This window comes from Somniosus microcephalus, chromosome 9 (genome assembly GCF_052327205.1).
Source record: "Somniosus microcephalus isolate GS21.2 chromosome 9, FLI_Smic_1.0, whole genome shotgun sequence".
Taxonomy (NCBI): Eukaryota; Metazoa; Chordata; class Chondrichthyes; order Squaliformes; family Somniosidae; genus Somniosus; species Somniosus microcephalus.
In genome coordinates, this window is record NC_140995.1 from 70,255,895 (window position 1) to 70,400,073 (window position 144,179).

Genomic DNA, 144,179 nt, shown 5'->3' on the forward strand with positions numbered 1-144,179 from the left:
AGTCCCTCACTCCCCTCCCCATTTCCTCACTCCCCGCCCCATTCCCTCACTCCCCGCCCCCATTCCCCAGTCCCTCACTCCCCTCCCCAGTCCCTCACTCCCCTCCTCCAGTCCCACATTCCCCTCCCCATTCCCCAGTCCCTCACTCCCCTCCCCATTCCCAGTCCCTCACTCCCCTCCTCCCTTCCCCACTCTGCTCAGTCCTTCACTCCCCTCCCCCACTCAGCTCAGTCCCTCACTCCCCTCCCCTATTCCCCAGTCCCTCACTCCCATTCCCAATTCCCTCGCTCCCCTCCTCCCTCCCCCACTCAGCTCAGTCCCTCACTCCCCTCCCCATTCCCAGTCCCTCACTCCCCTCCTCCCTTCCCCACTCTGCTCAGTCCTTCACTCCCCTCCCCCACTCAGCTCAGTCCCTCACTCCCCTCCCCTATTCCCCAGTCCCTCACTCCCATTCCCAATTCCCTCGCTCCCCTTCTCCCTCCCCCACTCAGCTCAGTCCCTCACTCCCCTCCCCATTCCCCAGTCCCTTGCTCCCCTCTTCCCTCCCCCACTCAGCTCAGTCCTTCACTCCCCTACCCATTCCCCAGTCGCTCACTGCCCTCCCCCATTCCCCAGTCCCTTGCTCCCCTCCCCCATTCCCCAGTCCCTCACTCCCCTCCTCACTCCCCTCCCCCATTCCCGTCCCTCACTCCCCTCCCCATTCCCAGTCCCTCATTCCCCTCCCCATTCTGCTCAGTCCCTCACTCCCCACCCCCATTCCCTCACTTCCCTCCTCCCTCCCCCACTCAGCTCAGTCCCTCACTCCCCTCCCCATTCCCCAGTCCCTCGCTCCCCTCCTCCCGCCCCCACTCAGCTCAGTCCTTCAGTCCCCTCCCCCACTCAGCTCAGTCCTTCACTCCCCTCCCCCATTCCCCAGTCACTCACTCCCCTCCCCTCCTCCGCTCAGTCCCACACGCCCCTCCCCAGTCCCTCACTCCCCTCCCCCATTCGCTCACTCCCCTCCCCCATTCCCTCACACCCTTCCCCATTCCCTCCCCAGTCCCTCACTCCCCTCCCCATTCCCTCACTCACCTCCCCATTCCCCAGTCACTCACTCACCTCCCCATTCCCCAGTCCCTCACTCACCTCCCCATTCCCCAGTCCCTCACTCCCCACCCCATTCCCTCACTCCCCACCCCCATTCCCTCACTCCCCTCCTCCCATTCCCGTCCCTCACTCCCCTCCCCGTCCCTCACTCCCCTCCCCATTCCCTCACTCCCCTCCCCCAGTCCCTCACGCCCCTCCCCAGTCCCTCACTCCCCTCCCCCATTCCCTCACTCCCCTCCCCATTCCCTCACTCCCCATCCCCACTCCCTCACTTCCCTCCTCCAGTCCCACATTCCCCTCCCCATTCCCCAGTCCCTCACTCCCCTCCCCATTCCCAGTCCCTCACTCCCCTCCTCCCTTCCCCACTCTGCTCAGTCCTTCACTCCCCTCCCCCACTCAGCTCAGTCCCTCACTCCCCTCCCCTATTCCCCAGTCCCTCACTCCCATTCCCAATTCCCTCGCTCCCCTCCTCCCTCCCCCACTCAGCTCAGTCCCTCACTCCCCTCCCCATTCCCAGTCCCTCACTCCCCTCCTCCCTTCCCCACTCTGCTCAGTCCTTCACTCCCCTCCCCCACTCAGCTCAGTCCCTCACTCCCCTCCCCTATTCCCCAGTCCCTCACTCCCATTCCCAATTCCCTCGCTCCCCTCCTCCCTCCCCCACTCAGCTCAGTCCCTCACTCCCCTCCCCATTCCCCAGTCCCTTGCTCCCCTCTTCCCTCCCCCACTCAGCTCAGTCCTTCACTCCCCTACCCATTCCCCAGTCGCTCACTGCCCTCCCCCATTCCCCAGTCCCTTGCTCCCCTCCCCCATTCCCCAGTCCCTCACTCCCCTCCTCACTCCCCTCCCCCATTCCCGTCCCTCACTCCCCTCCCCATTCCCAGTCCCTCATTCCCCTCCCCATTCTGCTCAGTCCCTCACTCCCCACCCCCATTCCCTCACTTCCCTCCTCCCTCCCCCACTCAGCTCAGTCCCTCACTCCCCTCCCCATTCCCCAGTCCCTCGCTCCCCTCCTCCCTCCCCCACTCAGCTCAGTCCTTCAGTCCCCTCCCCCACTCAGCTCAGTCCTTCACTCCCCTCCCCCATTCCCCAGTCACTCACTCCCCTCCCCTCCTCCGCTCAGTCCCTCACGCCCCTCCCCAGTCCCTCACTCCCCTCCCCCATTCGCTCACTCCCCTCCCCCATTCCCTCACACCCTTCCCCATTCCCTCCCCAGTCCCTCACTCCCCTCCCCATTCCCTCACTCACCTCCCCATTCCCCAGTCCCTCACTCCCCACCCCATTCCCTCACTCCCCACCCCCATTCCCTCACTCCCCTCCTCCCATTCCCCAGTCCCTCACTCCCCTCCCCATCCCTCACTCCCCTCCCCATTCCCTCACTCCCCTCCCCCAGTCCCTCACGCCCCTCCCCAGTCCCTCACTCCCCTCCCCCATTCCCTCACACCCCTCCCCATTCCCTCACTCCCCATCCCCACTCCCTCACTTCCCTCCTCCCATTCCCCATTCCCCAGTCCCTGACTCCCCTGCCCCATTCCCCAGTCCCTCACTCCCCTCCCCATTCCCCAGTCCCTCACTCCGCTCCCCCATTCCCCAGTCCCTCACTCCCCTCCCCTCCCCCATTCCCCAGTCCCTCGCTCCCCTCCCCCATTCCCCAGTCCCTCGCTCCCCTCCCCCATTCCCCAGTCCCTCACTCCCCTCCCCCATTCCCCAGTCCCTCACTCCCCTCCCCCATTCCCCAGTCCCTCACTCCCCTCCCCCATTCCCCAGTCCCTCACTCCCCTCCCCATTCCCTCACTCCCCTCCCCCATTCCCTCACTCCCCTCCCCCATTCCCCAGTCCCTCACTCCCCTCCCCCATTCCCCAGTCCCTCACTCCCCTCCCCCATTCCCCAGTCCCTCACTCCCCTCCCCCATTCCCCAGTCCCTCACTCCCCTCCCCCATTCCCTCACTCCCCTCCCCCATTCCCTCACTCCCCTCCCCATTCCCTCACTCCCCTCCCCCATTCCCACTCCCCTCCCCATTCCCTCACTCCCCTCCCCATTCCCTCACTCCCCTCCCCATTCCCCCACTCCCCTCCCCATTCCCCAGTCCCTCACTCCCCTCCCCCATTCCCCAGTCCCTCACTCCCCTCCCCCATTCCCTCACTCCTCTCCCCATTCCCTCACTCCCCTCCCCCATTCCCCAGTCCCTCACTCCCCTCCCCCATTCCCCAGTCCCCTCCCCCATTCCCTCACTCCCCTCCCCATTCCCTCACTCCCCTCCTCCATTCCCTCACTCCCCTCCCCCATTCCTTCACTCCCCTCCCCATTCCCTCACTCCCCTCCCCGTTCCCTCACTCCCCTCCCCAGTCCCTCACTCCCCACCCCCTCACTCCCCTCCCCCAGTCCCTCACTCCCCTCCCCCATTCCCCAGTCCCTCACTCCCCTCCCCCATTCCCTCACTCCCCTCCCCCATTCCCTCACTCCCCTCCCCCATTCCCTCACTCCCCTCCCCATTCCCTCACTCCCCTCCCCATTCCCTCACTCCCCTCCCCATTCCCCAGTCCCTCAATCCCCTCCCCCATTCCCCAGTCCCTCACTCCCCTCACCCATTCCCCAGTCCCTCACTCCCCTCCCCAGTCCCTCACTCCCCTCCCCCATTCCCTCACTCCCCTCCCCCATTCCCTCACTCCCCTCCCCCATTCCCCAGTCCATCACTCCCCTCCCCAGTCCCTCACTCCCCTGTCTCTCATTCCCCTCCCCATTCCCTCACTCCCCTCCCCCAGTCCCTCACTCCCCTTACCCATTCCCTCACTCCCCTCCCCCATTCCCCAGTCCCTCACTCCCCTCCCCAGTACCTCACTCCCCTCCCCAGTCCCTCACTCCCCTCCCCAGTCCCTCACTCCCGTCTCTCACTCCCCTCCCCATTCCCTCACTCCCCTCCCCATTCCCTCACTCCCCTCCCCCAGTCCCTCACTCCCCTCCCCAGTCCCCCACTCACCTCCCCAGTCCCCCACTGCCCTCCCCATTCCCTCACTCGCCTCCCGCATTCCCGTCCCTCACTCCCCTCCCCCATTCCCCAGTCCCTCACTCCCCTCCCCCATTCCCCAGTCCCTCACTCCCCTCCCCCATTCCCTCACTCCCCTCCCCATTCCCTCACTCCCCTCCCCATTCCCTCACTCCCCTCCCCCATTCCCTCACTCCCCTCCCCATTCCCTCACTCCCCTCCCCAGTCCCTCACTCCCCTCCCCCATTCCCTCACTCCCCTCCCCCATTCCCTCACTCCCCTCCCCAGTCCCTCACTCCCCTCCCCCATTCCCCAGTCCCTCACTCCCCTCCCCCATTCCCTCACTCCCCTCCCCCATTCCCTCACTCCCCTCCCCATTCCCTCACTCCCCTCCCCATTCCCTCACTCCCCTCCCCATTCCCTCACTCCCCTCCCCATTCCCCAGTCCCTCACTCCCCTCCCCCATTCCCGTCCCTCACTCCCCTCCTCCCGTTCCCCAGTCCCTCACTCCCCTCCCCCATTCCCTCAATCCCCTCCCCCATTCCCCAGTCCCTCACTCCCCTCCCCATTCCCTCACTCCCCTCTCCCATTCCCCAGTCCCTCACTCCCCTCCCCCATTCCCCAGTCCCTCACTCCCCTCCCCCATTCCCCAGTCCCTCACTCCCCTCCCCCATTCCCCAGTCCCTCACTCCCCTGTCCCTCACTCCCCAGTCCCTCACTCCCCTCCCCTCCATTCCCCAGTCCCTCACTCCCCTCCCCAGTCCCTCACTTCCCCTGTCCCTAGTCCCTCACTCCCCTGTCCCTCACTCCCCTCCCCAGTCCCTCACTCCCCTCCCCCATTCCCCAGTCCCTCACTCCCCTCCCCCATTCCCCAGTCCCTCACTCCCCTCCCCCATTCCCTCACTCCCCTCCCCCATTCCCCAGTCCCTCACTCCCCTCCCCCATTCCCCAGTCCCTCACTCCCCTCCCCAGTCCCTCACTCCCGTCCCTCACTCCCCTCCCCAGTCCCCCACTCCCCTCCCCCATTCCCCAGTACCTCACTCCCTCCCCCATTCCCTCACTCGCCTCCGCATCCCGTCCTCCTCCTCTCCCCATTCCCGTCCCTCACTCCTCTCCCCATTCCCCAGTCCCTCACTCCCCTCCCCATTCCCCACTCCCTCACTCCCCTCCCCCATTCCTCCCCCTCCCCAGTCCCTCACTCCCCTCCCCAGTCCCTCACTCCCCTCCCCCAGTCCCTCACTCCCCTCCCCGTCCCTCAATCCCCTCCCCAGTCCTCAATCCCCTCCCCCAGTCCCTCACCCCCTCCTCCCTCCCCCACTCAGCTCAGTCCCTCACTCCCCTCCTCCCTCCCCACTCAGCTCAGTCTCTCACTCCCCTCCTCCCATTCCCCAGTCCCTCACTCCCCTCCTCCATTCCCTCACTCCCCTCTTCCCTCCCCCACTCAGCTCAGTCCCTCACTCCCCTCCTCCCATTCCCCAGTCCCTCACTCCCCTCCCCACTCCCGTCCCTCACTCCACTCCCCCATTCCCTCACTCCCCTCTCCATTCCCTCACTCCCCTCATCCCTCCTCCACTCAGCTCAGTCCCTCACTCCCCTCCTCCCATTCCCCAGTCCCTCACTCCCCCTCCCCCACTCCCGTCCCTCACACCACTCCCCCATGCCCTCACTCCCCTCCCCCACTCCTGTCCCTCACTCCCGTCCCTCACTCCCCTCCCCCACTCCTGTCCCTCACTCCCCTCCCCCATTCCCTCACTCCCCCCCACCCCCCATTCCCTCACTCCCCTCCCCATTCCCTCACTCCCCTCCCCATTCCCTCACTCCCCTCCCCCACTCCCGTCCCTCACGCCACTCCCCCACTCCCGTCCCTCACTCCACTCCCCCACTCCCGTCCCTCACCCCACTCCCCCACTCCATCCCTCACTCCACTCCCCCATTTCCCCACCTTCGTCCCTCACTCCACTCCCCCATTCCCCTCCCCACTCCTGTCCCTCACTCCACTCCCCCACCTTCGTCCCTCACTCCACTCCCCCATTCCCTCACTCCACTCCCATCCCTCACTCCACTCCCCCACTCCCCTCCCCTCCCCATTCCCTCACTCCCCTCCCCATTCCCTCACTCCCTTCCCCACTCCTGTCCCTCACTCCACTCCCCCACTCCCGTCCCTCACTCCACTCCCCCACTCCATCCCTCACTTCCACTCCCGCACTCCCCTCCCCCACTCCCGTCCCTCACTCCACTCCCCCACTCCATCCCTCACTCCACTCCCCCACTCCCATCCCTCACTCCACTCCCCCATTCCCCCACTCCTGTCCTCACTCCACTCCCCCACCTTCGTCCCTCACTCACTCCCCCATTCCCTCACTCCCCTCCCTATTCCCTCACTCCACTCCCCCACTCCCATCCCTCACTCCACTCCCCTCCCCCTCCCCCATTCCCTCACTCCCCTCCCCCATTCCCTCACTCCCCTCCCCACTCCCGTCCCTCACTCCACTCCCCCACTCCCGTCCCTCACTCCACTCCCCCATTCCCTCACTCCACTCCCCACTCCCATCCCTCACTCCACTCCCCTCCCCCTCCCCATTCCCTCACTCCCTCCCCCATTCCCTCACTCCCCTCCCCCACTCCCGTCCCTCACTCCACTCCCCCACTCCCGTCCCTCACTCCACTCCCCCATTCCCTCACTCCCCTCCCCCACTCCCGTCCCTCACTCCACTCCCCACTCCCGTCCCTCACTCCACTCCCCCACTCCCATCCCTCACTCCTCCCCCATTCCCCCAATCCTGTCCCTCACTCCACTCCCCACCTTCGTCCCTCACTCCACTCCCCATTCCCTCACTCCCATCCCCCACTCCTGTCCCTCACTCCACTCCCCACCTTCGTCCCTCACTCCACTCCCCCATTCCCTCACTCCCCTCCCCATTCCCTCACTCCCCTCCCCCACTCCCGTCCCTCACTCCACTCCCCCATTCCCCCACTCCTGTCCCTCACTCCACTCCCCCACCTTCATCCCTCACTCCACTCCCCATTCCCTCACTCCCCTCCCCATTCCCTCACTCCACTCCCCCCATTCCCTCTCCCCTCTCCCCCATTCCCTCACTCCCCTCCCCATTCCCTCACTCCACTCCCCCCATTCCCTCTCCCCCACTCCCCCATTCCCTCTCCCCCACTCCCTCTCCCCACTCCCCCCCTCCCCCCATTCCCTCTCCCCCACTCCCCCCATTCCCTCTCCCCCATTCCCTCTCCCCCACTCCCCCCATTCCCTCTCCCCCACTCCCCCATTCCCTCTCCCCCACTCCCATTCCCTCTCCCCCACTCCCTCTCCCCACTCCCCCCCTCCCCCCATTCCCTCTCCCCCACTCCCCCCCTCCCCTCTCCCCCACTCCCCCATTCCCTCTCCCCCACTCCCCCTCCCCCATTCCCTCTCCCCCACTCCCCCATTCCCTCTCCCCCATTCCCTCTCCCCCACTCCCCCCATTCCCTCTCCCCCACTCCCCCCATTCCCTCTCCCCCACTCCCCCCATTCCCTCTCCCCCACTCCCCCCATTCCCTCTCCCCCACTCCCCCCATTCCCTCTCCCCCACTCCCCCCATTCCCTCTCCCCACTCTCATTCTCTCACTCCCCTCCCCTCCTCCCATTCCCTCACTACCCTCCCCCTCCTCCCATTCTCCAGTCCCTCACTCCTCCCCCTCCTCCCATTCCCTTCCTTCCCCCCCACTTTGCCCAGTCCCTCACCCCCTCCCCCCTCTGACTCATCCCCAGTCCCTCAGTCCCACTCTGCCCAGTCCCCATTACTATCAGTGATACAGTGTTGGAATGGGTTACAACAGAAATTGTGCCTGGAGATGCAATTACAGTGTAAGCGGCTGAGAGCTGGGAGCTACATCAATCACTGCAGCAAGTTCCAGCAACTCCACTAATTACATTAAATTATAGGATCTAAATTTAACATTGGATAAATTACTAAATGTCAGAATAACAAGGTGTAAGGAGTTGGGAGGGAAGGTATGTTACAACTCTCGTTCAGCTCACACCTCTTTATTACTGGGGCGTAAGGAACCAATCTGAATGAAAAAATCACCAAGATTGCAGAGCAAATACTGTGAAATATTCAACTTCCTAACAAGTGTTTCAAATGTCTCTCTTTTTAACATGTATTTCACAAGATCCTGCTCGCAAACTATATGAGCACAAAAGAAAAACTTGAGTTTTATAATTACGTGTTCTGTTATTTGACACCGTGCACACAGATTCAACGTGGTAACAGCCTTTACCAGATTAAAATCGGGAGAAAGGGCAAAGTTATTTAATGTAAACTTATTCAGCTCGTCCCTCATGCCCCTCCTCCCTCTCCCCAGTCCCTCACTCCTCTCCCAGTCCCTCACTCCCCTCCTCCCACTCCCTCACTCCCCTCCTCCCACTCCCAGTCCCTCACTCCCCACCTCCCTCTCCCAGTCCCTCACTCCCCTCCTCCCACTCCCAGTCCCTCACTCCCCTCCTCCCTCTCCCAGTCCCACTCCTCTCCGCCCTCTCCCCTGTCCCTCACTCCTCCCCTCCCTCTCCCATTCCTCAGTCCCTCACTTCTCTCCCAGTCCCACTCCCCTCCTCCCTCCCATTCTCCCCATCCCTCACTCCTCCCCTCCCTCTCGCATTCACCCCATTCCCCAATCCCTCACTCCTCTCCTCATTCCCCAGTCCCTCACTCCTCCCCTCCTCCTCGCATTCACCCCAGTCCCTCACTCCTCTCTTCCCTCTCCCATTCTGCCCAGTCCCTCACTCCTCTCCTCCCTCTCCCATTCTCCCCATTCCTCAGTCCCTCACTCCTCTCCCATTCCCCAGTCTCTTACTCCCCTCCTCCCTCTCCCATTCTCACCAGTCCTCAGTCCCTCACTCCTCTCCTCCCTCTCTCATTCTCCCCATTCCCCTCCTCCCTCTCCCATTCCGGCCAGACCCTCACTCTCCTTTACCGGTCAGTCCCTCCCTCCCCTTCCAGCAGTTCCCAGTCCCTCACTCCCCTCCACTCTGACCTAATGTGAGGGAAATTATGGTGGCAGTGGCAGAAATGGGCAGTAACGGTTGACGGAAGTTGCACGGGGCGGGCAGTAGGAACAGGTTGTGGGTTAGCGGGGGTGTTTAGGGTGGAGACACAGGAATGAGCTGCATCTACCTCAGCAGCAAAAAAGTTATGAAATATCATTTAAAAAAGGCTTAATTGTAAACTCCTTATTTATCCTGATAGTTGGCAGCTGCTCATAGCACCACCTGGATAGAGACAGGTTTGGGAAGTCTCAGGAGTGTAGTCAGTAGTGTCACCCGTGGGTTTGGGAAGTTTCAGGAGTGTAGTCTGTAGTGTCACCCGTGGGTTTGGGAAGTTTCAGGAGTGTAGTCAGTAGTGTCAACCGTGGGTTTGGGAAGTTTCAGGAGTGTAGTCTGTAGTGTCACCCGTGGGTTTGGGAAGTTTCAGGAGTGTAGTCAGTAGTGTCACCCGTGGGTTTGGGAAGTTTCAGGAGTATCGTCAGTAGTATCACCCGTGGGTTTGGGAAGTTTCAGGAGTGTAGTCAGTAGTGTCACCCGTGGGTTTGGGAAGTTTCAGGAGTGTAGTCAGTAGTGTCACCCGTGGGTTTGGGAAGTTTCAGGAGTGTAGTCTGTAGTGTCACCCGTGGGTTTGGGAAGTTTCAGGGGTGTAGTCAGTAGTGTCACCCGTGGGTTTGGGAAGTTTCAGGAGTATCGTCAGTAGTGTCACCCGTGGGTTTGGGAAGTTTCAGGAGTGTAGTCAGTAGTGTCACCCGTGGGTTTGGGAAGTTTCAGGAGTGTAGTCAGTAGTGTCACCCGTGGGTTTGGGAAGTTTCAGGAGTGTAGTCAGTAGTGTCACCCGTGGGTTTGGGAAGTTTCAGGGGTGTAGTCTGTAGTGTCACCCGTGGGTTTGGGAAGTTTCAGGAGTGTAGTCAGTAGTGTCACCCGTGGGTTTGGGAAGTTTCAGGAGTGTAGTCAGTAGTGTCACCCGTGGGTTTGGGAAGTCTTAGAGGAGTGTAGTCAGTAGTGTCACCCGTGGGTTTGGGAAGTTTCAGGAGTGTAGTCAGTAGTGTCACCCGTGGGTTTGGGAAGTTTCAGGAGTGTAGTCAGTAGTGTCACCCGTGGGTTTGGGAAGTTTCAGGGGTGTAGTCAGTAGTGTCACCCGTGGGTTTGGGAAGTTTCAGGAGTGTAGTCAGTAGTGTCACCCGTGGGTTTGGGAAGTTTCAGGAGTGTAGTCTGTAGTGTCACCCGTGGGTTTGGGAAGTTTCAGGAGTGTAGTCAGTAGTGTCACCCGTGGGTTTGGGAAGTTTCAGGAGTGTAGTCAGTAGTGTCACCCGTGGGTTTGGGAAGTTTCAGGAGTGTAGTCTGTAGTGTCACCCGTGGGTTTGGGAAGTTTCAGGAGTGTAGTCAGTAGTGTCACCCGTGGGTTTGGGAAGTTTCAGGAGTGTAGTCAGTAGTGTCACCCGTGGGTTTGGGAAGTTTCAGGAGTGTAGTCAGTAGTGTCACCCGTGGGTTTGGGAAGTTTCAGGAGTGTAGTCAGTAGTGTCACCCGTGGGTTTGGGAAGTTTCAGGAGTGTAGTCAGTAGTGTCACCCGTGGGTTTGGGAAGTTTCAGGAGTGTAGTCAGTAGTGTCACCCGTGGGTTTGGGAAGTTTCAGGAGTGTAGTCAGTAGTGTCACCCGTGGGTTTGGGAAGTTTCAGGAGTGTAGTCAGTAGTGTCACCCGTGGGTTTGGGAAGTTTCAGGAGTGTAGTCAGTAGTGTCACCCGTGGGTTTGGGAAGTTTCAGGGGTGTAGTCTGTAGTGTCACCCGTGGGTTTGGGAAGTTTCAGGAGTGTAGTCAGTAGTGTCACCCGTGGGTTTGGGAAGTTTCAGGAGTGTAGTCAGTAGTGTCACCCGTGGGTTTGGGAAGTTTCAGGAGTGTAGTCAGTAGTGTCACCCGTGGGTTTGGGAAGTTTCAGGGGTGTAGTCTGTAGTGTCACCCGTGGGTTTGGGAAGTCTTAGAGGAGTGTAGTCTGTAGTGTCACCCGTGGGTTTGGGAAGTCTTAGAGGAGTGTAGTCAGTAGTGTCACCCGTGGGTTTGGGAAGTTTCAGGAGTGTCGTCAGTAGTGTCACCCGTGGGTTTGGGAAGTTTCAGGAGTGTAGTCAGTAGTGTCACCCGTGGGTTTGGGAAGTTTCAGGAGTGTAGTCAGTAGTGCCACTCGCCTTATAAATAAGCATAAAGAACTCAAAATCAATAAGATCATTTAAATTTGAGGGGAAAGCATGAATGGAAATAGCGTGACAGTAAATGTTACAGGAAGTAAGTGTTCGACTTGCAGGAAGTTTTGTCGGGTAAGAGTGTCAAGGGATATGGAGCTAAGATAAACAGAGTTGAGGTACAGATCAGCCATGATCTAATTGGATGGCAGAGCAGGCCCGAGGGGCTGAATAGCCTCCTCCAGTACCTAATGTATCTAAAACACACAGACATAGATCTAGGAGATCTCCTTTGATGTTGCTCTCGGATGCTGGCCATTAGCAGAGCTAGTAGACTCAGGTGGTATTAGAAAAAGACTTACATTTATATAGCGCCATTTCAGGCCTCAGAATGTCCCAAAGCACTTTACAGCCAATGAAGTACTTTTTTTGAAGTGTACTGTTGTAATGTAGGAAATGCAGCAGCCAATTTGCGCACAGCAAGGTCCCACAAACAACAATGAGATAATGACCAGATAATTTTTTTTTAGTGATGTTGGTTGAGGGATAAATATTGGCCAAGACAGTGGGGAGAACGCCCCTGCTCTTCTTCTAATAGTGCCATGCGATCTTTTACATCTACCAGAGAGTTCAGACTGGACCTTAGAGCACTGTGCACACTTACAGCACTGATTAAAGGTCATCACCGTGAAACGTTAACTCTGTTTCTCTCTTTACAAATGCTGTCTGGCTTGCTGAGTGTTTCCAGCATTTTCTGTTTTTATTTCAGATTTCCAGCATCTGCAGTATTTTGCTTTTGTAGAAGGATATGCTAGTAGGGTGAGATGAAGAGGGGTGGGAGGAGGCTCGCGTGGAGTGTACACATTTGCATGGACCTGTTGGGCCAAATGGCCTCTTTCTGTGCTGTACATTCTATGTAATTTGCTCCCAAGTACTTTTAATAGGCAGCTCTTGTATCATAAAAATACATCAACAAGGCTTCTGTCTGTGCTATACATTCTATATAATTCTATGATAATTTTTAAAAGTTCATGAGCACACCTTTTTTCTTCTCTATTTATATATATTATAAAAAATTAAAAAAAATTGTATTATATATATATATATATGTAAAGGGACAGGCACTGGCAGGCGTGGGTTGAAATGATTACTTTATTCAGCTGCACAGGTTGAAGGCAGGACAGCACTACCAGCGAGAACATCAGGTGGGCAGATGTTATACTATTCCCATCACGCTTTCCTGTCACGCTAAAGTGGTTTTCTTGATTCAGAATCCTTTATACTTTGTATGGGGCAAAATGAGCATTTTTTTCAGAAAACCAAACAAAAATTGCAGGTGAAATATAAAAACTAACACATATTTGACATGCATTACATAATTAGAGTCTGTGAATCACTTTACAGCCCCCGGTTTTAACCATGTTTCTCAGCTTTCAACATTAATATTTAGCTTTATGTTTCATTCATGGTTAGAGATATGAAATACACACTTTTGAGCAAATTAATTTAAATTAGATTTCCTTTCAAAGGTTTTCCAAGAGACCAGATTCTTGTCGACAATGAAAGAATGGCAAAATAAATTGGTGCCTGAAAATACTTTTCAGTAATTTCATTGCTCCCCTTCTCCTGTTTGCCAATGTTTATTGATCATTGTTTCCTGACTTTTTAGTAATTTTCCAATGATGAGATTGATACAGGGCTATGGACAGAGAGTGAGGCAGTGGGATTCGTTCTGGATTGATACAGGGCTATGGACAGAGTGGGGCAGTGGGATTAGATCTGGATTGATACAGGGCTATGGACAGAGTGGGGCAGTGGGATTAGATCTGGATTGATACAGGGCTATGGACAGAGTGGGGCAGTGGGATTAGATCTGGATTGATACAGGGCTATGGAGAGAGTGGGGTAGTGGGATTAGTTCTGGATTGATACAGGGCTATGGAGAGAGTGGGGTAGTGGGATTAGTTCTGGATTGATACAGGGCTATGGACAGAGAGAGAGTGGGGCAGTGGGATTAGTTCTGGATTGATACAGGGCTATGGGGAGAGGGTGGGGCAGTGGGATTTGTTCTGGATTGATACAGGGCTATGGGGCGAGCGCAGGGCAGTGGGATTAGTTCTGGATTGATACAGGGCTATGGGGTGAGTGCGGGGCAGTGGGATTAGTTCTGGATTGATACAGGGCTATGGACAGAGAGTGGGGCAGTGGGATTAGTTCTGGATTGATACAGGGCTATGGAGAGTGGGGCAGTGGGATTAGATCTGGATTGATACAGGGCTATGGACAGAGAGTGGGACAGTAGGATTAGTTCTGGATTGATACAGGGCTATGGACAGAGAGTGGGGCAGTGGGATTAGTTCTGGATTGATACAGGGCTATGGAGAGAGTGGGGCAGTGGGATTAGTTCTGGATTGATACAAGGCTATGGACAGAGAGTGAGGCAGTGGGATTAGTTCTGGATTGACACAGGGCTATGGGGCAAGTGCGGTGTAGTGGGATTAGTTCTGGTTTGATGCAGGGCTATGGAGAGAGTGGGGCAGTGGGATTAGTTCTGGATTGATGCAGGGCTATGGAGAGAGAGTGGGGCAGTGGGATTTGTTCTGGATTGATACAGGGCTATGGAGAGAGTGGGGCAGTGGGATTAGTTCTGGATTGATACAGGGCTATGGGGGAAGTGGGATTAGATTGGGATTGATACAGGGCTTTAGGGAGAGAGCGAGATAGTGGGATTAGTTTGGGAGCCAATGTAGGCATGTAAATGAATGGGTGACCTGTTACTCTTATCTATGGCTCTTGGTGAGTGAGCGATTCAATGAACAGATACACCTACCATCTCCTGGTCGGGGGGACTCTGTTTCCACTGGTGGTGGCTGCCTTTCCCATCTTGCCTGCTCCCTTGCCCTGGTAGTTGTGCGTTGCCTCACTGTAGGCCTTGCCCATGAGTATCCCTCTGGAGTAAGTAGCCCGACTGCCTGTGCAGAGTGCCGATGCCCCAGCAGCTACTGCGGCAGAGACTGTAACTTCAGTTAAAAGGGCACTGGATCAGTGGCCTCCTTCTATATTGTTATCGCTGTGATCCTGGCCAATCATGGAGTGGAACCCCTCTCTGTTCATGAAGGGGTAACCTATCTGGCCAACTGTATGTCATCAATAACGTCCCGGGCAGATGGTAAAAACACAGGGCTCTTTCGTGTTGCTAGATACTTCAACAACTTACATTTATATAGCGCCTTTAAAATTGGAAAATGTCCCATGGCGCTTCACGGAGGGGTAATCAGACAAAAATGGATGCCAGGCCAAAGAAAGAGATATTAGGACGGCTTAGTCAAAGAGGTGGGTTTTGAAGTAGGTGTTTGAGGAGAGTGAGGTGGAAAGGTTTAGGGAGGGAATTTCAGAGCTTAGGGCCTAGGCACCTGAAGGAATGGCCACCAATGGTGGGGCAGTTAAAATTGGGGATGCACAAGAGGCCAAAGTCAAAGAGAGCAGTGGCTCACACTCTGGCCTCTGAGTCAGGAGGTCATGGGTTCAAGCCCCCCTCCAGAGAATTGAGCACAGATTCTAAATTGACACTTCAGTGCATTACTAAGTGAGTGCTGCACTGTCAGAGGCACCGTCTGTTTGGCTGAGATATTAAACTGAGGCCCTGCCTGCCCTCTCAAGTTGACATAAAATCCCCCATGGCATTATTCAAAGAAGGACAGGGGAGGTATCCTGGCCAATATTTATTTCTCAACCAACATGGCTGGTCAATTATCTGATTACTGTTTGTGGGAAATTGCTATGTGCAAAAGTACGCCATTGGCTGTAAAGCGCTTTGGGACGTCCCGAGGTTGTGAAAGGCGCTGTAGAAATGCAGTCCTTTCCTTCTTTCCTTTCAGCCAGTCTACATTGCAATGTTTTTGCAAAGCCTGTTGGAGTTGTCAAATTCTTCGTGTTGACTTTATGTTGTTTAGCAGAGGGTCTAGACAACATCATATGCATTAGGATCCTATCTAGAAACTTATTTAATTTCCAATCCGGGAGCTATCCATCATCATCTCAATAAGTAGGAAAAAAAATCTCTATGGTTTTTTGTCATTAGGAATTCAAACATGTTTGAAAACTGAGATATCATGTCCTTTAGAGTCTCATAAATCATCTGGCCTTATGCATGGGCTGCTGGTGTGGCTTTCATCAGGACTAAGTCAGAACATGCCTGTGATTTTCATTGAGGGCTTAGCAAGTAATCGCTCAAGAATTCACTCTCTAATCTTAAAACGCTGCACTAAATACAGCACTGAGCGATCGCCAACCCCTTGAATATTCGGTTCAACAATCTGTGGCGTGAAAAGAAACCCGCTGAAGTAATACATTTTGGTTCATAACATACATTTACTATATTCTTATCACGTGGCCCATACAAGGCCTTCATTAATCGGAGGTGGATTAACCTTTTCACAAATTCACGTCAGCGTGACTCCCAGTGTAGGTTCAGCTAGAGAGAGATAAATAAAGGCAGAATAAAAAGCCCCATTCCATAAAACACTGAGGGACTGGGGATAGGGTTGCCAACTCTGGTTGGACCTATTCCTGGAGATTTCATCACATGACCTCCCGCCTAGTCAAACAGCCTTCCCCCACCCTCCCCCTCTCCAATTATTTTATAACTAATAAGTTGTTCAAATAAATTGAAAAACCTCAATTTTTTTTTAATGCCCCTGTGATTTTTCTCCTGGGTTTTTTTTTTGCTGGTAGCAGTGTGTCCTGGAGATTAATCTTTAATTCCAGGAGACTCCAGGACAATCCTGGAGGATTGGCAACCATGGCCATTCCACAGAGTATGTACAACCCTGGGTATCAAGGAGCCCAGGTAGAGCGTGGACACAAGGACCACATGTCAGATCAGCCATCGATAAAATATTCGTTTCCAGGTAACATGAAAATTGAACAAAAAGATGTAGGTACTGTATAACATAAATCAGGCCAGAGTGATCTCCTAGACTAGTTTCATTTGCCTAAAGGGATCCGAGAGGAAATTTACAGATTTTCCCCCCCTAATTGGCCTGGGTTTTTAATCTGGTTTTTCGCCTCTCCCAGGAGATTAAAAAAAGGACAGAAGTTGCATTTCTATTGCACCTTCCACCACCTCAGGATGTCCCAAAGTGCTTTACAACCAATGAAGTACTTTTTGAAGTGTGGTCACTTGTAATGTAGGAAGCACGGCAGCCAATGTGCCCTAGCTTCAGCCTGTGTGTACACCTGCTTCATATCAATATACACATCTATAATCTCCCAATTTACCCGGGAGGCTGAATGACTCACCAGGCTGCATCACCCTGAGCGTGACAGCTGGAATGTAAGGGCATGCCCTCCCTCCGCTGACTAGAATGGAGGTGGAGTGCTGCAGACTGGGTGTTTGAGACGGGCATGTACAGCAGCCGCACTGACCGGGGATTCCCAGCGATGAGGCTGCTTTGGCCCCGACAGCACGTAGCGTTAAAGAAAGACCTGCATTTCTATAGCGCCTTTTGCAACCTCAGGGCGTCCCAAAGTGCTTTACAGCCAATGAAGTACTTTTTGAAGTGTAGTCACTGTTGTAATGTAGGAATCCTGGAGGCAAAGTTGCACACAGCAAGGTCCCACAAACAGCAATGAGATCATGACCAGATAATGTTTTTTAGTGATGTTGGTTGAGGGATAAATATTGGCCAGGACACCGGGGAGAGCTCCCCTGCTCTTCAAATGGTGCTGTGGGAGCTTTTACGTCCACCCGAGAGAGCAGAAAGGGCCTCGGTTTAACGTCTCATTCGAAAGACGGCACCTCCGACAGTGCAGCACTCCCTCAGTACAAGCACTGGGAGTGTCAGCCTGGATCTTGTGCTCAAGTCTCTAGAATGGGACTTGAACCCACTATCTACTAAATCACAGAGGTAATCGAAAGCAAGAGTGGAATTAGTTCATGAAATGCTGGGCTCCTTCCAGGTGGGTCTGGCAGTACCAGCTCTGTCCTTGGACCAAGCTCTGTCATTGAAACAGGTCAGGCTGCAGATGTCCACACCCAGCAGACTTGCATTAAAGACCTTGCATTTATTTGGCTGCTTATCTTAGCACATCCCAAAGCGCTTCACAACCAGTGACTTACCATTTGAAGTGCAGGCAATGTTGGTATAGAGGCAAATGCAGCAGCCATTTTGTACACAGCAAATAGTAATCAAACAGGCTCATGGAATGTTGGCCTTTATCTCAAGGGAGCTGGAATACAAAGGAAGGAAGTTTTGCTTCAGTTGTACAGAGCCTTGGTAGACCCCATCTGGAGTACCGCACCTCAGGAAGGATATATTGGCCTTGGAGGGGGTGCAGCGCAGATTCACCAGAATTAAACCCGGGCTTAAATGGTTAAATTATGAGGGCAGATTCAATAAACTTGACTTGCATTCCTTTAAGTTTAGAAGGTTGAGGGGTGATCTAATCGAGGTGTTTTAAATGATGAAGGGATTTGGTAGGGTAGAGAGAAATTACTTCCTCTGGTGGATAAATCTAGAACAAGGGGGCACAAACTTAAAATTAGAGCTAATGCCATTCAGGGGCGATATCAGGGAGCATCTTTTTACATAAAGGGTAGTGGAAATCTGGAACTCTCGCCTGAAGTCCCATCTGCCCGCTCGGGTGCACCTAGAAGATTCCACAGTAATTTTCGAGGAAGATTTTCATCACTCCACCCATGGTGGCTGCGCCTTTAGGTACCTAGGCCCTAATTCCCTCCCTAAACCACTCCATCTTGCTCTCCCCTCCTTCTTAAAACCTACCTCTTTGACCAAGCTTCTTGTCACCTGTCCTAATATCTTGTGGTTCGGTGCCAAATTTGGTTTGATAACACTCCTGTGAAGCACCTTGGGATGGCTATATAAATGAAAATTGTTGTTAATTTCTCCTGGCATCCTAGCCCAACATTTATCCTTTAATCAACACCTCAAAAACAGAGTATCTGGTCATTTATCACATTGATGTTTGTAGGACCTGGCTGTGTGCAAATTGGCTCACAATCCCACATGAGCACCTCTGGGTGACGTGACTCAAGTCCAAACAGCTGCTCTTCATCTAAGCGGAGCGAGAGATAAGTATTCTCGATCCAGCTCTGAAGGCACAAAAGTTGATGGGCTGCCAATGGCAGATTCCTGCCAGAATGGATTGCTCCTCATGCAACCTTCCAAAAGCAGTGGGATTCATCACATCAACAACTGTTCAACAGATAATTACATGGTGGAGAAACGAATAGAAGAAGGATGATATGCTGATAAGGTGAGATGAAGAGGAGTGGGAGAATGGTGTGGAGCATAAACACCAGCATTGACTAGTTGGGCCAAATGGCCTTTTTGTGTGCTGTAAATCCTATGTAATGCAGTTAACAGTAGAATCACTCAGAATCTACAGCACAGAAACAGGTTATTTGACCCAACTAGTCCATGCCGGTGTTTACAGTACACACCAGCCTCCTCCCAGCCTGCCCCCATTTCCCTCTATTCTTCGCCCTTGTGTATGCATCAAGCCTCCCCTTAAATGCATCAATGTTCTCTGCTTCCACTCCATGTGACAGCAAGTTCCACATTCTCACCACACTCTGGCTAAAGAAATTCCTCGAGTTCTGTATTTGATCTGTTAGTGACTATCTTATATTTATGCTCCCTTTGTTCTAGTCTCACCCACCAGTGGAAATAGATTCTCCATGCCCACCCTATCGAACCCTTCATAGTGTTAAAGACCTCTATCATACCAGGCAGGATCTAGAGGAACCCCAGTACAACTAAAGCAGAAGAGACTTCAGTGAACACAATCAAAGCGACCCCAGGCAGAACCCCAGCCTGTCTGAGAGATTGGACACGTTCTGACAGCACACAACCCAGGCACAAGACTCAAGTGTTGAATGACACTGTTGTATACATAAATGGAATTGTAAGAGTATGAGTTAGAGAAAACATAGTAGGCATGCATGGGCAAGAGAGCTCGAGTGTGAGAATGTGTGCGAGGCTGTGTATGATTGTTCCAAGTGTGCGTGAGAGTTAATGAATGTGTGAGATACGCAAAGGTAAATTCACCAAATCCACGGTCCCAGTGGTTGCAAGGTGAATTGGGGCCCATCTCTGACCTATGCACAAATTTCAGCATGGCCCCTTGCTGGGAGCATGGAATACTTACACAGTGTATCTTACACACGGGGTCAAAACTTTACTGTGCACTCTTGTCCCATCACACCAGGTTTCTGCTGTCTTTGTTGTCCTGGGATTTTTGGGCTACCCTTAGGGGGCTGGGTGGGCACAGGCTCAGCTTACTTATGTTAATGAAGCAGGCGGCGTTCTCCGACCTCCTGTCATGGCGCTACAAGGAGGCCCAGAGGACGGATTCCCCGAGACGCCGGCAGTGGTTCATGCACCAGGACTTCCCGCTCAGATCAGAGGGGGCCCTCCTCAAGGTGAAGGCAAAGCTAGGCTCAAATATTTATTTGAGTGAAAAAAAGAACTTCCATTTCTACAGCGTCCATCACAACCTCAGGACGTCCCAAAGTGCTTTACACCCAACAGCACGGTGGCATAGTGGTTAGCACTGTTGGCTCACAGCGCCAGGGACCCGGGTTCAAATCTGACCTCGGGTGACTGTGTGGAGTTTGCACATTCTCCCCGTGTTTGCGTGGGTTTTCTCCAGGTGCTCCGGTTTCCTCCCACAGTCCAAAGATGTGCGGGTTAGGTTGATTGGCCATGATAAAAATTGGCCCTTAGTGTTAGGGGGGATTAAATACGTGGGGTTACGGGGATAGGGCTTGGGTGGGATGGTTGTCAGTGTAGGGACCAGGTGCTAGGGTTTGGATGATCAGCCATGATCTCGTTGAATGGCGGAGCAGGCTCGAAGGGCCTACTCCTGCTCCTATCTTCTATGTTTCTAAGTACCTTTTGATAAGTGATCACTGTTGAAATGTCACAGCCAATTTGCGTACAAGCTCCCACAAACAGCAATGTGATGTTGGTTGAGGGATAAATATTGGCCAGACGAGGAGAACTCTGCTCTTCTTCGAAATAGTGTCCTGGGATCTTTTATGTCCACCTGATGGGGCAGACGGGGCCTCAGTTTAAAGTTTCATCCAAAAGACAACTCCAACAGCGCAGCACACCCTCAGTACTGCACTGGGAGTGTTGGCCTGGATTATGTGCTCAAGTCTCTGGAGTGGGGCTTGAACCCACAACCTTCTGACCCAGAGGCGAGAGTGACGCTAATGAGCCACGGCTAACACCATTCAGGCCACTGGACCTTCAGGCCTCGGGGATCTTCCAATGGCATCTGGAAGGCCCACAAGCCAGTTGCCAAGTCTGCAGCTGCGTTCCTCTTTCCGCTCTCGTTTCCAGGTGCAAGGTCCTGCCAGGTGGGCCAACCTGCGTCGCGGGTTGTGACTGGGCCACAATAATGGGCCAACTCACCAAATCCACACACAGCGTACCTTATACAACAGCAACTTGCATTTATACGGCACCTTTAACCTAGAAAAATGTCCCAAGGCACTACACAGAGGTGCATTCAGACAAAAATGGACGCCGAGCTAAAGGAGGAGATATTAGGATAGGTGAGCAAAAGCTTGGTCAGAGGTAGCATTTAAGTGAGGTGTGGGAAATAGAGGCACGGAGAGGTTTCGGGAGGGAATGCAGTATCTTGGGGTCTGGGTGGCTAAACGCACGGCCGCCAATAATGGGGTGCAGGGAGAGAGAATGCCAGAGTTGAGGAACAGAGAATTCAGGTTGTAAGTCTAGAGATAGGGAGGGGCAAGGCCATGAAGGGATTTAAACACAAGGATGAAAATTTTTAATTAGAGGTGTCGGAGGACCAGGAGCTAACCTAGATCAGCAAGGAGTGACAGATGAGCAAGGCTTTGTGCGGAACAGGATACAAGCAGCAGTGTTTTGAGCTCGATGGGCTGAAATGGCCTCTATCTGCACTGTGGGGTTTCTGTGATCTGTGATCAGCCCAAGTTTAGCGAGCAAGGAGGATGGGAAACCAGCCAGCAGAGCATTGGAATGGTTGAGTCTGGAGGTGACAAAGGCATGGATGAGTATTCAGCAGTAGATGGGCTGCGGTGGGCGATATTATGGAGGTGGAAGTAGGCGGTCTTGGCAATGGAGAGAATATGGGTTCAGAAGCTAACCTCAGGGTCAAATAGGATGTTGAGGTTGCGAAAAGTCTGAGACAGTGGCCAGGGAGGGAAATGAAATCAACGGCAAGAGTGTGGAGCTGGTGGCAGGGGTCGAAGACAATGGCTTCGGTTTTCCCATTATTTAACTGGAGCTAATTACAGCTCATCCAATACTGGATGTCAGACAAGCAGTTTGACAGCACAGAGGCAGTGGCGGTGGGTAGAAAGTAGTGATGGGGAGGTAGAGCTGGGTGTCGTCAGTGTACATGTATCTTTGGGTGATGTCACCAAAGGGCAGCAGGTAGATGAGGAAGAGGAAGGGGCAACGGATAGATCCTTGGTAGACTCCAGATGTAATGGTGCCAGGGCAGGAAGAGAAGCCATTATGGAGATTCTCTGGACACAAGTTGATAGGCAAGAGCAGAACCAAGTGAGGGCAGTACCACTCGACTGGACAATGGAGGAGAGGTGTTGGAGGAGGATGCTGTGGTTGACCATGTCAAAGGCTCCAGAGAAGTCAAGGAGGATGAGGTCAGTCACAGAGGATTTGTGACTTTGACTCGGGTAGATTCAATGCTGTGGTCAGGAACAATCATCTGTTCAATATTACTTTGTGCAATAAATTGATATGTGGCTGCCTAAATCTTGTAAAACATATCAAAAATTTCTAACAATTCCAGGGAATAGTATCTCTTTCCCCTTCCCCTCCCTTGACTGTTAATCTATCCTTTTATTTCCAACAAGGACAATCTTAAAATTAGAGGTAGACCATTCAGAAGTGAAATCAGGAAGCACTTCTTCACACCAAGAGTAGTGGAAATCTGGAACTCTCCCCCGAAAAGGCTGTGTATGCTGGGGATAATTGTAGCTTTCAAGACCGAGATCGATAGATTTTTGTTGGGTAAAGGTATCAAGCGATATGGAGTAAAGGCGGGTAAATGGGGTTGAGGTGCACATCTGATTGAATGACGGAAGAGGCTTGAGGGGCTGAATGGCCTACACTTGTTCCTGTCTGTACAAACCCAACATCATCTGTTTTTTTTGAGAGATTCCCAGCAGTCACCCAGATTCTGGTTCTCTTTAATAGACACCCATTTACTCATTTGAGGGTATGTGTGTGTACATTGACTTGTTATTCCATTTGAGCAGGTGGGGGGGGGGGGGGGGGCGGCGCTGGAGGGACCAACTGATCTGGACAGTTAGCATTCCTGTACAGCATGCGGAGCTGCTAATCTCGGTCACAAAGCTCTAAAAAGAGTTAACACTGTACTTGGAATCGCTAAGGCAATCCAGGAGGAATGCAAGTTATGCATTCATCAATCTTACACTTACATCGCCCTGTCACAAGGGAAGGTCTCTGAAGGGGCAGCAACTGTCATGAAAAGAAAAGTATGGTTTTAATATAAAAGTGAAGCATTTAAAATGAATTTAGTGTCAGAGAGCTGAATCTTCTACTTTTTGATTTTACAGGGAAATTATATTTTTAAGTCTTCAAAATATTGAGCAAAACACCATTCATAAACAGCCAGGCCATTCAGGAGTGAAATCAGGAAGCACCTTTTCCACACAAAAGGTAGTGGAAATTTGGAACTCGCTCCCTTAAAAAGGTTGTAGATGCTGGGGGACATTTGGAGCTTTCAAAACTGAGGTTGATAGATTTGTACAATAGCAAAATACTGCGGATGCTGGAAATCTGAAACAACAACAGAAAATGCTGGAAATACTCAACAGGCCAGGCAGCATCCATGGAGAGAGAAACAGAGTTAACGTTTCAGGTCTGGGACCCTTCATCAGAACTGGAAAAAGCTGGAGATGTAACAGATATTAAGCAGGTGCAGACAGGGGGGAGGGGAGGAAGGAATTGAAGGAACATACTGTGCTTATTTAAGAGGCAGAAAAGATTAAATGTTACAAATGGGAATGGCAAAATCATACAGCATGAAAAATGGGGGCAGGGGTTATAGTTTGAAATTGTTGAACTCAATGTTGAGTCCAGAAGGCTGTAAAGTGCCTAATCGAAAGATGAGGTGCTGTTCCTTGAGCTTACGTTGAGCTTCATTGGAACAATGTAATAGGCCGAGGACAGAGATCAGAGTGGGAGTGAAGCAGAGAATTAAAATGACAGGCGACCGAAAACATGTCAGAAGTACTGGTATGGAAGATGGCATTGTCAGAACAGACGCGGCGGAGACGGAGAAACTGGGAGAATGGAAGAGTCCTTATAGGAAGCGGGGTGGGAGGAAGTGTAGTCCAGGTAGCTGTGGGAGTCAGATTTGTGTTGGATAAGCTATTGAGGGATATGGAGCAAAAGGTGGGTAACTGGAGTTGAGGTACAGATCAGCCATGATCTAATCTAATGGCAGAGCATGTTTGAGGGGCTGAATGGTCTCCTCCTGTTCCTAAGTTTGGGATGAGCTTCCACGTATGTGCTGATTTCAAGCAGCTCTGTGAGAAGTTAAGGGGGGACAGTAAGCCCACACTAGCAATCACATGGTATTATTGGAGACGGGATGCATACAAGCGCTGGAAGGAACCAAGAGGGTGACAGCAGTTTGAGTTGAAGACCAGAGGTACAGAGGTGCCAGCAGCGGGTATCCAGGCTGCAGTTTGTAAAGATGGCCAGTGTACCAAGGGAGTGGCAAGACTGGGACATCATCTAGGGCCTACTGGAGGACATGAAAAGGTTGATGTGAACTTGGTAGTAGGTTCAACAAAATTATAAAATCAAGTATTTCATCACCAATCAACAAAAAGTTGAAGTTTTGGTGTCGGAGCAGGTTGCAAGTGAGAGATGGGGAGTCGGGTACTGGAGGGTGCACTGGTGAGGGGTTTGGGAGTGTATTACATTTTGTTTTTGTTACATCTATGGGAATAAAAGGGCAGCGGGTGTTTGAGGCAGACCAGGCTAATGTGAATAAGGAAGGAAATGAACAAGTGATCAGAGATGGCCTTGTTGGTAATTGAGACCTACAATGTGGGGAAGCTTCGTGTGAGGACAAGGTTGCGGAAGAGTTGATGTGGAGGGTGAGGTGAGTATAAATCAATCGGGGAAGAGAGCAGGATCATTTCATATCCAAATTGAAGTCTCCAAGGAGGGAAGAGTTGCTCAGCTCAGACTCAATGCGATTGGAAGCAGAGAAAGGAACACAGGAGACAACAGGAGACTCTGCAGTCCATCTGTCAGGTCCTGTACATTAAAAACCCTCAAATCGCCCACCCCCTCAACTCTATCGAATTCTCACATTTTCCACATTGTGGAATTCACTGGATTTCGTGTTACAAACTAGCTCTCCAAATGACATACTCACCATTAATCTCTACTTGATCTCATCTGCCATGTGTGCCCTTCCATCCATTGCCTGTTGCAGAGATCTGCTCAGTATAAATCAACATCTCAAAATAAAACAGAAATGCAGTTCAAATAATTAAGTGATTATTTTGATGTAAATTACTGTCCCCTCCTCCCTCCGCTTCCCCTGTGACTGTGTACAATGACTGCACCCTACTGTGCAATCTAGTGCTCCTTCCAAGTGCTACCCTTGTGGGAGGCTGATAAATGACATAGAAACATAGAAAAAGAGTAGGCCATTCGGCCCTTCGAGCCTGCTCCACCATTCAATATGATCATGGCTGATCCTCTATCTCAATACCATATTCCCACGCTCTCCCCATACCCCTTGACTCCTTTTGTGTCTAGAAATCTATCTCCTTCTTAAATATATTCAGTGACTTGGCCTCCACAGCCTTCTGTGGTAGAGAATTCTACAGGTTCACAACCCTCGGAGTGAAGAAATTTCTCATCTCAGTCCTAAATGTCCTACCCCGTATCCGGAGACTGTGACCCCTCGTTCTAGAGCCCCCAGCCAGGGCAAACATCCTCCCTGCATCCAGTCTGTCTAGCCCTGTCAGAATTTTATATGTTTCAATGAGATCCCCTCTCATTCTTCTAAACTCTAGTGAATACAGGCCTAGTCAACCCAATCTCTCCTCATACAACAGTCCTGCCATCCCAGGAATCAGTCTGGTGAACCTTCGCTGCACTCCCTCTATGGCAAGTATATCCTTTCTTAGGTAAGGAGACCAAAACTGCACACAGTACTCCAGGTGTGGTCTCACCAAGGCCCTGTATAACTGTAGTAAGACATCCTTGCTCCTGTACTCAAATCCTCTTGCAATGAAGGCCAACATACCATTTGCCTTCCTAACTGCTTGCTGCACCTGCATGTTTGCTTTCAGTGACTGGTGTACAAGGACACCCAGGTCCCTTTGTACATCAACATTTCCCAATCTATCACCATTTGAATAATACTCTGCCTTTCTGTTTTACCTATCGAAGTGGATATCTTTACATTTATCCACGTTATACTGCATCTGCCATGTATTTGCCCACTCACTCAACTTGTCTAAATTGCCTTGAAGCCTCTTTGCATCCTACTCACAACCCCACCTAATTTTGTGTCGTCAGCAAACTTGGAAATATTACATTCGGTTCCCTCATCCAAATCATTGATGTATATTGTGAATAGCTGGGGCCCAAGCACTGATCCCTGCGGTACCCCACTAGTCACCGCCTGCCACCCCGAAAAAGACCCATTTATTCCTACTGTTTCTTGTCTGTTAACCAATTTTCAATCCATGCCAGTATATTACCCCGAATCTAATGTGCTTTAATTTTGCATGTGAACCTCTTAGGTGGGAGCAGCTCCTGAGCTAGAGGAGGGCTCCTTGCTCCATCTAGGCCATGAGTTGGACCAGCAGTTGCCATGTTGTGGTAGCTGCCTGGGCCTACCCTCCTCCCTCTGGGTGAAATGAATGTTAACGTCGTCCAAGAGACAGCTCCCTCATCAATGCAAATTTATTCTGGCTCAAAAGCCAATTCTAGCTGATTGATGTCCAAATTTATTAACTGATTCAGATTTACTAATTGTAATTCAATCGTACACAAATTTCCAGAAAGGAGACAAGCCGATCACTTTGGTCAAAATACTTTGAATGATTTGTTTAATCTACTTTTCCCCTTTAGCCAGTCACTAAATGGATATGAACTAACACTAAAACTTAAATAATTTCACCAAATATTTCATTAAACCCATCTCATCTGTCTTTTTGTCCAGCAGCCTAACCTCAGTGGTGGGAAAATTATTGGAAAGAATTCTGAAGGACAGGATAAATCTTAATTTAGAAAGACACGGATTAATCAAGGATAGTCAGCACGGATTTGTTAAGGGAAGGTCGTGTCTGACAAACGTGACTGAATTTTTTGAGGTGGTAACTAGGAGGGTAGATGAGGGTAGTGCGTTTGGTGTAGTGTATACGGACTTTAGCAAGGCTTTTGATAAGGTTCCACATGGCAGATTGGTCACAAAGTTAAAAGCCCATGGGATCCAGGGCAAAGTGTCAAGTTGGATTCAAAACTGCCTCGGCGATAGGAAGCAGAGGGTAATGGTTGATGGGTGTTTGTGACTGGAAGGCTGTTTCCAGTGGGGTTCCGCAGGGCTCAGTCCCTTGCTTTTTGTGGCATATATCAATGATCTAGACTTGAATATAGGGAGTATGATTAAGAAGTTTGCAGATGATACTAAAATCGGCTGTGTGGTTGATACTGAAGGAGGAAGCTGTAGACTGCAGGAAGATAAATTGGTCAGGTGAGCAGAACAGTGGCAAATGGAATTCAATCCGGAGAAGTGTGAGGTAATGCATTTGGCGAGGGCTAACAAGGAAAGGGAATACACATTAAATGGTACGACACTGTAGTGCAGAGGAACAAAGGGACCTTGGAGTGCATGTCCACAGATCCCTGAAGGTAGCAGGCCAGGTAGATAAGGTGGTTAAGGCGGCATACGGAATGCTTGCCTTTATTAGCCGTGGCATAGAATACAAGAGCAGGGGGGGTTATGCTTCAACTGTATAAAACACTGGTTAGGCCTCAGCTAGAGTACTGCGTGCAGTTCTGGTCCACACATTACAGGAAAGATGTGATTGCACTGGAGAGGGTACAGAGGAGATTTACAAGGATGTTGCCGGGAAGTAGAGAATCTTGGCTATGAGGAAAGACTGGATAGGCTGGGTCTGGTTTCCTCGGAACAGAGGAGGCTGAGGGGAGACCTTATTGAGGTGTATAAAATTATGAGGGGCATAAAGTGGATAGAAAGGACCTATTTCCCTTAGAGGGGTCAAAAACCAGGGGGCACAGATTTAAAGTAATTGGTGGAAGGTTTAGAAGGGATTTGAGGGGAAATTTCTTCACCCAGAGGGTTGTGGGGGTCTGGAACTCACTGCCTGAAAGGGTGGTAGAGGCAGAAACCCTAACCACATTTAAAAAGTAGTTGGATGTGCAGTTGGGATGCTCTAACCTGCAGGGCTACAGACCAAGAGCTGGGAAGTGGGATTAAGCTGGATAGCTCTGTTGGCCAGCATGGTCACGATGGGCCAAAATGGCCTCCTTCCGTGCTGTAACTTTCTATGATTCTATATCTCTTCCCTGTAGCCTTGACCTGCCTCCAGGCTACACTCGAATAATGATCCCAGAAGACTTGCATTTATATCGTGCCTTTCATGGTCTCAGGATGTCCCAAAGCGCTTTACAGCCAATGAAGTATTTTTAAAAGTGTAGTCACTGTTGTAATGTAGGAAACACATCAGCCAATTTGCACACAGCAAGGTCCCACAAAAGACAATATTATGACCAGATCATCTGGGAGACCTGGGGGAGGGAGGGCTTTAAGGCGTTGGTTGAGGGATAAATATTGTCCAGAACACCGGGAATAACTCCCCTGCTCCTCTTCGAAATAGTGCCGTGGGATTTTTTTTGTCCACTTGAGACGGTTAAACATGTCAGAAAGACGGCACCTCCGACAATGCAGCACTGGGAGTGTCGGCCTGGATTCTGTGCTCAAGTCACACGAGCAGGACATGAACCCACGACCTTCTGACTCAAACACGAGTGCTGCACACGAGCCATGGCAGATCCTATTATTCCAAAACTGTCAAGTGTCTTTAGTGTACACAGTAAGCACATATTATTCATCAGACACTGCATACATCCCTGCATGTTTGTTTGAACAATATCAGGGCACAGAGCGTGGGCAGAAGAGGTATACATACGCATTTACCCATTGGCACAGCTTGAAAGTCTTACTCGGGATAGCAAGTGGATACTGGAACGCTTCAATGAGCTCCACAGTCTCTAAATTGTCACACGGCTTGTCCGACATCCAGTACTGGATGGAGTAGAAATTTCCTTTAACTAAATATTGGGAAGATCAAAGCCATTGGCCCAGATTTTGCAATAATAGTTACAAGCGAGGCTAACAGCACTCGCTGTTATTACAGGGTAAATCTGACAGCAACTTCTGGCGTCTGCACATGCGCAGTTAAACGCAGAAATCCAGAAGTTACCGTCAGAGCTTCCTGCTCTTCAATCAACAGTCCACCCGAACAGGCAGCTCACCTGAACATTGGCCTCTCCAACAATGCAGCACCCCCCTCAGCATAGCATTGCCAACCCTCCAGGAATTGAAGATTAATCTCCTGGATACTGCTGCCAGCAAAAAACCCAGGAGAAAAATCAGAGGGAGGGCATGAAAAAATTTTTTTTTTTAATTTTTTTTTTATATAAACAGTTCTGTTTTAGTTGTAGAAATATTAGAAATGGGAAAAGGGGCTGTTTGACTGGGCAGGGCAGTTAGAGGAGAGGTCATGCGATGCAACGTCCAGAATATGTCAAACCAGAGTTGGCAACCCTTACCTCAGCAATGCACCGAAGTGTGGGAACATGAAGGAGGTTAGGTTAAAATTCCACCATCCAGTTAAAGGGACAAATCACTTCTGCAAAATGCAGATGGCTTCAAATGCACCTTCTCCAAAAGGAACCCAGAAAACTGCTTTCCCTCTGGAATTTGCAAGCCCGATGAAGCAATTTGGAGCAGGTTAGGTGGCAAGATACTATTCATACAACACATCACGAATGCTCTCTTCCCCAGCTTCTCTGTCATTGAAATTACAGCACAGGAGGCACCTATTCATCCCATGTTACTCTTCAAATGGAGCCGCTTGCTCTCATCTCACTTCCCCGCCCTTTCCTCCCCCGCCCCCCACATATCCTTTTGTATTCTTCCCTTTTAAAACTACTCATCCGATTCACTTTTAAATGTTTCTGCCTCCACCTCTGTGGCAAAGCATTTCACATTCCAAACCCTCTGGGTGAAATTTCTTCCAACTATCCCTTTCATTCTTCTTGTGATAATCCTCAGCCTGCACTCCATCATGGGATCAATGGGGGAGGCAGGGAAGGGATATTAAAATAGCAGGTTAGAGGATTTCGCTCCACTCAACTCCATGTGTTCCCTTACTTTGATAAAGGAATGATGACACCTGCAGGGGAATCTGTAGTAGTGCAGATCAATTTAAAAGAATGGCAGCTTTGAGTTTGTTTATAAACTGAGCATGCTAACATCATTGGAGGTTCAGCAAGCACTTCAGTTGTACTACATCTACCGTATCTGCTCCACCACCAAGAGCACATACTTCCACCTCTCCGCCCCGCCTCAGCTCATCGGCTGCCTTCGTTACCTGTAGACAACGCACTCCTGACCAGCCTCGCATCGTCCACCTTCCATAAACTTAAGTTCATGAAAAACTCAACTGCCCCTCTCTTAACACGCACCAAATCCCATTCTCCCATCACCCCGTGCTCGCTGACCTACATTGGCTCCAGGTCCAGCAATACCTCAAATTTAAAATTCTAATCCTGGTGTTCAAATCGCTCCAGGCCTCGCCCCTCCCTATCTCTGTAACCTCCTACAGCCCGCCAAGATCTCCACTCGCCAATTCTGGCCTCTTGCGCATCCCCGATTTCCAAGGCCCCACCATTGGCAGCCATGCCTTCAGCTGCCTAGGCCCTAAGCTCTGGAATTCCCTCCCTAAACCTCTCAACCACTCTCCTCCTTTAAGACACTTCTTAAAACCAACCTCCACTTGTCCTAATATCTCTATGCGGCTCAGTGTCAATTTTTGTTTGATGACGCTCCTGTGAAGCGCCTTGGGACATTTTACTACATTGAAGGTGCAAGATGTTGTTGTTCAATCCAACTGTTGGGCCGTTGCCTCTGCTGTTTAAGAAGAGTGCAATGCTACTTGCATCACCAACCTAACTAGTGTCGACATCCTCACGACCCATAGAAGTCCTCTTGTCCGACAGGCCTCTTCAGCTCCGCAAAAAATATCACGAACCTCACAACTTTCAGACGTCGAATTAAAACTTTTATTTATCAATATATTAGACATGAAAAACAAACAGATCAAAATAAATTGCTCATGCATGTGGATACAAAAAATAAAAATAAAAAAAAGTGCCAAAAATACAATAATTGGGACACTTTACTTTTCCCTATACCAGTTTCAGCTGTACCAGGGCGCTGGAACGACAACACTGCTAAAATAAAACAAACAGAATTGCTGCCTACTCCTGAACGTCATGCTCATATTTAAACTTTCTACTCACATCAAGTTGAATGCAACGATGTACAAATCTGTTAAAAGGTTGTCAAAAAGTTATCAAAGTTAGAAAGAGTCCACACACGTCAGTTAATTGTTTTGTGCTAGTTAACGATCAGGTTGACAAGAATTTCGGCAGTGTAGGTTCGCTGTATGCTAGTTTACCGCTAGAAAGTTTGAAATGGAAGAGAGTTATAGTTTCAAAGCACAGATTAAACTGAATAGTGAAAGTACAGGTATTTACCTTCAGGCTGTTTAATATTTCAGTGCTCTCTGAATTCTAGGACACTTATTCCAGCTCTGCATCTGCAGTCACTGCCTTTCGCCATGGGTCCTGCATTTGGACAGTCTGCAGCACAAGAGCTTCCAATGGTTACAAAAAAAGCCCCTCCGATATGGTTTGGTGTGGAGTGTCTCAGGAAAAGGAGCAACCGTGCACCATATAACTAAAGGTACAAGTAGGTGGGTGCACCAGCTCAGCAAGCTGCATGGTTGAGGAAAACTTAACAGCTGTTTTGTGAGGTAGAGTTGATACAAAGATAGCTTACAAACCTGTAAACCTACTCCAGGAAAATCCCTGCACCTTCTCGTTCAGTTCACACTTAATCCTGATCAGGACCGCACACGCAAATGAAAAGCTTTTGGAATGAACTTTCTTCCACTTGGAAACACTGGTATCGCAAGATGTGGGCAAAAGGTGGCTCTGGCTCCCAATAATGTTATAATAGAGTAACACCAGGGATGTTCTCAAAAATGCATTTGCTAACCGGTTCCCATTCTTTTAACAGAGTGACTGCTGCCAACGACTGGAAGCTGCACAGAAGCGCTCTGCGCATAAATCTGTGGAGCTCTGGGTTGGTTTAATAATGTATATAATAATATGGCGGATTGGTTTAAGTATTAATGTATAATAATGTCGTGGAGGGAGGGTTGTGGAGATTTATTTGTTTGAAGCACAAGCTCCGTGTGAAGGGAAAGGAGAAGAAAATGAATAAAAATGGATGTTTTCTGAGTTTTGCTGGGGCAGGTTTTCTTTTCCTGACACGGCTCTATTCGGCACTATTGATCTCTTTTCCCCACCCCTCCTTTCTCTCTGGAAGAGTTTTCTTTGCGATGGTGACAATATTTTCTTTTCAATTAGCGAATAACCGAAGAGACACAAACTGTGCATGCACAACTACTTCATTTCATTGGCAGCGGTCTCTTCCTTCCTTTAAATGGTCCAAATCCAGGTCACTGTAAACCATCAGGGAACAGCTCTATCCATTTGTACATTTTAGGCTCCATGGTAATGCCTTTTTTGAAAAAAGACTTGTATTTATAATGTGCCTTTCATAACCTCAGGACTTCCCAAAGCACTTTAGTCAATTAAGTGCTTTCTGAAGTGTAGGCACTGTTGTAATGTAGGAAATTATTTTTGTATTGTTAACAAAAAGTGTGACGGCTGGAGCATGACATCCTATTTTGATATTACTGGTGAACCTCCTGTGATGCTGCTCACAGTTAAGACAGAGCATGTGGGCTTTTGCAAGGTCAGGGACATTGTACAACATGACCTTCAAGGCTAAACAAGAGAGTTGCTCGCAAGTAAATACTGGCTTCGTACGGGGGTCAAGAAAGACTGTTGCTGTTTTTAAAAAAAAAACAAACAAACTGGGTGATTTAATGCAGAGGTTGATTAAGGGACACAGACAGACAGTCTGGCTCTGGTATTTTATGTTCCTGGAGTGTTCTTTTTGATATACTTTTTTCCTGAGGTGTGACAGAATGTTGAGTGTGACATGGAAGCGTGATGGGCAGGAAATACACACCAGACACGCTTCTTAAAAAATGACTGGCAAATCTTCTGTGGAATTGCTCACAGCGATTCAGAAGGAGGAGAGAATTATACCAAGTATGATGCTTATATTACAGATAGATGTTTAAGGGCAGAGTCTTTGCCTCAATATTGCAAAATCCCTGTTAAGAGCAGTTAACCCACCCCAAGTACAATATTTTCAAAGGGTTCAGTTATATGAAGAGATTTATTCAGAAGCCTAACTGAAGTATCAGTTTTGATCATGCTGAATTTTGTAACAAGAGGCTGTATATTATATAATGGTGGGGAAGCCATGCACTGAATTGGAAGTTCAAATGCAATCATAGTTCACTATTCCTCCAACACATGTATGCTTTTGTACCAAGTCTACCCGACAAACGCTGCACTGAAATAGCGAAAGACTGAAGCAAAATTATTTACTGGTGGACTGGTTAGGAAATCAAGAGACCAGCTACTTGATATTAGGGGAGAAACACTTTTGGAAGTTGGCAAGCACTGCAAATGGTCTTCTTTCAAAATAATCCATTTCCATAAGTGCGCAACCAGCAACTTATTTGGCACTGCTGAACAGATTGAATAATCGGTTATGAATGGATAATGCTGGTGGGCCTTTTAGAGCCCATTAGTAGTCATGGGGAGCAAAGGGACCAAACACAATAGGACAAGCAAATGTACTGCAAACTTAAGGCACGAATCTTCCTACAGTTGTGCTTCTACTGTGTATACGCTGAACAGGAACTGATTTGTTTACACCAGAAACAAAATATACAAATCATGACCTATTTTACCATTGCTAGACCCTAAACTCAACCTTCACCGACTGCCAGCTACGTGGTCCCGGATCCAGTGGCAAAGATTCCCGAAACTCGATTTTAAAAGGATACAGCATGTCACAAAGGATTCAGTTTTGTAAACTATTCCCGTCAGTTTTAGCACTCCTGATTCCACGTTAGAACCTGCGATGAAACAACTTTGGATGCCCCATTGAAGGCCAGAGAAGGTGCTCGTCAGTCGGTGCTGGCAACCGATGTCGCGCTCTCTGATCAAGGTGAGTCCATTACAGCAGTGATCAGAGCCCATGCTGGTTTGACACCTCACGAATTAATGGCAGTGTCTCCATATTCCTCATTCCAGCGCCTGTACCCGTCAAGAGTGTGAGGGCCCACACTGCGCTTGATCTTCTTCCGTGAATCTTCAAAGTCGGTCAGTCGGATCTTTCTCACCTGGACAGGCAGGATAATACAAGGTACAAAGTCACGTCTGGTTACACTCCTTAATCAAACACCACTCCCCACAAATAAAAATCCCTGTCTTTGAAATGCAGCTACAGTGAAGCAGTCTGTGGTGTATAAACAAAGTGGGTTAACACTAGCAATTCTACACATGGGAGTGTTTTAAATATAGAAAAGTGAACCTTACCTCACTAGCAGCCATATTCCTCACTTCTTCTGGCTTGAGCTCTGAAGGAAAAAGAAAACATGTAATTCCTGACAACTCAAAACTTCAAGCCAGAACAGCTGAAACACGCCAGAAACAAACAAACAAGCACACCTCAGCATTTTCTGAGACCAGTAAAAGTGACTATGAAGCTGTCAGATCATAAAAACCTTACTGGTTGAGTAATGTCCTGTAGGGAAGGAAACCTGCCCTCCTGACCCAGTCTGGCCTGTATGTGCCAACATGGTGGACTCTCTAACTGCTCTCTGAAGTAGTGTAGCAAGCCCCTCAGTTGTATCAAATCACGATCACCACCTTCTCAAGGCAACTAAGGATGAGCAATAAATGCCAGTTTTGCCAGTGACGCCCATATTCAGAGAATTAAAAAAAACAAAAAAACAAAGTGAATATTGACACCAGTGTCAGCCAATGAGTTGAAGGCAGGGCAGGACTTGGATCTCCGAAGTCATAGCAGAAACTACAGGATTATTTCTCCAGCAAAATGCAGTGAGTGGGGGATAGTTACATAATACAAACTATGTGCGTAAAATCAATCTCAGTCACTTATAGCAGCTTCTCTAATCCTTCAGTTTAGAAACCCATTTAATACACCGTCGGCTGTCGGAATGGATAGAATAAAGGGCCAGTTAAAAGGTTGCAGACAGTGGACCAATCCCACCAAGCTGAAGTATCGTGGACAATTCTGGGCATCACACTAAGAAAGTCAAGGCCTTTGAGGGTGCAGAGGAGCTTTACTAGAATGGTACCAGGGAACCGGGACTTCAGTTAAGTGGAGAGACTGGAGAAGCTGGGGTCGTTCTCAGAGCAGAGAAGGTTAAGGGCAGATTTAATAGAAGTATTCAAAATCATGAAGGGTTTTGACAAGAGTAAATAAGGAGAAACTGTTTCCAGTGGCAGGAAGGTCAGTAACCAGAGGACACAGATTTAAAGTAATTGGCAAACAAAACGGGGGTGGGGGGCAACTGGTTACAATCTGGAATGCATTGCCTAAAAGGGTGGTGAAAGCAGATTCAATAATATCTTTCCAAAGGGAATTGGATAAAGGGGAAACATCTGCAGGGCTATGGGGGGGGGGGGGGGGGGGGGAAGGTGCAGGGGGACTAATTGGCTAGCTCTACCCAAGAACAGGCACAGGCACGATGAGCCTCCCTCTGTGCTGTATCATTCTATGATTCTATCACATCACCTACCTCGAATTGGACCCAGCGCTGCATCCTTCGCCAGTGCAGTCAGGTCACTCCCCGAATATCCTTCGGTTTGTCTGTAAGGAGGAGCGAGAAGGGAGAAAACATCTCAAGTCTCAGTTTAAAAAAATCATCAAATGCGCACATACATTAAAAGATGGAGCATCCATCAGGAGTATTCAGGGTCTTTTGTATTAAGCAGCAACCAGTAAAGCTGCTCCTGAATAAGGATTCTCATGAGGCCTTTAAAGGAAATGGTACAGTGCTGTGTTCCAGCACAAACTACCAGAGGTCAAGCTATCCCAACAGTATAAAACTATCAGCCTCAATAACACTTCAACCTCAACAAGTTGCATTTTTATATATAAGCACCCAAAGGCACTATACTCAAGGAATGGAACGGCAAGCAAGGGAGTGTTTAGGAGAGGGGAATCGATAGTTTGGGCAAAAGAGATGTGTTGAGAAGGTTGTTAAAGGAGAAAGTGAGGGGGAATTCGAGAGGAAGGCTTAGGTGGCTGGAAGCTCAGGGAATGCACAGGCAAGAGCCAGCGGACCAAAGGGTGCAGGAGAGGAGGTGGAGTAAGATTGCTCAAGTGATCAGCTAGTTAGACGAGTCCTGATGAGGTATAAAGAATGTAAATATAGCTAACGTGGTTTAAGGTTCTGGGGAAACCTGGTGGGCAACTCTTCCACTGATGTTTTCCAACTGTCATAACGTGATGAGTGGGAAACATTATTCCTGTCTGGGTTGGTTGGGGGTGGGGGGGAAAGAAAGGAGAAGGAACCAACTGCTACTTAATGGTCTGTGCAGCCCTTTACAGACAGGAATAAGTGGGTCAACGTTGGAAAACATCAGTGGAAGAGTTGCCCACCAGGTTTCCCCAGAACCTTAAACCACGTTAGCTATACTTACATTCTTTATACCTCATCAGGACTTGTCTAACTAGCTGATCACTTGAGCAATCTTGTCATTGGTTCAGACATTGAAGTTCTCAATGTTCGACCACCTCAATGTGCACATGCCATGCATTACCACACACATCACCTCTGTTCCAGAAAGCAGTCGGGGATTCTATACACTAGATAGGAGACCTTATTGACCCATGGGGAAATCCTGCTAACAGTGCCTCATTAAGGTGGTTCTTCCAGTTGTCTCAGCAAGCTTTGGAGCAGCGCTGTCCAAGCGTTACATAGATTGCACATCCACTAATGAGGCAACACTGCTAAACACAGCCCTTTCCAGACCTCTGGGCCCACAAAATTCAACCTGCACAAAGCAATAATACAAATGGGGACTGAATGGTCTGGTCTTTGAGGGCCAGGGCTCAGGGGTGAGGGGCATGTGGCCCCAGCCTGGATATCCTTGAAAGAAAGGTGTAGACAAGGTTTTACCCATGAGGAATGCATGGGATAGGTTCTGGCTATGAATGTGATTGCAGAACATCATCGCAAGATTCAAGGGCACCCCATTTACACTGCTTCCATCAATTTCAACCTAGTGCCTCTTGCAACTTATTGAAGAAACAAAGCTATGGGTCAAATCTTAGATGGAAGTGCACTCCATCTCCAAGGTCTGTTCTAGGGTATTTGAGAGATTCAGTAAACCCCCTCTCTCTCTCAAAAGGAGGGTATGGCAAGGTTGTCTACTGTTACCTGTCCTATTTGATGTCTTTATCAATGACCATAAAGGATGGCATCAGTGTGTTGGCATTTCTGAAAATACCACAGCCTTCCTTTTTGCAGGCTGCCTCATCTATTGCATTCTACTCACCATTGAGCAATGGGCTAACAGGTGGGATAAGATGGTGGGTGCCCTTAAGTGCGATATGATGGCCTTACATTGCTCAATAGAGGACCACAAAGGTATTGAGTGGAAGATTGGAACAGGAATAGACAATGCAGTTCTTCAAGCCTGTTTCACCATTCAATTAGATCATGGCTCCATTCAGTTCCTCAAACTTGTTACGCCATTCAATTAGATCATGGCTGATCTGTATCTTAACCCCATCTACCCTATACAAGGGGCATCTGTCTCCTTTGTTGGTTGACATTAAGGCCTCCCAGGTACCAAATTGTCAGGCAAGCCCCAATAGAATTTAAGCCTGTGACATACAAGACATGCCCTAACAGTTCTCCTTCATGGCTCAGAACTCCTGGGCGTGCAATGGAAGGGCTTTCTCTGACCGTCAGATTGAGGAACAAGCTGTGGGATGGATCGTGGCATTTTGGAGACATGACTGCAGGGAGGGAGAACTCTGGCCTACACCGACTCACCACTGAGTGTCCCAGAGGAGGATTCAGCCTCATTATGAGCACAGCTCTGCAAAAAGCCAACACAAGGGCCTGGATTAAGCAGTTTGTGAGTAAGCCTGGTACATGACATTGGACCTGGATGGCTAGAACATTAAAGTGCCAGATGAGTTAGTCAATTTTCCAAAGCTCTCTAGATTCAGGAATTGTGTCTTTGGATTGGAAACATGCAAATGTCACTCCATTATACAAGGGAGGGAGGGAGAAACCAGGGAACTACAGGCCCATCAGTTTGACATCAATTGTGGGGAAGTTACTGTGACAGAGTAACCAAGCACTTGGACAAGTATCAGCTGATCAGAGAGTCAGCAATGATTTATGAAGGGTATGTTATGTTTCACTAATGTAGTTACTTTTTTGAGGCGGTCACGAACATGGTGGATAAGGGCATTTGATAAGATTCTGCACAAGAGATTAGCAGCAAAAATGAGATCGCACACAATTGGAGATAACCTTGTGACATGGTTCGCTAATTAGTTGGGAGGTAGGAGATGAGAGAGTAGGGATAACAGGATCGTTCACTGATATTGGCAAATGGTATTCCTCCGGGATCTGTTCTGGGGCCTCAACTTTTCACCATGTATGTTCATGACTTGGATGAAGGAATAAAGTTGTATATCCAAGTTTGTGGATGACACTATATATTGGCCTTGGAAGGGATACAGTGCAAATTCACCAGAATTATACCAATACTTGAGTTAAATTATGACAAAAGGTTGCATACACGTGGCTTGCACTGACTCAAGTTTAGATGGTTGATGTGTCATCTAACCGAGATCAAAGGGATTCAATAGGGTAGATAGAGAACCTATTTCGTCTAGTGGAGGAATTTTACAACAAGGGAGCACAAACTTAAAATTAAAGCCATTTAGGAGTGAAATCAGGATAGCTTGATTTTGAGACTTAATTTCTACAGCACTCATGGGGCTGCCCAAAAAAAAAGCAATCAGACAGAATAAAAATGCCCCAAAAAAATGGCTCATCAGAACTACCCACCTCAACAGTTCAAAAGGTTGGTGAAAGACTTACTTGGCCAGATGATCAAGGTCCTTTCGGCTCAGTGGATTCCTGTGTTTGGCCAAAAGATGTGTAAGCAGCAACGATCGTGTCTAGGGAGGAGTGTGACAGGAGAAAGAGAATGAAAGTTACTCCAAAAAATTCTTCAGAAACTTAACACACCACACTAGATACCACTGCCGTGCCCCTTCAGGTAGGGCATTATTAAGTTGGAGAATTTATATAAAGAACTATGGCTGCCAGGGAGAGATGACTTAAAAAAAATTTAAAAAAAAAAAGTCTTTCTATATACATTGTTTATTGTTTTTCCTAGTCAAGAACAACCAGTTTATGTACTTTTACTCCTTCCCAATGTTCCAGGGCTAGCACAACCTGCTCTTCCCACTTCCTACACAGGCAGACCATCGCAGTCCCCCGAGGGACACAGGAAGACCATCGCAGTCACCCGAGGGACACAGGAAGACCATCGCCGTCACCCGAGGGATACAGGCAGACCATCGCAGTCCCCCGAGGGACACAGGAAGACCATCACAGTCCCCCGAGGGATTAACAATCGTGTACTCTGACAAATACATCATTTAAAACAAGGCTGAAAATTTTCCAATGTAGTTCACATACTTGTTCATTTGGTAGTGAGACGAACACCCTCTTTGTAAAACGCCTGTAGGGGAGAAGAATACAAATGAATGATTTGAACAATTACACTTCTATTGAGTGTATTTCAGAATAGTTTGATGTAACCTTGATAACTGTGCCTTATTTTAAACACAGATTAACAAATAATTTTTAAACTGTTAATTTACCTTCTTTATAAATCGGAGCTTTCATAACCTTAGAATCATAGAATTATACAGCATAAAAGGAGACCATTCGACCCATCATGCCTGTGCCGGCTCTTTAGCACTGGAGTGTCAGCCTAGATTATGGGTTCAAGTCTCTAGATTGGGGCTTGAACCTACAACTGTCTGACTCAGAGGCGAGTGGACTACCAACTGAAGGCAGCAGTTTCAAATACGCACAGTTGAGAAAACTGAACACTACCATTCAATAGTCTGCTTTAACATCAGAACCCAGTGAAGCAGAAAATGCAGCACATTCTTAGGGTTAGACAGTTACCGAATTAATGTCAAAATTGCAGGCCTTTAAGCCAAGTTGCTGCAGCAGAAGCTCTTTACAAAAAAAGCTTTGTTTTCCAGAATAAAAGGTCAGGGATGCTCAAACACCTGCCAATACACTGGCAGTCCGGTTAAAGTGCAACTTTTCCCCCCAGTTCCAAGGGTCACTCACCAATATTCAGTCGGCAAGTTCCCAATGGTCACATTCTGCCAAATCAAAACAAGAGGCTGGTGTCGGGAGCAGCGAGACCAGAGACCCAGTGAGTATTTAAACTCACTTTCACGGGCTTTCTTCCACAGGCTGGTGTCGGGAGTAGCGAGACCAATCTCAGACTGGCGGCGGCGTTCCAGGGCCACGTCACGATTCAAAACATGACGCGGGCAGGGGGGAGCAGCTGATTGGGTGAGTACGGCCAGGGAGTATTTATACTACTCTGTAGTTTGACAGTTAAGGTTCATAGTTTATAAAGTTTAGAAGGTCTTCATTTTTTTGTGGTTATAGTTTCCAGTGCTAGTAACCAAGGGTCCTTGAGTATATCATTTAATTGTAGCGTAATTGGTGGTATTGATTTGATTGAAGTTACTTTAAATTAATTGAAGGGCAAGTCATGGCAGGACAGCTCAGTGCCGTTGTATGCTCCTCCTGCACTATGTGGGAAATCAGGGACACTTCCTGTATCCCTGACGACCATGTGTGCGGGAAGTATATCCAGCTGCAGCTACTGGCAGACCGCATTGCGGCGCTGGAGCTGCGAATGGATACATACTGGAACATGCGCGATGCCAAGGACGTCGTGGATAGCACGTTTAGGGAGTTGGTCACACCGTAGGTAAAGGCTGCACAGTCAGGAAGGGAATGGGTGACTGCCAAGCAGAGTAGTAGGTGCAGGCAGATTGAGAGGGGGATGGCCACGGGACCCCTGCACTAACAGATATACCGCTTTGGATATTGTTTGGTTGGGGGGGGGGGGGGGGGGGGGGGGGAGGGGAAAAGAGATGGCTTATCGGTGGAAGACAGCAGCAGCCAACTTCCTGGCACAGTGGGTGGTTCTGCTGCACAAGACAGGAGGAAAAAGAGTGGGAGAGCTATAGTAATAGGGGATTCTATTGTAAGGGGGAATAGATAGGCGTTTCTGCAGCCGCAAACGAGACTCCAGGATGGTATATTGCCTCCCTGGTGCAAGGGTCAAGGATGTCTCACAGCGGCTGCAGAGCATTCTGGAGGGGGAGGGTGAGCAGCCAATTGTCGTGGTGCATATAGGTACCAACGATATAGGTAAAAACTGGGACGAGGTCCTAAAAGCTGAATATAGGAGGTAAATTAAAAAATAGGACCTCAAAAGGTAGTAATCTCAGGATTGCTACCAGTGCCACCTGCTAGTCAGAGTAGAAATAGAAGGATATTTCAGATGAATAGGTGGCTAGAGGAATGGTGCAAGGGGGAGGGATTCAAATTCCCAGGACATTGGAACCGTTTCTGGGGGAGGTGGGACCAGTACAAAATGGGTTAAGGGTTACGGAGAGAAGGCGGGGACGGGATACTGAATTAAAGGATCAGCCATGATCTCATCGAATGGCGGAGCAGGCACGAAGGGCCGAATGGCCTACTCCTGCTCCTATCTTCTATGTATCTATGTAAAATGGACGGTTTGCACCTGGGCAGGACTGGGACCGATGTCCTAGGGGGAGTATTTGCTAGTGTTGTTGGGGAGGGTTTAAACTAAAATGGCAGGGGGTTGGGAATCTGTGCAGGGAGACAGAGGAATGGGGAAACAATGATAGAAGCAAAAGACAGGAAGGAGAAAAGCAAAAAAGTGGCAGGCAGAGAAGTCAAGGGTTTAAATCAAACATGGACACAGTAAATAATAGTTCTAAAAGGTCTAAGAGGGTTAAAAAAACAAGCCTGAAGGCTGTGTGTCTTAATGCGAGGAGCATTCGTAATAAGGTGGATGAATTAGCTGCGCAAATAGATGTAAATGGATATTATATGATTAGGATTACGGAAACATTGCTCCAGGGTGACCAAGGCTGGGAACTCAACATCCAGGGGTATTCAATATTCAGGAAAGACAGGCAAAAAGGAAAGGGAGGTGGGGTAGCATTGCTGGTTAAAGAGGAGATTAACACAATAGTAAGGAAAGATATTAGCTCTGATGATGTGGAATCTGTATGGGTAGAGCTGAGAAATACCAAGGGGCAGAAAACGTTAGTGGGAGTTGTATACAGACCCCCAAACAGTAATGCAGAGGTTGGGGATGGCATTAAACGGGAAATTAGAGACGCATGCAATAAGGGCACAGCAGTTATGGGTGACTTTAATCTACATATAGATTGGGCTAACCAAATTAGTAACAATACTGTGGAGGAGGAATTCCTGGAGTGTATACAGGATGGTTTCCTGGACCAATATGTTGAGGAACCAACTAGAGATCAGGCCATCTCAGACTGGGTATTATGTAATGAGAAAGAATTCATTAGCAATCTTGTTGTGCGAGGGCCCTTGGGGCGGAGCGATCATAATATGATCGAAATCTTCATTAAGATGGAGAGTTAAGTATTTGACTCAGACTAGGGTCCTGAATTTAAATAAAGGAAACTACGATGGTATGAGGCACGAGTTGGGTAGGATGGATTGGGGAATGTTACTCAAAGGGTTGACGGTGGGTAGGCAATGGCAAACATTCAAAGATCGCATGGATGAACTACAGAATTTGTTCATCCCTGTTTGGCATAAAAATAAAACAAAAAAGGTGACTCAACCGTGGCTAACAAGGGAAATTAGGGATAGCATAAGATCCAAGGAGAGGACATATAAATTGGCCAGAAAAAGCAGCAAACCCGAGGATTGGAGCAGTTTAGGATTCAGCAAAGGAGGACAAAGGGATTAATTAAGAGGGGGAAAATAGAGTATGAGAGTAAGCTTGCAGCGAACATAAAAACCTGACTGCAAATGCTTCTACAAATATATGGAGAGAAAAAGATTGGTGAAGTCAAGCATAGGTCCCTTGCAATCAGAATCAAGGGAATTTATGATGGGGAAAAAAGAAATGGCAGACCAATTAAATACATAGCCTTCACAAAGGAGGACACAAATAAACTCCCAGAGATGTCAGGGAACAGAGTCTAGTGAGAGGAAGGAACTGAATGAAATCAGTATTTGTAGGGAAATGGTGTTAAGGAAATTGACGGGATTGAAAGCCAATAAATCCCCAGGGCCTGATAATCTACATCCTAGGGTACTTAAGGAAGTGGCCCTAGAAATAGTAGATGCATTGCTGGTCATCTTCCAAAATTCTATAGATTCTGGAACAGTTCCCATGGATTGGAGGGTAGCTAATGTTACCCCACTATTCAAAAAAGGTGGTAGAGAGAAAATGGGGAATTATAAGCCCGACATCAGTAGTGGGGAAAATGCTAGAGTCCATTATAAAAGATGTAATAGCAGAGCGCTTGGAAAGCAGTGACAGGATCGGACAAAGTCAACATGGATTTACAAAAGGTAAATCGTGCTTGACTAATCTACTGGAATTTCTTGAGGATGTAACTGGTAGAATAGATAAGGGAGAACCAGTGGATGTGGTGTATTTGGACTTTCAGAAGGCTTTCGATAAGGTCCCGCATAAGAAATTAGCGTGGAAAGTTAAAGCACATGGGATTGGGGGCAAGGTACTGACTTGGATAGAGAACTGGCTGGCAGACAGGAAGCAAAGAGTTGGAATAAACAGCTCTTTTTCCAAGTGGCAGGCAGTGACTAGTGGGGTACTGCAGGGATCGGTCCTAGGACCTCCTCAGCTATTCACAATATATATTAATGATCTAGACGAGGGAACTAGATGTAATATCTCCAAGTTTGCAGACGACACAAAGCTGGGTGGGCGTGTGTGCTGTGAGGAGGATGCCGAGAAACTCCAGTATGATTTGGACAGGTTGGGTGATTGGGCAGATGCAGTATAATGTGGATAAATGCGAGGTTATCCACTTTGGTGGCATCCTTGTGCACAAGTCGCTGAAGGTAAGCATGCAGGTGCAGCAGGCGGTTAAAAAGGCAAATGGTATGTTGGCCTTCGTAGCGAGAGGATTCGAGTACAGGAACAAGGATGTCTTGCTGCAGTTGTACAGGGCCTTGGTGAGACCACACCTGGAGTATTGTGTGCAGTTTTGGTCACCTTATCTGAATAAGGATGTTCTTGCCATGGGGGGAGTGCAGCGAAGATTCACCAGACAGATACCTGGGATGGCAGGAATGACGTATGAGGAGAGATTGGGCTTATACTCGCTGGAGTTTAGAATGAGAGGGGATCTCATTGAAACTTATAAAATTCTAACAGGACTCGACAAACTAGATGCAGGAAGGATGTTCCCGATGGCGGGGGAGTCCAGAACCAGGGGTCACAGTCTAAAGATAAGGGGTAAGCCATTTAGGACACAGATGAGGAGGAATTTCTTCACCCAGAGAGTGGTGAACCTGTGAAATTCTCTACCACAGAAGGCATTTGAGGCCAATTCATTAAATACATTCAAGAAGGAGTTAGATAGATTTCTTAAGGCTCAAGGGATATGGGGAGAAGGCAGGGACAGGGTACTGAGTTTGGATGATCAGCCATGATCTCATTGAATGGCAGAGCAGGCTCGAGGGGCCGAATGACCTACTCCTGCTCCTATCTTCTATATTTCTATGTTTCTAAGACTTCATTACAAAACGGACTCTTCTGCTGCACCAGATTTCCATCCAAACTGGCGGACTGCACATGTAAAACAGAGCAGGACAATCTGCCAGGCACGGCATTCCTAGCCTCAGTGCTATAGAGGCATGGGCTACTCACCTAAGGACAGCATCATCCAGCTCCTGTGGCCTATTTGTTGCTCCCATTACTAAAACTCTATCGTCCCCACTGGACTGTACCTAAAAACAAAAAGGAGAGCTCGTCAATGCATCTCATGTCTAATATACCCAAACTCTTTTTTAAAGGCACGTTAATGTTCATGGCAACATTACATGCAATACTGGAATGTAGTTGGAATTTGCATTATCTTAGGTCATTCCTTCATGTTTTGTTACTAGCTCCCAGCAGCAAACAGTAAAAGGGTCTCATTTCTGCCCATTTTAAGTGTTAGAGGATTTTTTCCAAATTTCCATTTTAAACTGCTCAATGACACCGTGAAAAGTTGAATAGAATGTTAGGAGTTCAAAGTCATTTAACTCCACACAGCACAAGCTATTTGGGAGTGTGGATTAGGCCCAGTAGCCAGGACTCCAAGTGGCTAACAAAACTGCATACCATTTCAGTTTGAGACCAAGGAGTTTGTTTGCCCATTCCATAGAGGAAACTGGATGTAATGTTAGAACGGCTTCCCTTCACCGAGCACAGCGAAGCGTCTAAGCTGAACAGGTCATTTAGGTGCCGTTGCGGTTTCTGATTCACGGTAGCCATTTTGATTGGCAGCTGAATAAGCCACTTCCAAATAGAGCGCGGGGTGGTTTAAAGGTCAAGATGTTGGCTTCCTCCCAATTGGAACAAAGCAGACTGAAGCAAGTTCGAGTTGGAAACACATGTCAAGGAGGCAGAGAGGTCTCACCAGAGAGTATCCCATGGCTGCAATATGAACACCTTTTTCTTGAGAAAGGTTGCTGCTCTGTAAAATGAATTTAGCCTATTAATAGGGGCAGAGCAGTATCTTGTTATTTCCTATGCAACGAGCAGCAGCGTGAAATAGACTGAATTTCGCCGAAAATTATATTCTGTAGTGTGTGTGAAATAAACCAGTGTCTTGGTTTACAATTGACCTCATCGCACTAGTGTGTTTATCAGGCTGCCTTCTGGAAGATGAGAAACATTGAGAGAGATTACAGTATCCTGTACACACAAGGGGGTCTCTTTGGCACATCCTCCAGGTCACACAATCATATGACTGGATATTGGGTAAAGGCAAACTCCTAGTCATGGGGGACATGATGTCCACTTACAGGAGTGTCCAGTGTCTCTGAATCCTAAAGTAAACTAACGCCCGGGCGAAGTACACCAGCGACATCCGTTGTGACTGCAATTTGCGGAGCAATATCCTCCTTGCCCTCAGATATTCAACAATGTCAACCACTCCCCAACTATCTTCCTCCATGGTCCAACTTGGATAGGATTCAAATCCAGCTCCCAGGGTGAAATCAATATTAGAACCCCCATCATGTCATCCCGCCCCTAAAAGTCAACATATTGCAGGATTGTGGCCACCTGTACTCACCCCATCAAATTCTATTAAAAATTCTGTTTTTAAACGTCTGCTTGCATCGTGTTCTCCTTCTCTCCTCTCACAAAGGAGGCTGTCTATTTCATCTGCAAGAAGGATCAACACATTCGTAAATAAGACTAAATCTCACGTCGACTTGGACAGAACTTGTAAAACGCCAGCACTGCACTAACATACAGTGCTTCCAGATATAAACAAACACTAGTAACTATGGCTCACTGAATTTTAGTACCGCACTCACCAATGAAAATGATGGATGGCTGAAGCTCTCTAGCTGCTGAAAAGAGAGCTCTCACTAACTTTTCTCCCTCTCCAACCTAAAACAGAAACAGCGATTAGTTCCTTAGAAAGTGATCCAACAATTCAGCCCTTTTATTGAAATATTAGTAATTTGCCAAAACATCTCCAACATTGAAAGCTGTCTAACATAAACTGCAATTAAACATTCAAGGAAGTGCCTCCAAAGTACCACGTTAAAGAAATTTATATAGCGCCTTTCACGACCAGATGTCCTAAAGCGCTTTACAATGAAGGACTTTTGAAGTGGAGTCACTGTTGTGATGTAGGAAACGCGGCAGCCAATTTGTGCACAGCAAGCTCCCACAAACAGCAATGTGACAATGACCAGATAATCTGTTTATGATGTTGATTGAAGGATAAATATTGGCCAGGACACCGGGGATAACACTCCTGCTCTTCAAAATAGTGCCATGGGATCATTTAAGCCTACCTAAGAGGTTTAACGTCTCATCCGAAAGACGGTACCTCCGACAGTGCAGCGCTCACTCAGTACTGAACTGGAGTGTAAAACTAGATTTGTGCACTCAGGTCTCTGGAGTGGGACTTTGAGAACAAGACTGAGGCATTTTCCTCACCTTCCCACTTTGTTTTGGTCTCTGCCATGCCCGATCCCCAGAGGAGGCATTTTCCTCCCATTCCCCTATTCGCTTTACAAATGGGCATCAAAATGGAACCACTAACCAAAAGTAAAAGAAAGTTTTCTAAAACATGCTCTCACTCAGAGGTCGGCGCAGTTACTCACATATTTGGAGGTTAGACTTGCAGCGCTGATATTGAAAAATGTTGCATTGGATTCAGAGGCCACAGCTTTAGCCTAATTGAAACAGGAGAGGTGATTGAGAAACAGTAAATGCTTAGTACACAATACATTCATCGAGGATGCAAGACATTTTCCCTTAATTGAGATCTCTGACCAAACCTCAAGACCTTTACATGTCAGGCCAACTGCGGCACTCTTACTGCCATCCTAACTGAAAACTTATGAATGGTCAGTAACCTACCATGTGGTACATTAACCCAGCAGGCCATCGGAGCAGCGCCAGTAACGGAGTGTGAACAACTTGAATTTATTTTGCACCTCAAAATGGTTTACAGATTTCTTTGAAGTTTAGTGACTATGCAAGCAAATATGGCAACATGTACACACAGCAAGATCCCACAAACAGTAATATGACAAATGACCAGTTAATCTATTTGTTGTGGTGTTGCTAGAGAGAAATGTTAAGCCAAAACACCAGGAAGCTTTATCTTCAAACAACTTCAATTTAAATAGCACTTTTAACATAGTAAAAAATCCCAAGGCGTTTCACAGAAGCGTAATCAGACAAAAGTTCACTACAAACAGTGCTACGGGATTTTTAACTTCCACCTGAAGGGGGATGGCGCTTCACTAACGTCTCATCTGAAGGGCGGCACCTCAGACAGTGCTGCACTTGCTCAGTGCTGCACTGGAATGTCAGCCTGGATTATATGCTCAAGTCTCTGGAGTGGGGCTTGAACCCACAACCTTCTGACTCCGATGCGAGGGGGCTACCCACTGAGTCAAACTATAACTGAAAACATTGCATGAGGTAAAGTGCTTCACTTCAGGTCACCACCATGCATGTAACCAGAATAAAAGGAGATTCTTCAAACCTAAACACCAAAGACAACTGGAAGTTGTAGTTCAAACGTTCTACAACAGTAAACAGACCACAGGGCTGAAATTGGTCTTCACCAGTAGTATGAACAGGCTCATGGCGAATTGGCAGCCCACTTTACACAGCAGCCATTTTTCTTTTCCATTGAAGTCCGTCACTCGCTACTGGCGAAGACCCTCCATGAGACTGTTCGCTCTACATATCTAACGCAACTCACCTTATCTAGCTCACTTCAGATGTGACCTAAGCTATCCAACATGTAGCTACATGAATGACCCTATAACGTCAATATGCAAGCCTTTCAAGGCAGCACTTCAGCTAAAGTAGCACTCTGTACAATAACTTAATGGAAGGCAATGTATTTAGACAAGAGAACTGGGGTGTGCTCCAGTCTTGTTTTTAAACATTCTGATGAGTGGGGCCTTCATGCAAGGGTTTTAACTGCGATTCTGGTCAAGGCTGTCTGAAATATTTATTGGAAATACCCTAAAAGAAAGTAAGATGAGGAAGGCCACACTCCAGACTAGATCTCGAGATTAGTGTCAGCTATGGCTCAGTGGTCGCACTCTCGCCGCTGAGTCAAAAGGTTCAAGTCCCACGCTAGGAATGTCAGCACAAAATCCAGGCCAACACGCCAATGCAGTACTGAGCAGCGTCCCCACTAAGCTGCGCTGCTGCCTGCATGGCCTGCCTCCCCCACTGCGTGGCCCATTCAAATTTTTGCACATGCACGGTAGATAAAATGGAAAAGCTGGTGAGCAGCCTGCGCAGGACCTGGCAGACGTGGCCATGCAGCTTAGCGGGAACGCTGCATTGTTGGGGGTGCCGTCTTTAGGATGGGACGTTAAACCAAGGCTCAGTCTGCCTAGTCAGGTGGATGTAAAAGATCTGAAGACACTATTTCAAAGATGATATTATCTGGTCATTATCACATTGCTATTTGTGGGAGCTTGCTGTGCGCAAATTAGCTGCTGCATTTTCTGCATTACAACAGTGACTACACTTCAAAAAAAAGTACTTCAATGGCTGTAAAGTGCTTTGGGATCTCCTGAGATCATGAAAGGTGCTGTATAAATGCAAGTCTGTCTTTCTTATTAGCCATCCTTTAATCACTATCCCCAAACAAATCTATCTGCACATTTACTGTACCTTTGTAGATTATAGATGTATATACAAAATTATATCTCGTGTTGTAAACAGTGCTACAGTTAACGAGCATTACTGAAATAAGCTTTTGTAAGGAATGACCTGTTTTAAGTTTAATTCCAGTCTTTGTTTAAGGATTAATGAATAGTTTCCCTCTCCCTCTGCCTTCTATCAGCTTGAGCAGATGTCTCAATCATCCGAGGTTTCCTTACTTTTCATAGACTTTCAGCTGCAGACTTGTGTGTTTGATCTCGGTGTGTGTTTGTAGGTACAGCAGCTGGTGACTACTGATCACACCGACAGACGGGCTTGCCGATTCGGTGCTACCAGAGCCACGGCTGACACTAGACAATGGCGTGAGCCTTTACACTCTGTTCTAGTCCCATATTTTCCAGTCACCAAGTTCACAACCTGCAGTCGCAGCTAGATCAGCAATGAGTAAACGCCACTGTGTGCGCTGCTATTGTTTAAAGGGGACAGTGTACAGTCACTAGAACATAAGAATTCGGAGCAGGAGTAAGGCCATCCGGCCCCTCGAGCCATTCAATAAGGTCATGGCTGATCTTTGCCCTCAACTCCACTTTCCGCCCTGATCTCCATATCCCTCGATTCCAAAAATCTCTCCGCCTTGAATATACCCAACGACTCAGCATCCACAGCCCTTTGGGGTAGAGGATTCCAAAGATTCACAACCTGCTGAGTGAAGAAATTTCTCCTCAGAGTCAGAGTTATACAGCACAAAGAGGCCCTTCGGTCCACCGTGCCCGCGCCGGCCATCAAGCCCTGTCTATTCTAATCCCATTTTCCAGCACTATGGCGTTTCAAGTACTCATCTAAATGCTTCTTGAATGTTAAGAGTTCCTGCCTCTACCACCCTTTCAGGTAGTGAGTTCCAGATTCCAACCACCCGCTGGGTGAAAAAACTTATCCTCACATCCCCTCTAAACCTCCTGCCCCTTACCTTGAAGCTATGTGCCCTGGTTATTGACCCCTCTACTAAGGGGAAAAGTTCCTTTCTATCTACCCTATCTATGCCCCTCATAATTTTGTACACCTCAATCAGGTCCTCCCTCACTCTTCTCTGCTCTAAGGAAAACAACCCCAGCCTGTCCAGTCTCTTCATAGCTGAAGCGCTCCAGCTCAGGTACCATCCTGGTGAATCTCCTCTGCACCCTCTCCAAAGCAATCACATCCTTCCTAGTGTGGTGACCAGAACTGCACACAGTATTCCTGCTGTGGCCTAACTAACGGTTTGTACAGCTCCATCCCTGCTCTTATATTCTATGCCTCGGCTAATGAAGGCAAGTATCCCATATGCCTTTTTAACCACCTTAATCTACCTGCCCTGCTGCCTTCAGGGATCTATGTACATGCACACCAAGGTCCCTCTGATCCTCTGTCCTTCCTAGGATCCTACCATTCATTGTGTATTCCCTTGCCTTGTTAGTCCTCCCAAAATGCATCACTTCACACTTTTCAGGGTTAAATTCCATTTGCCACTGTTCTGCCCATCCCGTCTATGTTGTCCTGTAGCCTGAGGCTTCCCTCCTCGCTATTTACCACTCCACCAATTTTCGTGTCATCTGCGAACTTACTGATCATACCTCCTACATTCATATCTAAATCATTAATATGCACTACAAACAGCAAAGGACCCAGCACCGATCCCTGCAGTACACCACTGGACACAGGCTTCCAGTCACAAAAACAACCTTCGACCATCACCCTCTGCCTCCTCCCACTAAGCCAATTTTGGATCCAATGTGCCAAATTGCCCTGGATCCCATGGCTCTTACCTTTTTTTTTAACCAGTCTCCCATGCAGGACTTTATCAAAAGCCTTACTGAAGTCCATGTAGACTACATCAACTGCACTACCCTCATCCACACACCTGGTCATCCCCTCGAAAAATTCAATCAAATTGGTCAGACATGATCTCCCCTGACAAAGCCATGCTGACTATCCTGGATTAATCCTTGCCTCTCCAAGTGGAGACTAATTCTGTCCCTCAATTTTTTCCAATAATTTCCCTACCACTGCTGTTAGGCTCACTGGCCTGTAATTCCCTGGTTTATCCCTACTACCCTTCTTTAACAATAGTACTACGTTAGCTGTTCTCCAGTCCTCTGGCACCTCCCCTGTGGCCAGAGAGGTTCTGAAAATTTGTATCAGAGCCCCTGCAATCTCCTCCCTTGCCACAGCAGCCTGGGACACATCCCATCAGGGCCGGGGGATTTATCCACTTTTAAGCCCGCTAAAACCGCCTCCCTCTCAATATTAATTTGTTCAAGTATATCACAATCCCTCTGCCTGATTGCTATGCTTACATCACCCTTCTCCAGTGAACACAGATGCAAAATATTCATTTAAAACCTCACCTACATCTTCCTGCTCTACACACAGGTTGCCACTTTGGTCCCTAATGGGCTCTACTCTTTCCGTGGTTATCCACTTGTCCTTAATATACTTATAAAACACCTTGGGATTTTCCTTTATTTTGCCCTCCAGTGTTTTCTCATGCCCCCTCTTCGCTCTCCTAATTTCTTTTTTAAGTACCCCCCTGCACTTTCTACACTCCTCTAGGGTTTCCACTGTTTTTAGTCCTTTATCTCCCAAAAGCCTCCCTTTTTACCTAATCCATTCTTGTATATCCCTCAACATTCAGGGTTCCCTGGACTTGTTGGTCCCACCCTTGCCCTTTACAGGAACATGTTGGTGTTGTACTCTTTCCTTTCTGAAAGACTCCCATTGCTCTGATGTGGATTTTCCTACAAGTAGCTGATCCCAGTCCATTTTGGCCAGATCCTGCCTCCTCATTAAAACTGGCCTTCTCCCAATTTAGAACCTTTATTTCCAGTCCATCCTTGTCCTTTTCCATGACTACCTTAAATCTCACCGAATTATGGTCACGGTCACCAAAATGCTCTCCTACTGACACATCTACCACTTGCCCGGCTACATTCCCTAGAATTAGGTCCAGTACCGCCCCCTCTCATAGGGCTTTCTAAATGCTGGCTCAAAACGCTCTCCTGGATGCACTTTAAGAATTCCGCATCCTCTAAGCTTTTCACACTCTGACTATCCCAGTTAATATTGGGGAAGTTGAAATCCCCTACTATTATTACCCTATTATTTCTACACTTGAGATTTGCCTACATATCTGTTCCTCTATCTCCCCCTGGTGTTCCTCAGCTCAGTCTTAAATGGCCTACTCCTTATCCTGAGACTATGCCCCCTAGCTCTAGACTTTCCAGCCAGGGGAAACAATCTCAGCATCTACCGTCAATCCCCCTCAGAATCTTATATGTTTCAATGAGATCACCTCTCATTCTTCTAAACTCAAGTATAGGCCCAATCTATTCAATTTCTCCTCATAGGACAACTCTCATCCCAAGAATCAATCTAGTGAACCTTCATTGCACTGCCTCCAAGGCAAGTCTGTCCATCCTCAGATAAGACCACCCAAACTGTGCACAGTACTCCAGGTGTGGTCTCACCAAAGCCCTGTACAATTGTAGTAAGACTTCCTTACTCTTGTACTCCAACCCCCTTGCAATAAAGGCCAACATGCTATTTGCCTTGCTAATTGCTCGCTGTACCTGCTGCCGTTTCCTGTATGACACCTACCTCTCTGAACACCAACATTTTATAGTTTCTCACCATTTAAAAAAAATTCTGTTTCTATTCTTCCTACCACGGTGAATAACCTCTTAAATTTGTTTATGGGATCTGGGCGTCGCTGGCAAGGCCAGCATTTATTGCCCATCCCTAGAGAAGGTGGTGGTGAGCCGCCTTCTTGAACCACTGCAGTCCGTGTGGTGATGGTACTCCCACTGAGCTATTAGGGAGGGAGTTCCAGGATTTTGACCCAGTGACGATGAAGGATGGTGTGTGACTTGGAGGGGGAACTTGGAGGTGGTGGTGTTCCCATGCGCCTGCTGCCCTTGTCCTTCTAGGTGGAAGAGGTTGTGGATTTGGGAGGTGCTGTCGAAGAAGCCGTGCCGAGTTGCTGCAGTGCACCTTGTAGAGGGTACACGCTGCAGCCACAGTAGGCTGGTGGTGGAAGGAAGTGAATGTTTCAGGTGGTGGATGGGGTGCCAATCAAGCGGGCTGCCTTGTCCTGGATGGTGTCGAGCTTTGAGTGTTGTTGGAGCTGCACTCATCCAGGCAAGTGGAGAGTATTCCATCACACGCCTTACTTGTGTGGAAAGGCTTTGGGGAGTCAGGAGGTGGGACACATGCCACAGAATACCTAGCCTCCAACCTGCTCTTGTTGCCACAGTATGTGTGGCTGGTCCAGTTAAGTTTCTGGTTAATGGTGACCCCCAGGATGTTGATAGTGGGGGATTCAGCGATGGTAATGCCATTTAATGTATGGGGAGGTGGCTAGACTCTCGCTTATTGGAGATAGTCATTGCCTGGCACTTAAGTGGCAGGTAACATTCGCACCACAGATCAGCCCAAGCCTGAACGTTGTCCAGGTCTTGTTGCATGCGGGCATGGACTGCTTCATTATCGGAGGAGCTGTGAATGGCGCTGAACACTCTGCAGTCATCAGTGAACATCCCCATTTCTGGCCTTATGCTAGAGAGAAGGTCATTGATGAAGCAGCTAAAGATGGTTGGGCCTAGGACACTGCCCTGAGGAACTCTTGCAGCGATGTCCTGGGGCTGTGATGATTGACCTTCAACCACCACAACCATCTTCCTTTGTGCTAGGTATGACTCCAGCCAGTGGAGCGTTTTCCCCCCCGATTCTCATTGACTTCAGTTTCACTAGGGCTCCTTGATGCCAGACTCAGTCAAATGCTGCCTTGATGTCAAGGGCAGTCAGTCAGTCAGTCACTCTCACCTCACCTCTGGAATTCAGCTCCTTTGTCCATGTTTGGACCAAGGCTGTAATGAGATCAGGAGCAGAGTGGTCTTGGCGGAACCCAAACTGGGCATCAGTGAGCAAGTTATTGGTGAGTGAGTGCCGCTTGATAGCACTGTCGATGACACCTTCCATCACTTTGCTGATTGAGAGTAGACTGATGGGGCTGTAATTGGCCGGGTTGGATTTGTCCTTTGTGGACAGGACATACCTGGGCAGTTTTCCACATTGTCAGATAGATGCCAGTGTTGTAGCTGAACTGGAACAGCTTGGCTAGAGGCGCGGCTAGTTCTGCAGCACAAGTCTTCAGCACGATAGCTGGGATGTTGTCGGGGCCCATAGTCTTTGCTGCATCCAGTGCGCTCGGCCGTTTCTTGATATCACGTGGAGTGAATCCAATAGGCTGAAGACTGGCTTCTGTGATGGTGGGGACCCCGGGAGTAGGCCAATATGGAACATCCACTCTGCTCTTCTGGCTGAAGTTGGTTGCAAACGCTTCAGCCTCGTCTTTTGCACTCACGTGCTGGGCTCCACCATCATTTCCCCACATTATACTCCATCTGCCATCTTATTGCCCACTCACTTAACCTGTCTATATCCCTTTGCAGACTCTGTTCTCCTCGCATCTTAATTTTCCACGTAGCTTTGTATCGTTAGCAAACAGATATTTTAGATGAAGGCTAAGTCATTAATATAGATTGTAAATAGCTGAGGCCCAAGCACTGATCCTTGTGGCACCCAACTAGTTACAGCTGGCCAACCTGAAAATGACCAGTTTATCCCTACTCTGTTTTCTGTCTGTTAATCAATCCATGCTACTATATTACCCCCAACCCCATATGCCCTTATCTTACGTAACAACCTTTTATGTGGCACCTTATCGAATGCCATTTGGAAATCCAAATATACTACATCCACTGGTTCCCTTTTATCTACCCTGTTAGTTACATCCTCAAAAAACTAAAATTTGTTAAGCACTATTTCCCTTTCATAAAACCATGTTGACTCTGCCTAATATCATATTCGGATTTTCTAAATGCCCTGTTACTACTTACTTAATAATGGTTTCCAGCATTTTCCTGATGACTGATGTCAGGCTAACTGGCCTATATAGTTCCCAGTTTTCTCTCTCCCTCTTCTTGAATAGCGAGGTTATATTTGCTACCTTCCAATCCACTGGGACCATGCTAGAATCTAGGGAATTTTAGATGACAACCAATGCATCCACTATCTCTGCAGCCACCTCTTTTAGAACCCTAGGATGTAGGCCATCAGGTCCAGGGGATACAATCCTTAGAAACCAAGGCGTGGGACAGTTGGGCTGTATCTTCTGCAGTCACAAACAGCATTTAAATGCAGGCTCGTTAGGATCCAATCAAGACTGTTGAGTGCAAATCGGCAAGCGGTCTGTTGTCAGTGCGATCAATACCTACAAACACACGAGATCAAACACAAAAGTCTGCATGCTACAGCTGAACGTCTACGAAAAGTAAGGAAACTTTGGATGATTGTGAGACTTGCTCAAGCTGATAGAAGGCGGAGGGAGAGGGAAAGTATTCATTAATCCTGAAACAGACTGGAATTAAACTTAAAACAAGTCATTCCTTAAAACAGCTTGTTTCAATAACAATTAAATGTAGCATTCTTCACACACACACACAGTGAATGAGTGTGTGAATGAAGGATGGCCAATAAGAACGAACTTGCATTTACGTAGCGCCTTTCACAACCTCAGGACATACCAAAGCTGACGAAGTACTTTTTGAAGTGTAGTCACTGTTGTAATGCAGGAAACAAGACAACCGATTTGCGCACAGTAAGGTCCCACAAACAGCAATGTGATAATGACCAGATAATGTGTTTCTCTGTTTCTTGAAGGACAAATATTGGCCGGGACACCGGGGAGAACGCCCCTGCTCTTCTTCGAAATAGTGCCACTTTTACGTCCACCTGAGGGGGCTTCAGTTTAACGTCTCATCCGAAAGACGGCACCTCCGACAGTGCAGCACTCCCTTAGCACTGCACTGGAGTGTCGGCCTAGATTATGCGCTCAGGTCTCTGGAGTGGGGCTTGAACCCACAACCTTCCGACTGAAGAGACAAGAGCATTACCCACTGAGCCACAGCTGACACTAATGACTTAGTCCTTAAGAGTTAAATCAAATTAGGGAAAGGATAGTGCATTAGAATGTACAGTTAAGATATGTTGGACATGTCACTGCTCTGGATATATATTAATGTACATTTACAACTTACATACCAGCATTGTCTTCCCGTTCCCCGGTGGGCCAAACAGTAGCAGTCCCCGAGCAGGAGCTCTTAGTCCAGTGAACAACTTAAAGAAAAAGGCGGAGGAGGAAAAATCAGATAACTGACTGCAAATGGAACCATTTTTTACATCCAAGATCTCTAAAAACCAGCAAAAGGTTATTAAAGAACTTGCATTTGTAAAATGTCTTTCATGTGACACAGAAATGACATCCTCGTGACTTTGCAGCCAGTGAATTTTTGAATTGCAGTCACACACAGCAGCCAATTTGTGCACAGCAAGATGTACTCAAACTCTGCAAGCCCCCCACCCCCCTCTCCCTGTAGCATAATTTCTCAAAATCTGGAATGGCTCTGAAGAGGAGTCCCCTCCCACACGTAGTCAATGGATCTGGCCCAGGACACAGAGATGTGCCCAATGAATGATGACACACATTGGCATAACAAGAGGAGACACTTCCCCCTACAGGGGCTCCAAATGCATAATATATAAATATTAGATAGTCACTAATAAATCCAGTACAGGAGAAACCTCTTTACCCAGAGAATGGTTAGAACGCAGAACTCACTACCACAGGGAGTAGTTGAGGCGAATAGCATAGATGTATTTAAGGGGAAGCTAGATAAAAATACAAGAGGGAGAAATGAATAGCAGGATATACTGATAGGGGGAGATGAGATGAAGATCAAGATGTAGAATCGGTTTGGGTGGAGATTATAAAATAATAAGGGGAAAAAGTTTCTGGTGGGCATAGTTTACAGGCCCACGAACAGTAGCAATACTGTTGGACAGTATAAATCAACAAATAATAGAGGCCTGTAAAAAAGGTACGGTAATAATAATGGGTGATTTTAATCTCCATATTGATTGGACAAATCAAATTGGCCATGGTAGCCTTGAGGAGGAGTTCATAGAGTGCATCCGGGATGGTTTCCTAGAACAGTATGTAATGGAACCAACCAAGGAGCAGGTTATCTTGGATCTGGTACTGTGTAATGAGACAGAATTAATAAGTGATCTCATAGTAAAGGATCCTCTAGGAAAGAGCGATCATAACATGGTTGAATTTCAAATTCAGTTGGAGGGTGAGAAAGTTGTATCTCTAACCAGTGTTCTGATCTTAAACAAAGGCAATTACAATGGCATGAGGGCAGCACTGGCTAAAGTGGACTGGAAAAATAAATTAAAAGGTAAGACAGGTGAAATGCAGTGGCAGACATTTAAGGAGATATTTCATAACAACAAAAATATATTCCAGTGAGAAAGATCGAGAAGAAAGCACTATCCATGGCTAACTAAGGAAGGATGGTATCAAATTGAAAACGAAGGCATACAATGTTGGTGGGAGGCCAGAGGATTGGGAAATTAAAAACCAGCAAAGGATGACTAAAAAAATTAAAGACAGAAGATGAATTATGAGAGTAAACTGGCAAGAAATATTAAAACAGAAAGTAAGAGCTTCTACAGGCATATGAAAAGGAAGAGAGAGTAGATAAAGTAAATGTTGGTCCCTTAGAGGATGAGAATGGGGAAATGGCAGAGACTCTGAACAAATATTTTGTATCTGTCTTCACGGTAGAAGACACTAACAGCCCAATAACAGAATCAAGGGGCCACAGGGAGGGGGGAACTAAAGACAATCACCATCACCAAGGAAAAAGTACTTGGACCAGATGGCCTGCATCCCAGGGTCTTAAAAGAAGTGGCCACAGAGATAATGGATGCATTGGTTGCAATATACCAAAATTCCCTGGACGCTGGAAAGGTCCCAGCGGATTGGAAAACCGCAAATGTAACACCCCTATTTAAGAAAGGAGGGGGACAGAAAGCAGGAAACTATAGACCAGTTAGCCTAACATCTGTCATTGAGAAAATACTGGAGTCCTTCATTAAGGAAGCAGCAGCAGGGCATTTGGAAAATCAATGCAGACAAGCAGAGTCAGCATGGTTTTATGAAAGGAAATCATGTTTAACAAATTTGTTGGAGTGCTTTGAGGTGGTAACGAGCAGGGTGGACAAAGGTGAGCCAGTGGATGTGGTATATTTGGATTTCCAGAAGGCATTCGATAAGGTGCCACATAAAAGGTTACTGCATAAGGTAAGAGCTCATGGAGTTGGCGGTAATATATTAGCATGGATAGAGAATTGGCTAACTAACAGAAAGCAGAGAGTTGGGATAAATGGGTCATTTTCCAGTTGGCAAACTAACTAGGGGTGCCACAGGGATCGATGCTGGGGCCTCAACTATTTACAATCTACATTAATGACTTGGATGAAGGGACCGAGTGTAATGTAGCCAAGTTTGCAGATGATACAAAGATGGGTGGGAAAGCAAGTGGTGATGAGGGCTCAAAGAATCTGCAAAGGGATATAGACAGGCTAAGTGAGTGGGCAAACAGTTGGCAGATAGAGTGCGAGGTTATCCACTTTAGCAGGAAAAATAATTTTTTTTAAATGGAGAGATTACAAAATGCTACAGTTCAGAGGGACCTGGGGGTCCTTGTGCATGAAACACAGTTAGCATGCAGGTACAGCAAGTAATCAAAAAGGCAAATGGAATGTTGGCCTTTATTGCAAGGGGGTTGGAGTATAAAAACAGGGAAATCCTGTTACAACTGTACAGGGTATTGTTGAGACCACACCTTGAGTATTGCGTACAGTTTTGGTCTCCTTATTTAAGGAAGGATATACTTGCATTGGAGGCAGTTCAGAGACGATTCACTAGGTTAATTCCAGAGATGAGGGGGTTGACTTATGAGGAAAGGTTGAGCAGGTTGGGCCTATACTCACTGGAATTTAGAAGAACGAGGTGTGATCTTATTGAAACATACAAAATACTGAGGGGGCTTGACAAGGTAGATGCAGAGAGGATGTTTTCCCTCGTGGGGAACTCTAGAACTCGGGCAGTTTTAGAATAAAGGGTTGCCCTTTTAGAACCGAGATGAGGAGGAATTTCTTCTTCGAGGGTCGTAAATCTGTGGAATTTTCTGCTCTAGAGCTGTGGAGGCTGGGTCATTAAATACATTTAAGGTGGAGATACAGATTTTTGCAAGATAAGAGAGTGAAGGGTTATGTGGAGCGGGCAGAGAGGTGGCTTTGAGCCCAAGATCAGCCATGATCTTATTGAATGGTGGAGCAGGTTCGAGGGGCCAAGTGGCCTATTCCTGCTCCTATTTCTTATGTTCTTGTGTTATGTTCTTTGTATGAAGAGGGGTGGGAAGAGGCTCGTGCAGAGCATAAATGCCAGCATGGACTAGTTGGGCCGAATGGCCTTTTTCTGTGCTGTACATTCACTAATTCTATCTAAAAAAGAAATTTTTTTTAAACAGAAGTTACATATTTTGAGAATGCCTTCAGTATAAAACAGTAGAGTACTCTCCTTCCCCTTTAAGCACTAACACTACTTAGAGTCATGCTTACATTTTCTTGCACCTTTTTTTGCCCCCAGGAGATACTGCCTGCAGAAAGCCTCCCCATCTTTTCTCTTCACTTATCAACCATCCGTTACTTGTGATAAACTTGGCATAACTTCTGTGACCTAGATTTGCATCTAGCCCTAAACTGTGGAAGTCTCTTTGTCTAATAGCCTGCAAGAGTCCCATTCGAGATGACTTTGTACAGGCTCAGCCCACTTGAGTGGGTATGATCAATGCTCCCTTTAAGCTGCGCAGCGCTCCAGGGAACCAGTGTAGCCGGCTTTTAATATAAAAACTACGCATGCGCGGTAAATTACAGGGAACATTGGGCATGAAATCACTCCCGTCATTCTGCCTCAGAGACCCGGGGACGACTGGTGCGGGAAATAAACAGACACAGTAGGGGCAGCGCTTCTAAGGTTGGGCTAACAGTTGCCTCACTTAGCACTTGCTACGAACCCTTCCCAACAGCGGGTGGTTCAAGTGGGAGAGTTCAAGATGGCCCACCTTGAAGCACATAGAATTTCACCAAATGAGAGCCGAAAACAAGACAGAGCAACAAACAGCGAAGATTCTCAGGTAGGTGGATTATGCTTACCTCAGGCCTGAGAGATGGAAGAATAACGATCTCCTGCAGAGCCTGCTTCGCCAGCTCTTGCCCAGCAACATCATCAAAACGGACAGATGGTGCACTGTGTAAAAAGAGATGCATCATTTAACACTGCTGTACTTCCCTTCAGTTCATCCAGTCTCAGCCAGGGCCCTGACACTTTTTACAATGATTGTTTGGTGCATCAGGTTCACATACTCTACCCCACCCCCAAAACACCCACCTCTGGAATATCACCACCAACCCCCCACCACACCCACTGGGAAACAAATTATTTAACTCTAAACAGACCTAGCCAGGAACCAGAGCAGAGGAAAAAATCCAGGGGTCCAAAAAACAAGGAGTGACGTCACAGGGAAGTGTTTGGTTGGTCAGCATTTCTCTATCTTGGGCATTGGTTTAAATTAAAAGCTGGGATTAAAAACTAAACGTTCAAAAAGAGGGAGCTGATTGGTGAGTATCTGGTAAGTGTCTTTACTTGGCTTTCTAAAGTTTTTAAGTTTATTCCAGCTAGGTTAGTAAATAGTCTGTTAATTAGAGGTATGGCAGGGCAGCTCACACCTGTGGAATGCACATCCTGTGCCATATGGGAAGTCCTGGACACCTCCCGTGGTCTGGACGACCACATGTGTGGGACGTGTCGCCAGCTACAGCAGCTCGAGCACCGGGTTAGAGCTTGAGCAGTGGCTGCAGTCACTGCTGTGCATCCACGAGGCTCAGAGCTACGTGGATAGCACGTTTCAGGAGGTGGTCACCCCACAGCTTAAGAGTGTGCAGGCAGAGAGGGAATGGGTGACCGTCAGACAGAAGAGGAGGGCCAGCCAGGTAGTGCAGGAGTTCCCCGAGCCCATCTTGCTCACCAACCAGCATTCGGTGTGGAGTACTGGTGAGGGCGATGGTTCCTCTGGGGAGTGCAGCCAGAGCCAAGTCCACAGCACCATGGAAGGCTCAGCTGCACAGGCGGAGGGGGGGGCAGGGGGAGAAAGAGGAGAGCGAGAGCAATAGTGATAGGGGATTCAATAGTTAGGGGAACAGACAGGCGTTTGTGGCTGCAGATGTGACTCCAGGATGGTATGTTGCCTCCCTGGTTCCAGGGTCAAGGATGTCACTGAATGGCTGCAGGGCATTCTGAGGGGGGGGGGGGGGAGAAAGAAGGGTGAACAGCCAGAGGTCGTGGTCCATATCAGTACCAACGACATAGGTAGGAAGAGGGATGAGGTCCTGTAGGCAGAGCTTAGGGAGCTAGGAAAGAGCTTAAAAAGTAGGACCTCAAAAAAGGTAGTAATCTCTGAATTATTACCAGCGCCACGTGCTAGTGAGTACAGAAATAGGAAGATCGAGCAGATGAATGCATGGCTGGAGAGATGGTGTAGGAGGGAGGGCTTTAGATTCCTGAGGAATTGGTACCGTTTCTGGGGGAGGTGGGACCTCTACAAGCCAGACGGGTTGCACCTCAATGGGAACGGGACCAATATCCTCGCAGGAGGGTTTAAACTAGCTTGGCAGGGGATGGGAACCTAAGTATAGAGTCAATAGGAAGGGAAGAAAAGCTGGAATTGGAAAACAAAAGCTTAGAAAGTAAATTGGAAAGACAGAGGAATCAAGGGCTAGATAGTAGTCAACAAGGAGGTTTGCCTGTACTAAATGGTATATACTTCAATGCAAGGAGTATAGCAAAGGCAGATGAGCTGAGGGCACAGGTAGATACTTGGGACTATGGTATTATAGCCATCAGAGAGGTGGCTGAAAGAGGGGCAGGTATGGCAGCTCAACATTCCTGGTTACAGGATTTTCAGACAGGATAGAGATGAGGTAAAAAGGGAAGGGGGGGGGGGGGGTGTGTCGTGGTATTGATTAAATAAATTACAGCTGTGAGGAGGGATGATATGTTGGAGGGATCATCAAACAAGGCCATATGGGTCAAATTGAAAAACAAATTTCTGAGAAGTGCAAAAACTATAAGGCAGTATTAGTAGGGGATTTCAACTACCCCAATATTAACTGGGATAAAATTAGTGTGAAGGGTAGAGGGTGCGGAATTCCTAAAATGCATCCAGGAGAACTTTAAGCCAGTATGTAGCAAGCCCAACAAGGGAGGGGGCGGTTCTGGACTTAGTTTTAGGGAATGAAGCTGGGCAGGTAGAAGGCGCATCAGTGGGGGAGCATTTTGGTGCTAGTGACCGTAACTCTTAGATTTAAAGTAGTTATGGAAAAGGACAAGGCTAGACCAGGAATAAAAATTCTAAATTGGGGAAAAGCAAATTTTGCTAAGCTCAGAGGGGATTTAGCCATAGTGGACTGGAAACAGCTACTTGAAGGTAAATCAGTGTCAGAGCAGTGGGAGGCATTCAAGGAGATCTGGAGGGTTCAGACAAAATATGTGCCCTTAAAGAAAAAAGGTGGGACTAACAAATCTAGAGTCCCCTGGATGTCTAGAGACATACAGGGTAGGATAAAGAAAAAACGGGAGGCGTATGACATACCGAGGGCTAAATACTCCAGAATCTTGAGTACAGAAAGTGCAGGGGTGCAATGAAAAAGGATATTAGGAAAGCAAAGAGAGCATGAAAAATTCTTGGCAAGTAAAATCAAGGAAAACCCAAAGATGGTTTATAATTATAAATATATTAAGAGTAAGAGGATAACTAAAGAAAGGGTAGGGCCTATTAGAGATCATGAGGGTAATCTGTATGTGGAGGCGGGATAAGTCGGTAGGGTTCTTAATAAAAACTTCGCATCTGTTTTCACAAAGGAGAGGGGCGAAGCAGACATTGTAATCCGGGGGGGGGGGGGGGGGGGGTGGGGAGAGAGGGAGTGTGAAATATTAGATGAAATAAACAGAGAGAGGGGAAGTATTAAGGGGTTCAGCAGATTTAAGTGGATAAATCCCCAGGCCCAGATGAAATGTATCCCAGGCGGTTAAGCGAAGCAAAAGAGGAAATTGCAGAGGCCCTGACCATTTTTCAATCCTCTCTAGCTTCAGGTGTGGTGCCAGAGAACTGCTTGTTTAAAAAGGGAGAAAAGGATAGGCTGAGTAATTACAGGCCAGTCAGCCTAACCTCGGTGGTGGGAAAATTATTAGAATGAATTCTGAAGGACAGGATAAAATCTTCATTTAGAAAGACACAGGTTAATCAAGGATAGTCAGCACGGATTTGTTAAGGAAAGGTCGTGTCTGACAAACTTGACTAAATTTTTTGAGGAGCAAGAGGGTTCGAGTACAGGAACAAGGATGTCTTGCTACAGTTGTACAGGGCCTTGGTGAGGCCACACCTTGAGTACTTACCTGAGGAAGGACGTTCTTGCCATGGAAGGAGTGCAGCGAAGATTCACCAGGCTGATACCTGGGATGGCAGGAATGACAGATGAGGAGAGATTGTGTCGATTGGGCTTATACTCACTGGAGTTTAGAAGATTGAGAGGGGATCTCATCGTAACCTATAAAATTCTGGTCAGACCTGGACAGACTAGATGCAGGAAGGATGTTTCTGATGGCCGGGGAGTCCAGAACCAGGGGTCATAGTCTAAGGATAAGGGGTAAGCCATTCAGGACTGAAATGAGGAATTTCTTTCACCCAGAGAGTGGTGAACCTGTGGAATTCTCTGCCACAGAGGGCGGTGGAGGCCAGTTCATTAAATATATTCAAGAAAGAGTTGGATATATTTCTTGAGGCTAAAGGGATCAAGGGATATGGGGAGAAGGCAGGGACAGGGTACTGAGTTTGGATGATCAGCCATGATCTCATTGAATGGCGGAGCAGGCTCTAAGGGCTGAATGGCCTACTCCTGCTCCTATCTTCTATGTTTCTATACCATTTGCCTTAACTGCCTGCTGCACCTGCATGCTTACCTTCAGCGACTGGTGCACAAGGACACCCAGGTTTCGTTGCACTTCCCCTTCTCCCAAACTATTACCGTTCAGATAATAATCTGCCTCCTTGTTTTTGCCACCAAAGTGGATAACCTCGCATTTATCCACATTATACTGCATCTGCCCAATCACCCAACCTGTCCAATCATACTGAGTTTCTCAGCATCCTCCTCACAGCACACACGCCCACCCAGCTTTGTGTCGTCTGCAAACTTGGAGATATTACATCTAGTTACCTCGTCTAGATCATTAATATATATTATGAATAGCTGGGGTCCTAAAACACGAGTTAGGCCTCAGCTAGAGTACTGCGTGCAGTTCTGGTCACCACATTACAGGAAAGAGGCGATTGCACTAGAGGGTAGGAGATTTACAGGGATATTGCCGGGAATAGAAAATCTTAGCTATGAGGAAAGACTGGATAGGCTGGGTCTGTTTTCCTTGGAACAGAGGAGGCGGAGGGGAGACCTTTGAGGTGTATTAAATTATGAGGGGCATGGACAAAGTGGATAGAAAGGACCTATTTTCCTTAGCAGATGGGTCAAAAACCAGGGGGTAAAGATTTAAAGTAATTGGTGGAAGGTTTAGAGGGGATTTGAGGGGAACTTTCTTCACCCAGAGTGTTGTGGGGGTCTGGAGCTCACTGCCGGAAAGGGTGGTAGAGGCAGGAACATTAACCACATTTAATAAGTACTTGGATGTGTACTTGGGATGCTCTAACCTGCAGGGCTACGGACCAAGAGCTGGGAAGTGGGATTAGGCTGGATAGCTTTTTGTTGGCTGGCGCGGACATGGGCCAAAATGGCCTCCTTCCGTGCTGCAACTTTCTATGATTAACGAAGCACTCCAAGCCCGTGTTGTAAGGTTTCCAAGTATAAATAAATCCTCTAACAGTTTTCTCTATTTGTTGCACTGCTTCACGATACAGTACATGCACAATCCCAAGGGCTCCCTTTATGCCCACAACAGTAAATCCAGTGATAAGAACAGGATATCAGTAGAATATCAGGTAATGAACAAAAATAGTAATGTCAGTTTATATTAAACTAAATTGAAATCTACTGGGTCCCCAATGGTAGACGGGTCAATGCACCAGAGGGCACGACACAGCTGTACATACGAGCAAGATCCCAGGATCAATGACTGGCTAATATTAGGACCAATGTGAGGTACTTCAGTGGGTTTCCATGCCCCCAGGCTAGCAAGGTAGGGGGGGGGGGGGGGGGGGTCTACTTCTGGTCACAATTCACTGACCTCTCTAGGAAAGCATAAGTTCACAGACACTTCGTTGAAGACAGGAATGTGACCCTTCTATGATAAATGGGTAGCGATTTGTCGCAGGGAAATTCACCCCTAAAAATCGTGGGGTAGCTGCAGGTACAGTTGAGAAAATCCCAGAAATGCAGGTTTGCTGTCGAAACTCAGCACTAGCAGAAAGAAGTTATAGTGTGACTTGTACAATATCTGCCATCAACTGGTTGTCAAATGGTACCTTTCAAAATCACCAGGAACTGAAACAGGAGCACACTGTGCACTGATTATTTTAGGGGAAGAGGTGCTCTTGAAGGAAGGGTATGGTACTATAACGGTTATGTTACTGGACTAGTAATCCAGAGAATGTGAATTCAAATCCCACCAATTTGAAACTTTGAATTCAGTTTAAAAGTTCTGGAAATAAAAATCCAGCATCAGTAAAAGTGACCATGAAGCTGAGATTGTCAGAAAAAACCCAACTGGTTCACTAATATTCCTTTAGGGAAGGAAACTTCCCGTCCTTACCTAGTCTGGGCCTATATGTGACTCCAGTTCCACACCAACTTGGTGGACTCTTAACTGCCCTCTGAAGTGGCCGAGCAAGCCACTCAGTTGTATCAAACTGTACCGCCACCTTCTCAGGGCAACTAGGGATGGGCATTAAACATAAAAACATAGAAGATAGGAGCAGGAGTAGGCCATTCGGCCCCTCGAGCCTGCTCCGCCATTCATGTGATCATGGCTGATCATCCAAATTCAGTACCCTGTCCCTGCTTTCTCCCCATACCCCTTTAGCCTTGAGAAATATATCCAACTCCTTCTTGAATATATTTAATGAATTGGCCTCTACTGCCTTCTGTGGTAGAGAATTCCACAGGTTCACCACACTCGGTGAAGAAATTCCTCCTCATTTCCATCCTAAATGGCTTACCCCTTATCCTTAGACTGTGACCCCTGGTTCTGGACTCCCTGACCATCAGCCAGCAATGCCCACATCCAGATAATGAATCTTTAAAAAGTATAAAGTACCAGGCATCACCGACACCAGGTAGAAGTCCCCTGCTCCTCTTCAAATAGTACTATGGCATCTTTTAAATCCACTTGCGAGGCAGACCTCTCGTCAGAAAGATGGCACCTGACAGTCTAGTGTAGTACTGAGGGAGTGCTGCACTATCAGCCTGGATGATGTGCACAAGTCTCTGGAATGGTGCACTGTATAACATACCAGACATGACCAAACGTTTACCTTTCACTGGATGTGCGAGTAGGAGAAAGCTAGATTTTATCAACTGAGAAGTGGCATCAAAGTCTCTGATGCAAATGCAGTTTTTCTTCACTATGTACATGTTTGATGCAGCTTAAATCTTTGACATGACAGTTACCTGTCCACCACTTCATTCAGGATTACGTTGGCTAGCTTGCTATCCACATTTCGAAAATTTTTCAAATCCTTCTTCTTCCGAGGAGTTGCAACAGGAGTGGTGGGTTTGTTTGGTCTGGTGATGTTCTTTGCACTCGTAGCCTGTAAAAAGTGAATTCTTTCAGCACATCAAACAAATCTTCAAAGCAAAACTGTGGTGAAACTAAGCTGCAAGAGTCAGACCCCAAAAAAGGTAGAAGTTTGGAACTCTCTTCCGCAAATGGCAATTGAGGTCAACTTTTAACCTAAAATCAGAGATTGATAATTTTTTGCTAACCAAAGGTATTAAGGGATATGGGGCAAAGGCCAGTATATGGAGTTAAGTCACATATCAGCCATAATCTCATTGAATGGCAGAACAGGCTCAAGAGGCTAAACGGTCTACGCCTGTTGCTACACTCCTGTAAGTGAAATTCAATAAAATGAAATTCAATGTTCGTTAAAATAAAGGTTTTGTGGCTCACAAGCCATTAACACTGCAGTAAATTGGCCAGCCAGGTATCTAACTTGCATACAAACCCATCACCAAGCATAAACATTACTAAGCCAAGCTGCTGAGAAATGTGCACAGGTAGAGTTTGTGTACTCAACATGGGGTTGCACAGGTTGGCAAGAGCCAAGGATTGGGGACATCAGAGTGTACTGCTGGAGTTTAACCAACTGTACCATCCGAGGAGACTCCATATTGACTTTACTCATCTGGAATAAGTAAAGCAAAGAAAATCACTTTAGCAATAGTACAGAGGAATAAACAAACACGGTATTACCCGCTCCTCTGGGTAGAGTCGTAACCCCAGCCTCCTCTTGGCGGTCTTCCTTCTATCCGCTAGCACCAATTTTCTCTTTCTCCCAGTTTATAGCCTGTCTCCTTCTGGCTAGTGCCCACCCAGTGGTCCAGGGGCGGCGGCTCCACTATCCCGTGCTTCTTGTATTGTCACTACTGCATTATTGCATGCACGCCCACTGATTCCACCAGTCCCAACTCCTATCAGAAGCACACATACTGTGATTAAATGGTTTTAGCTTAGCTATTCAAGCTTACTGTTGCATCACCCAAAACTCATGTTTAACCTCATGTTTGATCTAACCTGACTTTTTAAAATGTAGTTCTACCATCCACCCTGCTTCCTTACACAACTGTGAGGCTCACCTAAACAGAGCACTGTTAAGCTGCCCACTACTTATCCAGCCAGGACCACCAGACATTAGTGATTACAACGCAGCCTGGAGCCAAGCAGAAAAGAATCCTAAGTCCCTGGGGACTCTACTACCCCTCGAGATCTCATTAACAAAACGGGCTGGCTGGTCAATCAACAGCAGAGATATTACAAACATGTATGGACAAGGCAAGACAGTGCCCTACTTTGTTACCTTGGCAGTCGAGGTAGTGGGTTGAGCAGGTGCTCGCGAAGTCCCAGCAAGATTGGAGATTCCACTGTGGCTCTGGGCCCGGTGGTGACCGCGCTGTCCTGGAGAAGTTATTTTTGCCGTGTACTTTGAACGGGGGAGGGAATTACTTGTGTGGGTCAAAGGATCCTTTTTCTTTGGGACAGTTCCACTTTCTAGAGTCAAGTAAAGATGGAATTGGAGTCAGAATAACAGACTATGACCATTGACACATTAAATAGTGCTCTACAATTACCCAGACCTGCTGGAAATAGTGTTAACAGTATGAGGAAGTGAGACTAATGCTCTGCATTTTTCCCCCCCCAGGGGCTTTTTGTTTTTAAAAATAAATTTCAGCTGAAATAATGTTGCAGTACAGTTTCTTGGCAGCAGATGGCGTGTTGGACACACTCGCCTCTTACAAGACGATGAAAAATGCAGCCTTCATTCCTACAATGGGAGATTTTCACTTAACCCTTTATTGTACCCAAGGCAGTCTAATCTGCCAGAAATGTATTTAAAAATCTGATGTCTGTACACACCCAAGGAGCACGGCCAACCAAATGAAGATGCCACATCTAGTTAACGCCATCCCTGCAGCCAAATCATATCTCTGCCAAAAATATTAGCCAAATTTAATCATATTTGGTAAACAAGCACTCCACACAGCTGTTGACTGTCTGCAAAGCAGAAGCCTGATGAAGGGATAGCTAGAACATGGCCTTGGGACAATCTCTTCAACATACCCACAGTATACCTACCATCTGGATGACTAATCACTACTCAGTCATTGTTCCACCCAGGGTCAGAGGAACAGGAGTAGGCCATTCAGCCCCTTGAGCCTGTTCAGTCATTCATTCATTCATTCATTCAGTTAGATCATAGCTGATCTGTATTCTCTTGTATTAGGGCAGAGAAACCTTGCATGCATGTTTTGAATGAGCATCTAGAGAGCTCTGCATGAACTTACTGTCCTGACCCCCCAATTGATGTGGCAGTGGAGAAAGGGAACAATTTCCCCATTTAAACTAAACCAGGAAAAACCATGAGCAGAAAACCAGAGTCCCAAAAACGACACTACCTGCATGTCAAATCAAATGAGGCTGTTCTACAGACAAGGTCTGCAGCTCACCAACACTGCGAGCTAAAGCTAATGTTCAGAGTGGGTGTATAAATTTACTAAGGATTGCATACAGAACGCGGTACTGCAACATGCTAAAGCCCACGAGATTTAGCCCCCCTCCCTCCCAGTTTGTTGATAGATGTCCATTGTCCAGCCATAAACACATAATTGTCCTATACAATGTCAAATAAAGGGAAGTTAGATAAGTACATGAGGGAGAAAGGAATAGAAGGATATGCTGATAGGGTGAGATGAAGTAAACAGAATGGGAGGAGGCTCGTGTGGAGCATAAACACCGGCATGGAGCTATGAATTCTATGTAATTAAGATGTATTATGAACTGTTCCAACAATCCTGTGCACAATTCGGCAAGAGATGTGCCCTTAGCATGATAGGGATGACTCAGTCACTACCATCAACTTAAGAGGAAGACTTTCCAGGACACAGTTTCCAGAGCCCAGCGGAGACAGTGAACTGGCATGCTATCTACCCGAACCAGATAAGACACAGAAAACTGGTGGTGAACTCGCTGTCTGAGCAGATTCCACTCTGACTGCAGAGAAGCCTTTGACACCATAAAAATCACGCCCGAGGCGTGCCACAGGATCTCCCCTTCAGCGAGAGCGGGCGAAGCAAGAAAAAGAACTTGCATTTCTATAGCACCTTTTCATGAACTCAGGACATCCCAAAGCACTCTACCAGCTATGAAGTACTGTTTGAAGTGCAGTCACTGCTGTAATGTAGGAAACGCGGCAGCCAATTTGTGCACAGCAAGCTCCCACAAACAGCAATGTAATAATGAGCAGATAATCTGTTTGTGATGTTGGTTGGGGGATAAATATTGGCCAGGGCACCGGGGATAACACCCCTGCTCTTCAAAATAGTGCCATGGGATCGTTGACGCCCACCTGAGAGCAGATGGGGCCTCAGCTTAACATCTCATCTGAAAGACAGCACCTCAGACAGTGCAGTGTTCCTATAGTACTGCACTGGAGTGTCAGCCTGGATCTTGTGTCTCGAATGGGACTTGAGCCCACGACCTTCTGACTCAGAACAGCAGCTGAACTTTCTGAAATGGTGTTCAACTTTTATGCCTGAATGAGGGGGCCTTCTGTGATACATAAGGCGAAACCCCAGTCGAAGCAACTTGCTTTCTGATGGGTGCAGTCTGTTACTGCAGCGTGGCAGCACAGTGAATTAGATGTTGCTTCAAAAGAGGAACATTAAAAGGATATGAGGGGCAAGCAGGACAGAGATTGGGAACACAAGTTAAATGTATCTCAAAATCTACAGAACAAGTCTGGAAGTTGATAAACAAACTAAACATCGGCTTCACAATTGAGTCACATTTAGAGGTGTGAAAACAATTTAATAAAATTTTTTTTTTTTTTTTTTTTTAAAAAACATAACTTCCAATATTCTAAAATTATTCCTCTTCAGTTATTATGGACTGCATGAGAAACAGCCTCTCAAACCCTCCCGACTGCAACTTGGAAAGAGCACTACCCAATCCATCCAACACGTCACAAACCATTTCCACTAACAAGGCTTATTGCGCCCATATTAGAGAAATCAGGTATCCATTCTCAATGTGGGAACTTACAGAAAACCGGTACAGATGAACCAGCTTGGATACCCATCAACAGTAACTGAATGTTGGACTGAAAGAATGTACAGCCTAAAAACGGGTCTATGTAATTAAAAAATTTACACCATAATTTCAAAAAATTAGTGGCTGACCAATTGGTACCCACATGATCAATTTCTGAAGCCTCGCTGCCTGAGCCGAGTATTATTCCCGATTCATTCTCATTTCTTTAAAGCAATCCAGGAATTTGTCCAGCTGGATTGGTTCTGAGGAAATTGCGTGCTTAAACAGGCCTCAAAAATCTGCGTCAGGTTATCAGTCGCGACTGCGCTACATGTGACCTCCTCCTGCATCATATGAAGTCTCAGGATATACGAGATAATGCCTGCTTTTTTTTTATTCCCAGCTTTACAAAGGATCTTGTGTCTTAATTGTGTTCCCTTTTCAGCTCAGAGTTCCCCACATTAAACCTTGGATGTGGGCGGACCTCTGATAAGCCCACTCACCCTTGGCTAAGAGAAATATTCTGCCCTTTCCAGAGTACCAGCAAGTTCTGCTCAAAGTCTTCAGAAATTACAGTGCTCGACTCGCATTACTGGCAAGCTGAGTAAACAGACATTCAAGAGAGCAATGAATACCAGAAATGCTTAGCCATTCAGTGCAGATATTGTGGACCACAGTAAGGAAAAAATTAAACTTCTCTCTTTAAAAAAAAAGCATAGGTGTCTTCCCAAACTTCTCCCCAGCTAGGACCCAGATTCAATATATGCAGAGCTCTGCGTCTTGGCTAAGATAGTGACTCATAGCTCCACACCCCAGGAAAAAAAAGAATTGCATTTAGATAGTGCCCCTCATGCCCTCTTGACATCCCAATAATACTTTTTGAATGCAGTCATTGTTGTATAGGAAAACATAGCAGCAAGGTTCACTAAATGACCAGTTAATCTGTTTAGTGGTGGCAGTTGAGGAAGGAATGTTGGCTAAGGCACCAGGAGAATTCCCTGCTTTTATTTGAGCAGTGCGTGGGATTTTTATGTCCACCTAAACTGGAAGATGTGGCCTTGGTTTAACTTCTCATTTGAAAGCGGCACCTCTGACAGTGCAGCTCAACAGCCACCTCTGACCCAGCTTATGGTCATCCCTCCGAATATCTCAGCCGCTGGCTCGGTGCCATATTACATAATAGGAGCCGGAGTAGGCCATTTGGCCCATTCATCAAGATCATGGCTGATCTTCTACCTCAACCCCACCTTCACGCACTATCCTTAATTCCCTTCATTCCCAAAAATGTATCAACCCGTCTTGAATATACTCAACGACATCCACATTCTGGGGTAGAGAATTCTAAAGATTCAAAGCCCTTTGAGTGAAGAAGTTTCTCATCAGTCCTAAATGGCCTATGCCTTATTCTGTGACTGTGACCTCGTGTTCTAGATTCCCCAGCATTAACCCGGTCAAGCCCCTTAAGAATGTTATGTTTCAATTGGATCACCCCTCATTCTTCTAAACTAAGATTATAGGCCGAGTCTACTCAATCTCTCATAGGGCAATCCCCTCATCCCAGGAACCAGTCCAGTGAACCTTCGCTGCACTCCCTCTAAGACAAGTATGTTTTTCCTTAAATAAAGGAGACCAAAACTGTAGAGTACTCCAGTTGTGGTCTCACCAAAGCTGTATAAATTCACCATAAAAAATGAGCTAGCTGAACATCAGATTCCCCTTGTGGAATAAACGAACGCCTCATGACTCTACGGCTCACTAGCCCAGAACCAGTGCGCTACGGTCATCAGTGCATACGCCCCAACACTGGAAGCCAGACAAAACCAAAGAGGAATTCTACTCCAGCCTCAAACAATCCCTGTCCAGAGTCTCAACAGGCAACCAGCTGATCCTCCTTAGCAGCTTCAATGCCAGAGTTGGAAAGGACACAGGCCTCTGGGGAGGTGTGATCGGCAGAGGGGGGTAGGGAAAGCCAACTCCAACAGTACCCTCCTGACTAAATGCTTAGAACATGGCCTCGTCATAACAAACACCTTGTTCCGCCAGAGAGACAAGTACAAGGCTTCATGGCAGCACCCTCGCTCCAAGCACTGGCATCTGCTGGAATACATCATTGTCCGAGCGAGGGACCGCAAGGACATCTGCATCACCCGCGCCATGACAGGAACCGACGACTGCTGGACAGACCACCGCCTAATCCGCTGTCATCTCCATCAATGTAGCTTCAAAACAGCAGCAGCAACAGAAACAATGCCACAGGAAAATCAACGCTGGAGCACTCAAAGACCCTGCCAAGAAAGCCTTATTAAGCCTGCTCCTCAACCAACCTGACTTCTCCCAATGATTTAGAAACAGAGTGTCCACAGCGCCTGGTCTGCACTCAAAGCGTCCATAATCAGCGCCTGTGAAGAGACGTTTGGTCACTCGACCAGGAAACACCAAGACTGGTTCGACAAGAACGACCATGAGCTAATAAGTCACAAGCGCAAGGCATTCCTGATCTGGAAACAGCAACAGAACTAGAGAGCAAGAAAGCAGCTCTACAGACACCTGAAGGCCAAGGTCCAACAAAATACTCACGACCTAAAGAACAGATGGTGGATGGAGAAAGCGCAGGAGATCCAGCAGCTAGCCGACAACCACGACGTACGTGGATTCTTTAGCGCAGTGAAGACCACCTACGGCCCAAGCACCCAAGGTCTTACCCCACTGTGGGCCAAGAACAGAGGTACTCAAATACAAATACAGAGAGGCAGTCAGTGCCCGCTGGAAGGAGCACTTCAAAGATCTCCTTAACCGAGACTCTGTCTTCGACGCAAGTGTCCTCAACTCCATCCCGCAGCATGCTACCCACCACCTCAGCACAACCCCAGCCCGGCATGAGGTTGAAAAGGCCATCCGACAACTGAACAAGGCCTCAGGAGCAGATGGAATCCCCGCCGAGGCGTTAAAACATGGCAGAGAAGCATTATTGGCACGAATACATGAACTCATTTCTTATTTGGAAGGAGAAGAGCATGCCAGGGGATCTCAGACACCGTAATCGTGACCATCTTCAAGAAAGGCGACACGTCCAATTGCAGTAATTATAGAGGAGTTTCCCTGCTGTCTGCCACAGGGAAAGTCATCGTAAGAATCCTCAATTGCCTTCTCCCAGTGGCTGAAGAGCTCCTCCCAGAGTCGCAATGCAGATTCCGCCCACTAAGGGGCACAATGGACATGATCTTCACTGCGTGTTAACTACAAGAGAAATGCAGGGAACAGCACCAACTGCTGTACATGGCCTTCTTTGACCTCACAAAGGCCTTCGATACTGTCAACCGAGAGAGAGATTATGGAGTGTCCTGCTCAAATCCGGCTGCCCTCAAAAGTTGGTCACCATCCTCTGCCTGCTTCACGACAACATGTAAATCGTGATCCTGACCAACGGATCCACCACAGACCCAATTCACATACGGACCGGGGTCAAGCAAGGCTGTCATCGCACCAACGCTCTTCTCGATCTTCCTGGCTGCAAAGCTCCATCTCGCCCTCAGTAAGCTCCCCGCTGGAGTGGAGCTAATCTACAGAACAAACGGGAAACTGTTCAACCTTCGTCGCCTCCAGTCCAGGTCCAAGGTCGTCCCATCCGGTCATCAAATTACAGTATGCAGACGACACTTGCGTCTGCACACACTCTGAGGCCTAACTCCAAACCATCATCAACACCTTCAACGAAGCGTACAAGAGAATGGGCCTTACACTAAACATCCGTAAAACAAAAAGGTCCTCTACCAACCTGCCCCCCACCACACAGTACTGCCCACCGATTATCGAGATCCACAAGGCCTTGGACAGCGTGGACCACTTTCCATACCTCGGGAACCTACTGTCAACAAGGGCAGACGTCGATGACGAAGTCCAACACTGCCTTCAGTGTGCCAGTGCAGCCTTCGGGCGCCTGAGGAAGAGAGCGTTTGAAGACCAGGACCTCAAACCTAGCAACAAGTTCATGGTCTACAGAGCAGTAGTGATACCCACCCTCCTGTATGCTTCAGAGACATGGACCATGTACAGCAGGCACCTCAAAGCATTGGAGATACCACCAACGCTGCCTCCGCAAGATCCTGCAAATCCATTGGCAGGATAGGCGCACCGACGTCTATGTTCTCGCTCAGGCCAACATCTCCAGCATCAAAGTTTTGACCACGCTCGATCAGCTCCGATGGACGGGCCACCCACCCCTTCAACCACCGTCTGCCCCGCCTGTGACAGAGACTGTAGGTCCTGCATTGGACTCATCAGTCACCCGAGAACTCATTTTTAGTGTGGAAGCAAGTCATCCTCGATTCCGAGGGACTGCTCAAGAAGGTAATTGCATTGTATAAAGGCCAAACCTGTATAATTGTAGTAAGACTTCTTTTACTGTTATACTCTAATCCCTTTGCAACAAAAGCTAACATACCATTTGCTTTCCTAATTGCTTGCTGTACCTGCATGTTAACTGTGATTCATGTACAAGGACACCCAGGTCCCTCCGAGTGCAAACATTTCCCAGTCTCACCATTCAAAAAATATTGTCTTTTTGTTTTTCCTACCAAAGTGGATAACTTCACACTTCCCCACATTGTAATCCATTTACCATGTTCTTGCCCAGTCAACCTGTCTATCTCTCTTTGCAGAAGTTGTTCTTATAAACCAAAGCCCGATCTGCCTGCTCAGGTGGGCAATGAAGATTCCATGGCACTATGTGGGAAAAAAAGGGAAGGGGATTTATCCCGGTGTCCTGGCCAATATTTATCCCTCAGTCAACATCAAACAGAATATCTGATTATCACATTACCGTTTGTGGGAGCTTGCTGTGCGTAAATTGGCTGCTGCGTTTCCTACATTACAACAGTGACTACACTTCAATGGCTGTAAATTGATTCGAGATATCCTGAGGTCATGAAAAGTGCTATATAATGACAGTTTTATTACTGTTGGACTTACATGACTTTGCATACCAAAAGGAAACCTATGATAGAATACAACTTGTACAGATTAGTTAAAATCACTCAAATTTCTACACTCCACTCTCAACACCTGTATAGCAATGAACCTGGCTCATTAAAAAAAAAATGAAATCAGAAAGGGTCCTTTAGCACATGAAACCTGCTGCCTCCATCATTATGTGTGCAACTTGTATCGTCATGCCCTCTTAATCTCCAAGTGAAGCAAGTTCCCCAATGGCAACCAAGTAAAAGCAGCAGCCGCAGCTTGCTTTTGTACTCCTCTTTTCAACGTAGAAAATGTCTCCAGGGTGTGTCAGAGGAGAAAAGGAGGTGATGCCCAGTCTCTGCCAGAGGGTTAGGAGAGGAGACTAAAAGCTTGGCCAAAGACATGGGTTTCTGAGGGGAAGGAGGTGGAAAGGGAGAAGGTTCGTGACGGAGTACCGGACAGCAAGGCTAGGTGGCTGCAGGCTCACTGATGGTGACATGAGGGAGGATGCACAGGAGACCAGAGTCAGCGAACAGGGGAGGGGGATGCAGAACTGGAGAAGGTTGCACAGGTAGAGTGGGGTAGGGCTATGTAGGGATCTGTAAATGAGAACAAAAATGTTAAATTCGATCTGTCAGGGGCAGGAGAAAGACAGGGGAGGGGAAGCCAATGAAGCTCAGCTAGGATGGGGGTGATGGACGAGCTGGACTTAGTGTGGAGCAGGATACAGATGGTGGGGATTTGGAGTTTATGGAGGGAGGCCTCAGTAGGAATTGGGGAAGGAAAGTGGTGGTTCAGAATTTCAGCAGCAGTGGGGAGAAGGTAGGGATGTCGGTGAGAGTAAGCAGGCTTGGGGGTGGTTAGGACATGGAAAATCACCATCTTATAACAGTCCAACGTTAAAACCTACATTAGTCAAACTCTGATGTCCAGGATTATCATCTTGTTCACAACAGCACTGTATTGCCTGGATATTTCCAGTGAACACCCATAACAGGACTTGTCTCCACTCTTTCATCTTGCCAATGGATATCATCCATCAGTCACGTACCCTTTTCCTACATTGCTAGCAGAGCTCGCTAACACCCGCTGTTTCAGCACATCCTTCAATGCCTTCTCTTTCCAGACAGCCAGCTAACAGTCTCTTGAATCCATTTCCACTTCAATGACCTTTCCTGGCAATTTAACAGCGACAATTTTGTTTCGGCAGTATAATCTAGCCACATAATATGCCCCTAGAGCCCCATTACCTACAATTACTCTGCACAACACAAATTGTGTCGATTAGCAGTAACGAGTTTCTCTAATTTATGAGCGAATGCACAAGATGTGCACCATTTTTAAGCAACATAGACTGTGATTTACTGAAAAGTTTAGCTAAAGTGTGGTGTAAAACACAGTCTTGAGCAACACATGTAGCTTTTGGTTAGTCTATGGAGCTTGTCCCAGTAACTGAACACATTCAATCCTGTATACACGTGCACAAATCCTTTGGAAACACAATATTTCGCCCAAAATGAAAATATACCATAAACAGAATACAAAATGGCCAAATGCAAAACGCTATTCATTTTGCATGGGCAATTATAACCTACACAACTTGTTCCATTCTCCTCACTAATGAAATATAGAATCATACAGCACAGAAGGAGGCCATTCGGCCCATTGTGCCTGTGCCAGCTCTTTGAAAGAGCTACCCAATTAGTCCCACTCCCCTGCTCTTTACCCATAGCCCGGCACATTTTTTCTTTAAGTGTTTATCCAATTCCCTTTTGAAAGTTACTATTGAATCTGCTTCCACCACCCTTTCAGGCAGTGCATTCCAGATCACAACAACTCGCTGTGTAAAAAAAATTCTCCTATCAGCTCTTGCTCTTTTGCCAATTACCTTAAATCTGTGTCCTCTGGTACCCAGACAATTCTGCCAGTGGAAACAGTTTCTTCTTGTTTACTTTATCAAAACCCTTCATGATTTTGAACACCTCTATTAAATCGCCATAAACAGGCGTTTCACACTATCCACTACAGGACCTGCAGACCAATGCAGCCGTATCCGGTTGCCTGGCAAATGTTCATCCTCATTCTATAATGACACTTTAACTATGAGGGTTGAATTGCTGATCCCATTCTCGCAGCATTGTGCCACAGGCAAAGGGAGCACGGCTGAGAAAATCGGCACTAGCGCTGCATCCCTGTCAGCGACCCGAGCTCCTTTTGAGCTGACCCAAGACTGTCATGGCTTAACCATGGATCACTTCGTATACAGTCTATTCACAAAGCAATTACATTTTCTAGGAATATATAATTTTATTAAATCAAACGGTTTGCCATCCAATAAAGCCATTGTATTGTTGAGCAGAGGAAACCCACCTGACTGGATCCGTGCACTAGGGCACGGCGGGCCTGGGCTGTCTCTATACACTTCCCTCAGAGGCTTGGAAACCTTCGCGCATGCTAGCATCTGCTCTATACAACACAATAAGTGGGCACAAACATCAACAAAAAAAAAAGCAAAATAAGTACACAGAATAAACAAGTTAAATAAATTGTGCTACAGAGCTTTGAACTGAGCGGATATTACGCTAAATTAAAGAACAAATTTGGCCGTGCACACTCACAATTCCTGTCAAACAGGATTTAAATTGCTTAGTGACCGGGAGATGCCAGTAAGCAGGATCAGATGCTGATCAACGATCTGCTTTTTCTTTTTGAAGTATACACCCATATTGGGCAAGGTGCTAGGAAAGAGTTTTGCAACAATTTGAATTAAGCTAAGAAAATTCAGAGGATGTCACAACATGGATTTTCATTTTCCAACCCTCATTATGTCCCGATGATCAATCTTGCAAAGGCTCCCCAAATCCCCCATAAAAAAGGATTTTCAACCCCAGTTTCAGGGCTAATAAAGGCTGAAAGTTTATCTCCCCTCGTCAAAGCTGGTGCAAAAACATCTCATTTCAACTGGAGGTCAGCTAGTCCCCTCCATTCCTAGGTTGAGTAAATTCATCCCTCGTGCCATCTTCTACAATTTTATGCACATTGGTTGCAATTTAATTAATTAATTGTCGCTGGGTCAAAATTCTGGTACTCCCTACCTAACAGGGTGGTGCCTTCACCACTTGGACTGCAGCAGTTCAAGAAGGCCCACTACCACCACCTCAAGTGCAAGGGCAATAAATGCCAGCCTTGCCAGCAACACCCACATCCCAAGAATGGTCACTTGGGTTTTGGAACAGTAGGGAATCAGAGCACTTTCAGGACGTCAAAAGTCAATCCACGTGGAGAAGGAAACAGCCGTGCATCATTTCATTTCCAGTCAAAGGCCAAGTGGAAAAACATGGATTGAAAAGTTCCGCTCTAGTCGAGCAATGCAACTTTCAGAAAGAAAATGGCTCCAAAAAAAACTCATTTCTTGAAACAGTTACTTAGGAAATCCAAATCAGAAATAGTGCCAGAAAACAACACTCCTTAAAACCTACCTCTTTGACCAAGCTTTTGGTCACCTGCCCCAATTTATCCTTGTGGATCGGTGTCAAATTTGTTGTCTTAAAATACTCCTGTGCAGTGCCTTATCAATTTCAAGATGTTTTACTACGTTAAAGGCGCTATATAAATACAAGTTGTTATTGTTATAATTCAGCAGAAGCACAGCAGCTGACAAAAAGACTCCAACACCTTCACAGTCTTCTTCACTCACTGGAATCGGCTGAGTTACAACAGGTTTTCACAAAACTGCCCAGCACTGGAATTTTATTTTAAAAGTAAAAGCGACACCAGACCAAGGTTAAAGCTACAAATTTAGCTTCATTGGATGATTCAATGTTTAGCTCATTACCATTTTAACCACCTTTTGTCATTGCTTTTTAAAAAAAAGTGTGAATATGCTTTACTTTGAAAGCCCCAAGAACTAAATGCATCCCCTTTTCCAGATCCTTTCCATGAGAAAAATGATCAAAAAACCCCGAAATGTGTTGGAGCCATTTGGTAGATAATAAAAACAGACAAGTGCAGTGATGATCTACCACTGACTCTCTCAGCAAGTCTAGTTAAAGATACTGGATAAATAATAAATCAGCCTGCTGAAATTGCTCCTCCTAAGCACTACACAGGGGCCAATAAATCAAGTGTTAGTACTTGACTAAGTGCGCTTTCTTGATGTACTATCCTAGATGGAAGCTTCCTACTGCCTCATTAAGTGTGGAGGGAGTGGTTTAAAGGGATACATTAAAAAAGACAAGTTAAATGAGAATTTTCCATGCACTCCCGACACCAGCCATTCTTGCCTGCGATTTCCTGAGGCATTTCACTTACTGCCTCCTTAACAAATCAGGAAAATAAAAAAGTGAAGAAACAAAAAAAATCTGGCCAGCCACCTTTGTTAAATTGAAATTCTGACTAAAAATGGAAATTACTTGTAAAGGTTTTTGAAAAGAAAGTTTGTTGGAAATGCATTCCATGTCTGAAGTACTGACATCACTTCACCTGAAAACACAAGTGGATAAGAATATTGGTGCTGCGGTAAGGCAGGAGGCTGGTGCTTTCTTGCTCTACAACTTCCAATATGGAACCAAATCAGGAGCACTTGTAAACCAGGACCAAGTGCTTTGCCATTCTGTTGCCTTGCAAACTGCCCCAACATTTGCTGTAAAGCAATTTGGGAAATCCTGAAGATGCGAAAGGCGTTACATAAAGCAAGCTTCAGGGCACCCCAAAGCTCTTTACAGCCAATTAAGTACTTTTGAACAGGAGTCACTGTTGTAATGCAGGAAATGCGGTGCACAGCAAGCTCCCACAAACAGCAATGTGATAATGACCGGGATAATTTGTTTTAGTGGTGTTGGTTGAGGGATGAATATTGGTCAGGACACGAAGCGTGCAAAGCATGGAGATTAACAAATTGCTGTCAACTGACAATTTTGATTCACAATACCAGGTACTGGTTACCTTCAACATTTTAACTGATAGCACCTTGCTATCTCAACCAGCTGGGTGAAAAGTTAGCCCAGAGGTAGGTATTAAGTTTGATGCACAATTTTTCCAAACACGTCACATTTTAAATGCTTTTCTTATATAAACATAGAATATTTTGGAAATATTGATTACATTGAGATTGAGATGTCACTAAAGTCAGGACAGACTTGCTGCAGGATATACCACAGAAATATAGGAGCACTTACAAGTATATAGTTAGAAAGGTAAAAGGTCTGAGAGCAAGGTGAAAAATTGTTTTTACAAACATTTCATTCTTTGGAGGGAAGCAAGAATATAGAATATTAAGGGGTGATCTAATTGAGGTGTTTAAGGTGATTAAAGGATTTGGTAAGGTAGCTAGAGAGAAACTCGTTCCTCTGGTGGGAGAGTCCCGAACAAGGGCTCATAACCTTAAAATTAGAGCTAGACCATTCAGGGATGATGTCAGGAAGCATTACTTCACAAAGGCTAGTGGAAATCTGGAAAACTCTTCCTCCAAAATGCTGTTGAGGCTGGGGGTCAACTGAAAATGTCAAAACTGAGATTGATAGATTTTTGTCACCAAGGGTAACGGAACCAAGGCAGGTAGATGAAGTTAAGATACAGATCAGCCATGAACTCACTGAATGTCGGAACAGGCTCAAGGGGCTGAATGGCCTCCTCCTGTTCCTATCAAAAATCTGTCAATCTGTCTTGAAAGCTCCAATTGTCATTTTAAATTTACAATCCAGTCTTTCAATGACATGCACTGTATATCCCTGCTCCAACGTCATTAAGACATAATTGGGCATAGTACAATAAATCTCTCCAGTTCCAACACTTAATCACACACAGGATTAATTTACTGCTTTTGTACCACCATTTTTGCATAAACAGTTCTGAAGGCGGTGAAAAGGACACCTTCTCTGACAAGCAATTAATGTCCCACAACCCATGAGAACATCAGACAACTCTGCCAATGTCATGATCCATAGAATCAGAGAAAGTTCCAGCACGGAAGGAGGCCACTTGGCCCATCGTGTCCGCGCCGGCCAACAAAGAGCTATCCAGCCTAATCCCACTTCCCAGCTCTTGGTCCGTAGCCTTGCAAGTTACAGCATCCCAAGTGCACATCCAAGTACTTTTTAAATGTGGTTAGGGTTCCTGCCTCTACCACCCTTTCAGGCAGTGAGTTTCAGACTCCCACAACCCTCTGGGTGAAGAAATTTCCCCTCAAATCCCTTCTAAACTTTAAATCTGTGCCCCCTGGTTTTTGACCCCTCTGCTAAGGGAAATAGATCCTTTCTATCCATTTTATCTATGCCCGTCAATTTTATACACCTCACTAAGGTCTCCCCTCAGCCTCCTCTGTTCCAAAGAAAACAGATCTAGCCTATCCAGTCTTTCCTCATAGCTATGATTCTCTACTCCCAGCAACATCTTTGCAAATCTCCTCTGTACTCTCTCTAGTGCAATCACATCTTTCCTGTCATGTGGTGATCCAGGGCTACAGATATATCGCCAGCCACAGGAGTGATAGTAACACCAATGTTAAGTCCACTGACAAACTGCACATTACAGAAACACGTTTGGGAATGCATTCTGACACTGGGCACATACATGGGGTTTAGGTAACATGCCATGCTCTTTGTTCCCCATTTACAAAGTACTCTAAATTATCACAGTAAATGCAGGATTCTCCAACCCATGCTCTCATCAAGCAAGATTCCCTGCTGGGAGGGCAGGTTGATTGAAGTTACCCAATAATACCCATTATTAATAAAGAAAATAGCAATTTGATGTAAAAAAAATTAAAGACACTGTACAATGCTTGCAAGTATCTAGGATAACTCAACTTTGTGTTTACTTGGAGATTGTAAAATCTGACAAATAAACCCATCATAAAAATGTCTCGTTTTGTCAAAGGGAGCAGAGGCAGACTTATCAGCACTCTGATGTGATTACACAGACTACTGACAAGCACAAGGGAACACCATCACCCTCAAGTTCCCCGCCGGGTCGCACACCGGCCTGACTTGGACATATAATGTTGTTCCTCCGTCACTGCTGGGTCAACATCCTGCAACTCCCTACCCAACAGCACTGTGGGAGCACCTTCACTACACAGACTGCAGCGGTTCAAGAGGAAAGCTCACCACCATCACCTTCTCAAGGGGCAACTAGGGATGGGCAATAAATGCCGGTCATGCCAGCAACAACCACATCCAGAGATTGCAGAAATAAAAAACATCCCATCAACTTAGTGGCTACACGAGTAGAAATGATGTGTGCAATGTCATATAAAAGGTGTCGCTTCTTCTGCAAGTGGGATGTGCTGTAGTAGAGATTGTGTAAAGTGACATCCCCAGGATAATACAGAAATATGAGCGATAAAGAGCAACGCTATTAGTCCCAAAAATCCTAGTGAATGCATGGAAGGTATAAACCTTATAGCATTCACAGGTCAACTGTGATAGGCACAATATAATCTGCCAGTAGCTTGTCTTGCATCTAAATTCAGTTGTTAAAAATATTCATTCATATTTTAAATCTACTCAAGTTAACAAAAACAGAGCTCAGCTTACACCTACATCACAGTAGCAAGTTACACACACAGCACACACGTCAATGCTCCCTTTACTAACCAACTTCCTCCCACCATGTTGATTTAAAAAGCTAGTGACTGATTAACAAATTATTTGTTAAAGTGAGAAAGGAAAAGCTCTTCAGGGCCAGAGAACTTTGCCTACTTCCCCTTTCTGCTGGTCACAGCTTGCTACGAGGGTTCGAACATAGACGGAGTAGGCTGAGACAGGAGCTAACTTTTCTCGTTCATTTCTTTCTACATTTTATATCCATTCTCAGGATGTGGGCTGCTGGACATCTTGGGGCGTTAAGGGTTAATAATCAAACTTCCTTGTACATAGAAACAACAGGCTTGCCAAGAACAACAGGATGGCTTTGAGTGTATCATGAGGGGAAAGCATGGCTTGTCTTCTGCTTTTAATGTCTAAATGTTAGCTACAAGTGCTTGTGCAAGGAAATAAGGGACAATAATGATGACCGAGTGATTAAGGTGCAACATTGGTGGCTAGGGTAATAAACATAGGTAGAGGAATCTAGTAACTATATTCTAGAAAGGTAACAGTTAATAAAGCCGGTTCTTCAAAGGATTCAAACACAGTTAAGACAGGAAGACTTGTTTGAAAGGAGTAGCTTTGAAGTAAACAACTACAAATGTTTACATGAAGAGTCGGTTTTTAAAGGATTTGGGAACCGATAAGTCAGGAGGTCTTATCTGTAATGTAGGCAAAATACAGTGTATAAAGGAACATGGTTTTCAACAGTTCTTCGGGGGGCTCAAAATATAGAACTAGAAACCAAAAGTCACTGTACAGTATAGATTGATCACCTACGCCGTATATGAATAAAGTCTGCTCCGTATACTCCACCATCAGGTGTCTCATGCTTGCTCAAAGCACGTCGTTGTGAACCATAGAAGGAAGGAGGTTGACTAACAGTTGAACGTTAACATGGACGCCACTGGCAGGCTGGCATTTATTGCCCATCCTCTAGATGCCCTGGCTTGCTAGGCCACTTTGGTGGGTGGTTAAGAGTCAACCAAGTCAGTGTGGGACTGGAGTCACATAGGCCCGAGCAGGTAAGGACTGGGTAGGATTCCTTCCCTAGAGTCCATTTAGCTGTCGTCAAGCATTTAAAACGGGAGACTCGACACCAACGGGCAGAAGTTTGGCGCCCAGGTTAACCACTCTCCCGAGTGAAACAAGAGCATGGTGGCAGGAAGAGAAACAAGGCAAAGGACCGGCATTAGGGAATGTCTATGAAATAAAGCAAATTAAATTTACAGAACTAAAGTGCAAGGATTGAGGGGGATTACTGCAACTATAAAAAGGAAATTAAAGAGATAATGGGGGGAAAGAAAAATTGATGGTGGGAACATAGGAAAAGGAGGCCATTCAGCCCCTCGAGCCTGTTCCACCAATGAGATCATGGCTGATCTGTTATCTTAACTCCATCTACCCGCCTTGGTTCCGTAGCCCTTAATACCCTTACCCAACAGAAATCTATCAATCTCAATTTTGAAATTTTCAATTGACCCCCTCAGCCTCAACAGCTTTTTGAGGGGGGGGGGGGAAAAAAAAAAAAAGAGTTCCAGATTTCCACTAGCCTTTGTGTGAAGACGTGCTTCCTGACATCACCCCTGAATGGCCTAGCTCTAATTTTAAAGGTTATGCCCCCTTGTTCTGGACTCTCCCACTAGAGGAAATAGGGTAGATAGAGAGAAACTATCAACTCCTTTAATCATCTTAAACACCTCAATTAGATCACCCCTCAATCTTCTATACTCAAGGGAATACAACCCTAGTTTTTACAACGTGTCCTCAATTGCACTCAAGTATAAAACATTTTTTACCGTAAGCACACAAAAAGTACCCACCCAGCAGCTCCAGACGATCCTTGGCCATGATCAAGTTGGTCGTCATCTTACTCTGCAGGCGCTTGGCTCGATCAATCTGCTCACCTGGCAAGGTAGGACATCAATGGATATTTAGCGACAAAAAAAAAAAAACGTTGAAGAATCACCGTCACAGAACACTCAAGTACTGTCATTATGTAACCAGTGTGGAATATGCTCAGGCTGCTCACGCAAGAGAATCAAGGGAATATTAAGGAAATCAAGGGGATAGTGCAGGAAAGTGGAGATGAGGTAGAAGATCAGCCATGATCTTATTGAATGGCGGAGCAGACTCGAAGGGCCAAATGGCCTACTCCTGCTCCTATTTCTTATGTTCTTATGCACCAAAGGTATCTTTAGTCTCAGGCAATTAGGAAACAACAGTTGTAACCAAATAATTGGCTAGCTCTGAAAGGGCATTGTGGCATCAAGAAAAAGAAACTGCTCAATACCAGCCCCCACTGCATCTTAGTGAATGTACTCTATCTTTTCAGTTACTTTTAATCTCCTTCCTATAATGGGAGGGCCCAAAAAACTCAATACTCCAACTGCAGTCTAATTAAGGTTGTGTATTAATTCAAAATGCCTTCCTTACTTCTACATTCTGTGTCTATGGATACAAAACCAAGGATTCAGTTTGTCTTTATCGCATCTGTTTGCACTGCCACCTTTAATGATCCATGGATTTGCACATCATGTACTCCATTTGAAATCTTTCCAATCCAAGAAACTTCCTTTAATTATAAAAGATGTAATAACAGAACACTTAGAAAACAGTGACAGGATCGGACAAAGTCAACATGGATTTACAAAAGGTAAGTCGTGCTTGACTAATCTACTGGAATTTTTGGAGGATATAACTGGTAAAATAGATAAGGGAGAACCAGTGGATGTGGTGTATTTGGACTTTCAGAAGGCTTTCGATAAGGTCCCGCATAAGAGATTAGCGTGTAAAGTTAAGGCACATGGGATTGGGGGCAAGGTATTGACTTGGATAGAGAACTGGTTGGCAGGCAGAAAGCAAAGAGTTGGAATAAACAGGTCTTTTTCCAAGTGGCAGGCAGTGACTAGTGGGGTACCACAGGGATCGGTCCTTGGACCCCAGCTATTCACAATATATATTAATGATCTAGACAAGGGAACTAGATGTAATATCTCCAAGTTTGCAGATGACACAAAGCTGGGTGGGCATGTGTGCTGTGAGGAGGATGCAGAGAAACTCCAGGATGATTTGGACAGGTTGGGTGATTGGGCAAAAGCATGGCAGATGCAATATAACATGGATAAATGCGAGGTTATCCACTTTGGTGGCAAAAACAGGAAGGCAGATTATCTGAATGGCAATAGATTGGGAGACAGGGAAGTGGAATGAGACCTGGGTGTCCTTGTGCACCAGTCGCTGAAGGTAAGCATGCAGGCGCAGCAGGCAAATGGTATGTTGGCCTTTGTAGCGAGAGGATGAGAGTACAGGAACAAGGATGTCTTGCTGCAGTTGTACAGGGCCTTGGTGAGACCACATCTTGAGTAGTGTGCAGTTTTGGTCACCTTATCTGAGGAAGGATGTTCTTGCCATGGAGGGAGCTCAGCAAAGATTCACCAGGCTGATACCTGGGATGGCAGGAATGACGTATGAGGAGAGATTGGGTCGATTGGGCTTATACTCGCTGGAGTTTTAGAAGAATGAGAGGGGGTCTCATTGAAACTTATAAAATTCTGACAGGACTGGACAGACTAGATGCAGGAAGGATGTTCCCGATGGTCAGGGAGTCCAGAACCAGGGGTCACAGTCTAAGGATAAGGGGTAAGCCATTTAGGACAGAAATGAGGAGGAATTTCTTCACCGAGTGGGGTGAACCTGTGAAATTCTCTACCACAGAAGGCAGTAGAGGCCAATTCATTAACTGTATTCAAGAAGGATTGGATATATTTCTTAAGGCTAAAGGGATCAAGGGATATGGGGAGAAAGCAGGGACAGGGTACTGAATTTGGATGATCAGCCATGGTCGCATTGAATGGCCTACTCCTGCTCCTATCTTCTATGTTTAACCCTTATACTTTACGTTCTGCCCTCCAACCATCTTTATCAGTGTTGGCTGCATTCACCTTAATTCCACATGCCATTATAGACTCTTAATATGGGACTTTATCAAATGCTATTTAAAAATACATCTAAACCACATCCACTGCAATGCCTTCATCCATCCTCCTTAGTTCTTCAAAGAATTCTATAAGGTTGATCAAGTTTGAACTGCCTTAGAAATCCATGAAGACTAACCTTGCCGAGCTCCCGCCTCGCCAAATGTTTAGCAATTTCATTCCTTATTACGGAATTGAGTAGTTTATCAATATCAGAAGTAAGACTAAGTGGCATATAATTATTTAAGTCTTATTTATTTTGAAGAGGTGAGTCACATTTGCAGCGGCGGCGGCAGTGCGGACTTGCGGGGGACGAGGTGGCCGAGCAGCGGTGATAAAAGGCAGCAGAGGCCAGGTAGGCCCCACAGCAGCAGCAGTGCGGACCTGCGGGGAACGAGGCGGCGATAAAAGGCGGCAGAGGCCAGGTAGGCCCCACAGCAGCAGCGGCGCTGGCAGTGCAGACCTGCGGGGAACGAGGCAGCCGAGCGACGGTGATAAAAGGTGGCAGAGACCAGGTAGGCTTACCAATCTCAGAGCTTCGAGAGCGGGAGAGAAGTAAAAGTAATCGAAGTGTGATGTCACCAGAAAGCAGGTAAGTGATTGGTTGGTGAGTATTTCTCTTTTTTTTTTTTTTTTATAAAGACTTCAACTCTGTGGTTTATAGTTTCCAGGGTCCCTGCGGTGTTGTGGTGACTGTTGGGAATCCAGGGCCCTTAATTATATCATTTAACTGTAGTGAAATTGGTGGGATTGATTTGTTTAATTTAATTTAAGGATAAGTCATGACAGGAGAGCCCGGCCCCGTAGTATACTCCTCCTGCGCTATGTGGGAATTCAGGGACACTTCCTCTGTCCCTGACAACCATGTGTGCAGGAAGTGTGCCCAGCTGCAGCTACTGAGACTGCATTGCGGCACTGGAGCTGCGATTGAATACATACTGGACCAGTCTTGCAATAGCACGTTTAATCAGTTGGTCACACCGCAGGTAAAGGTTGCACAGGCAGAAAGGGAACGGGTGACCAACAAGCAGAGTAGTAGGTGCAGGCAGGTAGTGCAGGGGTCCCCTGTGGCCATCCCCCTCAAAAACAGATATACCGCTTTGGATACTGATGGGGGGGGGGGGGGGGTTGGCTTACCCAGGGAAGGCAGCAGCAGCCAACTTCCTGGCACCAGGGGTGGTTCTGTTGCACAGGACAGGAGGAAAAAGAGGGGGAGAGCTATAGTAATAGGGAATTCTATTGTAAGGGGAATAGATAGGCGTTTCTGCAGCCGCAAACGAGACTCCAGGATGATGTGTTGCCTCCCTGGTGCAAGGGTCAAGGATGTCCGAGTGGCTGCAGAACATTTTGGAAGGGGAGGGTGAACAGCCAGTTGTCGTGGTGCATATAGGTACCAACGATATAGGTAAAAACCGGGATGAGGTCCTAAAAGCTGAATATAGGGAGTTAGGAGGTAAATTAAAAAACAGGACCTCAAAAAGGTAGTAATCTCAGGATTGCTACCAGTGCCATGTGCTAGTCAGAGTAGAAATAGAAGGATATTTCAGATGAATACGTGGCTAGAGGAATGGTGCAAGGGGGAGGGATTAAAATTCCTGGGACATTGGAACCAGTTCTGGGGGAGGTGGGACTAGTACAAAACAGATGGTTTGCACCTGGGCAGGGCCGGGACCGATGTCCTAGGGGTAGTGTTTGCTAATGCTCTGGGGGAGGGTTTAAACTAAAATGGCAGGGGGTTGGGAACCTGAGCGGGGAGACAGAGGAAAGGGAAACAAGGATAAAAGCAAAAGACAGGAAGGAGAAAAACAAAAGTGGCAGGCAGAGAAATCAAGGGTTTAAATCAAAAATAGCCACAGTAAATAATAATTCTTAAAGATCTAAGAGCTTTAAAAAAACAAGCCTGAAGGCTTTGTGTCTAAATGCGAGTAGCATTCGTAATAAGGTGGATGAATTAGCTGCACAAATATAGAGGTAAACAAATATGATCTGATTGGGATTACGGAAGCATGGCTCCAGGGTGGCCAAGGCTGGGAACTCAACATCCAGGGGTATTCAATATTCAGGAAAGATAGGCAAAAAGGAAAAGGAGGTGGGGTAGCATTGCTGGTTAAAGAGGGGATTAACACAATTGAAAGAAAGGATATTAGCTCTGATGTGGAATCTGTATGGGTAGAACTGAGAAATACCAAGGGGCAGAAAACGTTAGTGGGAGTGGTATATAGACCTCCAAACAGTAATGCGGAGGTCGGGGATGGCATTAAAACAGGAAATTAGAAAAGCATGCAATAAGGGCACAGCAGTTATCATGGGTGACTTTAATCTACATATAGATTGGGCTAACCAATTTAGTAACAATACTGTGGAAGAGGAATTCCTGGAATGTATACGTGATGGTTTCCTGGACCAATATGTCAAGGAACCAACTAGAGATCAGGCCATCTTCGACTGGGTATTATGTAATGAGAAAAGATTAATTAGCAATCTTGTTGTGCGAGGCCCCTTGGGTCAGAGCGATCATAATATGATCGAATTCTTCATTAAGATGGAGTGTGAAATAGTTGACTGAGACTAGGGTCCTGAATTTAAATAAAGGAGACTACGATGGTATGAGGTGCAAGTTGGGTAGGATTGATTGGGGAATGTCACTCAAAGGGTTGACGGTGGATGGGCAATGGCAAACATTCAAAGATCGCATGGATGAACTACAGAATCTGTTCATCCCAGTTTGGCATAAAAATAAAAAAGGTGACTCAACCGTGGCTAACAAGGGAAATTAGGGATAGCATAAGATCCAAGGAGAGCACATACAAATTGGCCAGAAAAAGCAGTAAACCTGAGGATTGGGAGCAGTTTAGGATTCAACAAAGGAGGACAAAGGGATTAATTAAGAGGGAGAAAATAGAGTATGAGAGTAAGCTTGCAGGGAACATAAAAACTGACTGTAAAAGCTTCTATAGATATGTGAAGAGAAAAAGATTGGTGAAGTTACACGTAGGTCCCTTGCAGTCAGAATCAGGGGAATTTATAATGGGGAACAAAGAAGTGGCAGATCAATTAAATACATACTTTGGTTCTGTCTTCACAAAGGAGGACACAAATAACCTCCCAAAGATGTCAGGGAAAATAGGGAGGAACTGATAGAAATCAGTATTTGTAGGGAAATGGTGTTAGGGAAATTGATGGGATTGAAGGCCAATAAATCCCCAGGGCCTGATAATCTACATCCTAGGGTACTTAAGGAAGTGGCCCTAGAAATAGTAGATGCATTGCTGGTCATCTTCCAAAATTCGGTAGACTCTGGAACAGTACCCATCGATTGGCGGGTAGCTAATGTTACCCCACTGTTCAAAAAGGGTGGTAGCGAGAAAACAGGGAATTACAGACCGGTAAGCCTGACATCGGTAGTGGGGAAAATGCTGGAGTCCATTATAAAAGATGTAATAGCAGAGCACTTGGAAAGCAGTGACCGGATCGGACAAAGTCAACATGGATTTACAAACGGTAAAACGTGCTTGACTAATCTACTGGAATTTTTTTGAGGATGTAACTGGTAAAATAGATAAGGGAGAACCAGTGGATGTGGCATATTTGGACTTTCAAAAGGCTTTCGATAAGGTCCCGCATAAGAGATTAGCATGTAAAATTAAGGCACATGGGATTGGGGACAAGGTATTGACTTGGATAGCGAACTGGTTGGCAGACAGAAAGCAAAGAGTTGGAATAAACGGCTCTTTTTCCGAGTGGCAGGCAGTGACTAGTGGGGTACTGCAGGGATCGGTCCTTGGACCCCAGCTATTCACAATATACAGGAAACTGTGTTATCCGGAGGCTAAATGTCCAGCAAGCTCGAGCCACCGGCAAAAATCAGGAGCCGTTTTGTTAGGGCTTTTTTTCCCTCTCAACAGTCAGGCTCTGCAAAGTCTCTGTAGCTTAGCAACAGCTTCAGAGAGACGCTTCCAAGGTACGGGCCGACTGTGTCCGGCAGTTTTGAGGGAACGGCAACAGCTCAGTCCCATCGGTGCCGGATAGCACAAAGTTTCCTGTATATTAATGATCTGGACGAGGGAACTAGATGTAATATCTCCAAGTTTGCAGACGACACAAAGCTGGGTGGGCGTGTGTGCTGTGAGGAGGATGCCGAGAAACTCCAGTATGATTTGGACAGGTTGGGTGATTTGCATCTGCCATGCTTCTGCCCATATAACGTGGATAAATGCGAGGTTATCCACTTTGGTGTCAAAAACAGGAAGGCAGATTATTATCTGAATGGCAATAGATTGGGAGAAGGGGGAAGTGCAACGAGACCTGGGCATCCTTGTGCACCAGTCGCTGAAAGTAAGCATGCAGGTGCAGCAGGCGGTTAAGAAGGCAAATGGTATGTTGGCCTTCGTAGCGAGAGGGTTTGAGTACAGGAACAAGGATGTCTTGCTGCAGTTGTACCGGGCCTTAGTGAGACCACACCTTGAGTATTATGTGCAGTTTTGGTCGCCTTATCTGAGGAAGGATGTTCTTGCCATGGAGGGAGTGCAGCGAAGATTCACCAGGCTGATACCTGGGATGGCAGGAATGACGTATGGAGGAGAGATTGGGTCGATTAGGCTTGTACTCGCTGGAGTTTAGATGAGAGGGGATCTCATTGAAATTTATAAAATTCTAACAGGACTAGACAGACTAGATGCGGGAAGGATGTTCCCGATGGTCGAGGAGTCCAGAACCAGGGGTCACAGTCCAAGGATAAGGGGTAAGCCATTTAGGACAGAGATGAGGAGGAATTTCTTCACCCAGAGTGGTGAACCTGTGGAATTCTCTACCAAAGGCAGCAGTAGAGGCCAATTCATTAAATATTTTCAAGGAGTTGGATATATTTCTGAAGGCTAAAGGGGTCAAGGGATATGGAGAGAAGGCAGGAACAGGGTACTGAATTTGGGTGATCAGCCATGATCTCATTGAATGGCAGAGCAAGCTCGAGGGGCCGAATGGCCTACGCCTGCTCCTATCTCCTATGTTTTTTTTCTATGTTACTTTCTAGTCTTCTGGTACAATTTGCCTTTCTGTAAATTTTGGAAAATTACAGTTAAAGCCTCCATTATTTCTTCCATTGGGATTTCCTGGATATAAAACCATCAGGTCCCAGTTTCTTTTTTATAAATCAACCTCAAGTTTAAGTAACTTCTTCAGTACCATCTCTCTAAACAGTAACCTCCACTAGCTGGTCTACAGCCACCTCTTCTATGGAAACTGTGGTACAGTAGCTATTCAGCATCAGACATTGCTCCACTGTCCACTACAAGCTTGCTTCCTTCATCTCTTAGCAGCCCTACCTTGATTATTCTCTTCAAACTAACGTCTGTACAAAGGAGTTGAATCTATTTCCTCTGCAGGCAGATTCCAGAACATGGAGGCATAACCTTAAAATTAGAGTAAATTAAAGGTCATTTAGCACTTCTACACACAAAGGGTAGTGGAAATCTAGAACTCTCCCTAAAAAGGCTGTGAATCACGTGGGTCAATTGAAGCTTTCAAGACTGAGATCGATAGATTTTTGTTGGGTCAGATTATCAAGGGGCAACGGTCAAAGGCAGATAAATGGAGTTGAGGTACAGATCAGCCATGATCTAATTGAATGGCAGAGCAGGCTCAAGGGCCTGAACGGCCGACTCCTGTTCCAATGTTCCTACAATGTATTTTTATTGCCTTTTGTTATTTTGCTAATTTTCTCTGAGTCCCTCGTGGCCCTTCTAATCTCCCTTTTGTAACATTTCTATATCCTTTATAGCTGCCCTGCCTTTCATTATCTGCCCTGTAAGCACTGAAAGCTAAGTGTAACACACATCATGTTAACTGAAATAGATGAATATAGAGCTGGGATATAGTGTTCGACTTCCCCAAAATAGTATGATTGCTCAGTAAACAACCCAACTCCGTAACATCGTATGATGCACTGCTTTTGGTCACATGGCATGAGGCAGAGAGTTAAACTCACTGGGTAGACCAACAGCAAGAACTGAAGGTAAACCCCAATGGAGAATGCTCGGGAAAAGGTAGCAACACCTCTGAATAAAAACAGCTGGGACTGTTCTCCAAACTGGAAGCAAACGCCTGGGGTTCAAATAAATAAGCAGAAAGACATGCAAACCACAGTGATAGGTTGACCTCATACTTTGCTATTGCTTGTTCTTTGGTGCAATATGTGCCATGCTATGATGCCCAATGCACTTTAGGTGATCACTTCGCCCAATATCTGGTATGTCTACAAGACTGAAAAAGCACCTTTAATGCGGCATGCCATCCCAAGACAGTTCATAAAAAGGGGGAATTGGGAATAAAACAGACAGGAGTTTGGAGAAGATTTAGTGGGGGTTGACCAAAGGCACAGTGGAAGAGTTCAGTTTTGAGGAGACTTTTGAAGATAGGGAGAGGTGTAGTGAGGCAGAGAATTCCAGAGCTCAGAGGTCATGACTGCTGCCAAAGGAGGGGTAGAGAGTGGGTGATGTACAGCAGAGCAGAGTCAGGTAAGCAGAGATGGTGAGCTGGGGTACTGGACCCAAGAAGGTTGCAGAGATAGGCAAAAGCCTTCTGTGCCTAGTGACAAAGCAACTAATTTCTTCCACTGCTGTCTGTCCAGACCAAGATATTTGACACCATCGGAGTATCATTTTGCCTTACATCCAGCAGATGGTGGTTTTTCCATTTGGGCCTGGAATTGCCACATGATTTCTGCCCAGCAGCTTAATCTAGGCAAAATCATTTCAAATATCGCAAAAGGTCGTGGCATTTTAAACACAAGCGAGTAGCGCCTGTAAACACTGTACACTCAAGTATCCGGGTAGCTTCACCTTGCCAAAACTAGCGCAGTGTCCAGTGCAATTTGCTGATTGCACCCCTAGGAGGTAACTCCAGGCCTTGAGGTTTATATTTGCAAGTCTGCAACAGACTTGTTTCTAGGTTGTTTCCCCGTAATGAAAGGCATTTTTACGTGGACAGGCCAAGGAGGGATCTGTAAATGAGGATGTGGATTCTGAAATCAATGCACTGGGGGATGGGCAGCCAGTAGAACTCGAAGCATCAGTAGGACTGATGGCGGAGTTTTGGACAAATTGAAATTTGTGCATGGTGGAGTTCAGTAAGCCAAGAGAGCACTGGGGAAGGTGGGCTTGGAGATTACGAAGGCATGGACAAGGGTTCCAGTTATGGAAATCAGCAATCTCAAAACTAATGTCAAACACATGCTGAAGACAGTGAAGAATGAGAGAGATATTACATGAGTTACAGTTAACCGACAGTACCAATGCAAAAACCCGTGTCATTTTGGGTAATAAGCCCAATTAGTGTATGGAGCTTATTATAAGATATGTGCCATCAACAAAAGGAGAGGTTAAGCTATCTTTCAATAACCAAGCTGGCAACTAGAATTTCTCCAGGTTCAGTTGCTACTTTTTACCCACCTCTCCCCAAGAGGCCAGAATTGGAGGAGTGCAGAGATCTCAACGGCTGTCGGGCTCGAAGAGGTTACAGAGATAGAGAGATGCGAGGCCATGGAGGGATTTGAACACAAGGCTGAGAATTTTAAAATCAAGACATTGCTGGACCGGGAGCCAATGTAGGTCAGCGAGCACAGGTGTGATGGGTGAACGGGACTATATGCAAGTTCGATACGGGCAGCAGAGTTTCGGATGAGCTCAAGTTTATGGAGGGTAGAAGGTCTGCCAGGAGAGCATTGGAATAGTCATGTCTAGAGGTAACAAATGCATGGATGAGGGTTTCAGCAACTGATGAGCTGAGGCAGGGGCAGAGACAGGCAATGTTAGAGGTGGAAGGAGGCAGTGGGGGGGGGGGGGGGGGTCGAGAGAGCTGGCAGTGAGGTAGAGCTGGGTCATCAGTGTACCTGTGGATCCTGACGCTGCGTTTTTGAATGTTGCCGCCGAGGGGCAGCATGTAGATGAGAAATAGGAGGGGATCGAGGATAGATCCTTGGGGGACTCCAGGGGTAAATGGTGCATGAGCAGGAAGAGAACATGTGATTACACTTCAAAAGTACTGAGGATATCCTAAAGCACTCTGCAGCCAAAGATCATGAAAGACACTATATAAATGCAAGTTCTTTCTTTATGCTTGACAGTTCCTTCAAGGCAAATATTTCATTACTGACTCAATGAAAACAGCTAATCTTCTTGAAACAAACTCTGAAAACCATTAGCACTAGACACTATATACTTTGTGTTCTTGCCTTTGAAGTCTATGCCGGCAAAGATACAGTTTGTGAAAAGTCTATTTTAGGCATCAAAGCTTACAGCATTTTGCATGACTGCAGTCCTTTGTGATTGGCATATACCATGAAGCCACCAAGGGTCTTCTTTTCCCCCCCACACAATGTGGAAATCTGAATTTCTCTCCACCAAAACGCTTTGGATGGTGGGTCAATTGAAGCTTTCGAGACGGAGTGCGATAGATTTTTGTTAGGCAAGGGTATCATCATGCGATAGGGATCAGAAGCGGAGACCTGGAGTTGAGATACAGATCAGCGATGATCTGATTGAATAGTGGAACAGGCTTGAGGGGCTGAATGGCCTACTTCAGTTCCTAGTGAGGCAACGGTGAATAACTGCAGCAGAGTGTAGTTTTGTCGTGCATAGCTGCTCAGGACTGTACACCTTTGCTTACAAAGAAGGAACAGGTCAGATGCCTCAAATCACTTGTCAAGTCCATTTACAAAATAGGAACAGGAGTAGGCCATTCAGCCCCTTGAGCCTGTTCTGCCATTCAATTAGATCATGGTTGATCTGTATCTTAACTCAATCTACTCGTCCTGGTTCTGTATCCCACAATGCCCTTGCCTAACAAAAATCTATCACTCAGTTTTGAAATTTTCAATTGACCCCCAGCATCAACAGATTCTTGGGGGAGAGTTTTCCACTAGCCTGTGTGTGAAGCAGTGCTTCCTGACATCACCCCTGAATGGCCTGGCTTTAATTTTAAGGTTATGCCCCCTTGTTCTGGACTCCGCCACCAGAGGAAACAGTTTCTCTCTATCTACCCTATCAACTCCTGTAATCATCTTTAACACCTCAATTAGATCAGCCCTTAATCTTCTATATGCAAGGGAATACAAGCCTAGTCTTGGTAACCTGTCCTCATAATTTAACCCTCTTAGCACCGGTATCGTCCTGGTGAATCTGCACTGCACCCCCTCCAAGGCCAATATATCCTTCTTCTGGTGCAGTGCCCAGAACTGAACACAGTACTCCAGACAATGTCTAACCAGAGCTCTGTACAGCTGTAACATAACTTCCACCTCTTTGTATCGCCAACTTCCACCTCCTTGTATCGCCCTCTTGCAATAAAGGCCAACATTCCATTAGCCTTTTTAATTATTTTATATCTGTCCACTAGCTTTAGTGATTACTGTACTTGGACCCCTAAATCTCTCTGCTCCTCCACAGTTCCGGCTTCTCACCATTTAGAAAATACTTTGATCTCTCTCTCTTAGGTCCAAAGTGGATGACCTCTCACTTTCCTGCAGTAAACTCCATCTGCCACAGTTTTACCCACTCACTTAATCTATCAATGGACTTAGCAAATGATGGAAGATCTACTGCTCCCTTAGGCCAGGGCTTTGAGAGCTGTGAGGCACACACCAGGAGAAGCAAAAGCACAGGCCCAAATTCACAGGACTCAGAATCCAGATACTACACACCAAGCCTGAAATGGGCCCAGACTGCCACTGTGCACTCACCTTTCATTGGCTGCTCATACTGAAGCTGCGCACTATTGGTCACTTCCCCTTTCAATCACTGTCCAGGGACTGTGCCAGCTTTCTGCATGACACGGGGCTCCCAGTCAATCTTCTACTTAAAAAAAGCAAACAGCAGCAACAGATACAGCAGGGTGCCCTTGTACATGGCACTGAGGAAGTCAGCTGGGAGAAGATAACTGAAGTTGGGAGTCACCTACAGTTTGAAAGAGCAGCTACAAAGTCCTGAACTGTCAGTGATATTTCACTGACTAGTATTTACATCCAGAAGTAAATTGTACGTTAATTCTAGACAGCCAAGCACCGATTGCTACTTCTTCTGATGCCGTGTTCCCTGCATTCATTCACAAAATATATTTTTTAAATATTCCTGTGTTTTAAAGTGGGCGGATATGGTATACATTCTAGGAATGGACTCAAAATATCAAATAAAAATACCATGCTGAGTTAGTTATAACTTTAATAAATGTGCACAACTTCTTTGGTCTTCAAACTGCAATGTTTATCTGGGATATTTCAGTGATGGCATTCACAAACTCCACCCTTCCACCAATCTATCCCCTCTCCACTTCCTACTTGCCCGCTCCTTTAAATCCTTCTCGACCTCCTCCCAAGCCACCATGGGTGGACAACTCTCAACCTTCCATTTTCTCGGCACCCTCATCCTTTGCAGCGACGGGTGAGCATTCGTTAATGGGCATGCCTTACCTGATCCAGAGATTTGGACTGCAATCCCGTGCTCCAGTTCTGCAATCCCCTTCTTGTACCACTCCACAGCTTTCTCCTTCTGTCCTGTTCAAACAGAGGAACAGAATTATAACCGGCGCCCACAGACCATGGAGACAGCACAGAGACAAAACAACTCAAGTAATAGCGTCAAATCTAGCTTAGCTCCGAGGAGTGAAGGCAATTTGCTGCTTTTTGCGAGCAACTACAAACCAGTGCTGCCACTAGCATTTCCCTGCAGTGTAACAGTGAGCAAGTGATTGTTCAAATGGACAAGGTATGAAACTGTGAAAATACACCCAGCTGTACATTTACATGGGTTATCCAGTCACTCAGATTTTGTCTGGAGCATGGATTTAGGGCCATGCAATGCTAGGATCAAGGTGCGAGAGTGATGGAAAGGAGGCATCGCTCACAAAGAACGTACGGACACACACTACGCAACTGGTACTAAGCAGTTGCTAAAAGCAACAGAGACCAGAGATCATCGCAGATTGATTGATTAAAAGCACACAAAGATTGACGTAAAAAGTCCACAGATGGACAGTGGTATCCAAACTACAACTCCCACAGCCCTCGCAACCCAGCCCACGAAGCCCAGGCACCCCACCACCCTCCACATTCAACGGATCATCCTCCGCCATTTCCGCCACCTCCAACATGATCCCACCACCAAACACATCTTCCCCTCACCTCCCCTTTCAGCATTCCGAAGGGACCGCTCCCTCCGCGACACCCTGGTTCACTCCTCAATCACCCCTAACAGCCCTGCTCCTTCACCTGGCACCTTCCCGTGCAAGTGCAGGAGGTGCAACACATGCCCTTTTACCTCCTCCCTTCCCACTGTCCAGGGCCCCAAACACCCCTTCCAGGTGAAACAGCGATTTACTTGTACTTCTTGCAATTTAATATACTGTATTCGCTGCTCACGGTGCGGTCTCCTCTACATTGGGGAGACCAAACGCAGATTGGGCGACCGCTTTGCGGAACACCTCCGTTCAGTCCGTAAGGGTGACCCTGAGCTTCCGGTCGCCTGTCACTTTAATTCACTGCTTCACTCCCACTCTGATCTCTGTCCTCGGGCTATTGCATTGTTCCAATGAAGCGTGAGGAACAGCACCTCATCTTTCGATTGGGCACTTTGCAGCCTGCCGGACTCAACATTGAGTTCAACAATTTCAGATAATTATCCCTGCCCCCATTTTTCATGCAGTATGATTTTTGCCATTCCCATTTGCAACATTTTATCTTTCCTGCCTCTTACAAAAGTACAGGATATTCTTTCTACTCCTTCCTCCTCTCTCAACCCCCGCCCCCCCCCCCCCCCCCCCCCCCCGTCTCTGCACCTGCTTAATATCCGTTACATCTCCAGCTTTTTCCAGTTCTGATGAAGGGTCCCAGACCTGAAACGTTAACTCTTTCTCCCGCCACGGATGCTGCCTGGCCTGCTGAGTATTTCCAGCATTTTCTGTTGTTATTTCAGATTTCCAGCATCTGCAGTATTTTGCAATTACCTCAGTTTCTATCTGTGTTTCTTACTCACTGGCTCATCTTATTTGAATTGTGTGGGCCTGGAAATTTGGAAAGGACTGTTGTCTCATTGGTGGATACATCACAATTCAGAAAACACAAGATCCCTTAGTGTCTGCCGACAGATATACACACACAATGGGAACACTGAATGTCATATGTGGCCATGACACTCCATGGCAGGCACAAAGTTGACCCACAAGAACCAAGAGGGGGGGGGGGGGGGGGGGGGGGGAGAAAGAGGGAGGGAGGAAAGGAAATGGACATAGGTCAATACTCTACAGGCCATTTTAAAATTATGTGCATTTTTTTTTTTTTTTTTAGTGCTGGTGTTTACCCACCACACGAGCAAATAGTCCTAATCACATTTCTACATCCTGTTCCCATATCCCTTCAACCCATTTTCCTTCATCCACCAATCCAATCTGATCTTCATTGTTAACATAGTTTCTGCCTCAACCACTAACCCTGGGAGTCAATTCCACAGCCTCAAGGTTTTCCCCTGCCCGCTGTTCTAAATCTCTTGTCCCCATAACTACTGGAAACAGACTGCTTCCATCAACCTGTCCCATCTTCCCCATTTTAAACACTTCTATCATATTGTTCCAACAAAAAAGACAATTTTTCAAATCTTTTCATATTTGTATTCTCTCAAAGCAGGCAGCATCCTATTGAAATGATAGATTGTGGTGTAGTCTGAGTTCTCGTGTAATTACCCAGGAACTACAGCTGTCAGAGAGTGGAGGTGAATGAATATCAGCTCCTCTCACCCCCATCAATTTGCCCTGCTCTTCAACTTACCAATTACAGCAGTCATGTACATAGTTACCACACAAGACATTGGTAAAGGAAAGGACTTGTATTTCTATAGCACCTTTCATGATCACTGGACGTCCCAAAGCGCTTTACAGCCAATGAAGTACTTTTGAAGTGTAGTCACTGTTGTAATGTAGGAAACGCGGCAGCCAAGTTGCACACAGCAAGCTCCCACAAACCGTAATGAGATAATGACCAGATAATCTGTTTCTGGTATTGGTTGAGGGATAAAGTGCTGCCCAATAATTACAATGCAATGCTTGTCCAGTTGCATGATGTCATGAGCTGCCACACACAAAAAACATTCAACTCAACCTTGTCAGTTTTTATCAGGTCTTGTCCAGCTTACTAGGTGGAGCCATTTGGGAAGCAGACCATTACAGGAGAAAACAGCACTGCGCCTCTCATGCCACTTTATCTGACCATAGAATCACAAAGCTGAGGTACGAATCAGCAGCATGTACTATCCACCCTCGCAACCAGAGCATGAATCAACACATTAGCAGCAACAACCTTTCAATCTCAGGACATTCTAAAGCACTTTAAAGCCAATAAAGTACTTCTGAAGTTTAATCACTGTTATAATGTAGGAAACTGCTCAATTATAATGTAGGAAACTGCTCAATTTCATGCTATGCAAGTTGCACCATATAACATAGTATTTTGCAATAAAACAACATGGACTAGTAGCTCCAGTGTACAGAATCTCACAATCCATTGAATTAAACTCAGGTCTCTTCAGTGACCCTGTTCCTGTTTTCAGCACCTCAGCTGCACGCTACCGCATAAACAAAAGTGCCCAATCACCTGGCACATATAAATACCTATTCTCTTATTTTCCTCCTTATGCTTTATCACCGAGGCATTGGGTGCCCATGTCTCAAGTACCTTTTCAAAATGGCAATTCTTCATGCACAAGCCAGACCAGCAAGTGTCTGCAAGCAAAGTGTTCATAACATAGTTATCACTGTTTCCACTTTTACTGGCAAAAAATTTTTTTAGGACAGATTTCCAACAGGTTAATAGTCATCTTTGCAAAAGAAATCATGTCCAGGCCAAAAGGATCTGTACTTAATTTAGTTCACACAGCTTTGAGACTCAAGTGCACTTCTCTCCCTCCCAGCAACAAAATCAAGCTGGAGGACATAATCAGGAATCATTAGAAGAGGAGGAATTCCATAAAGTTTCACACTATACTTACACCAACAGATTCTACTTGCCTTACAATACTCATAACAGTACATAATGCAATATACATTGTAGTTATAGCATAATGCAATGTAGTTACATAGTAATGCATTGTACTACATTATGCAATGCAGTCAATTATCATAACGCAACATCCTACATGGGCCCGGAATTTGCAGTGGGTAATAACAGCGAATGTTATTACGCCTTGGAAACGGACCGCAACTTCAGGATGTAGCGCACGCGCATCCTAACGCGGAAATCTTTAGTCCATTGCTCAGACACTAAGAAATCAGTGAAATGGACGAAACTTTGGGCTTTTCCGTGGTAATAGCGCTGTTAAATACCCCATTAAAAGTTGGACCTTGTTGGATTAGGTGTAACTGGCGTTTTAACAGCGTATTGACTGCTAAACAAACGTATGGCCCTGAAAAACTAATTTTAATTTTGTGGAGTGCCAAATTTCTCCATTATAATAAAAATTACAGTTTAAGAACCTTTAAAAATGTATTTATATTTTTAAAGTTTGGTCATCTTTATTTCAGGTTTACCTTTTCCCCATGTGAGAGCCCCAATCTTTGTTTTGCTCTAACATTTCTGAAGTCAGAATAAAAGGCACTTCTTCACTTCCTCGTTCCCTGTCTGAGAATTTTGCATTGTGATTGGCTGTTTAGACAGCTTGTTGGCATTACAGCAGCTCACACTATGGGATTCCCACTACACTACACTGATTTCAACTAAACGTCGAAAAAGCCAAACTTCTCGCCAGAGGTCACAAGATCTTTGTGAGCAGCTTTCTTCGGAGCCAGCAGCGAATGCCTTTGTTTCACCGTTGACTCCAAATTACAGGCCATTATAATCAACACATTATAAAACAATGCAGCTACAGAACAATGCAACAGTGACATAACACATGCAATATATTAAAATTGCATTATACAGTTTTGCATGCACATTAGTGTATGCTTCATGAACCACCACAGCAACAAACTAATACATGCACATTACAATGCAACGCAATTAAGTAATGGATGCACTGCATTACAATGCAATGCAGCGACATAATAATGAATATGCACCTGCTGAGTATTTCCAGCATTGTTTTTATTATAGTAATGCATATACATTAAATGCAACGTAGCAAGACTAATGCATGTGTACATTATAATGCAATGTAGTGAGTTATATCAATGCAATATCCTACATTATAATGCAATACATTATAAAACAGTGCCACGCAATTACAATGCATTTCACACTTACATTGAAAATAAAATATATTGTCCTGTACTCTCAATAGCACAGGTAACCCGAGGGGCATTGACGCCTCACCTGGATCGCTCTTAAAGAGGCAAGTCGTTGACCGACACCCCTTGTATGGTCCAACAAAAGCCTCCCTCCCTCCCGACGACCCCTTTTAGCGCGGCGGGGCCTCGCTCACCTTTGTCGTCCTCGTCGATCCTGAGAGCGGCGGAGATGTATTCGAAGGCCAGCTTGTGGGACTGGCGGATCTGCTCGGGTTCGTGGCCGAGCTCGGCCGTGGCCACGGACGGGGCTGTCTTACGCGATGCCATCTCGGCCAGGCGCTGGCAGACGTAGGCGAAAAAGAGCCAGAGGTGGAAGGCCAGGAAGCGCAGAAAGGTGAAGACGGCGACGAGTGGGTAAGAGAAGTAGTAGAGGTTGCGCTTGTGGAGCGAGAGTCTGTCACTGCTGCCGTCGGGCGAAGTTCGGGCCGGTCCCTTCTTCTTCCTGCCTCGTCCTCCCGGAGAATTCATTCACCCGCCCTCTCTCCGCCATCACACACCCACCACGCATGCGCCGACGCCACTCCCGCATTGTTTAGCCACCCGCCAATCACAATGGCCTAAGCGCTAATCCTTCATCCAATCAGAAGGTGGAGACTCCAGCTGGCGTTCGCATCGTCCAATGAAAGCTCCGTACTCCGCTATTCCAGGTGTAGGAATTAGCCAATCGGAGTCCGGGAACGCTGCTCGGACGGCTAATAGTCCAATCAGAGCACTGGCTGGCTCCTATTATTAAATATAAAAAATAAAATATTGTAGGTGCTGGAAATACTCAGGTCAGGCAACATCTTTGGAGAAACAGATGGTCAGTCAGTGTTTCAGGTTGAAGACCCTTCCTCAGGACTGGAAGATATTACAGACCAACAACATTTTAAAAGGGAGCAGGACAAGGAGAAAGGAGCAAACACACAGGGAAAGAAACAGAATGGCCTGGGAACTGCTTGGGTGAAGAACAGGAGATGGTTAAATAGCAGAATATTAGCAGGAGGCATAATGGGAGATATCAAAGAAATATGAGGCACAGAGTATGCGACTAGCTAAAGAGGGATAGGTAAAAGAAAAGAAAGACATGCATTTATAAGAACATAAGAAATAAGAAATAAGAAATAGGAGCAGGAGTAGGCCAATCGGCCCCTCGAGCCTGCTCCGCCATTCAATAAGATCATGGCTGATCTGATCCTAACTGCCAATCCACTATCACAGAACCATCTCCTGCATCTAACAGAATTAGACACACGAAATAGGAGCAGGATCAGGCTACACGGCCCCTGGGCCCGCTCCGCTACCCACAGGGCCATGACCGATCCGAACCTAGACTCATGTCCAAATTCCTGCCCGCTCCCCGTAACCTTTAATTCCCTTTACTTCTAGGAAACTGTCTCTGTTTTAAATTTATGTAATGATGTAGCTTCTACAGTTTTTTGGGGCAGCATATTCCATGGACCTACCACCCTCTGAGTGAAGTAGTTCCTCCTCATCTCAGTTTTGAAAGAGCAGCCCCTTATTCTAAGACTATGCCCCCTAGTTCTAGTTTCACCCATCATCGGGAACATCTTCCCTGCATCCACCCAATCCAACCCCTTCACAATCTTATATGTTTCAATAAGATCGCCTCTCATTCTTCTGAACTCCAATGAGTAGAGTCCCAATCTACTCAACCTCTCCTCATATGTCCATCCCCGGGATTAACCGAGTGAACCTTCTTTGTACTGACTCGAGAGCAAGTATGTCCTTTCTTAAGTATGGACACCAAAACTGTACGCAGTATTCCAGGTGCGGTCTCACCAATACCTTGTACAACTGAAGCAATACCTCCCTATTTTTATATTCTATCCCCCTAGCAATGAAAGCCAACATTCCATTGGCCTTCTTAATCACTTGCTGCACCTGCATACTAACCTTTTGAGTTTCGTGCACCAGGACCCCCAGATCCCTTATGTAGTGCCTTTTTCCCCAATTACTCATGGAACTGCTCCTGGGCCTGGCCAAAGTGGCCATCAACTGGTCCAGGCAGCGGGCGGTCGAGTGGGTCATTCGGCCCGGCTGCCTGCCTCTCTTCCGTGTCCACATTCGCTCCCGGGTGGCCCAGGAGATGGAGCACGCAGTGTCTGCTGGCACGCTTGAGGCCTTCCGCGACCAGTGGGCACCGCAGGGACTGGAGTGCATCATCACCCCCGACAACCAAATTTTAATTTAAGTTGTTAAGTTTGATTTAATATTTTTTTTAAGTTACAGTTTATTTGTTTATGCTCCATACAAAAGAGTACATGAATCACTACATTTTTTGGGATGTTTTACTACATTAAAGGTGCTATATAAATGCAAGTTGTTGCTGTGTAATTGAAAGATATTCTACTCAGGTTCGGCATCGCTGTTCACTCCCAGAATCACACCTTGCATCCCCTATGATCTGGAGTGTAGATTTTCTTCCTACTACCCAAGTAAACGAGATTCAGGATCGAACAGCCAACCCTTACCACTACACAAGCTTACTGGAAAGTACCATATGCCACCACATGAGTCCTCTCTGTTCAATAAGCGGATTCAATATACATTCTATCAGACAGGAACTCAAGCTATAAACCAACAATTTATTTAACAAAGGCCTGGCAAATAAACAGTATTCAGTGCAAAATAGTATATTTATAGCAACTGCATACAATTTTGTCATTGATATATTAAAACAAGATGCTTCTCCCTGAGTTATTTGCAAACATACTGTCCCAGTTGTTCATTTCATACATGGCATAACCTTGCCATGGAGACACACTCTGCTGGCTTTAGACTGACTGGTGCCTTCCGCGACCGGTGGGCGCCGCGGGGACTGGAGTGCATCATCACCCCAGCCAATCAAATTTTAATTTAATTTGTTAAGTTTTATTAAGTTACAGTTGATTTGTTGAATCACCCAAAATCAGAAGAGTAGACTGACTGGTGATCTGGGATCTTGCTGCCCCACATAAACTGGTATTCTAGACTTCCACCCACACAGCTGTCAATTAAAGGACTACAGCCAATCGTTGATCAGGCCCCCATTCCCGGGTCTGAGACACAGCTGTCAATCAAAACCACAATCCCAGGCTGGCTTGGTTCTTTGCTCTGTGCTGGATAACTTGAACTATTGTGTTAACACGTCTGGCACTCCTCTGCGTCAGTAAGCTTAAAATTAATAGTTTGGGTCATTTAAACAATAAACTCTCTTGTTTCGCAGGAATCAAAACTCAAACACATATGAATTGATTTTGACCTGGCGGACCTTGCAGAAACATCAAACAGATACCACCATTCACCCTGTATGTACTGTGGCCAACAATGCAGAAATTAATCAATAAACCATCACAGTTAAAATTGTTTAACTTTTGTCACATCAATACCCAGCCATTCTCCAATTACAACACACTAACCAGATTTACAATTCTCCAATTCTACCATTACGCTAAGCAAAGTAATCATTCTACACATAGCCAGAATTACCATTCTCCAATTACACCAACACACCATCAAATGTTTAAACCCAGCAGAATGACTCTGTAGTGTATCAGGTGTTTAATCCCAATAGGCAGACTCTTGTTATTTAGGTTGTTTACTCCTAGCAGACACTCTGTGCTGTGTCATAGGAACAGGAGGCCATTCAGCCTCTTGAGACTGTACCGCCATTCAATAAGGTCATGGCTAATAGAAACATAGAAACATAGAAGATAGGAGCAGGAGTAGGCCATTCGGCCCCTCGAGCCTGCTCCGCCATTCAATGAGATCATGGCTGATCATCCAAATTCAGTACCCTGTTCCTGCCTTCTCTCCATATCCCTTGATCCCCTTAGCCTTAAGAAATATATCTAACTCCTTCTTGAATATATTTAATGAATTGGCCTCTACGGCCTTCTGTGGTAGAGAATTCCACAGGTTCACCACTCTCTGGGTGAAGAAATTCCTCCTCATCTCTGTCCTAAATGGCTTACCCCTTATCCTTAGACTGTGACCCCTGGTTCTGGACTCCACGACCATCGGGAACATCCTTCCCGCATCTAGTCTGTCTAGTCCTTTTAGAATTTTATAATTTTCAATGAGATCCCCTCTCATTCTTCTAAACTCCAGCGAGTATAAGCCCAATCGACCCAATCTCTCCTCATACATCATTCCTGCCATCCCAGGTATCAGCCTGGTAAATCTTCGCTGCACGCCCTCCATGGCAAGAACATCCCTCCTCAGATAAGGCGACCAAAACTGCACACAATACTCAAGATGTGGTCTCACCAAGGCCCTGTACAACTGCAGCAAGACATCCTTGTTCCTGTACTCAAACCCTCTCGCTACGAAGGCCAACATACCATTTGCCTTCTTAACCGCCTGCTGCACCTGCATGCTTACCTTCAGCGACTGGTGCACAAGGACACCCAGGACTTGTTGCACTTCCCCTTCTCCCAATCTATTGCCATTCAGATGATAATCTGCCTTCCTGTTTTTGATACCAAAGTGGATAACTTCACATTTATCCACGTTATATTGCATGTGCCATGCTTCTGCCCAATCACCCAACCTGTCCAAATCATACTGGAGTTTCTCAGCATCCTCCTCACAGCACACACGCCCACCCAGCTTTGTGTCATCTGCAAACTTGGAGATATTACATCTAGTTCCCTCGTCCAGATCATTAATATATATTGTGAATATCTGGGGTCCAAGGACCGATCCCTGCGGTACCCCACTAGTCACTGCCTGCCACTCGGAAAAAGACCCGTTTATTCCAACTCTTTGCTTTCTGTCTGCCAACCAGTTCTCTATCCAAGTCAATACCTTGCCCCCAATCCCATGTGCCTTAACTTTACACGCTAATCTCTTATGTGGGACCTTATCGAACACCTTTTGAAAGTCCAAATACACCACATCCACTGGTTCTCCCTTATCTATTTTACCAGTTATATCCTCAAAATTTTCCAGTAGATTAGTCAAGCACGATTTACCCTTTGTAAATCCATGTTGACTTTGTCCGATCCTGTCACTGTTTTCCAAGTGCTCTGCTATTACATCTTTTATAATGGACTCTAGCATTTTCCCCACTACCGATGTCAGACTTACCAGTCTGTAATTCCCCGTTTTCTCTCTACCACCTGTTTTGAATAGTGGGGTAACATCAGCTACCCTCCAATCCATGGGTACTGTTCCAGAGTCTATCGAATTTTGTATTTTAACTCCATTTACCCGCCTTGGTTCCATAACTCTTCATACCTTTACCTAACAAAAACCTATTGATCTGTTTCAAAACTGAGATCTGAGTTTATAGACTCTTTGGTATATCTGAATTTAATCTCTACAGACAGATTGATATATTGGATGCTTAATCACAGCAGGCAGTTCTGTGGTTTATCTAGTATTTAATCCCAGCATTCAGGCTCATTGGTGCATTGAGTATTTAATGGCAGCAGATAGATGCGATGGTATATCAGACATTTAATCCTATCTGAATTTCTCTATGGTATATTGGGTGTTTAAACCCAGCTCTTAATCTGTGGTATATCAGATGTTTATTCCCAGCAAGCAGACATTACGCTATATTTATGAAAGAAAATAAATTGCTTGCATTTATATAGCACCTGTTCATGCCCTCAGGGTATCCCAAGGTGCTTCATAGCCAATGAAGTACTTTTGAAGTGTAATCACTGTTGTAATGTAGGAAACACGGCAGCCGATTTGCGCACTGCAAGCTCCCACAAACAGAAATTAAAGGTGTTGGTTGGGGGATAAATATTGGGAAGGACACCAAGAGAACTCCCCTGCTCTTCTTCAAATAGTGCCATGAGATCTTTTACGTCCACCTGAGAGATCAGATGGGGCCTCGGTTTAACGTGTCATTCAAAATGTTGCACCTCTGACAGTGCAGCACTCCCTTAGTACTGCAAAGAAGTGTCAGCCTAGGTTATGTGCTCAAGTCTCTGGAGTGGGGCTTGAACCCACAAGGTGGTTAAGAAGGCATACGGGATACTTTCGTTTATTAGCTGAGGCATAGAATATAAGAGCAGAGAGGTTATGCTAGAACTGTATAAAACATTAGTTCGGCCAAAGCTGGAGTACTGCATACAGTTCTGGTCACCACATTACAGGAAAGATGTGATTGCACTAGAGAGGGTACAGAGGAGATTTGCGAGGATGTTGCCAGGACTGGAGAATTTTAGCTATGAGGAAAGATTGGATAGGCTGGGGTTGTTTTCTTTGGGACAGAGGAGGCTGAAGAGAGATTTAATTGAGGTGTATAAATGTATGGGGGGCCTAGATAGAGTGTATAGGAAGCACCTATTTCCCTTAGCAGTGGTCAATAACCAGGGGGCATAGATTTAAAGTAATTGGTAGAAGGATTAGAGGGGAGTTGAGGAGAACTTTTTTCACCCAGAGGATGGTGGGGGTCTGGAACTCACTGCCTGAAAGGGTGGTAGAGGCAGAAACCCTCATCGCATTTCAAAAGTACTTGGATATGTACTTGAAGTGCCGTAACCTGCAAGACTACGGACCAAGAGCTAGAAAGTGGGATTAGGCTGGGTAATTCTTTTTTGACCGGTGCAGACACAATGGGCCGAATGGCCTCCTCTGTGCCGTAAATTTCTATGATTCTATGGCCGCGGTTTTGCCGGCGCTCAGAGGGCGGGTCAGGAGTTAAATCAAAAATGATTGACGGCGGGTTGCGAACCCACCGCGAACCTACCTCCACGCGACTTTCCAAAGTGTCGGGTCTGCAACTCCAGATCAGACCCGACACCAAGCGGCGGGAGAGGCACTTAAGGTAGTTAACCTGTTTAATACTATTTTGACAGGATTTTTCAATTTTGCCACATTTTCAGCATGTTCCACGGCGTTCGACAAACACGCCAGCTGATTGTGTCGGGTGTTTCAACAAGCTGAATAGTTCACAGCTGCAAATGCATCATAAAAACTAACCTGCCACATCAGTTCAATTTCAAATGCCAGAACTTTCTGATTTCAGGATTTGGTAGATATATTGGTATATTGAGGTTGTAAGTGTGTGTTGTGAGATCTATATGCACTGTGACCTCCAAGGAATAACCTCTCTCCACATTGACTGAACGCTTATAATATTTCATCCTCAAGTGACATATATACCAGCAGAATGGAAACCATTTATACTCTCTCATCCTGGTCCTCAGATTCGGAGGATGAGCAGCCGCAGCAGCAGCAGAACCAGGCACACCAGCAGCAGCAACAACAGGAGTGCCAACCTTCTTCTCAGCCACCTGATGCTGCACAGGGCAGAGGAGCGTTACAATGAGAGCCACATTTCCACCAGAAGCATCATAAAGCAAACCATAGGCTTCAGATGCCTGGACAGATCTGGTGGAGCCCTACAGTACACACCAGCCAGGGTGTCCAGAATCATCATGGTTTGCTGTGCCCGGCACAACATCGTACTGCAGCGTGGCTTACCACTGCTTGAGGAACAAGTGGCAGAGCGCACAGCCTCAGAGGAGGAGGAGGAGGAAGAGCCAAATGAGGCTGCTGATGAGGAACACCTGGCAGAGGCAGCTGTCCCAGTGCTACCAGCACGCGAGCTCATTGCTGGCTGTGAGGAAAGGGATGGACTAATCCATGCCAGATTCACGTGACTTTATGCAGCACATACATGTGGCTGGCACATGCACATGAGGGTTAGCAGGACCTTCATTCCACACCATACAGCATATGTACAATGAACTGTGCATTCCTATCACTCTCGCCACCATCACTGCAGATGAAAGGTGCCCTCACCCCTCACTGTGCCACTTCTATTTCTGAGCACACATAGGGCATAACGCATTGAATCATTGACATCGCATTACTTTAATACAATAGAAATAAAGTTCACAAACATAACTTGAGTTATATGAAAACACCCAAGTGACTACCCTTGTGACTATTTGTGTTTTAGCTTTCTCTTGCGTGTGCTTCTACGTGGTGCTTCCCCTGTGGCTTCAGCAGATGTAGAGGTCGCGTGGTCACTTCCCTGCTGCACCTGATTAGACGCCTTTGGCAGTCGTCCTCTGAGTTTGGGCGCCTTGGAGGGCTCCACCAAAGTCTGATCCTCCTGCAGCTGTGCAGGGGCAGAGATGGCCATCTCTGTTGGGTGAGGCATCTGGCACTCTGACCAAGGGCTCAGCAGTGGCATGGGAGTGTGAGCGCTTGGAGAGGAGCCCCCACTTCCTTGTTCACGACCACCACCATCCCTCACATGGGTCACCCGCACTTCACTGCTAGCAAGCAGCTGGGGAGCACCTTGCTGCACATCAGTGGGGCCATAGGGACCAGTCTCTGTACTGACAGCCCTCATAAGGGGGACGTCCCTGTACCTCTGGTGCCTCTCCAAAATAGATGCCCATCTATCTTCCATAGCTGACCATTTATCTAGAAGAGTCACCATGTTGGTTTGTGTCTGGCGGTTTATGTCCTCCATGAAGGTTGCCATCCTTTCCATGGCAGCACCTACATTCGCCATTGCGTGCACCACGTCATTGCTCATATTTGACATGGTTTCCTCCATTCTCTGCACACTTGAAGTTACCGTGGTTGCAAATCCAGTCAGAGCCTCCTGCAGTTGTTCCTGAAGCTCCAGCACCGCTCTCTTTCTGGATGGCCCCAGAGGCACAGCGTCTACATGCAGCTGAGCAGAGCTAGGAGCGCCCTGCGGCCTCCGACGAGGACTCTCCGCTGCTGTCCCTGTCTCTACCATCTGCTTCTGCTCACTTGTGAGCTGTGATACACCAGGTGACAGCACCTGGTTGGGATCCAGGGTAATTTGGCACATTGGATCCAAAATTGGCTTAGTGGCAGGAGGCAGAGGGTGATGGTCGAAGGTTGTTTTTGTGACTGGAAGCCTGTGTCCAGTGGTGTACCGCAGGGATCGGTGCTGGGTCCTTTGCTGTTTGTAGTGTACATTAATGATTTGGATATGAATGTAGGAGGTATGATCAGTAAGTTCGCAGATGACACGAAAATTGGTGGAGTGGTAAATAGCGAGGAGGGAAGCCTCAGGCTACAGGACGATATAGACGGGATGGTTAGATGGGCAGAACAGTGGCAAATAGAATTTAACCCTGAAAAGTGTGAAGTGATGCATTTTGGGAGGACTAACAAGGCAAGGGAGTACACAATGAATGGTAGGATCCTAGGAAGGACAGAGGATCAGAGGGACCTTGGTGTGCATGTACATAGATCACTGAAGGCAGCAGGACAGGTAGATAAGGTGGTTAAAAAGGCATATGGGATACTTGCCTTCATTAGCCGAGGCATAGAATATAAGAGCAGGGAGGTTATGATGGAGCTGTACAAAACACTAGTTAGGCCACAGCTGGAATATTGTGTGCAGTTCTGGTCACCACACTATAGGAAGGATGTGACTGCATTGCAGAGGAGATTCACCAGGATGTTACCTGGGCTGGAGCGCTTCAGCTGTGAAGAGAGACTGGACAGGCTGGGGTTGTTTTCCTTAGAGCAGAGAAGGCTGAGCGGGAACCTGATTGAGGTGTACAAAATTATGAGGGGCATAGATAGGGTAGATAGAAAGGAATTTTCCCCTTAGTAGAGGGGTCAATAACCAGGGAGCATAGTTTCAAGGTAAGGGGCAGGAGGTTGAGGGGATTTGAGGAAAAACTTTTTCACCCAGAGGGTGGTTGGAATCTGGAACTCACTGCCTGAAAGGGTGGTAGAGGCAGGAACCCTCACAACATTCAAGAAGCATTTAGATGAGCACTTGAAACGCCATAGCATACAAGGCTACGGACCAAGTGCTGGAAAATGGGATTAGAATAGACAGGGCTTGATGGCCGGCGCGGACACACTGGGCTGAAGGGCATCTTTCTGTGCTGTATAACTCTATGACTATGACTTTATGACTACTCTATCTCGCAAACGACCCACCGAGGTGTACATCTCTGCGTTGGTGCTGGCTGCGCTCATTTCTGCTGACGTTGCTACCTCAGAGGCTGGAGGTTCCTCTGAGGAGTCCTCTTGCTCTTCCTCCTGGACAGTGGGGAGGGGGGCTCTCGACAGTGCTGTGGGAGAGTAAAGGCATGAGTTAGACATGTGATATGTAGGTTGCAGACACATCCCATTGTGCAGATGATCAGAACTCAATTTCTATGAACATCAGATCCCATATGAGTCACTGATGAATGCAAAATCAGAGGGTTGGAAATCAATTCTGTCACCAGTTTGTTGTACTCCGTCCCCCATTTCCAGCTCCTCTGCACCTCCAACAATCTCCAGAGCTGCCTCCTCAGCATTCCTTTGATGCGCCACAGATGGTAGGCCTCCTCCTGTCCTCGCCCTCTCCCTCTTATTGTGGGCTCTCTTTTCCTGCAATGAATGACACCAATGGAGTTTCAGCGACATTGATGGAGTGAGTGTAAAGAATGGATAACATAGATGCTTAGAGGGAGACAATGATGGAGTGAGATGCCAATGCCAAAGTCTCTCTCTGTGCGTTGTTAGTTGTTGTCATTGCATAACAGTGAGAGCGAGTGTGAGTGGTGCATAGTAAGATGGTGAAGTGATTCTGTACATAGAGAGAAAGGGATGGGTGAGGGTGCAAGGGATGTTAGGGTGAGTTGGGATGTGCAGGAGTAGGTTGCCAATGCAGAGTGATGGGGATGAGAAGAGATGGGAAGCAGATTGAAGGTAAGTGTGATGTTATACTCGATTTTGCTGAGCGCAGCAGATCATTAGACCTTTTCCTACACAGCACGCAGGTGCGTGTACTCTTTTGATTTTGGGTGATTAAACAAATTGTCTGTAAATTAATAAAACTTTAAAGGAACCTTTACAAATTAAATTAAAATTGTGTTGGCTGGGGTGATGATGCCCTCCAGTCCCCGTGGCGCCCACCGGTCGCGGAAGGCCTCAAGCGTGCCGGCAGACACCGCGTGCTCCATCTCCAGGGCCACCTGGGTGCGAACATGGCCGCGAAAGAGAGGCAGGCAATCGGGCTGAATGACCCCCTCGACCGCCCGCTGCCTGGACCAATTGATGGCCTTTTTGGCCAGGCCCAGGAGCAGTCCTACGAGGAGGTCCTCTGATCTGCCCGCTCCCCTCCGCACCGGGTGACCAAAGATCAGGAGCATGGGACTGAGGTGCAGCCTTCAAATAGTGGAAGAGGGGCTTCAACCTCTCACATTCTATATAAACGTGGAACACGGATTCCTCCAGGCCACAGACTGCTCCGTGCAACAGCCTCCAGGCCAAGTCCCCAATACCCAGGAGCATGTAAAGACCGACCTTGCACTGACCTCCTCAGCAATTTGCAGCCTGGCTGCCTTTGTGTGCTGAGGAGGCCTCCTCCTTCCATCTGAAGGAAAGAGGACCTCCTTGCGCCCTCTTACTCCCTCCACAAGAGCATGGAGGGAGTCATCATCAAACATGGGAGCAGCCTTGGTTCGTTGCGCTGCCATGCCTGCAGCAACCAGCATTCGGGTGCAGAAAAAAAAAGTAATAATCAATGGGGACATTGCCCCCTTAAATATAGAGGCATCAAGCGCGATCACCCGACCTGGACCCACCGATTGGGCTGGGTAGCACGCACGGCGTCCTTAATGAGGCCAATCTGGGGAAAATCATTATTGCAGGGCGGCTGCAACCAGCAGCGGGACCGGAACCCGCCAAACAGTGGACCCGCCACCATCCCACCTCAGTGCAGAAAATCCAGCTCTATGATTCTGACTGAGACACTTTTGAAATGTAGTCAATGATGTAATGAGGGCATCCAGCAGCCAATTTGTGCACAGCATGGTCCCACCAAAAACAATATAAATGGCCAGCAAGTTTTAATCTTCTATGCTTCATGACTGTTGTTATTCTGTCTAAGTTTCTGTGTAGTATCTCATTAGGGATGTGACCTTTCCAGCTGACATCTAAGGCTTTTCTCAATAGTCTTGTGTATTTACCATCTAGTTTCTTAGTAAATGTCCAAGTGTCAGCACCATATTATCAACATGACTCTACTGTGCTTATGAATATCTTGATCTTATTTAATTAGAAAAATACTTTATACAGCACCTTTTACAATCTCAGGACATTCCAAAGTGCTTTACAGCCAATAAAGTACATTAATGCCAGCAGAATTTCCAGTAGTTGAGGAATCTAGAATGAGGGGTCATAGACATAAGATTAAATGTAAGAGATTTAGGACAAAAAGCAGAAGAACCATTTTGTTTTTACAGAGGGTTCAGACGCTTTGAAATGGATTACTGGAGTTAGCGATTGAAGCAAAGACCAAATTAACATATAAGAATAGGTTAGATAGGTGATCAAAGGAAAGAGAGATAAAAGGATACGGGATCAGGGCGGGCACATGGGAGTAAAAACTACTTCTTCATTTTTATATGCTACACAAAGTTTAAGGTGAGAAAGACAGTGTCTTTCCTTGTCCTAATTTGAATTTTTTTTTAAGTGCATTAAATTTTGAATGCAAAGCTTCTACTTATCACCTGTGTTTTTTTGATGGAAAATGTAAACATTCCCATTACTGACACCTGTCAAATAGAAAGAGAGAGAGAAGAAAAAAATGAGACACAGATAGAGGCAGATGGGCATGAAGAGCCAGAAAGACAGACACAAAGAACTTCCAAGGTTAAGAATAAGTTAGATAGGTGATTGAAGGAAAGAGGGATAAAGGGATACAGAAACAGAGCGGGCACATGGGATTAAACAATTACTTCTTAACCAAGGTTAATGCTTACAAAGATCTCTTAGAAAGTTAAAAACCAGTTCTGACAGACCAAGGATGCCCACCCCTGGTGCTGTTAAGTCGATGCCTTCCCCACTCCTTTCACTGCTGACAGACACCAGGTTGATTTTCATTCAGCAGTCGGGAAGGAGGCGGGACTACAACTTTCAGGTTTTAGTCCCGCCTACATCGACGTCCAGCCAATCCACGCGATTTTCCCTTGATTGACCTTGTTGAGCCCACCCAGCGGGCTCAGCAGGCCAATTGAGGGCCACCCGGCAACAGGTGACGTCACAGACTGAAATTTCATCTGTCAAGAGGTCTTGACAGATGAAATATCAGTGTTTCACAGCTGTTTGAAGCTGCCAAACACTGACAGTCTTACTTCTAACCTGAGTCCTTCTACACAGACTCAGTTAGAACTCTCACCGGCAATGAAAGCTGAAGGCTGTCACTTTTGACAGCTCGCAGCCATTTTGCTTTCAGTTCCGGCTGAGTGATGGACTCCCGAAACCTAGAGGAAGAAAGGCTGTTAAGGTAAGTACAGGTAATTTAAACTTCTTTCCACACTTTAGACACACCAAACACACTTATCTTTGCACTCATGCACCCATCACTCACCTGAACACCGACATCGCGACCCCTCCAAGTCCTTCAACCCAACAGCTCACGGCACTCTGAAAATCGACCCCCAAGAATCCACCAGTGAGCCAAGTGCATATTCCACCCCCACTTCTGCAAAACCCCAGGCTCCCCCTTCACACTGATACCAGACCAGAGGATCCCCACCACCCCGCAACCGTGCTGCCAAGTCACAGTGCAGTTCTAACAAACTCCAGGACCACCCTCCCCCCCCGCTACCCTGGCCACCTCAGACCTGTCAAAGCACAGGACCATCCCCAGTGATACTAAGGCCTTGATTTTCAGTGTGCCATGAGACGGGCTTTTAGGCGTGCGGGGGCGCTAAAATCCCGAATTCGGAGGTCCCGACACCATCCCGTCCAAAACCCGCCTCCACGTAAGTTTCAAAGGAGGCAGGTACCCACCCCGCACTGGGACCCGCCGACCCCAGGCGGGAAGGGATTAGTGCCAATTAACTGCCTGTTAACAGGTAGTTAACAGGCAGTTTTTAGCCTAATTCCTATTTTGAGGGGTGTCGTGTGGGATTCCCGACGGCTCCAAACCACGCCAGGTTAGACTGCTCGCCAGGTTAGACAGCGGGCCATCGGGTTGAAGGACTTGGAGGGGTCGCGATGTCGGTGTTCAGGTGAGTGATGGGTGCATGAGTGCAAAGGTAAGTGTGTTTGGTACGTCTAAAGTGTGTAAAGAAGTTTAAATTACCTGTACCTCCCCTGCTCTTCTTCGAAATAGTGCCATGGGATTTTTTACGCCCACCTGGGAGAGCAGACGGGGCCTCGGTTTAACATCTTATCCGAAAGACAGCACCTCTGACAGTGCAGCATTCCCTCAGTACTGCATTGGAGTGTCAGCCTAGATTTTTGTGCTCCAGTCCCTGGAGGGGACTTGAACCCACAACCTTCTGACTCAGAGATGAGAGTGCCACCAACTGAGCCACAGCTGACACTACACAGCTTCGGGTGGGGCGGGGAATATCTGTATTACATAGCATGTACAGCACAGAAACAGGCCATTTGGCCCAAATTTGATGGGAAATGACAGTACAATGAATTATGTTGAAATACATATTGTGCTGGTGCAGGGTTTCCCCTCTGCAGCTGTAAGTTGCACTGCAATTGGAAGCAATGTGACTGAAGAATCGTGCCTGTCGCTGATTCATGGTAACCAAGTAATGAAACCAAATCCCAAAGTAACATCATGGAGCATCTGATTCTACAAATAAAACTCTTCAAAAACGTGTTACCAAGATCATAATTAGAATATAAATTGGGAAGGGAAGGTTCAACATTTCTTATTTATTGTAAAATTAGGTGCATATATGTAGTACAGGCAAGCAATAGAATAGTAGGAAATGCATAAGTGCATATATTCCAGGAAATAAATACAATAGTTGATCTCCCGTTAGCAAAATTTACAGCAATTTGCGAAGCAGAGAAGCAGCGTTGGTTGGAGCTTAGGAATTTCTCTGCAGTACAGGCTGTGGAGCGGGGTGATGCAAAACTGAGGTGCTACAGTTCCATCACAGGTGGAGATTGTAACTAAAAGTTTACATAAGCAATTTCCATTCTAAATGTATACATTGGAATTCATAATGGGAAAAATTGACAACAGGATAAGGGCACAAACATAAAGTTTTGGATGTATTACCATAAACGTACTTAAAAAATTCCATGAACAATGGCTCCTTACTCAGAGAGTGGTTAGAACATGGAACTTGCTACCACATGGAGCAGTTGAGGCGAATAACATAAACACATGAGGGAGAAAGGAATAGAAGAATAAGCTGACAGGGTGAGATGAAGTAAGGTGGGAGGAGGCTTGTGCTGAGCATGAACAGTGGCATAGACCTGCTGGGTCGAATAGCCTGTTTCTGTGCTGAAAATACTATGTACTATGTAACTGGTCCATGCCGGTGTCTACACGAGCCTCCTCCCACCCCTCTTCATCTAACTCCATCAGCATATCCTTCTATTCCTTTCTCCCTCATGTATTTATCTAGCTTCCCCTAAAATGTATCTGTGCTATTTGCCTCAACTACTCCTTGTAGGAGCAAGTTCCACATTCTAACCACTCTCTGGGTAAAGAAGTTGCTCCTGATTTCCCTATTGGAGTTATTAGTGACTATATTCATATTTATGCCCCCTAATTTATGTCTCCCCCACAAGTGGAAACATCTTCTCCACATCTACCCTATCAAACCCTTTCATTATCTTAAAGACCTCTATCAAGTCACCCCTCAGTCTTCCCTTTTCTGTCATGCACCAGGCATGACAACTGTATGGGACGGACCGGTTCTTGTCGGTCATTTTTTGTTATGTCCATACTTATGTAAAATGAGTTACTGTATTTTAGCATAGAATGTAGCCTTTAGACTGGTTACAGAAAAGCTTAGGTGTGTAAAGTTACCTGTTGTATTCAATTTCAGTAGCAGTTGCTGAGATTCTATAGATTTTCACAGTCTGATTGGCCATGTAGATCAATGGATACAGTCTGACTTTAAAATGACAACAAATGACCTTGCGATGTCATCAGAGTCTCCACCATGCTCTCACTATTCTGGATGCATTCCAGCAGCTTTCTGGAGGTTCTGAACAGAGCCAGAAAATACTACTGTACCAGATTGTACTGCACAGCATGAACCAGTGGAAACCTCCTGTTTGCTAGCTTAGACAGCTGAAAAAAGCTTGTTCATAATTGTTATAAACAATTCTTGATTATAAACTGATACCTGTTATAAAGTGAACCATTACTAAACTAGGAAGCAAGCTGTTATTTTTATAAAGTGAGGAGTCTGCAGTCAGGAGGCCATGTCCATCTATATGTGCATGACAGCAATAATGTTAATTAGCTTACATATATCTATATCTCTTATTAAAGATCATAGAATGATACAGCACAGGAGGAGGCCATTCGGCCCATCGTGCCTGTGCCGGCTCTTTCAAAGAGCTATCCAATTAGCCCCACTCCACTGCTCTTTCCCCAGAGCCCTGAAAATTTTCCTTTTCAAGTATTTATTATTGAAACTGCTTCCACCACCCATTCAGGCAGTGCATTCCAGATCGTAACAACTCGTTTTGAAAATTCATATACACAACATCAACTGCACTGCCCTCATCCAACCTCTCTGTTACTTCATCAAAGAATTCAATCAAGTTAGTCAAATACAATTTGCCTTTAACAAATCTGTGCTGACTTTCATTTATTAACCCATATTTTTCCAAGTGCCAAATCCTTTTGTCCCGTATTTCTGCCTCTAAAAGTTTCCCCACCACCGACATAAGAACATAAGAATTAGGAGCAGGAGTAGGTCATACGGCCCCTCGAGCCTGCTCCGCCATTCAATAAGATCATGGCTAATCTTCAACCTCAACTCCACTTTCCCACCCGATCCCCATATCCCTTGTTTCCTCTAGAGTTCAAAAATCTATCTATCTCAGCCTTGAATATACTCAAAGACACCTGCAGCCCTCTGGGGCAGAGAATTCCAAAGATTCACAACCCTCTGAGTGAAGAAATTCCTCCTCATCTCAGTCTTAAAAGGCCAACCCCTTATCCTGAGACTATGCCCCCTAGTTCTTAGATTTCCAGCCAGGGGGAACAATCTCTCAGCATCTATCCTGTCAATCCCCCTCAGAATCTTATGTTTCATGTTACGCTGATTGGCCTGTAATTGCTGGGTTTACCCCTCTCCCCTTTTTTTAACAAGGGTGTAACATTTGCAATACTCCAGTCCTCTGGCACCACCCCTGTATTTAAGGAGGATTGGAACATTATGGCCAGAGCCTCCACAATTTCCACCCTTACTTCCCTCAGTAACCTAGGATGCATCCCATCCAGGCCGGGTAACTTTACTACTTTGAGCGCTGCCAACCTTTTAAGCACCTCCCATTTATCTATTTTTATCCTATCCAATTTCTCTCCTACATCCTCTTACATCTGCACACATTTTGCCTGTTGTCACATTTTTGTCACAATAATTGGACTATTTCACGTTGTAAATTCCTATGTCCATACGGAGCGGGAAGAACAGAGAGAAGAGACTGGAGAAGCTGGGGTTGTTCTCCTTACAGCAGAGAAGGTTAGGAGGAGATTTGATAGAGGTGTTCAAAATCATGAATGGTTTTGACAGAGTACATAAGGAGAAACTTTCCAGTGCCAGGAGGGTCGGTAACCAGAGGACACGGATTTAAGGTGATTGGCAAAAGAACCAGCGGCGACATGAGGAAACATTTTTTTTTAACACAGTGAGTTGTTGTGGACTGGAATGCGTTGTTTGAAAGGATGGTGGAAGCAGATTCAATAGTAACTTTCAAAAGAAAACTAGATAAATACTTGAAGGAAATAATTTACAGGGCTATGGGGTAAGAGCATGGGAGTGGGACTAATTGGATAGCTCTACCAAAGAGCCAACACAGGCACAATGGGCCAAATGGCCTCCTTCTGTGCTGTATGAAGAGAGAGAGTGCGGGAAGAAGAGAGGGGTGGAAGAGAGAGGGGAGGAGGAAGTGAGAGGGGGAGGAGGAAGAGAGAGTGAGGGGAGGAGGAAGAGGGAGAGAGGGGAGGAGGAAGAGAGTGAGGGGAGGAGGAAGAGAGAGAGAGGGGAGGAGGAAGAGAGTGAGGGGAGGAGGAAGAGAGAGAGAGGGGAGGAGGAAGAGAGAGGGGGAGGAGGAAGAGAGAGCGAGGGGAGGAGGAAGAGGGAGAGAGGGGGAGGAGGAAGAGAGCGAGGGGAGGAGGAAGAGAGCGAGAGGGGAGGAGGAAGAGGGAGAGAAGGGAGGAGGAAGAGAGAGGGGGAGGAGGAAGAGAGAGCGAGGGGAGGAGGAAGAGGGAGAGAGGGGGAGGAGGAAGAGGGAGAGAGGGGGAGGAGGAAGAGAGAGAGAGGGGAGGAGGAAGAGAGAGAGAGGGGGAGGAGGAAGAGAGAGAGAGGGGAGAATGAAGAGAGAGAGGGGAGGAGGAAGAGAGGGGAGGAGGAGGAAGAGAGAGAGGGGAGGAGGAAGAGAGAGAGGGGAGGAGGAAGAGAGAGCGAGGGGAGGAGGAAGAGAGAGCGAGGGGAGGAGGAAGAGAGAGAGAGGGGAGGAGGAAGAGAGAGGGGAGGAGGAAGAGAGAGCGAGGGGAGGAGGAAGAGGGAGAGAGGGGGAGGAGGAAGAGGGAGAGGGGGAGGAGGAAGAGAGAGAGAGGGGAGGAGGAAGAGAGAGAGAGGGGGAGGAGGAAGAGAGAGAGAGGGGAGGATGAAGAGAGAGAGGGGAGGAGGAAGAGAGGGGAGGAGGAGGAAGAGAGAGAGGGGAGGAGGAGGAAGAGAGAGAGGGGAGGAGGAAGAGAGAGTGAGGGGAGGAGGAAGAGAGAGCGAGGGGAGGAGGAAGAGAGAGAGAGGGGAGGAGGAAGAGAGAGAGAGGGGGAGGAGGGAGAGAGAGAGAGGGGAGGATGAAGAGAGAGAGGGGAGGAGGAAGAGAGAGAGGGAAAGGAGGAAGAGAGAGAGAGGAGGAGGAAGAGAGAGAGAGGAGGAGGAAGAGAGAGGGGAGGAGGAAGAGAGAGAGCAGGGAGGAGGAAGAGAGAGAGAGGGGAGGAGGAAGAGAGAGAGGAGGAGGAAGAGAGAGGGGAGGAGGAAGAGAGCGAGGGGAGGAGGAAGAGAGAGAGAGGAGAGGAGGAAGAGAGAGAGAGGAGAGGATGAAGAAGGAGAGAGGAGAGGAGGAAGAGAGAGAGGGGAGGAGGAAGAGGGAGAGAGGGGAGGAGGAAGAGAGCGAGGGGAGGAGGAAGAGAGCGAGGGGAGGAGGAAGAGAGAGAGCGGGGAGGAGGAAGAGAGAGAGGGGAGGAGGAAGAGAGAGAGAGGGGAGGATGAAGAGAGAGGGGAAGAGGAAGAAGGAGAGAGGAGAGGAGGAAGAGAGAGAGGGGAGGAGGAAGAAGGAGAGAGGAGAGGAGGAAGAGAGAGAGGGGAGGAGGAAGAAGGAGAGAGGAGAGGAGGAAGAGAGAGGGGGAGGAGGAGGAAGAGAGAGAGAGGGGAGGAGGAAGAGGGAGAGAGGGGAGGAGGAAGAGAGAGAGGGGGAGGAGGAAGAGAGAGAGAGGGGAAGAGGAAGAGAGCGAGGGGAGGAGGAAGAGAGAGAGAGGGGAGGAGGAAGAGAGCGAGGGGAGGAGGAAGAGGGAGAGAGGGGAGGAGGAAGAGAGCGAGGGGAGGAGGAAGAGGGAGAGAGGGGAGGATGAAGAGAGAGGGGAAGAGGAAGAAGGAGAGAGGAGAGGAGGAAGAGAGAGAGGGGAGGAGGAAGAAGGAGAGAGGAGAGGAGGAAGAGAGAGAGGGGAGGAGGAGGACGAGAGAGAGAGGGGAGGAGGAAGAGGGAGAGAGGGGAGGAGGAAGAGAGAGAGGGGAGGAGGAAGAAGGAGAGAGGAGAGGAGGAAGAGAGAGAGGGGAGGAGGAGGAAGAGAGAGAGAGGGGAGGAGGAAGAGAGAGAGGGGGAGGAGGAAGAGAGAGAGAGAGGAAGAGGAAGAGAGCGAGGGGAGGAGGAAGAGAGAGAGAGAGGGGAGGAGGAAGAGAGCGAGGGGAGGAGGAAGAGGGAGAGAGGGGAGGAGGAAGAGAGCGAGGGGAGGAGGAAGAGAGCGAGGGGGAGGAGGAAGAGAGCGAGGGGGAGGAGGAAGAGAGCGAGGGGGAGGAGGAAGAGAGCGAGGGGGAGGAGGAAGAGAGAGCGGGGGAGGAGGAAGAGAGCGAGGGGAGGAGGAAGAGAGGGAGAGAAGAAGGAAGAGGGAGAGAGGGGAGGAGGAAGAGAGAGCAAGGGGAGGAGGAAGAGAAAGCGAGGGGAGGAGGAAGGGAGAGCGAGGGGAGGAGGAAGAGAGAGGGAGGAGGAAGAGTGAGGGGAGGAGGAGAGAGAGAGGGGAGGAGGAGAGAGAGGAGGAAGAGAGAGAGGGGAGGAGGGGAGAGGGGGAAGAGAGTGAGGGGAGGACGAAGAGAGGGGAGGAGGAGCGAGAGGGGAGGAGGAGGCGAGGAGAGAAGGAGAGAGACAGGGGGAGGAGAGAGAGGGGGGAGGAGAGAGAGGGGAGGAGGAGAGGGGGGGAGGAGGAGAGAGGGGGAGGAGGAGAGAGAGTGGAGGAAGAGAGAGAGGGGGAGGGGGAAAGAGAGAGAGGGAGGAGGAAGAGAAGGGAGGAAGAGAGAGAATGAAGAGAGACAGGGAAGGAATAGAGAGGGGAGGAAGAGAGAGAAAGGGGAGGAAGGGAAGTAATAGAGGAAAATGTACAAAGAGAGAGAAGGGGAAGGAGAGGGGAGGATGGGGAAGGAGAGAGAGGGGAGGATGGGGAAGGAGAGAGAGGGGAGGATAGGGGAGGAAGAGAGAGGGGAGGGTGGGATAGGTAGAGAGAGAGAGAGGGGAGAAAGTGATGTGTTTTTAAATCAGGGGAGTTCCAGCTGCTATTGCTAGTTTTGTGCAAAAAGCAGGCGAAAAGACAAAGATGGGTCAAGTGACATTGATGGATCAATATAGAGTGTAAAAGTGAGAGTATACTGATGTAAGTGTGTGCAGATTGAATTTAAGACACCAGAGATCAACCTCATGTCATCCAAAGTTCCATTCAGCAGGCTGACTCATGCAAGTAGTCTGGAAACATAGGGGGAAAAATTCGGTATCGCCCATTTTGGGGCGCTAATATTGGCTGGGCGCTTAGCTTAGCGCCCGGCGTTAATTATCGCCTCCGACTGCAAAATTCGCCTCTATCGCCCCTGAAGGTGATTTGAACGCTAAATCAGGCGCTACACACCTCTCTTAAGGCGCAAACGTCAGGGAGCGAGGCGCTACCTCAGAGCGCTACCGAAGCTCAGGCGATGCCAGTTACCATGGAAGCCAAACACACTGGCGCTGTCCAGTTCTTAAAGGGGAGGGGCCATCTTGCTGGCCAGTCACACCCTGCTCATTGCAGCTTTGAATCTCGGCCTGGAGAGACCTCAAAAACAATTGTTCTGTAAGGGGTTTTAGATCGCAGAGGTTTCCCTCTCTAGAGGTCTCTCTCTCTTGCACAGTAAAACCTTGAGTGGTTTGACCCACTCGCCCCTTAGATTCTATACTCTGGTCTTTGGGGCAGGAACTACAATGTAAAGAAAACTCTTATAGACCAAGTTTGATGAAACGAAATGAAATTTTATTGCATATGGAAACACAAATCAAATGCAAGCAAATAAGAGAGTACATGGGAGGGAAAAACACAAACAAATCATAACGACACAATACTAACTAAGGCAAATACAGGCATATTATACTCTACAAAAATCATCATGAAATAGGGAAACACACGGAACATCGAGGGATAACAACTCATGTTAATTATACCCTTAAATATCCACCCCCTTTAACCTATCTAGATCTGATTATGGAGTGCCAGAAACATGCTCACCAATCCAACTAGGAAATGCAAGGTTTTGAACCAGTCTGCGTTTGGTCCTTTCAGGCGTCCCGTCTCCACGGTGGATCGTGGAGCCCCAGCGAGCTGCGCCTCACCTCTCTCCTGAGGTGGGGGTCGGGGGCGGCTGGACACCGGCTGCTTCTGTCGTTTATTTTGTCTCTTCACCCGAGCCTGGAGAGGGCCTCTCGTTTCGTCAACGGCCCGGGGTTGGTCGATGATCTCCTGATGTTTTGCCCCGGGGCGGGACGCCGGCTCGAACGGTCTTCTTGATGGCAGCTTGGTCTTCTTCCAATTCCTCTCCGTCGATGGAGAGGAGTCCCGCTGATCTTCTCCTGAAGCGACTCCTCTTTACCCAGCTCAAAAGCTGGACAGGCCTGCAAGCTGGAAAGCTGACGAGCGTGTCTCCTGCGTCTCCTTGTCCTGTTTCCTTTTCCTACCCGGGTGTTCTCACAATTATACTTCTTTTCCAGAAGCCTTATCTCGCGCCAAATCAGGTTTGTCTTTGTTTAACTTTTGGCGGGCTTGTTGCACAACGGGGTAGTTATTATAAACTGTTCTTGGATGGCCGGTAACGGCACATCTCTGGTCTGGAATGACCTTCATTGTTTTTAATGTCCTGGTGATGTCCTTAACGGGCCCTTGATGCTCTTCTCAATGAATATGAAACTGTTCCCTTTTTGTCTGGGTCAACATTTAGATGGCCTTTATCTACAGGCCGATCTCGACTGGATCTGTATCCAATCTATATGTATATGTGGGTGTCTGGTTTCATTCTCTCAGAAACGGCTTCCAGAACTTACTTTGGGCTGAATCCACAAAGCTGTCTGAGGATTTGCAGGAACCATTTTAAAGTGTCTCAATAAGCTGATCACGGGTCTGGCGGCCCATTTTGAATGCCCCTTTTTCTGGGCTTCTTTTAAAAATAGTCTTTAAAATCATGGCCTCTTCTGCCATTCGACCCTTTATAATATAAAGTTCAATTTTGCGAATCCTACACTCCCCCCTGCTGATACTGTACACTTGCTTGAAGTATCATAATTCTGGGTGAGCAAAATTTTCTGACTTCCCATAATCTAACCATCCCCAGTATTTACCTATCTATGACCCCACGACACATGCATTTCCCATTTCAGAAAAAAACCTAGTGTACATTAAGCATCTACAGATGGCAATACCTTGGAGTTAAAATCTGACAACTTACTCCCAGGCGTGGAGGGGGGCCTTATACCCCTACATCACCTGGTGCATACACACTATCTTTTAATAATAACAACACATCTAATACACTTCAATAATAAAAAAATAAAGTACACACACGAAAATCAAAATGCACATGAATACATGTCAAAATAATACAGAGGAGGGAGGGAAAACTTTAACTTTATACAAAGCAGCAAAAATCTAAACGGGTGTCTCTTCTTCTACCCACACATAATGCTCCCTCCATTCCCCTCTATTCTCGTACTTTTGCGAATGTTTGACCTTTTTACAATGTACAAACAGTAAATAAACTACAATGATAACCTGGCACACTACAAGAATGTGGGAGGCTATCCTAATCCAAGAAGGGACTTCTATATTAGTGAACAGGTCCCACCACGGTGGGGTCACTATATCCAGTATATTTGCCCCTATCTCTAAAGTCTTCTGCTCCAGTGTATAGAAATGTTTCTGTGAAACAACAACGGCTTTTAATATCTTGGTGAGGTGTTCAGGGAGAGGGGGAATGATGTATCCAAAATGTGCAATGAATCGCTGCAGATCGGTGAAATTCTCTTTAACAGTGATGTGAACAGTGGAAGGTTCAGGAATGGGGACAATTCGCTCTTGGGCCACTTGAACTTCTGCCCTGGGCTTGAAACAGAAGCTGCTGTCACTAACCGGACACCAACCGTGCTGTCCATGTTGGTAGTGGGGCGCTGCAGTGGTGACACAGTATGTCCCACCTCCTATATATGCCACCTGCGGGGGCACATGGACTTGTGCCATTGCCTCCATGGTGCAATTTATAGGCTTCACGCCAGCAGTTCTGAACCCGCACTGTGGTTTTGAATGGGCATTCAAGTGCTGGGGACACAGGATGATGTGTGCTCCCCGGCTCTTAACTGTGTTTTCAAACCACTGATTTGGGGTTGCAGCTCCACATCATCCAGTGTGTTGATGACGGAAGTTCCTGTATTAAAAGCTGTGAAAATATCATTTACTGCACCCCTTCTTTGCCTCCCTACCCTGTCCAAGACCTCATGTGGTGTGGTGTACAATTCGGCTCTGTCGACATCGGCAAAGTCGAATTCGTAAAACTGTTTAAACATGTTTGTTAACAGGACCTGGTATAATTGCTCCGTTTCCCTGGGGCACCAGACTGGCAACCGCACCTCGGTGAGGTTTAAAATTACCGAAGCCACCGCGTAGTGCACCCCTTGGTACAGCACCTGACCTGTGGGTACCAATACCAATCCGTTCCCGGGTCCCTTTGTTGTGGTGGGGCACCCTTCCTTGAGGGCTTTAGCTACTGTAATTGTGGGCAGGGGCTTGCGGGGTCGGGTGATGAGCTCAGTGGCGTTTACTGGGATCTGAGAGTATGGGACTCCGCACGCCCGTGTGCTGACGTCCCACCTCATTCCTTGTCCAGCATCCTGCCACTGCCTTTGGAAAAAGATGGAGACGCCTGTGGGGCAAGCGCGTTCTGAACCCCACATACAGATGTAGATCCCCTCATCTGGTTCTCACCATTTGTCCCAACAGACACTCAACCCCCCATGAGTCCCCGTAATAGTCCGATGGGTGTTGTTACCCAGTCTTTCCCATTCTACCGTGGAATTCTTCATGGTCTTACTCAGCTTCCTGAGCCACCACCAGCGACTCAAAGGTACATGTCCCAGACAGTTCAAACAAATCCTTTTCACAACGGTGATGCTGATTCTTGGTGCGATGATCCTCACCCTGGGGCACATCAGAGGCGTTTATCTGTATGCGAACCCCGTCTGGCTCGAGTATTCAGTAGAGTTCGACCACAGCCAGCCTGGCCATCTCCCTTCATGGAAGTAGACAGCATGCTTCGGACGCATCGACACGCTTCGGACACTGGTTTATGTGTATGGAATTCTTCCTGGACAATTCCGCAGCCGTCAAAGACGCTACGGACGCTGCGAGTATGAAACTCGGAATTCTGCGGAATTGGGTAAGCCACCGGATTTACCCCCTCATCCAAGACGCCGACACGTACCCGGCCGCCTGCGACATCTTAAAGGCGCATTACCAGCAGCCTACGAATGAGGTGTATGCTAGGCATCTGCTCGCTACTCGCGCACAGCGACCTGGGGAATCGGTGGAGGAGTTCCTAGGCACCCTGAAAACGCTTGGCAAAGACTGCAAGTGCCAAGATGTAAAAGCCGCAGTGTACACTGACGAGCTTGTTCGCGATGCCTTTATCGCAGGCCTCAGCTCCACTTAGATCCGGCAGAGACTGCTGGAAAAAACGGGATTGGACCTGAGACAGGCTGCGGACACAGCACGATCCCTGGATGTGGCCCAGAGAAACTCGGACGCCTACTCTTCAGCCCGCGCCGTCCACGCCGCCACGTGTGCACCAAGGGCACCGCCATCTTGGAAGGCATCTTCCCCGCCCGGCAGCCCGACACCGTCGGGGCCCCGCTCTCCCCCCAGAAGCCCTACGACAGCCGCGACGCGTCGGGGACCCAACTGCTACTTCTGCGGGCAGCCGAAGCACACCAGAAACCTGTGCCCGGTGAAAGGCACCACCTGCTTTAAGTGCGGTAAGAAGGGGCACTTCGGGAAGGTGTGCAGAGGGAACCCCGCCGGAAAACCCGCCACCGCCGTGTGTGCGCCGTGGGAGCGGCCATCTTGGACGCCATCTTGCCCGACCTCGTGGGGTCCGCCATCTTGTGAGCAGACAGCGTGGACGCCATCTTGTCTTGATCAGGGCCCTACAGTGGCATCGGTCACAGTGGACCAGACCAGGCCGCACCCGCTATCCAAATCAATGGTGGACATCGAGGTAAACGGGTGCAGGGTTAAATGTTTAATTGACAGTGGAAGCACGGAGAGTTTTATCCACCCTGAACTGGTACAACAACTCTCCCTAAAGGTGGTCCCTACTCGGGGTATCATCTCTATGGCTGATAAAACCCAGACATCGGCCATTATGGGTTACTGCACGGTACAATTGTCCGTTAACGGAACTGTATACGATAATTTTAAAGTATTAATCATGAAGAATCTATGTGCGAGCGTGATCTTGGGCCTGGATTTCCAGTGCTACCACCAAAGCATCACGCTCAATTACGGTGGGTCCCAGCCGCCCCTCACAGTGTGCGGTCTGGCTACCCTGAAGGTAAAGCCGCCTTCGCTATTCGCGAACCTTACCCCTAACTGCCAGCCAATAGCAACCAAAAGCAGGAGGTACAGCTGGGAGGACAGGCGGTTTATCGCGACCGAGGTAGACAGGCTCCTGAAAGAGCGCATTATTGAACGAAGCAATAACCCGTGGCGCGCCCAAGTGGTGGTGGTAAGGGGTAGCGAGAAGAAACGGATGGTGATCGACTATAGCCAAACGATCAACAGGTACACCCAACTAGACGCCTACCCGCTACCCCGCATATCAGAAATGGTGAACCAAATCGCCCAATACCGGGTGTTCTCCACCATCGACCTCAAGTCAGCGTACCACCAGCTCCCTATCAGACCAGAGGACCGCCCGTACACCGCCTTCGAGGCGAACGGACGCCTCTACCAATTCCTCAGAGTCCCCTTTGGGGTGACGAATGGGGTCTCAGTCTTCCAGAGGGAGATGGACCGCATGGTCGATGACCACCACTTGCAGGCAACCTTCCCCTACCTCGACAACGTCACCATCTGCGGTCACAACCAGCAGGATCACGACTCGAACCTCGAGAGGTTCCTGAAAACCGCACAAAAACTCAACCTCACCTACAACGAGGACAAGTGCGTTTACAACACCACGCGCCTCTGCATACTAGGCAGCGTGGTGGAGAATGGGGAAATCGGACCAGACCCCGACCGATTGCGCCCCCTACGGGAGCTGCCCCTGCCCAACACTCCCAAAGCCCTGAAAAGGTGCCTGGGGTTATTTTCTTATTATTCCCAATGGGTCCCCAACTACTCCGACAAAGCCCGCCCCCTCTTGAAAGCATCCTCTTTTCTGCTCTCTGCTGAGGCCCATGCCGCCTTCAAAAGCATTAAGCAGGATATTGAGCGGGCCACGCTACAGGCAGTGGACGAGAACACTCCCTTTCAAGTGGAAAGTGATGCGTCTGACTTTGCCTTGGCGGCCACCCTCAACCAGGCGGGGCGGCCCGTAGCTTTCTTCTCGAGGACCCTCCAAGGGCCCGAGATCAGACACTCCTCCGTAGAAAAGGAGGCCCAAGCCATCGTGGAGGCAGTGCGCCACTGGCGCCACTACCTAGCCGGCAAACGCTTCACCCTACTTACCGACCAGCGGTCGGTAGCGTTTATGTTCAATAATAAACAGAGGGGGAAGATTAAAAATGATAAGATTCTTAGGTGGCGGATCGAGCTCTCCACCTTCGATTATGACATCATTTACCGGCCAGGGGCCCTTAACGAATCCCCCGACGCCCTCTCACGAGGGATGTGTGCCAGCGCCACTGGGGATCGGCTACAGACCCTCCACAATGACCTGTCACCCAGGGGTCACGCGGCTGTTCCACTTCACAAAGTCCCGCAACTTACCCTACTCGATTGAGGAAGTTCGGTCCCTGACCAGGAACTGTCGCACTTGCGCTGAGTGCAAGCCTCGGTTCTACCGCCCAGATAGAGCCCACTTAATCAAAGCTACACGGCCTTTTGAGCGGCTCAGCTTAGATTTCAAGGGCCCCCTCCCGTCCGTCGACCGCAATGTTTACTTCCTGAACATTGTGGACGAATACTCTCGTTTCCCATTCGCCTTCCCCTGCCCAGACATGACCAGCGCCACGGTCATTAAATGCCTCAACAGCCTGTTCTGCCTGTTCGGTATGCCGAGCTACATCCATACGGATAGGGGGGCGTCCTTCATGAGTGAAGAGCTACGCCAGTACATGCTGTCCAGGGGGATCGCCACGAGCCGTACCACCAGCTACAACCCCCGGGGTAACGGTCAAGTGGAGCGAGAGAACGGGACAGTATGGAAAGCAGTCACTCTAGCTCTAAGGACCAAAGGCCTCCCTATCTCCCGCTGGCAGGAAGTCCTCCCAGATGTGCTCCATTCGATACGGTCGCTATTGTGTACTGCCACTAATGCCACGCCTCACGAGCGAATGTTTGTCTTTCCCCGGAAATCCACCTCAGGCGTATCCATGCCGTCGTGGCTCTCCACCCCAGGTCCGGTATTCGTGCGAAGGCATGTGAGGGGCCACAAGACGGACCCTCTCGTGGAGTCAGTGCACCTACTCCACGCCAACCCCCAATACGCGTATGTCCGGCACGCCGACGGAAGGGAGGACACCGTGTCCATAAAAGACGTCGCCCCAGCCGGTAACGACAACAACCACGACAACAGCAGCAACAACGACCACAGCAACTCTTACCCACCCACTACTCTTTCATCACCCCCGGAAGAACATCGACCAACGGTACCCCCACCAACTACCCCTTCAACAACCCTGGCGGCACCCCCGGCAGAGACCCAGGAGGCCACCGGGGACACCCAGCCGACACCCGCAGCACCACAACAGCCACGTCGGTCGCAGAGGACTATCAAACCCCCGAACAGACTAAATCTATAGAAGGGGTGAATGTGATGAAATATTCCATTCATCACTCATCAGTATTTCTCTGCCTGTGACTGTGGTTGGTTTCAGTTTCATTTCCATTGTATTGTACTGTGTGTAGGGCTCCGCCCATACCTGGCTCCTATGTAAGCTGGCCCAGCCTGCAGCACATCCAGTACGGCAGACCTCTGGATGGAAGATACATTCTCCTCTGTGTGTTACCTTCTAAGTCAATAAAAGCCTTGTTTTGTTTCGCTAACATCGAGTCTCGGATTTATTGAGGCACATCAAAACTTAAACTTAACTTATGTACAGCACCGCCCGTCCCCGGGCGGCTTGCCTAATCCCTGATTGGACTGCAGCTCGCTGCTCCCTGCGGTGGGGCTGCAGTGACCTGTGGCTTGGGTTCCCCGCAGCCTTTTGCTGTCAATCGGGGACTGCGTTTTGTCAGGGATTTCTCAAGTCGTCGTTTGCTGAGAACGGGGGAATCCGGCCAAGGTTTTACCGGCTGAGGCGTTCGAGTCGACCTGCGAAGAGGTACTTTGGGCGTGGCTCCCTTAGCGAGCGGACCTTCGGGTGGGACTTTAGCTCTCACAGCCCGTGGCTCTTCCACGACTGTGGGCTTCGGCTCTCTTCCCTCAGGCTCCGCCCCTTTGGGATTTGGGCAGGCTCCCTTGGCGAGTGGACCTTCGGGTGGGACTTTAGCTCTCACAGCCCGTGGCTCTTCCACGACTGCGGGCTTCGGCTCCCTCCCCTCAGGCTCCGCCCCTTCGGGATTTGGGCCTGTGGCAGACGGCTCCTCCTCACCTGTCCCTACAGGTGGAGGATCTCTGCCCCCAATTTCTACCTCCCCCACGCTTGAGTCGAGGGCGGGACCTCCGTCCTCCGACTCCACCTCCTCCAGAATCGTGTCGAGGGCGGGGCCTTGCTGTTCGGGCTCCTCTTCATCCGAGTCCCAGGCCATAGGGGAAGCCTCCCCCCAGATGGGCGGGGCAGCTTCTCCTTCCAAGCAGGCTACAACGCCAGCTTGTGTGGTTTGTGACTCATCGCACGCCTCAGGCTGAGGATCTTTACCCTCAGACCTGGCTTCGGTTGCTGATACTCTAGCACCCGGTTTAAACAGTTTGCACCATTTTATGTGAAACCACTTGTTGCGTCGGGACACCTCCACTGCGCGACTGACAGGGGCTGGTGGATTTTGCACCGATTCCTGTCTCTCCTGGTCTGTGCCTTTCTCGCCAGCGCGGAGGGTCAGACCCAGGAATTTGACTTCCCGCCGGCCGACCTGTGCTTTCGCTGGGCTTTCCTTGACACTCTCTATCCCTTTCACACTGGTACCCGCTCCCCAGACACAATGATTTCTTAGGTCCACGTGGATCCCGTGGGCTACCAAGGAATCAGATCCAAGAACCCCCATTCCATCCCCCGCCTCCCACTTCATTAGTGTACACCTCCACGTGGTGCGGAGTGGTCCTAAATGAATGGAGAGGGGAAGGGAATGCGCACCAGTCCGTTCCTCACCCGTGAAGCCCAATAGAAGGTATGGAATCCCGGTGGATAGAGGTGAGGCCGTAGGGCCATCTGCATGGATCACGGTGCACGATGCTCCCGTATCCAGCAGATAGGTCCCTTTCACCTCCTCCACCTCCATTTCCACGAGGGGTCGTCTCCATACATCATATCGCAGCGCACACAAGTAAACGGGCTGCGCCGGCTCTAGTCATGTGGGCACAGCGGTCGGGGTTTCAGGAGCGACAAGACCAGTGATGACGGCTATCTTCCCCAGCGAAATCATCAGAGACCGCATTGTCTCTATGATTGATTCAATCGCAGCGGGATCCATAACTGCACCAGCTCCTTGTGCTGGGGCAGGAGCTACGGCTTGGGTTTGGGCTGGTGCTGGGGCGGCGGTCTGGTCTTGGGCTTGGGCTGCGGGAAATTTTCCCTTATTATCCTTCCACGGATTTCTACAGTCCTTGCGCCAATGTCCATCCTTCCCACACCCGTAGCAATTGAGCTTGGCTTGGGTAGGGCGATTCCCCTCCTGACGCCACTCCTTCTTGCTTGGGGCTGCGGGTTTTGCCTCATGCACCTTTCCCTTCTGGGGAGGTGTTTCCTGACCTCTACAATTCTTATACGCAACGTTGAGCTGGCGGAGCACCGTCTCCTCCGTGACACCGGGACCTTGGGGATCAAACCAAGATCTGGCTAGGGCCCGTATCTGCGGCAAGCTGTTGGTAACCAAGCAACGGAGCCAATGAACCCGCTGTTCGTCGTTCATTGCAACCCGTTCAGGCATGCCTGGACAGCTGCGTCGATACACTGGCCACAGCCTTTCTGCGAAAACCCGTCGTCCACTCCCATTACTTCTAAGACTTCCTCCCTGAGATCCGTATACCCTTTCCGTCCCCTCTTACTCTCATCTGAGAGGCACTGAAGGATTGTGCAATCCAGGGAGAAAAGCAACAGTTTCACCTGTTCCTGTACATCACAGTCATTAATGGCTGCTGTTTCCTCTATCTCCCTGAAATTAATCGAGGGATCTCCCTTTACTGTGAGTCGTGCGAGGTGGCTCACCATGGACCTTAATTGCGGGGCAGCGTAGGGTACCATGAGCTGGTTCTGGTGGGGTCCGACATCGCCATTGGCGGCGTTGGGACCGAACTTCTGGTGCCGAGCGGGACACATAGGTGCCGGTCCCGGCTTTGCTACCAGTGGCTGTTCTTCCTCACATTCCACCTTGGCTACCTCCTCTTTTGCCACCCCCTGTTTTTCTGGCCAAGTCTCACTATAGCTCGGCGGTGCTGAGAGCTCGGTGGCTGGTACCACAACTACTTCAGCTGGAATCGACTGTTTTGATTCCTTTAAAAAGTCCATGTGACTGGCTTTCAGGCTGATGAGACACACCATGCCTTTTGCCTTAACCAGGGCCGTTCTTATGTCCTCCATGGTCTTTTGGCAGGGGCCGTGGTCCGTGCTCTCAAACCCGTGCTCGAGGGCTAGCTTGTAAGCTGCCTTAACCTCCACTACTCTCTCCTCCTGCGCTCTTAGCTGTTGTGCGAGGCGGGCGTTTTTCTCCCGTATCCTCGTTTCATTGATCTTTGCCTCAGTAACCTGGCACTCCAAGTACTCTATCCTAGCCTGATGCTGACTAGCTACCACTTGGCGTTCCTGATTCAACGCTTGAAGCGCTGTGATGAGTTTTTCCCCACCCATGGCCTTTTCCTCTATCTCTGCTGCCTGGGCTGTGATCCTGGCTGCCTGTGCTGCAACAACCCGGTCCAAGATCTGGACCTGCTTCTTGTAACACATCAGCCATACTGCCTTCTCCACTGACTTCTTATGCTCTTTGCTCTCTGTCCACCTGATGGCTACGTCCACCGGGCGCCCATCCAGTAAGAGATCGGCAATCCACTGCTTAGTGAGACTTACCTTGCCAAAGACATAATCCGCTATCCTCTCATCCATTGCATTTCGACCATTCAAACTTGGATCTATTACATTGCAATCCTGCTGCCAGAGTCCTGCCGCGGTCGCCATTTTCTGTAAGGGGTTTTAGATCGCAGAGGTTTCCCTCTCTAGAGGCCTCTCTCTCTTGCACAGTAAAACCTTGAGTGGTTCGACCCACTCACCCCTTAGATTCTGTACTCTGGACTTTGGGGCAGGAACTACAATGTAGAGAAACTCTTATAGACCAAGTTTGATGAAACAAAATGAAATTTTATTGCATATGGAAACACAAATCAAATGCAAGCAAATAAAAGAGTACATGGGAGGGAAAAACACAAACATATCATAATGACACAATACTAACTAAGGCAAATACAGGCATATTATACTCTACAAAAATCATCATGAAATAGGGAAACACACGGAACATCGAGGGATAACAACCCATGTTAATTATACCCTTAAATATCCACCCCCTTTAACCTATCTAGATCTGATTATGGAGTGCCAGAAACATGCTCACCAATCCAACTAGGAAGTGCAAGGTTTTGAACCAGTCTGCATTTGGTCCTTTCAGGCGTCCCGTCTCCACGTGGATCGTGGAGCCCCAGCGAGCTGCGCCACACCTCTCTCCTGAGGTGGGGGTCGGGGGCGGCTGGACACCGGCTGCTTCTGTCGTTTTATTTTGTCTCTTCACCCGAGCCTGGAGAGGGCCTCTCGTTTCGTCAACGGCCCGGGGTTGGTCGATGATCACAGAATCACAGAAACCCCACAGTGCAGATAGAGGCCATTTCGGCCCATCGAGCCTGCACCGACACATATCCCAGCCAATCCCCGTAACCCCTACACCAACACATATCCCACCCTATCCCCGTAACCCCACGTATTTAATCCCCCTAACACTAAGGGTCAATTTATCATAGTCAATCAACCTAACTCGCACATCTTTGGACTGTGGGAGGAAACCGGAGCACCCGGAGGAAACCCACGCAAACACGGGGAGAATGTGCAAACTCCACACAGACAGTCGCCCGAGGCCGGATTCGAACCCGGGTCCCTGGCGCTGTGAGGCAACAGTGCTAACCACTATGCTGGTCTCCTGATGTTTTGCCCCGGGGCGGGACGCCGGCTCGAACGGTCTTCTTGATGGCAGTTTGGTCTTTTTCTTCTTCCTCTCCGTTGATGGAGAGGAGTCCCGCTGATCTTCTCCTGAAGCGACTCCTCTTTACCCAGCTCAAAAGCTGGACAGGCCTGCAAGCTGGAAAGCTGACGAGCGTGTCTCCTGCGTCTCCTTGTCCTGTTTCCTTTTCCTACCCGGGTGTTCTCACAATTATACTTCTTTTCCAGAAGCCCTTATCTCACGCCAAATCAGGTTTGTCTTTGTTTAACTTTTGGCGGGCTTGTTGCACAACGGGGTAGTTATTATATTTTAAACTGTTCTTGGATGGCCGGTAACGGCCCATCTCTGGTCTGGAATGACCTTCATTGTTTTTAATGTCCTGGTGATGTCCTTAACGGGCCCTTGATGCTCTTCTCAATGAATATGAAACTGTTCCCTTTTGTCTGGGTCAACATTTAGATGGCCTTTATCTACAGGCCGATCTCGACTGGATCTGTATCCATCTATATGTATATGTGGGTGTCTGGTTTCGTTCTCTGAGAAACAACTTCCAGAACTTACTTTGGGCTGAATCCACAAAGCTGTCTGAGGATTTGCAGGAACCATTTTAAAGTGTCCCAATAAGCTGATCATGGGGTCTGGCGGCCATTTTGCATGCCCCTTTTTCTGGGCTTCTTTTAATAAATAGTCTTTATGGGTGGAGCTAAGAAATAGCGAGGGGCGAAAAACATTAATAGGAGTGGTATATAGGCCTCCAAATAGTAAAATAGAGGTTAGGGAGGGCATCACGAGGGAAATTAGAGAAGCGTGCAATAAGAGCACAGCTGTCATCACAGGTGACTTTAACTTACATATAGATTGGACTAGCCTAATCAGTAAAAATAATGAGGAGGAGGAATTCCTTGAGTGTTTAAGGGATGGTTATCTGGATCAATATGTCGAGGAACCAACTCGGGAACAGGCTATATTGGACTGGGTACTGTGCAATGAGAAGGGACTAATCAGTAATCTTGTTGTACGGGGACCCTTGGGTCAGAGCGATCATAACATGATCGATTTCTCACTCGAAATGGAGAGCGAAGAAATTGACTCAGAGACTAAGGTCCTGAATTTAAACAAGGGGAATTATGATGCCATGAGACGGGAACTGAGTAGGTCTGATTGGACAACGTTCCTGAGAGGACTGGAGGTAGATAAACAATGGCAAACATTTAAAGATAGAATGACAAAATTGCAAAAATTGTTTATACCAATCTGGCATAAAAGGAAATCTAAAAAGGTGACTCAACCGTGGATAACAGGGGAAATTAGAGACAGCATAAAATCCAAAGATAGGGCGTATAAAATAGCCAAAAAAAGCGCCAGAGCGGAAGATTGGGAACAGTTTAAGATAGAGCAAAGGAGGGCAAAGGGCATGATCAAGAGGGGCAAAATAGCTTACGAAAACAAGCTGGCGGAAAATATAAAAACTAACTCCAAAAGCTTTTATAAATATATCAAAAGGAAAAGACTGGTGAAAACCAAAGTTGGTCCATTGCAGTCAGATACGGGGGAATATATAATGGGAAATAAGGAAATGGCAGATCAACTAAATGCATACTTTGGGTCAGTCTTTACGAAGGAAGACACAAAAAACCTCCCTGGGATATCGGGAAAAATAGGGACATTGGCAAAGGAGGAACTGACGCAAATCAATATCTCTAAGGATATGGTGTTAAGGAAGCTAAAGGGATTGAAGGTGGACAAATCCCCAGGGCCTGATAACATGCATCCTAGGGTACTGAAGGAGGTGGCCCTAGAGATAGCGGATGCACTAAGGATGATTTTTCAGAATTCATTAGACTCGGGAACAGTGCCGATGGATTGGAGGGTAGCTAACGTTACCCCACTATTCAAAAAGGGGGGTAGGGAAAAAGCAGGTAATTACAGACCTGTAAGCCTTACATCAGTTGTGGGCAAAATGCTGGAGTCCATCATTAAGGATGAAATAGCGGAGCACTTAGCAAATGGGGACAGGATAGGACAGAGTCAACATGGATTTACAAAGGGTAAATCGTGCTTGACTAATCTATTGGAATTTTTTGAGGGAGTAACTGGTAGAATAGATGGGGGAGAGCCAGTAGATGTGGTGTACCTGGACTTCCAAAAGGCCTTCGATAAGGTCCCACATAAAAGATTAGCATGGAAAATTGAGGCTCATGGGATAAAGGGGAAAGTTTTGGCGTGGATAGGGAACTGGCTGTCAGATAGAAAACAGAGAGTTGGAATAAACGGCTCATTTTCTGAATGGCAGGCAGTAACAAGTGGGGTACCACAGGGATCTGTCCTGGGCCCCCAGCTGTTCACAATTTACATTAATGACCTGGATCAGGGAGTCGGATGCAGCATTTCCAAATTTGCAGACGACACTAAACTAGGAGGTGGGGTGGGCTCAGAGGAAGAGACCAGGAAGCTCCAGAGCGATTTGGACAGACTGGGCGATTGGGCGGATAAATGGCAGATGCACTATAATGTGGACAAGTGCGAAGTTATCCACCTTGGGTGCAGGAACGGGAGGGCAAATTATTATTTAAATGGCAATAGATTGGGAGAGGGGGAAGTACAGAGAGACCTGGGTGTTCTTGTACACCAGTCACTGAAGGCGAGCATGCAGGTGCAACAGGCGGTCAAGAAGGCAAACGGTATGCTGGCCTTCATAGCAAAAGGGTTAGAATACAGGAACAGGGATACCTTGCTGCAGCTGTACAGGGCACTGGTGAGACCACACCTCGAGTACTGTGTACAGTTTTGGTCGCCTCATCTGAGGAAGGATGTTCTTGCCATGGAGGGGGTGCAGCGGCGATTCACCAGGCTGATACCAGGAATGGCGGGAATGACCTATGAGGAGAGACTATGTAGTTTAGGGATGTACACACTGGAGTTTAGAAGATTGAGAGGGGACATCATAGAAGTGTATAAAATTCTGACAGGTCTAGACAGACTGGATGCAGAAGGAATGTTTCCCTTGGCGGGTGAGAACAGAACTAGAGGACATAATTTAAGGATAAGGGCTAAACCATTTAGGACAGAGATGAGGGGGAATTTCTTCACTCAGAGAGTGGTGAACCTGTGGAACTCATTGCCACAGAGGGCAGTGTACGCCAGCTCATTAAATATATTTAAGAGGGAATTAGATATATTTCTACGGGCAAAAGGGGTTAAGGGTTACGGAGAGAAGGCGGGGACGGGATACTGAATTAAAGGATCAGCCATGATCTCATTAAATGGCGGAGCAGGCACGAAGGGCCGAATGGCCTACTCCTGCTCCTATCTTCTATGTATCTATGTATCTATGACCTTTTCTGCTATTCGACCCTTTATAATATAAAGTTCAATTTTGCGAATCCTACAGTGTTGGAAGCATTAATGGATAGGCCCAGGGAAAAAGCTCGGCGCTTAGGAACCTCAAAATGTGGTGCTGAGGGCCAAAACTCCTTAAGACAGCATTAAAACCAAAAATTTTGCCGACAAGAAAAGGCAGGAAGTGCCCGCCTTTAAATAGCGCTCCCCCAGCCCCTTCCCGACTTGAAAACGTTCCCCTCTACCTGTCGTTCCTAGCGGCAGGCACTAAGGCAGGGGGCGCGATTCACTATCCGGTCTGGGGCGCTACCGTGGCATTGCACGCTTGACTGATGCCACGATCTGTGGGTGCAGGGGATCGTGGCGGTAATGTTTAGCGCCGCCGCAAAATGACTGGTCAATTTCGTGAGCAGCGCTAAAATCGCCGCGCTCTGGCGCTAACGGGAGGCGCTAACCAACCGAATTTCCCCCCCCCATTACTTAGGAATAGGAGTAGCCCATTCAGCCCCTCGCGCCTGTTCCGTCATTCAATTAGATCATGGCTGCTCTGTATCTTAACTCCATCTATCTGCCTTGGTTCCATAACCTTTAATACCCTTAACTAACAAAAATCTATCAATCTCAGTTTTGAGAGAGTTCCAGATTTCCTCTACCCTTTGTGTGAAGAAGTACTTCCTGACATCTCCCCTGAACGGCCTGGCTTTAATTTTAAGGTTATTCCCCTTTGACTCCCCCACCAGAGGAAATAGTTTCTCTCTCTCTACCCTATCAACTCTTTTTTAATCATCTTAAACACCTCAATTAGATCAGCCCTTAATTTTCTATATTCAAGGGAATACAAGCCTAGTCTATGCAACCTGGTCTCATAATTTAACCCTTTTAGCCCCGGTATCATTCTGGTGAATCTGCACTGCACCCCCTCCAAGGCCAATATATCCTTCCTGAGGTGCGGTGCCCAGAACTGAACACAGTACTCCAGACGGTGTCTAACCAGAGCTCCGTACAGCTGTAACATCACTTCCACCTCTTTGTATTGCCCTCTTGCAATAAAGGCCAACATTCCATTAGCCTTTTTAATTATTTTTTATATCTGTCCACTAGCTTTTAGTGATTTCTGTACTTGGATCCCTAAATCTCTCTGCTCCTCCACAGTTCCCGGCTTCTCACCATTTAGAAAATACTCTGATTTATCTTTCTTAGGTCCAAAGTGGATGACCTCACACTTTCCTACAGTAATCTCCATCAGCCACAGTTTTGCCCACTCTATCTTTGTCCCGTTTCAGCTTTCTGCTCCCATCTGGCTCGCTATTCCTTCATCCAAGTGATTTATATGCTTACTATGATTGATACAAGGCAGAAAATAAATCATGTATTGCTGAATAAAGTATTAAAGTTGCTGACACTAGATTCTCTGATGTATTAATTAATAAGATTAGCTAGATATTCCTGCATGCCTGATGTGTATAAATGATGGTTAAATGGGTTGAAACTTATATTTTTATACTTAAAGAAATATATGGTATGGGTTCGCCGTTTTCCTTGGGCCCAATTGTTTACCCTGATTTCCGCCCATTTTAAGTTCGAGCGTATCCTCATGAGATTGGGAGGGTACTTAGGCGTAACTTAACATCAACAAAATGAGCACAACACTGGGCGCATTTAAGGATCTAACTTCCGGGTTGCACCCACGGGGGAAACTCCAGGCCTTGATGCTCGGGTTGACAACTCTGGTTGGATGTACTCCTGGAGGTTTCATCACATGATCTCCCACCTACAACCACCCGCCCAGTCAAACAGCCTTTCTTCCTGTAGTGTATGTACCTTGAAGAAGGAACTATATCCTGCAGCCCCTGTATACTGCAGTACCAGTAGTGACCACCCCTGTATATAAGCCTGTGTAGTAATTTTGTATAGTAGTTCCAGTTTTGTCTCCATTCAGTAAACACCTGTTATAACCAACTTCTGTAGTCCGTGTCTCAATTACACACGGACATTACATTGGCGACGAACAGATCCGAACTTACCTACAGTTCTGCACCACCTCACGGGGATCCATCCCTGAAGCGAATTTATTAGAGGTCGAAGCCAGAAGGAAGAAATCCAAAAAGAAAAAAAAACAAAGAGAAGAAACGGGCGTCGACCGTGGGCAACCGCCCTCTGATTCATCGAATTCGAAGATTTGCAGGAGAGGCTGTCGAGAGCTGGGCTTGGTTATCCAGTCTATGGTGTTCCAGCTAATCGGGCTGGTGGCAGGTAGTACACTGATCCTTCCTGGGCTGCGGCGGGCTAGAGCTCGATCGGGTGGCTTTTCAACGGGGCCGAGCAGCGTTGTCGGGAAGAGGAGAGAGAGAGAGAGGGTGGAGCACACAGGGCGCGGCCGGTGCTACGAAGCCGGGCAGCATACAGACCCGAGAAGAGGGAGGGAAGTGTCCCATAGGGTCTGCTCTGATGACGGGAACAGTAATTAAAATAAAAGAAAAAGAAATTAGAAGCGCAGAAAGCCGCGAGGAGCTGCAGTTTGCCACGGGGACCGCGGAGAGCGGCGTTGGCAGCAGCGCGGGGGGAAGCACGCGAAGACCATAGGGTGTCGCCATCAAGGCATAAAAACGCCAGCAACAGCGCTGGCAGCAGCGGAAAAGACAGAAAGCGCGGGAGGCGCCATCTTAATCCAGTGGGGAAGAAGGCAAAGCGCGGGAGGCGCCATTTTGTTCAATCGGGGAAGAAGGCAAAGCGCGGGAGGCACCATCTTAGATCTCCAAGATGCCGAAGACTGGCAATATCACTGCCTTCGATAATGCAATAGAAGACTGGACCACGTATGTGGAAAGAGTCGAAGTATATTGCAAGGCAAATGAAGTAGCCGCTGAGAAAAAGGCATCGGTGCTACTAAACTTAATGGGCGCAAGAACGTACGGCCTATTGCGGAACCTGATCACTCCAGTCAAACCGATGGAGAAGAGTTTTAACGAAATTGTTCATATCCTACAGGAACACCTAAATCCTACACCGCTGCTGATAGCAGAAAGATTTAAATTCCACAAGAGAAATCAGCATGAAGATGAGAGCAATGCTGATTACCTTACGGGAGTACGCAAGCTATCAAAGCACTGCCAGTTCGGAGCAGGACTGGCAGATACCCTACGGAACAAATTTGTCTATGGACTCCTGAGTGAAGGAACCCAGAAGAGGTTACTCTCAGAGAAAGAGCTGACGCTAAATAAGGCTTTCAGCGTGGCAGTATCGTACGAAGCAGCAGCAAGGGGAGCTGCGGAAATACAGCAAAAGCCACAGGAATACGGCACCCATGAAATGACACGGGGATTTGAAAAATGTTATCGCTGCGGCAGAACAACCCATGACCAGAAGGACTGCTGGTCTAAGGACAAAACATGCAGGCAATGCGGAAAGAGGGGACACATTGCACGAGTTTTCAGGTCCGGGAAGAAGACTAACGACAACAAAAAGACTACTAAGGAAAAGTCCAGGAAAGTACAAAAGATGACGGACAGTAGTTCCGAAGACCAGAAGAGCGATAGTGAATCCGGGAACAAGAGACTAAGCTGTCTCAAACTACACAACGTAATCACAAAAGAGGATCACCGAACCATTTGGGTCACCCTCACGATAGCAGGGTCCCAAGTCAAAATGGAATTGGATACAGGATCAGCCCTGACCATCATGAATCGACGAGACTACGAGCGGCTATTCTCACACATACCCTTGAAAGACAGATCCATTGTCTTGAAGACATATACGGGGCAGAAAGTATACCCCAGAGGGAAAATAAGGGTGCCTGTCGAATACAACGGCAAGGAAATACAGAAATTGTATCTGTACATACTGCAAGATGGTGGACCACCGTTATTGGGACGTGACTGGATCAGAAAGATAAGTTTAGACTGGCACTCCATTCAGGCACTGACTGTGGCTGGTAAAAAGGATGACGACGTCACACCTGGACGATTGTCAAAAATCTTGGCTAATGCTAAAGAGGTATTTCAACAAGAACTGGGAACTCTTAAAGGCGTAACCGCCTCGATAAAAATAGAAGAGAATGCAATTCCCAAGTTTTTCAAAGCAAGACCGGTACCGTATGCAATTCGCCCAGCCGTCGAGGCAGAGCTGGAGAATCTGGAGAATGCAGGCATGTTAACTAAGGTAGACTGGAGCGAGTGGGCGACACCCATCGTTCCTGTCATGAAGAAAACGTTAAACAATAAGTCTGAGGAGCCAAGGAAGGTTCGCATCTGTGGGGACTTCAAAGTGACTGTGAACCCAGTCCTTCACACAGTACAGTATCCTCTTCCGAGGATAGAAGATATTTTCGCCTCACTATCTGGAGGGAAGCGTTTTACAAAAATTGACCTAGCGCAAGCATATTTGCAGATGGAGGTTGAAGAATCCTTTAGGAAATATCTCACGATAAACACTCACAAAGGTCTTTACCAGCATAATCGACTGGTATTCGGAGTTGCATCAGCTCCGGCTATATGGCAAAGAGTGATGGAACAAGTCCTGCAAGGGATTCCGGGGACTCAGTGTTACTTGGACGACATCCTAGTGACAGGTGAAAATGACAGTGAACACTTTGCCAACCTAGAGCAGGTGCTCACTAGACTAAGAGAACATGGGCTACGAGCCAATCACCCCAAGTGCGAGTTTTTTAAGAAACAAATATTGTATTGTGGCCACGTGATTGATGAAGAGGGGTTACATAAGTCCCCTGACAAAATTGAAGCAGTAGTTAAGGCTCCAGCGCCTGAAAATGTGTCGCAACTGAGGTCATTCCTCGGATTGGTGAATTACTACCATAAGTTTTTGCCGAATTTGTCCACAATTCTGCACCCACTGAACGCCCTGCTACAAACTGGAGTAGCATGGAAATGGAGCGATGAATGTAAGTGGGCCTTTCAGAAGTGTAAAGGCCTGATCACTTCAAGAGAAGTATTGGCTCACTACAACCCATCACTACCGATAAGACTGGCGTGTGATGCGTCTCCCTACGGTGTTGG

The 144,179-nt window shown here is 47.4% G+C and overlaps 1 protein-coding gene across 3 annotated transcripts; it reads right to left on the minus strand.

Annotated features, from left to right (window-relative positions):
- Positions 1–30,673: 30,673 nt before the first annotated feature.
- spast (spastin) lies at positions 30,674–103,325 on the minus strand. Of its 3 annotated transcripts, XM_085996739.1 has the most exons (17): positions 102,935–103,324; positions 97,942–98,025; positions 85,329–85,412; positions 78,290–78,385; positions 68,235–68,425; positions 66,826–66,965; positions 60,307–60,400; positions 56,284–56,358; positions 47,109–47,180; positions 46,308–46,383; positions 46,061–46,152; positions 44,647–44,726; positions 39,327–39,369; positions 38,721–38,800; positions 35,388–35,458; positions 34,159–34,199; positions 30,674–33,962 (listed from the first exon to the last, which is right to left on the minus strand). In XM_085996739.1, exons 1-17 carry the CDS (start codon positions 103,266–103,268, stop codon positions 33,834–33,836), a joined length of 1,782 nt encoding a protein of 593 aa, XP_085852865.1. In that variant the 5' UTR covers positions 103,269–103,324; the 3' UTR covers positions 30,674–33,833. The 3 variants fall into 3 exon arrangements, with proteins under 3 accessions (XP_085852865.1, XP_085852866.1, XP_085852867.1); XM_085996740.1 differs by lacking the exon at positions 85,329–85,412 and having other exon boundaries at positions 102,935–103,325; XM_085996741.1 differs by lacking the exon at positions 78,290–78,385.
- Between the last annotated feature and the right edge of the window lie 40,854 nt (positions 103,326–144,179).

Bases quoted from the DNA above. Each gene is read 5' to 3' on its own strand.
- spast (XM_085996739.1), bottom strand. From the start codon at position 103,268: ATGAATTCTCCGGGAGGACGAGGCAGGAAGAAGAAGGGACCGGCCCGA. The intron at 98,026-102,934 runs GTGAGCGAGGCC...CTGTTTGAACAG, and splicing joins GATCGACGAGGACGACAAAG to GACAGAAGGAGAAAGCTGTG. The intron at 66,966-68,234 runs GTAACAAAGTAG...CACTTTTTACAG, and splicing joins CCACTACCTCGACTGCCAAG to GCTACGAGTGCAAAGAACAT.